General features: G+C 33.4%; 10 protein-coding genes, 1 long non-coding RNA gene and 3 pseudogenes across 14 annotated transcripts; 6 read left to right on the forward strand and 8 right to left on the reverse strand.

Annotated features, from left to right (window-relative positions):
* Window positions 1-15,346: 15,346 nt before the first annotated feature.
* LOC122589309 (probable ubiquitin-like-specific protease 2B) lies at window positions 15,347-23,445 on the forward strand. 4 transcript variants are annotated; one of them, XM_043761588.1, is made up of 16 exons: window positions 15,347-15,765; window positions 17,334-17,647; window positions 17,720-17,804; window positions 18,951-18,994; window positions 19,546-19,746; window positions 19,849-19,918; window positions 20,258-20,369; window positions 20,594-20,644; window positions 20,774-20,905; window positions 20,989-21,189; window positions 21,287-21,342; window positions 21,408-21,501; window positions 21,585-21,675; window positions 21,809-21,928; window positions 22,032-22,421; window positions 22,631-22,723. In XM_043761588.1, the coding sequence occupies exons 1-16, from the start codon at window positions 15,609-15,611 to the stop codon at window positions 22,634-22,636; spliced, it is 2,124 nt and encodes a 707-aa protein (XP_043617523.1). In that variant the 5' UTR covers window positions 15,347-15,608; the 3' UTR covers window positions 22,637-22,723. The 4 variants fall into 4 exon arrangements, with proteins under 4 accessions (XP_043617523.1, XP_043617520.1, XP_043617522.1 ...); XM_043761585.1 differs by having other exon boundaries at window positions 15,365-15,765; window positions 22,639-23,445; XM_043761587.1 differs by having other exon boundaries at window positions 15,365-15,765; window positions 17,343-17,647; window positions 22,639-23,445.
* Window positions 23,446-26,338: 2,893 nt separating this feature from the next.
* LOC122590273 lies at window positions 26,339-27,792 on the forward strand. The gene is made up of 3 exons (XR_006322433.1): window positions 26,339-26,474; window positions 26,588-26,650; window positions 27,541-27,792. It is a non-coding gene; the product is annotated as an uncharacterized LOC122590273 (long non-coding RNA).
* Window positions 27,793-28,418: 626 nt separating this feature from the next.
* On the reverse strand, window positions 28,419-33,403 carry LOC122589272 (argininosuccinate lyase, chloroplastic). The gene is made up of 7 exons (XM_043761546.1): window positions 33,010-33,403; window positions 32,364-32,627; window positions 32,132-32,248; window positions 31,892-32,040; window positions 31,515-31,806; window positions 31,097-31,261; window positions 28,419-28,884 (listed from the first exon to the last, which is right to left on the reverse strand). The coding sequence occupies exons 1-7, from the start codon at window positions 33,346-33,348 to the stop codon at window positions 28,633-28,635; spliced, it is 1,578 nt and encodes a 525-aa protein (XP_043617481.1). The 5' UTR covers window positions 33,349-33,403; the 3' UTR covers window positions 28,419-28,632.
* Window positions 33,404-38,385: 4,982 nt separating this feature from the next.
* On the forward strand, window positions 38,386-41,763 carry LOC122589849 (annotated as a pseudogene).
* Window positions 41,764-43,004: 1,241 nt separating this feature from the next.
* On the reverse strand, window positions 43,005-47,798 carry LOC122589618 (annotated as a pseudogene).
* A 2,585-nt stretch (window positions 47,799-50,383) lies between these two features.
* On the forward strand, window positions 50,384-53,854 carry LOC122588680. Its single transcript, XM_043760849.1, has 3 exons — window positions 50,384-50,588; window positions 51,533-52,027; window positions 53,390-53,854. Exons 2-3 carry the CDS (start codon window positions 51,550-51,552, stop codon window positions 53,437-53,439), a joined length of 528 nt encoding a protein of 175 aa, XP_043616784.1. The 5' UTR covers window positions 50,384-50,588; window positions 51,533-51,549; the 3' UTR covers window positions 53,440-53,854.
* A 795-nt stretch (window positions 53,855-54,649) lies between these two features.
* On the reverse strand, window positions 54,650-59,661 carry LOC122588807. The gene is made up of 6 exons (XM_043761014.1): window positions 59,384-59,661; window positions 59,074-59,266; window positions 58,339-58,425; window positions 56,810-57,190; window positions 56,154-56,301; window positions 54,650-55,416 (listed from the first exon to the last, which is right to left on the reverse strand). Exons 1-6 carry the CDS (start codon window positions 59,452-59,454, stop codon window positions 54,851-54,853), a joined length of 1,446 nt encoding a protein of 481 aa, XP_043616949.1. The 5' UTR covers window positions 59,455-59,661; the 3' UTR covers window positions 54,650-54,850.
* A 1,983-nt stretch (window positions 59,662-61,644) lies between these two features.
* On the reverse strand, window positions 61,645-71,903 carry LOC122588943. Its single transcript, XM_043761162.1, has 22 exons — window positions 71,750-71,903; window positions 70,499-71,095; window positions 70,144-70,388; window positions 69,561-69,623; window positions 69,338-69,472; window positions 68,428-68,546; window positions 68,015-68,323; window positions 67,543-67,630; window positions 67,075-67,180; window positions 66,867-66,977; window positions 66,518-66,681; window positions 66,303-66,423; window positions 65,974-66,198; window positions 65,309-65,499; window positions 64,316-64,483; window positions 64,134-64,239; window positions 63,867-64,004; window positions 63,167-63,328; window positions 62,692-62,895; window positions 62,378-62,572; window positions 62,191-62,262; window positions 61,645-62,078 (listed from the first exon to the last, which is right to left on the reverse strand). Exons 1-22 carry the CDS (start codon window positions 71,798-71,800, stop codon window positions 61,920-61,922), a joined length of 3,729 nt encoding a protein of 1,242 aa, XP_043617097.1. The 5' UTR covers window positions 71,801-71,903; the 3' UTR covers window positions 61,645-61,919.
* Window positions 71,904-85,594: 13,691 nt separating this feature from the next.
* On the reverse strand, window positions 85,595-95,566 carry LOC122586708 (glucose-6-phosphate isomerase 1, chloroplastic). Its single transcript, XM_043758695.1, has 14 exons — window positions 94,907-95,566; window positions 93,581-93,703; window positions 92,966-93,064; window positions 92,456-92,539; window positions 91,667-91,810; window positions 91,523-91,588; window positions 91,335-91,403; window positions 91,117-91,224; window positions 90,510-90,562; window positions 90,295-90,433; window positions 87,952-88,108; window positions 87,157-87,235; window positions 86,529-86,595; window positions 85,595-85,967 (listed from the first exon to the last, which is right to left on the reverse strand). The coding sequence occupies exons 1-14, from the start codon at window positions 95,450-95,452 to the stop codon at window positions 85,836-85,838; spliced, it is 1,866 nt and encodes a 621-aa protein (XP_043614630.1). The 5' UTR covers window positions 95,453-95,566; the 3' UTR covers window positions 85,595-85,835.
* A 17,517-nt stretch (window positions 95,567-113,083) lies between these two features.
* Window positions 113,084-114,787, forward strand: LOC122588392 (transcription factor MYB14-like). The gene is made up of 3 exons (XM_043760497.1): window positions 113,084-113,311; window positions 114,054-114,183; window positions 114,279-114,787. Exons 1-3 carry the CDS (start codon window positions 113,179-113,181, stop codon window positions 114,763-114,765), a joined length of 750 nt encoding a protein of 249 aa, XP_043616432.1. The 5' UTR covers window positions 113,084-113,178; the 3' UTR covers window positions 114,766-114,787.
* Window positions 114,788-121,211: 6,424 nt separating this feature from the next.
* Window positions 121,212-124,140, forward strand: LOC122586975 (dnaJ-related protein SCJ1). Its single transcript, XM_043759025.1, has 5 exons — window positions 121,212-121,480; window positions 121,567-121,644; window positions 121,774-121,852; window positions 123,584-123,657; window positions 123,755-124,140. The coding sequence occupies exons 1-5, from the start codon at window positions 121,349-121,351 to the stop codon at window positions 123,824-123,826; spliced, it is 435 nt and encodes a 144-aa protein (XP_043614960.1). The 5' UTR covers window positions 121,212-121,348; the 3' UTR covers window positions 123,827-124,140.
* A 967-nt stretch (window positions 124,141-125,107) lies between these two features.
* Window positions 125,108-131,315, reverse strand: LOC122586974 (eEF1A lysine and N-terminal methyltransferase). The gene is made up of 16 exons (XM_043759024.1): window positions 130,825-131,315; window positions 130,021-130,122; window positions 129,832-129,898; window positions 129,490-129,668; window positions 129,146-129,406; window positions 128,841-128,924; window positions 128,700-128,747; window positions 128,534-128,598; window positions 128,383-128,431; window positions 127,970-128,240; window positions 127,775-127,890; window positions 127,037-127,117; window positions 126,880-126,954; window positions 126,613-126,767; window positions 126,135-126,285; window positions 125,108-125,509 (listed from the first exon to the last, which is right to left on the reverse strand). Exons 1-16 carry the CDS (start codon window positions 131,221-131,223, stop codon window positions 125,312-125,314), a joined length of 2,301 nt encoding a protein of 766 aa, XP_043614959.1. The 5' UTR covers window positions 131,224-131,315; the 3' UTR covers window positions 125,108-125,311.
* Window positions 131,316-133,340: 2,025 nt separating this feature from the next.
* Window positions 133,341-134,637, reverse strand: LOC122587888 (annotated as a pseudogene).
* A 373-nt stretch (window positions 134,638-135,010) lies between these two features.
* LOC122589583 (receptor-like protein EIX2) lies at window positions 135,011-138,252 on the reverse strand. Its single transcript, XM_043761888.1, has 2 exons — window positions 135,561-138,252; window positions 135,011-135,272 (listed from the first exon to the last, which is right to left on the reverse strand). Exons 1-2 carry the CDS (start codon window positions 138,137-138,139, stop codon window positions 135,266-135,268), a joined length of 2,586 nt encoding a protein of 861 aa, XP_043617823.1. The 5' UTR covers window positions 138,140-138,252; the 3' UTR covers window positions 135,011-135,265.
* Between the last annotated feature and the right edge of the window lie 5,927 nt (window positions 138,253-144,179).

Genomic DNA, 144,179 nt, shown 5'->3' on the forward strand with positions numbered 1-144,179 from the left:
TTCCACCCTACTTGCTGCATTTTTTCTCCAAACATAGTCCCCCGGTTTGAAAGACATAGGGTGGACTCTTTTGTTATAGTACTTAGCCATTTTTTGCTTATTCTCAGCCAACTTGATGTGAGAGATTTCTCTCCTCTCTTCAATGAGATTCAAGTTTTCCCTCAAGTTTTCTTCGTTTTGGGCTGGATTGAAGTGCGATGGGTTGGAATACTTAACTCAGGTGGGATAACTGCCTCAGTTCCATACACAAGGCTAAAGGGTGTTTCCATTTTACTTTCTCTTGGGGTAGTCCGGTGGGCCCAGAGTACTCCAGAAAGCTCATCTACCCACCCGGACCTGCACCTCCCGAGTCGTGCCTTGATTCCCCCGACTATTGCCTTATTCATTACTTCTACTTGGCCATTTGCTTGAGGATGGGCCACAGAAGTGAACACTTGTCGGATGTCCATATCTTCACACTAAGTTTTGAAGGGGTTCTCAGCAAACTGTTTTCCATTATCACTTACCAAAACATGAGGTACACTGAAACGACAAACTATGTATTCCTAGACGAAATTGATTACCCTTTGGCCAATGATGGTTGCCAGTGGCCTGGCTTCAACCCACTTTGAAAAGTAGTCAACCGCGACTATTACAAACTTTACATTTCCAACTCCAGTTGGGAATGGGCCCACGATGTCTATTCCCCACTTATAAAATGGCCATGCAGTGTTAACTGGGATGAGATCTTGTTTTGGCATCCTTAAGATTGGGCATGTATCTGGCATGATTCACATTTTTCTATCTCTTTTTTGGCATCTTTATTCATTGAAGGCCAATAAAAGCCAAGTCTCGTTATCTTGGTGGCAATAGACCTTGGTCCTGCATGAATCCCACATGTGCCTCCATGAACTTCTTGAATAAGTTTTTGTGCTTGAGTGGGGCCTACGCATCGAAGATGGGGACCTAGAAAAGACTTCCTAAATAATTTATCTTCAATGATGAGATACATTGGTGCCTTCATCCTCGCCTTTTGAGCCTCATGGTTGTCTTCTGGGAGTATCTCATTTTTTATGAAATTATAGATAGGACTCATCCAACAATCTTCCACTTCCTCTTCAACTTAGGATACTTCATTCCCTCTCGTGATTGACTTTTCTTGTAATATTTCAACCAGGACTTCTTTGGTGAGGTGAGCAAAGGTTAAAGAAGCTAATTTGCTTAAAGCATCTGCTTTCTTGTTTTGGCTTCTTGGGACTTGCTCAATATCAAAGGCCTCAAATTTTCCAATAAGTTTCTTTGTCTCTTCTAAATATAGTTGCATTGAAACCTGATTTGCCTCGAATGCTCCATTGATTTGATTTGCCACCAATTGGGAATCTACATACACTTGAATCCTTTTTACTTCCATCTTTATTGCTATCCTTAGTCCCGCAAGGAGAGCTTCATATTCTGCTTCATTATTTGATGCTGGGAAGTTGAATCGTAGAGCATAAATGTATTCCCTTTCTTCAGGATCAATCAAGATGAGGCCTGCTCCCGAACCTTCTTGATTTGATGCTCCATCAGTGAAGAGGGTCCACTTTGGGCTTTCCTCCTGTTGAGATGCTTCTACTTCCCTTCCTGAAACATCTGAGGAGTCAATTTCTGCCAAGAAATCAGCCAATATTTGGCCTTTTATGGACGTTCTTGGGTGAAAACTTATTTCATGTTCCCCAAGCTCAATAGCCCACTTGGCTAATCTGCCAAATACTTCAGGTTTGGCCAATACTTGTCTTATTGGTTTATCGGTTAGAACCCGGATTGGGTGACCTTGAAAATATCGCCTTAGGCGTCTGGCCGCGTGGACCAAGGCAAGAGCCAATTTTTCCAAACATGGATAATTTATTTCGGGGCCCTTTAAGGCTCTACTTACAAATTATATTGGCATTTGGCCATTGCTTCTTTCAGCAAGTAACACTGCAGATACACATTCTTTAGAAACGGCTAGGTGGAGAGTAAGTGTTTCACCTGCTATTGGAGCTGTGAAAGTGGGGAGGTTAGCTAGGAATTTCTTCATGTCCTGAAATGCTCTTTCTGCTTCTTCTGACCATGAGAAGTCTTGTTTTCTTAAGCATCCCTTCAGGGTTCTAAAGAAGGGCAAAGATCTTTCTGCTGACTTAGAAAGGAATCTTGCTAAGGCTGCCAGCTTCCCGTTGAGACTTTGTACCTGTTTCTTGGTTTTGGGAGATGGCATGTCTATCACTGCTTGAATTTTCTTGGGGTTTGCCTTGATTACCTTTGGAGTGACTATATGACCAAGGAACTTTCCTTCCTCCATCCCAAAGCTGCACTTCGATGGGTTTAATTTCATGTTAATGCTCCTTAAAGTATGAAAAGTTTCTTGTATATCTGCCAGCATCATTTCCTCTTCGTGACTTTTTATGACAATATCGTCCACATATGCCTCTATGTTTTTTCCAATCTGATCTTTGAAAGCTTTATCTATTAAACGTTGATAAGTAGCTCCAGCATTTTTTAAACCAAAGGGCATTTTCTTAAAACAATAGATTCCTTGATCGGTGTGGAAAAGCTGTTTTGTCCTCGTCTATCTTTTTCATCGAGATCTGATGATACCCTTTGTAAGCATCTAGGAAGCACTTTAGCCTAAACCCATCAAGTGATTCTACCTTCCAATCTATCTCTGGCAGAGGATAGTTGTCTTTTGGGCAAGCTTTGTTAATGTCTTTGAAATCTACACAAAGTCTCCAAGAATCATCTGGCTTCTTTACCATGGTTGGGTTAGCTACCCAAGTCTGGTATTTTACTTCTCTTAATATCCCAGCTTCAACCATTTGGTTAACTTGTTCAATTGCAGACTTGCTTCTGTCTTGAGACATTCCCCTCTTTTTCTGTCTTATCGGTAGTATGTTGGGGTTGGCATTTAATGCATGGTCCGCTAACTCTCTTGGGACTCCAGTCATGTCGAATGTTTGCCAAGCAAAAATTTCTAAATTGCTTTTCAATAAGCTTATCAATTCTTCCTTGGTTTTTCTTGGGAGTTGCGACCCAATGATCACGGGTTGATCGGGAAATTTCTTATTGATAATCACTTTTTCTTCGGGACTATCTTGCTTTTGGTCTTGCAACTGCTCAATCTTTTTGGCAAAACTTTTTCCACCTGCTTACACTCCTCGGGCCAAGTCATGCGTCCTCGAATGGTGGCCACTCCCGAGGGGGTTGGGAATTTTACCATTCCATGGATGGTCGAGAGAATTGCTCCAAACTTTTGCATTGAAGGTCTGCCCAATATAACGTTATAGGAGGATGAGGCCTTTATAATCACGAAATCAACAAGTTCAATTCTATGGAAAGGGTATTCTCCCACCATGACTGTTAGAAATCCAAAAATAGTGATAAATTGTAATTAAGATTGTGGACTTACTTGTTGTTAAATCATAGATATATGATAACTAAGGATGAGGAGCTAAATATAAAGTTTAGCATGTGTAAGGACTTATAGTATAAATACTCCTCATTTCTTAGGCATCATATATATACATGTACATATAACTATTTCAATAACAACCTTCATAATTCCCTAACACCGTTGTCCGTCTCAAAACACACACACACACATATTCTCTCTCAACACACACACTAAACACACCAAGAACACACACACTTACATCCACCATTGTTGAGATCGAATCTAGAGCAGAAATCGTGTTATTACATGTGGTATCAGAGAAAAACATCACTTTGATATCGATCCATAACTGATTTTGATCTCAATTTCATCAAAAATCAAATTAAAAAACCGTTTTGTTTACCGTCCCTTGTTTCATCATTTTTCCTTGTTTAAATCACATAAAATCATCAATTTTTGTTCAAATTTAGATTCCTTATAGCTTATAATATAATCCTGTTAAGTTTCCAGTTTCAATTCGACCTAACTCTCGAGATTGAATTTTTGGATTTTGGCGCTCAAATTTCGGATTTTGATTCAGTTTTGTTTTTAGCTGAATTTTGTTTAAGGATTTGTTGCGGACGTGAAAACGAACATTTTGCAACTGATTTCAAGTTCTAACTCCAAGTAATTCGAAAGATATTGAAGTTTTAAAAGTCGTAAATGGAGTTTCTGAAAATGTGTTGTTATCTGATGAAGAAGATGATGCCAGAACGATCTTCACTAGGACGATCTTCCCTAGATCGTCTTCGTGCCTGATTATCCATTTTTCATACTTTGTGTGTTGTGGCTTGTAGGACGATCTTCACAAAATTGTTCTAGCAAGTGGTTGTGGTGTGAAGAGTTTGATTGTGGCTAACTAATCCGAAAGGATCAGTTTTGGTCAACTCAAAGTGTTTATACTTTGAAAATTAAGGCAGAAAACTAAGACGATCTTGCCAAGATCGTCTCAGTTACCTGACTCTAGGACGATCTTGCCCAAGATCGTCTCAGTGTCTGTTAAAAGTTGGTGTGTTTTGGTTGTTTAATCGAAGTTGTTGTGATTGGGAATCACACACTTCCTGGGTAACTGATCATTCTTGATTGGTTTTGCTCAAATTCATTCCTTCCAAATTCATAGTGAAACTCTGTCAAATTTTTCAAAAATTACTTAGAAAATTTCTGAGTACCCCAAGACGATCTTCATCTCAAGACCGTCTCATTTTCCATTCAAAATTCTAAGACGATCTTAAACAAGATCGTTTCATTTCCAAGTCTTTCATTTCTCAATTTTCATTTTCAATTCCTTTAATTCAATTTCAATTCTCATTTTCAAAAATTCAAAAACATATCTCAATTTCAATTTCATTTCATACTTAGACAAATTCCACTGAATTTCTTCCAAGACGATCTTCCATTCAATCGTCTTGCTTTTTTTTCAAATCTAGGACCATCTTCCAAAAACGATCTTCACCTAGAACAATCTTCATCAAGATCATTTCACTTCCTGATTTTTTCAAACTCTCATTTATTTCAAGTTTCAAAACAAATCTCTTACAAATGGCTTCTCGTGAAGCATTGGCATTAGGTTCCGATACAAGACCTCCATCTCATTGTCTTTGGAGAACTTGATTCAATCTTGGTCTTGGACTTCTTGAAGTTAGATCATCTGTTGTTTCTCAATGTTCTTTGTGAACAGAGAATGATGAGTGTGTGTATTAAATCTTCGAATATTGTTGAATTATGAATCAAAGTTGTCTTTTGAGGTGCGGAAGGTATGAACTTGTCTTGAATTCTTCAATCTTCGAATCTTGAAGTCATTTCTTTGAAATCTTGGAAATGAATTTTCAGAAATATGTACTCTCTCCCTTGATGTGTGCAATGTAGCTTTAGATAAAGTGTTTGTTATATGACGTGAAGATCTTTAATTTGACAAAGACTCTTTTTGAAGCTTTTCTTCTTTGTCTCGAATCTTCAATCTCTTGTCCTTTGAATCTTTGATCTTTGTCACATCGTTTTGATCTTTTGATCTTTTGGAAAGTCTCTTATGAAGTAATCATGCTCCTTATTAATCCATGAGTAATCACAGTCTCTTTGATTCTTGAAGCTGAATGATTGTATCTCTGAAAGCAATTGAAACAACCAAACATAAACTTTTCTCCTTGACCTTATCAATCATTCTAATTTTTTTTCCTAATCAATAATCAATCATACTATTTTCTCCCCCTCATAATGACAAAGTTGGGAACCAATGTCATTATACAAACATTGATTGATTTGATTGTTTAAAAGAAATAATCATGACTAAAATCTTGACATTAAGCTCATGGAGGATTATCAATCATCAAAACATCTATCTAACCACATAAATTAACCCAATTGTTCCTATGTGTGACTAAAATGTAAGATTGAAGTGGTTGAGATAAACAGTTTATTATGGTGTTGGTGTTTTCTGTGTTTGGGTGATGAGAAAAGAAACCGAATAAGAATGATCCGTTTTGCATTCAAAAATCGAAAGGATTAATGAAATGACCGAAAGAAATGTATATCATTTATCGGATTTCCTATGTATCATTGAGAAAAGCACAAAGCAAACCTCTAACATAGTTTGGTCTTTTGGCTTTCCAACCTCAAGACTGCTTTAAGGAATGTAAACCATGGTCAGTGTCACCTAGGCGTTCGATAACCATGTTCTACTATCCTTAAAGACTATTAGGAAAAATCCAAGGTCACAATAGACTTCTTGTTAACTCAATAATTACAAAAATGCAATTATGAGACCTACGTTCAAAGCTGGAAATGATGTTAGCAATGGTAGGATTTCTATTTGATCATCGTGAAATATCTTCTAAGATATCACTACAAATGTTCCGGCTATATCACAAAGATAAGCATGTATATCACAAAGATATGACGCAAATGTGTCCTAAGGAATGAATAACGATCAAATTAATGATCAATTATGAAAGCTCTAGACACATAGTGATCAAATAAAGTCGGGTACTGGAGCAGAGTGTCACCCTTTTTCAATATCAACATCTTCCAAATGAAGAGTTAATAGAAATTAGAAAATCTCCGTGAGAAATAAAACAAGCATTTGTTAAGAAACACTTGAGTGGTTAGGTAAAGATGTGCATTGCTTCACTGGGTCCATGAAGGCTTTTTCAATACCGAAATTTCAACAAATGACATCCGATAGAAATGTGTTTTACCCAGCGATTTTAGAATTTTAGAGAAGGGTATCAATTCTTTTAACCCTTTTCTCACCACATATCACCTTAACCTCTCACTTTTCGACTTTACTCCCTCCAACTTAGTTGCACAAAATCATCATCTCTCAAAATATCCTCACTATCTAATGAAAGAAGTGAATACTCCGGGGTTAGAACTCATCGGCGATAATGAAATTCATGGAGTAGAATTTTGAGAAAAAACTAGTCGCTCATGTGCAAACTAAACACCGAACTTCCTTTGAAGCAACTGTTTTGAAAAAAAACATCAAATGTGAAAAAAAAATTTAAACAACACATATAAAGTTTGAAAGAGATTTGAAATCACAAACTCCTCCTTAATCTATGCAAAGATAAATCAAAAAGATTTTCATAGAAAAGGTGGAGCAAAAATGATTTGTGTGAAATCAAAACAGGTTTTATGAAAAATGAACTCAATCAATTGTTCAAGATGAGATAACTCAGGAGTACACAAAGGCGTTCAATCCTTTGTTTCTCATATCAACAATTGAGAGTTTTTGAAATAGGTGTAACAAAATTGCAATTAACATTTTGTATTATACATATACATTCATATAAGACTACTTGGAAGTACACAAAGGCGTTCAATTCCACGTTATCTTATATCAATTTATATGTATAACAACATGAGTTAATTCCAACTTTGAAACATAAATAATTTTTCTTTTTAAGACTGGGTTGCATACAGAGTATATGCAAGCCATTTTGAAATAAATAGCACAAATAAGCACGGGTTATATACTGAGTGTGCATAAGCCATCTTGAAATAAATAGTTTAATGAAGAACGGGTTGCATACTGAATATACGCAAGCCACTTTGAAATAAAAGAAAATTAAGAAAATCTTTTTGTTATTTTTCAAAATTTTTATTTTTGTATTTGATTTTTGGTTTTTCAATTTTTAATTGAAAAATGAATCAAGAATTCCTTCCATGGTAAAGTGAATCAAGGATCAAGATTTAGCATACCAAGTTTAGAGATTAAGAAATTAAACCTCTTTTCGTCCAGTGGTTTTGTGAACAAATCAGCGAGTTGGTGGTCAGTTCCTAAGAAATAGAGTTCGATGTCACCTTTCTCAACATGATCTTTGAGAAAATGATATCTCACATCAATGTGTTTTGAACGTGAGTGGTTGACTGAGTTGACGGCAATTGCAATAGCACTTTGAGAATCACAATAGATAGGGACACGATCATATTTCAGACCATAGTCGGTAAGTTGTGTTTTCATCCATAACACTTGAGCACAACAACTAGCAGCAGCTACATATTCAGCTTCTGCTGTTGACAGTGATACGCAATTTTGCTTCTTGGATGACCAACTTACAATCTTATCCCCTAAGAATTGTAAAGTACCAGATGTGCTTTTGCGATCAAGCTTACAACCTGCATGATCTGCATCTGAATAGGCAGTTAAATTGAATCCAGTATCCCTTGGATACCAGAGACCAAGATTGGGTGTACCCTTCAGATAACTAAAAATCCGTTTCACAGCTTGGTAATGTAACTCAGTTGGAGCGGCTTGATACCTAGCACACATACATGTTGCAATGGATCGAGATCAAAATGATGTTCTCTCTGATACCAAATGTAATCAACACGATTTATCAACCGAATTCACATCAACAATGGTGTTTGGTTAGTGTGTGTGTTCTTGGTGTTTGTGTGTGTATTGAGAGAGAATTGGAATCAAGAGTGTGATTTTCAGATGTAATTGTATGAATAATGTGTTGTTCATATGCCAAAATTATAATTTCTAAGGATTTGAGGGTTATTTATAGTCCAAACTATCTAACTATGCTAATTAACACTATTAGCCCCTCAACCTTAGAAATTATCAACTCATGACTTAACAACAAGTAAGTTCATAACTTAAATTACAATGTATCACTATTTTTGGATTTCTAACAACAATTCGCCTACGGTCTCACGTAGGAGCGAAAAGCACTGGCAAGTGTTCTAATTAAAGTGGGTGGCATTGACTTAACTTTAACCTGGTAATGCATTTGATGTGAATCAAAAGTTTATGTTTGCAGACTCATGCATAATCTTCATATATAACATAATATTTAATAAAATCATTTTTATAGTCTTAACAACAGAAGAGAGCTCGGTAGCTCCATTTGAACGCACAAAGAAGCGCAAGGGCAAAGGTTTGAGATGAACGCAATTAAAAACCCGCCTTTTTAGAAGGCTAACGCACTCCAACTTATACTTCTCTTAAAGTTTGTTCAAATGGGTGAGCCGGTGTATCTCAAGGTTGTAAGACTCCAATTTTATTAATGAAATCTCTGTTTCGATAGTTCTTAGTCAAGTTTATATTTTTCCAAGAAAACAATTTTTGCATCACCTTTATACAACTTATAAACAATACAAAACTTAATAAACTTACTAATTACCGAACTACTTAATCATGCAACAAGTTAGGTAGGCCACCTAAACATGGTCACTATGGTTCATGCATATGTTTAAATTTCAGCTCCCCCTTCCAAAGAAGAGAACCACATACATCAAGTTATCTTGATTACGTAAGCCTTTAAACAATTTAAATTACCAAATAATATAACATAAACACATAAACATGTTGACTGGAAATTTCCAGCAGCTTGACAACCAGTTTAAGCCTGTTCCTGGTCCAAGTTAGATTTCGACCAAAACTACAAAGTTGTAGCCCTATGAGTCGAAAATCTACAGTCTGAATTTCGACTTCTAACTCATTACCGATTAAAAGATATGATTTTTTTAGTGAACTGTCACAAATCAAAAAAATCACACAAAAATTCATATAGTCACACAATTATCTAATAAATAACCCTAATTATTTTGATCATCATGTTTTGCTTGTGATTATAATAGTAATAATCATAACTAACCTTGCATGAATTACTTGTGATTATACCCTTTATTTAACAACTTTAAATAAAACGATACACGTAACATGCAATTTATAACACATAAATCATGTCAATTCACATAATTCAAAACTTGCTTGAGGGTTTCAATCCACCATTGAATTAAGTCAAATTACTTAAACAAAACCCTAGATTTTATTTAATTAAGATCGATTTTAATTAATTAAAAAATAAGAAAACTCTTTTAATTATTTGAACAATTAATTAAACATAAACCAACCCTTAACCCCCCCCCCCCCTAAAGTTTTGATCTTTGTAATTAATAGATCACATATGTGGCTCTGATACCACTGTTAGAATATTAAACATATAATCACAAGTATGCGCAATGGAAGAATCGAAACATATATGCAATCAATATTAATTAACAAAGAAAAGAATTAAAACATGTACCTTTGCGCAAAGCTTCCAATAGATTAGTTAATAATAAGATTATTATTATATTAAGGTTTAAAGTAAAACCCCTCTACGATCGCACACTAGACACCCCTATACCATATGCTAGTACCCCGATCACGAACCAAACAACCCTTTGTGTAAACCCTCAAAACCGAAACCTAAACTAAACCGAAAACCCTTTTTCTTTTGCCTAAAAGTCGAAACCGTAAACCCCTTTGAGGGTGGGTTTCGGTCGAACTAAGAGAGAGAGAGGGGAGATTTTTCTTGTGTGAATTCATGAAAAACCTTTAAGCCTAAGCCCTCTATTTGTAGACTTAATCTCTAGGGTTTTAAACTTGATGGACAAGTACTCTCAAGGCTTTCTAAGCCTTGAAATTTTTGGCCCTTCTTGGATGGAATTAGGAAACAACTGTAATTCCTAATTTCAATCTAACACCTCTTCTTTAATTAATTAAATACAATTAACCTTTTAATTAGTTTAATTAATCATTTGTGATTATATTTTAGTTATTATATTACATTAATATACTAATTATTAATATAGAGTTGCCGTGTCATTTCGTGCGACCCTGTAGGCTTAAATTATTTTCGGACATACGCTTATAATTACATGATTACACTCCAACAAGATCCACTCTCATTTCTTCGGTTCTTGGTTCTCTCGGTATCTACTTTCTATCGTTATTGAGAATGCCTAAGAAAGTAAATAATATGCTGGAGTTTATAAGGTCTACATTTCTTTGGGGTGGTAACACTCAAAAAAGAAAGATGTCATGGGTTAAATGGGGAATAGTTCTTGCCTCAAAGGAAGAGGTCATACCATGGAAAGTCAAAGGAAGACTGCGACGTAGTGTGGCTCCGATTTTGATATTATTTTTGGAAAATATAAATAGCTTGCAAAAAACATTCATAAAAACCTACCTCACTTTCTCCAGCCTTTTTTTAGCATCTTTTAAGGGTTTTTCATCTGAAGAATCATATTGGAAGATAAAGATCGCGATTGGAGTAATTTCATCATTCCGTATTTGATTATTCATCTTTCTTGGAACGATTTCTACATTCGGTAAAATATGTTTTCATATATTATTGTGTGTTTTTATCTTTTCAATAAGAGTGGCTAATCGTCCTTTCATCCATCTTGATGGAGTAACACGATATGTAAGGATTGCATACTTTTTAATAATTCAAATTTGATTATATCTAACGTTACATCGTGATCTTAGTATATTTATTCCTTGTCATTTATCTTGAATTGGTTGGTGATTTATATGTATCTTTAATGGTAATTGTTGTTCACATATATTTATTTCAATTGTTTGGGTACAAACGTGTTGGATCTATAACGGCTACGGTAGATAACCATTCAATGATAATAGGAGTAAATGTGTTAACGGTTGAGTACAATCGGTAGATGTAATTGTTATCTTAATAACCAAAACCATTGTTGAACTAGCTAAGTTATAAAAGATGTCTTGGGGTACCGGTCTTTGTAAAGAAACTAATTTACACAAGAGAGTCAAAAGAAGTTATTAACTTGATGGGTACAGGGTTGTTGCTTAATTTGAGTCTCAGTTATTTAATCAACTAAATTGAGTTTGAACTTCATTTCATATGCAATCCGAACATGTTGTTGAGAAAAAATGAAAAATCAAGATGGGTGACCTTTAAATTATTATTTAATACAACAACTCCTCTTTTCGATTAATCCTGAGTGATTACTAACTCTTTTACTAACTATTTGCAACGTGGCAATTCGGCCACAAACCCCCCCCCCTTTTATTTGAATCATTTCATTTGAACAATTACTTACAAAAGTCCTTATGTTTGACCTCAGATTTACCGAATTTACTATACTGCATGCGATCAGGTTCACTGCCTGTAAGTGTGTTGTAGTCAGTCTTTTCGTAATTTGTGTTTATAAATTTTATTACTCGATTTAACACATCACTCGGGTTGGGGTTGGAATTGGCGTAGGCCGATTAGAACGAGTCATGAGCAGGAAGTGGCGGCTGAACTGGTGCGGTTGTTACCTACTCGGCTGAATAACGAATATAAAAGATGTTTGGAACTCGAACCTCAAAGGTAAGTCAATGTTTTCGATCTCCCAACTACGTAATTGTATTGATCATAATTGTCTTCTAGTTGATAATAAAATTAAAACCAAATGGAATAATTTTGTTCTAAAAAAGGTCAATTTGTTTGTGGGGAGACTGCGTCGAGACTGTATTCCTACTAGTCTTAATCTTTTTGCAAGAGGAATTGATGTTAGCACCTTCCGCTGCTTCCTATTGCAAAATGGGGTGGAATAAATTGATCATATTTTTAATCTGTGTAAGACCACGGTCGAAACAAGGAAATTATTACAATGTTGGACTAATTGGATGTGAGTCCCCGATAGCTACAGATCGCTCTCGAGATCGTCTATGATTATGTCGTGAGTGCGGAATCCTCACGAGATAACTAGTTTGATTAGTAAACGGGTATATCGCTAATTATCAAGTAAATAATCAGCCGTATGATGCTATATTCGTTTCTATAAGCTATAGAACGAACTTAGATGTCTGGAGTACGTATCTGTCGAATGTGATGATATATTTTAGGGTATTCATTCGTATATATATGTTTCAGGTCGAACTGGGCTTGTTGGGCTTTGTTCTTACGAACTTAGCTGCCCAGCCCATGTAACGAAGTTAATCTTCGTTTGTACCAAACGAAGTTTATCTTCGTTTGCCTCTAACGAAGATATACCTTATCTTCGTTAGATATAAGACTTAGTTATATTCCTAAGTGTTATTCAGGAATCCTAACACATATTATGTTTGTACTTGTATATCACATAACAAACATCATACATAACACATATATATAACACCAAAACATGTAATCGATCATTACCAAAACATAAAGTCCATAATCTATCAATTACATATATAGATACGACATAAATTAACATAATGTCTCAATCTAAACGACATATCAAATCTAAGTTGTTGTTGTCACATCAACGTGCATCAACAAACTCCCCCTTGACAGCAGCACCTTCGATTTCTTAGTCTTCAAAATCTGATCATTCATCAAACAACAATCTTTTGCTATTTGCATGAATATCTTCATGTAAGCAGAGTTGAAGTACAACTTGTATCGTACAACTTTCTCAGATCATTCCTTGAGAAGTTCACCAGCTGCATCGGATCATAAACTCTTCTCAACAAAATCTTCTTCTTTGAATCTGCATACATCTTGGCTTCACCAGAATTTCGATCAATTTCCCAATTATCCATCTTGTCCAAGACATCTTGTGCCCATTTCTTGGCAGGGACCTTGATCATGCACTTAATATCATGTTGAACAAACTCAACTGTTTTATCTGGCTTAACCACTCTTTTCTTCGATCTTGGCTCGATCTTAAACTGTGGTTTATCAGAATCTTTCATGTTCTTCCTTAACCAGAAATCTTTTCTGAGATTCTTACCAACAACATCAGCTAAGCCATCATCGCTTGGATTGATAATCCAGTTATTTCCAAGCTCATGTAAATCTTCTTCACATAAACTTCTGAAATGTCTCTCACACCACGCTAAGTACTGACAACCTTCTGGTCTTTTAAGCACAAACAGCTTCAATTCATCATCATAAAACCAACTCCAGATGATTGTCTTGTACTTTGCAACATCTTTATCCGAGATATAACATATCTTGATCTTGATTAAAACAATAATAATAATTTTAGATTCACATCTTAATCAAAGTATCTGCAATATCATCACCAACTATTAATCATGGAGACTTTCAATTATCAGAATTTGGGAAAAAAGGGAGGACTTTATATGCGATTTCACTATCATTCGTTTGATTTGGCTGCTTTACATGTTAATTTGGTATGATTTGATAATTTTATTTGATGAATTCTGATATTTGTCATCAATTTAATAAACAAAAAATTAAAAATATATGAAAACAAGTTCATCTGATTATTTTTTTAATATAAAATGCGACATATTGCATAAATCATATCAGTTCATACCTTTTGAATTAATTAAAAGAAATAAAAAAAGACCCATCAGTTTATATAGTTTGTAAATTGTGTATAATTTCCAATTGTGAATTGTGTTGCGGATAACTCAACTTGACAGAATTCTCGATTAGTATATAAACTATTTTCATTTGTTTGTAACTATCATAAACAGAGGTTTTTTGTCCTTATAATTTAGTGAAATTTGTTACATTGGATGGGATCAAATCTTATTATTTTAGTATAATTTTAAATAATTTAAATAGATAATGTTTGGGAAGTAGTTTTCATCTGATATTCATATCTAATATTCAAATTCCGTATTTTTTTTGTATATGTATCTCTTATACGAAATTCAAATCTCGTATGTTGTAAATATGGTTATCTACAACTAATATATATATGTCCTTTTCCATCTACAAAACCACACACTTAATTACATCCTTTTTTTTACAACTCTCTGCATAGTGCATACCTGGCATGATAAGTGATGTGAAAGATACCTAGCGTATTAAGGTGCGTGTAGTTCACAACCAGGATGAAATAAGAATATTAAAGAAGGAAGTCTTGAGATGATTCTTATTGATGAAAATGTAATATTATATTACACTTTGATAATGTTTTCATAGTGTATCCCTTGCATTTTTTTATAATAATAATGGGACTACTTAATGTGGTTTTTTTTTCTTTAATGTTATATATAAATATAGGGACCAAGATTCATGCTACCACCAAGAAATTGGTGCCCAAGTTTAAGCACATCTTGCAAGAGTCCGGTTATTATCTGATAACAAACTTCAATGTTGGTGATTCAACCACCAAGTTCATGATAGTCAATAATGAAACCTGCATCAACTTCTATCGCAACACAAGTGTTAGAGCTTGCATAAGCTATTTCCATTTGTTATCTTTTTACAATGTCATTTTGTAGATATTGACTTAATTTTGGAACACAAAATATGATGAACTTTTGACTAAATTTTTGAACACCTTTTATTGATACCTTGCAATTGTTTGATATTGAAAATCAACATCAACATCTATCATATCTCATCTACGCACATATATAACTTCTTTTATGAAACTCGTGTGTTAACACGGGTCTACATCCATTCACTATTAAATCATCATGGACAACTTTCATATATTTTTATAAGTTTTCTAACTTTATTGTTAACAATATTATAAAAGTTTTATGTTTAAGTAAGAATATTTAGAAAAAATATATATCTGCTCAATCTCTTAATACTAAGTCCAGGTCCGGTTATAGATATAGATAGATATCACACACCTCAAATTAAATAAATTAATGTTAAAACGAAAAAAAGTTTATTTCACTGAGAATTCCAAACGCTCAAAACATATCAACTTTCCATTTTAAGTTTAAAACATTTAATTACCCACCCGCAACCCATTAAACCCAAACCCACACCCTTCAAAAACAAGAAAACAAGAAAATTTCATTTTGTGTTCTTTCGATCATCCTCACCCCTCTTTCCAAAATTCAAATCCTAAAACCCTAATTTCACATATAAAAAACAAAATCCCCAATTTCAATCCTCTCATTTCCTTACCTCCAAAACCCTAGTTTTTTATGTGTATGTATATGTATTAAAATATATACATACACATGCATATATACACTAGAAGGAAGATGAAGGCTGTTTGTAACAACAACAGTAAAAAAAGTAATTTAGATGTCTTTGATTTCAAAGATGAAGCCACTGATTTTGGAATCAGGATTCAATCCAATAATGCTATTGATAAATATACTTTCCTTGCTACTGGTAAATTATTTTTTATTTTTGTATTTATTTTTAATTGAGTTATCTGTTTTTTGTAGATATATTTGTGTTTTTATAGTAATCTGCGACAAAAAAAAATATTTTTTTTTTTTAGTGTTGATTTTTTGCTTGTTTATATACCGTGTTATATATATAGTTTAACTTTTTAGGTGAAATGTAGTTGATAGATATAGTGGAATTGATTAAAGTTTGTTGATTTTTTTGGTTGATATATAGATAGATGGGAGGGGTGTTAATCTCCAACTATCATACTAGTACTAAGCGGAAAAGGGAAAAACCCCGATTAGTTAAATTAGGTTATTTGAAAGTTTAAACGAAGGATCGGGGATTACGAAATGTTATATGAAAAGTGATTGCCCTTGATTTGTTTACGGTTTCAAGAAGTTACGAACCGCTTTGAAGTACCGGGAAATGTTGGAAAGTAATTGATATCTTGATGTGAGTTGTTATTGTCATTAAGAATTTCCGTAAATGAAATGTTTTACGAAGGCAAAAAGATTTTTACATTGTGTCAAGATGTATGATGGCTTGTGTAAGTTTCTTATCGGAAATTAATGTTTCCACTTTGGTACCCTAATGGTACGTGCTTAGTCTTGGTAAGCAGAAAAGATGCTAATCTGGCTTCCATTCAAGAACAACCAGGTATATGCGTGCTTATACTTGTTATTAACGGAAGATTCTAATTTAGTTTTGTTATAGGTTTCATTATTTTGCGTTTTTTTTCTTTTTTTAGTTTAGCTTTCATTCATTTTGACTGTCAATAGCATGAAAGATGGGAATTCATTATCAACATGATACCCCAAGGGTGTAAATAAAGGAAAAAATTGCTATTACTTTGTACGGAGCAGTAAGTTGAATGCTTTGAATCTGAGCATCTTAAAATCAGAAAAAGGTCATCTCAATACTTAATGGGTGTTTGAAGGATTAATATTAGATTGTGATAAGACTAGAGGTAGGGAAGCTAATTAGAGGCATGGCTCTAGATTAAGGAAGTACATGCGTATTCTAAAAATGGATATAATTTGAGTCTTGAGACCACTTATCTAGTCCGTGTACACCTAAGCTATGTTGCTAAGTGCGATATGTATCTACTGAAGATTACAAATCTAGAAAACGGTTCTGCTGGTTTCCCTGAGGTATTCTGTTTTATCTGAACTTGTTAGACAAGATTCTTGTTGAAAAAGTTATAATCAGTCATTAGTATAGCTACAAACAGTAGTCAGGATTTGAAATCGCTTTGATCTTCTCAATACAAATAACAAGTGTACCCTACAAATGTGCATCGACCTGCACAAAGCCAAATAGTTTATTGATACTCCATGCACTATTGCAATAGGCAAGTGACATTTTGCAGTTTAAAGGAATGTCAGACAATCGTAGCTCAATTCGACTCGCATTTACAGATGATTCCAAAGTTGATGTGAGCTATTCATGAGTAATATGGTGTTCATTATAATTTTATGAAGTTGCATCGATTACTTTGTGAACAGTTAGCTTGCATTTTGAGTTTGTTTATTTCAGTTTCTTATGTTTACTGCAATTTCTTGTAGCGGCATCAGGAAAGGCTGTTTCAGCTGAGGAGATTAAGTATGTTCCGGTTTTAGACATTGATGCTTTAGACATTAATCACGTGTCTACTACCCTATTAGAAGATGCTCCTGATAGAATCGTGGCTGGTTCAAAGAAAGCGGTTGTAGTTACTGAACATCCTTCTGAATCTAGTCCAGAACTCGGAACTTTTTCTGAATCAGCGGTCAGTGCACCTGCTGATGCAGTGGTCAATGTGGCTGTCACATCAGCTTCATGTAGCAATGTCAAATCAAATTCGCTAGTTGTTGATTCTTTGCCCAGTCTACCTGAACATGTATGCTCTTATGATCTATGTTTAACGTCTATATTTCATTTAAAGTTCTCACTTAAGCTGAAATGGCTGCAGGATGAGGCAGGTGAAATGGATCCGTGTGAAAATGGAAGTGTATCTGAGAGATCTCCCTCTTCTTGTGGCGAAGCTGACAGTGATGGTATTGATTGAACTCTCATTTACTTTACTTTTTTTGCTTTTTTATAGTTTTTTCAACACCAGGTATTTCTGGGTTTACCTCATCAGACACTTGGGTTAGTCTTTATGTGTCATACCTTTAAGTTTTTGTGTCATCTTTGTAAGTTTTTAAGATGTGGCAAAGGGGAGAGGAATAATGTTTCATCTCTGTGCCCTTTGATATGTTACTTAAATGACGAGATTATGCGGGCGCGTTGCCGCGGGTATTGTATCTCCTAATTTAAAATGTAGCTGCACGTAATATGATACTTATGTTAAATAAATAACGACACTATTATAAGATAGGCATAATATCATATGCGAACATAACATATCATAATACTCGTAGTCATGCAGATAATAACACTTCGATAACGATGAATAATGTCTTACGAATTGTTACATTAACGAAAATCATGACATTTTAATTACAGTTATATAAAGTCTTACTATACGGGAGATAACATCACATATAATAATAGTTTTGCTAATGCAAATAACAAATTTGTAAACAATATAACCCAAAAAGAGAAGGTAAAACCGAATATTTGGAAAAACCCAAAAAGAAAACTAAAACCCAATATTAGAAATGTTAATTGTAACAAGAGAAAAGGAAAATAAATATTACAAAGCATGATCTAAAAAGAATAAAATAAATTAAAAGAATAAAATAGAAAAAAGTAAAATAAAAATTTGTTTTGAGATTAAATCTTGAAAATTCAATATTAAGAAACTAAAGATGTCATTTAGGGAAAAAATTATATGCAAATGGACTTCATATATGAATTTGTAAAACATAAAAATCAATAGATTTTTTTTTCTTTTTTTTTTTTTTGAAAAGTAGAAGCTGAATTGTTTTTGTAATAACAAGTGTAATTAATTATATGAGATAACATGTATCTTGAGGTGTAGTTGAACATCAGATAAAGAAAACCAAGGTGGCGGTAGAACCTGTGATCAATTGTTTAAGGGGCTGCCTATTTTACCACCCCAACCTCCGCATAACATTATCTAAATTTGCTAAATGTTGTATGTATATTAAGATTACATGGTTACTGTTTGTTGTTTGGAATTGTATATGGGTAATTAGCTTCTATATACTTATTAAATTGTTATTTTAATTCTCTAGGTACTGGACCTTCATCAGATCACTGCATTGATGAGTGGGAACCGGTAAGAAATTCATGTTTCTAATTTTTGATTTTGGTATCTTCATTTTAATGTGTTGGTGTTTGTCAAACCTATGCTGAAGGGACACATTAGCTTTACTTTCCGGCCAAGCATTCTGTTTACATGAAATCACATTTCTAGTGGCTTATGGGATTGTTTGTGAGATTTAACATGTGTTGTTTAAGATTGGACTTTTGTTGGTAGAAAGCTTTTGTTTGTTACTGTAAATATGTGCATAATAGTTGTTTGTGAAATGGCAATGCAATGCATGCTATATTGGGTACAGATTTCAATGGTTGCATAGAGATGCTATGTGCTTTAAAGTTCTATAGAATCTCTTGGGTGCTTCATGACTTCTGATTTTTTTTTTACTCTAAACTACACACAAATCCACACATAGTCTGCAAAGATCTAAATATGATTATGGACATACTGTAATATTCAAGCTTTATATTGAAATATGTAAGCTTCAGTTCATGCTCTTCTTATTAATCTTTCATGGGTGTATTTTGGAATATTTCTAATTCTTTTTTTTGTGTGTGTGCGATTGACAGGAGAGTGAAGATATGGCAACAGTTGTCTTCTATCCTGATTACCTGACGTACGGTACTAGTTATTATACAGATTCTATGATATCTTTTACTAGTGATTCCATAGAAATGGAGGGTTCAACCGGAGATGGAGATGACGACACTGTCAAATGCAAATGGAGTATTAATGATATACTCCATATCCGCTCTCATTGGTATAGCCAGGTAAGTCCATTATGTCATGTGTGATGTGTTATGTATTTACTTTTTGGCTGCGCTTTTTTGTAATGCTTTCAGATTCCTGCAACTATTCTGGTTTCTGTGCAGCTTGAGTTGGTGAAGATTCATGTAATTACAAAGGATAAATTAGAGGCTGAAATTGTTGAATTCTCTTCAGGTAATCAAACTTCTATTGCTTTATCCTCAATGTTATGGGCAATTACTTTAAAAGGAGCTACTGTGGGCACGTATTATGAGGTAGTAAGGAATACTTATTGGCTAACTATCATCTAGTTCCTTGACAGGATTCTAAAAAGTGTTATCTGTTTGATATATAATGCCGCTCTTTTGCAAAACTCGATATTAATAGGTCTTTAGAGTACTTACATTTCATATCTTATAAATACTATGGATCAAATGCTTTTTTACTGCGTCAAATGGTAAATGACCAATTTAGTTGTTGTATTGATGCTAGTAATTATTCTGCTATTGATATGTCCTGCCTCTTATCGTTCAGGCACTGAATTGAAATTTGCAGTTCCTGGGCCTGGATGGCACGAGAGATTTGAAGAAATTGCATCTTTGAATGTGATGTACAAAGCTTTATGGAGCAGCATGTTTGAGCCAGAGTAAGTTCGTCTACTTTATTGAGCAGTATGCTTATTAGCTTCTTCTCTAATGTGTCTGCTTAATTGAAAATTGTTACATGTCAATTATGTCTAATGGGGTGATCTAAAAGTGAGTATATTGAAGACAAAGCTGCTTTTTTTTTTCTTTCGTGTAGAATTTTTATGATAAACATTGTTTCTCAAATATGAACATAGTGAAAATGGCACATTTATGGTTGTTTCAGAGATGCAGTAATTAGACACTCTGGAGTATCTTCTTCAACATCTCTTCCCAAGTAAGTGACGGTTGTATGTGTAATAAGTTCTTGTATACATCAAAACCACTTCAAGATGGTCTGTATTTAAGTTGGCATAGTCTAATGCTCTTGCATGACTTGTATTGTATTTTCTGATTGTGTTTACAGATTTGATCCGCCTTTTGAGGAGGTTGTGTATCCAAAAGGTGACGCTGATGCGGTGGTTTTAAGCAAAAGAGACTTTGATTTACTGCAACCAGACACATTTGTCAATGACACCATCATTGACTTTTATATCAAGTATGTTCATCTTTGCCATCTTGTATATCATGATTCTTGAGATTTGAGAACATAAAGTTCTAATTTCTATTAATTAATGACAGGTACTTGAAAAATAAAATCAAGCCTGAAGAGAGGCATAGGTACCATTTTTTCAACAGTTTTTTCTTCCGGAAGCTAGCTGATCCAGATAAAGATCAACTTGATGCTTCTCAAGGGAAGGCTGCTTATCAGCGTGTCAAGAAATGGACAAGAAAAGTCAATCTCTTTGAGAAAGATTATATTTTTATCCCTGTAAATTATAAGTAAGTGATGAACCATGTAATCCATTGCTTATTTTGTTAATAATCTGCATCAAGCAAGAGCCTGAGATGTTGTTCTTTTCTCTTTTTTTGTTGACAGTTATCACTGGAGTCTTATTGTCATTTGTCATCTCTGTGAAGTGGCTACGCATGAAGGTATTTTTGACTTTCATTTATATCAGATATGGTTCATGCTTCTCTAATGTTATGATTTGCTTCAGGTGAAGATGCGAATGAGTCAATTAGGGTTCCATGTGTTTTGCATATGGATTCTCTCAGAGGCAGTCATTCTGGTCTAAAAGGTCTTGTTCAAAGGTATCAATAAACTATGATTAGTCTACACTTGTAGATCATTTAATATATAAAACTAAAGTCTACCTTTGGATATGACAACGCAGTTATCTTAGGGAAGAGTGCATAGGGAGGCAACAGGTGGCATCTGAAGACGTCTGCTCAAAATTTGATAACTTGAGATTCATTTCTCTAGAGGTATAAATCAATCCTCTCTCATTTGGTCTGGGTAGTGGATGCTTTTTCTGTTATTCTAGTAAGTCTTTCATTCTGTCAAACAACATAAGGTTTTGTATTTGTGTTATTCATGTGTGATGTGTTATTTGTGCAGTTACCGCAGCAGCCAAATTTATATGATTGTGGTCTATTTTTGCTCCATTATGTAGAACTTTTCTTGGAGCAAGCTCCTCTACATTTTAGTCCATTTAAGATCATAAATAGCTCCAATTTTGTAAGTACAGTTTTTAAATTTTTATAATAATAATTATCACATACCATCACATTCTAGTTTTCTGTAAGATATAACCAAAAGTCACTCAAGTTCATACTTTCAGTTAAATGTGGATTGGTTTTCACCTGCTGAAGCATCTCTGAAAAGAACAGTTATCCAAAGATTAATTTGTGAACTGCTGGAGAATCCTTATCATGAATCTTCTTCCGCTGCTGGTAATGAAGAACGGTGCTACCTCAGTTTTTCAACAACAAATGTCTACAAGGATTGTGTTGTAAATTTATCTCCAGAGAGATGCAAGCAATCAACCCCTCATCAAAATTCTCATGTTGCTCATGAAATTGGAATCTCTTTAACACCATCATCATCTGTACAATGCGTTGACGATCCTACCATGACTTCCAAGTTATCTTTTCAATCAGGGCTGTTTTTAGATACACCTTTTCAAGGCTTCAACGATGCAACTACTTTTGAGGAGTTAAAGGGGTCTGAGGTACTTTTGATCTTCTTTAAATAATCTATCTAGTTCTTCTCATGTATATAGAATATATCAATAGAATTAGCAAATGGGTAAGTCGTGTGTGTTGGGTAGCGGGTTAAATGGAGCAGGAAGATCATGGTTAGTCTTTTTGATTTAGGGAATTGTTTACATCCTAACTAGGTCAATCCCCTGACTGCCATCATGACCTGACATTATTTAAGTTTTGAAGCAGGAAGTTGTGGAAGGTGATGTGCAGTTTGTTTATACTCAAACGGAGTCTGGAATCCAACAAGCAAATGGAATCATACCCGAAGATCTATATTCATCTCAAGATTTTAAAACTTTGGAACCTTGGCAAGTGCCTGGGATCAACCTTGAAACATTACCAGAAGCGTCAACATCCGTGTGTGAGGATTCCCCAGAACTAGTTAAGGAAAGTCAACTTGATTCAGAAATTTTTTTGAGGCAAAATATAGATAAAACTAGATCACCAATACACAACACATTGTCAGAACATGTTCATATGGTTGATGTTAATGAAGGTGACGATCCTAGATTTCCTGATAGTCAAGGTACTTCTCCCACTGATTCCGTAACTTCCCCAAGGTTGAAATCAGATCTGCAGAACCCCACCAAAAAGATGCGAATGGAATGTGAAGCTCTGTGAATAGTGATGTGGTAACTGGTAAACCAGGATTAGGATTGATGCTAATATTTTATTTGGAGGGGGGTCTCTATGGTTTGTGTAAGAATGGCGAGTGGATCCCATCATAATTTAGGTCTATTAAACGTTTTGGATACTTTCATGTCAGCTTTAGAGTACATAATCTAATCGTATGGTTGTAAAAAGGCAAGTCATTTCACAAACACGGAACAGCTGCTCTGGTGGTCTATTTTTCGATTTTTCTTTCTTTCTGAATTTAATGGAAGTAAGTTCATTAGTGGAAAAAATTCTTGGAAACCGTAGACAAATGATTTTTTATATCTTGTTTTCTAAATTTAATGAAATATTCTAACCATCAAATTTTTCAATTTATTGCTGGTGTTTTCTTCTTACTGATGTCTGATCGGACTACTATGGGAGCCCCTTGGTCAATAATTTCCAAAATGATATATTGATATATATTAGAACATGTCTAAGAAAGAGAATAAGAGATCAAGACAATCCTTGTGGTCTTACATGTGCTCGTCATTTTGCTCATCGTAAAAGACATGATAGGCATGGGCTCATCATGCTTGATCATCATCCTGCCTCTTAATTTTGTGAGCGGTAGACGAACAAGTGGGTCCAAGGTGTGGTCCAAAGTGTGTATTTGTCTGTATAAGTTTATATTCCTTTTTATGTGAGAATGAAGAGAGAGATATAAGTTTATAATTTTTTAATCAAGGATGAATTGAGGATCAAGTTATGATAGGGAAAAGGAGGGTTCTTGGGTGTGTTGGGCTTGTCTTGGAGAGTGAAAGATAATGTCGCAGTGAGAATGATGGATTGACGATGTCAGGATAGGGAAAGGCTATTTATTAGACCATTCGTAACCACTTTTATATAATCAAAATACAATACATTTTAATGTTTTTTATATAAAAACATATTTCAGTTAATAGTTCAAATACAAATAGAATTAAAAAACCAAACTTATTAAAATTAATTTCTAACGACATTAATATCAAAAAAATTAAAATAAATGAAAATAGTAAAATAATAATAATGATAACAAAATAAGAAAAATAATAATAAAATAAAAAAAATCATCATCTTCCACACACCATACATACATATTTCTATATGTATATCCCAATAGTATTATTCATCACCCCTATTTCTTTATGAATAAATCTCGAAATTAAGTCTTCAAAGCCAGCGAATATGATGTATATCTTGATTTGGGTTTCTAAAAGTTTGCAAGAAAAACAAACCCATCTATATCTTTCAATATATATCAACACAAAAGAACAAAAAAGATAATAATAGAAAACAATTACCTGATTCCCTTCACTCGATGAACTGCTTCACCGACTAGCCTTTCACCTCCACCTCCTTAACCGTTCACTGATGCTATCAACTCCCTCCACCTAGGGTCTTGACCGACCTTTAAGAATGGTCTTACACCTTATGTCTTCAAATTTATGTTTTTTAGTTGGTCCTTGTCTAGTAGATTTTAAGCACAGATGACAAGCTCTTAGGCTGATTTCAGCGACTACAATCGTGAATTCATGTGTAAAAGAGTAACTGTACTCAAATACTTGCAAGAGTTGTCTTAGCAAATTTGAAGGGACAATAGCTTTTGTCACCTCGTTATGTTCATAAAATTTCAGCCAGCCTAGCTAATTGTGTAAAAATTGACACTTTTAATGTAGGTGTGTTGTGACACAAGTCGATAACTTGGCTTGACAAAATTTATGATCACATCACCAAATTTTTGTTACAATGGTTGAACATTGAGAATTGTAATATTCAGACTCATTCACTACTTAACAAAGTTCATCAATATTCAATAAAATAAAAAATCATACCATAGTTGTTACCAGGAGGGCTGCAGAAAACACTGTTCATCAAGTTAAATATAATGTTGGACGACATCATAGTTAAGGAAGCAAAATTAGACCTCTGATAAGAAATCAAAACAGGATGAGCAAACGCATTTCACCCCTAATCATTGTGACATAGTAATTGTCCAGTCAATTTTGTGTCACTGTTATCTTAGCCACGTTTGTGTCAGCAACAATGTTGATTATGTCACAAAACTAAGCGTAAGTTTGCATCTTCATTTAGAACACTTGGGACACCATGACTTTGATGTAATCAAGAGTCCTGTGGTGATGTATCTGATCGATCAAGTGCAAGATTTTAGTCAGTATGTCACAATGTCTCGCCAATGGTATTACGTAATAGTAGTGCTTTCAGTATCTAGTTAAGCAGTAATGAAGTTGAGATAACTCAATGTAACATCCCGAACTCTTTTATTCATTTCGTTGACCATTACCGTTAGTCAAAGTTGACATATCGTTAGGTGACCTTATATTTTAGACGAATAATTATGGTATTAATTATTCTGTGTTTATGTGGATAAATATGGATATGTGTTCCATTAAATATGATTAAAAGTGTTGATAAGTATTTACCTATAATACTTGTCGAGGTGTTATGTATTCCCTAGTAGTGTCTAACAATTATTAAATGTTATTATATGAAGTTACTTGAAGTTGTTATTTATTAGTAAAATTAGAAGGGTGTTAGATGTTAATTTAACAAAATTTTAATATTTATATATACATTATTATTTGGCTGTGTCTAGCCAACTCAAAAAAAAAAACCCTTAGGTTTATTGGCGTCGAACGAGAAAGTAAAAAGCTAAACACATTTGTTTTTGGAGTCTAAATCATCGTTTAAAAACAAAAAAAGGGAGGCGGGATCAAAAGAAGAAAGGGATAAGTTGGTTGACTTTTGTATCTGGGTTTTCGTGTGCAGCAAACGAACAAAGTAAGATGGGGCTTTGTATTTTATTTTCTTTTGTTTATCCTACTGATATAGATATATTTATTGATAAAGAATAATAGTATTTTAGTTTAACTAGAGTCTAAGAATATGTTTGACCTCTGCATCTAGTACTATCTTTGATATTTAGTTATGTTATAAGTGGGGTGGTGCACTGGTGTTTTTAATGAAATAAGATTATGGACCAATTTCTCAATTTTAATATTTTGTTGTCATAAATGGTGGTCCATGGTCATGTTGTTTTGTATTGTGTCTTAGAAGCTTTAAACGAGATATGCATATGTACATATATTATATGTTTGTGTTTTATGTACTTGTGGACCACCATCATGAAAGTCAAATTTGTTGTCTTTTAATGATTTTCTTTTAGTAAAGTTTATATATATATTTACAATTAATAGATGGTGCAGCACCTTTTTGTTAAAATCTAAAAACGAGCATGTATGTATGTATTTTGGTATTGTTGTTTTCGGAAAAAAAGAGTTTAAGCAGAATGAGTTTTGGTACAGTCGTTGGGTTCTTTAATTGTGCAGCCAAGAAAGATAAATAATACTGCTTGTTTTTTTATGGTATGATATTTAGCAACTATTGTGTTAATTTATTTGGTAACCATTAAATATGAATTGTGTCTGTTTTGACAAGTCATTTCGCTTGACTTACTTTAGTCGTTGGTTATTTTTAGGTTGTCGGTAATACATAACAAGCTTGGTAAACTATTATTATTTGTGGTTGGTGAAGCGTAAAGGTAAGATAACTTACTTTTGACACATGAGGGACACAACAAAACTTTGTTTTGATAATTAAAACCCCATTTTATGTTGTTTAAACTATCTCATGCATATGTTGGGTGTGAGATATATGAGGGAGGTTGACTGGGGTATTGTTCATGCATGTTTATGTAGTAATGAGATGTTTATTGCATGATTTACTTTTTTAGCTTGTCGTATGAGTTGTGAATATTTTGTGTGGACTTGTTGACATAGAACACTAGACATGATTTAAGTTGCCATGTCACGTGCACGACAAGGGCCTTAGTGTTGATAAGTAGATTTGGTTGCAGCCTATTTGTGTAGATAAGTCTCGAGCATTGTGTTGAAAGAGTTAAGTTTAACCCACAGTTAGCCTATTTAGGCTAGTTATGCTGCGTTGATCACTCGGGGGCACTGTACATATTTCCCGTTTGACCCAATTAGCATTGATAGAGTAACTCCGGGTGAAGTGATTGAACACCAGTGTAGTAACGGGCTACTCATGAATTTGGTTATGCCTATCCATAATGACAATGATGGACCCCGTAAGGTCTACCCATCTAGTTGGGTGTGAGGTTTCCTATTTGGTCATGTGGCCGCCTCATACAACTTATTTGTGCAGATTTTATTTGGCATAACCTTTGCGTTGATTGTGTTGCTTGTGCAGTTAAGTAGCTAGTGTTGATATGGAGGATTGCTAGGCACATTATAGGATTTAATATTCCTACTATGCAGATTGTGTTGATATTGTTGTTGTGCCTTTATATATGCATGAGTTGTTTTATAATTGATTTAATTGGCAATCCTTTTCATTAAACTAACATGTTATCTTACTCAGCTTTAAAAGGTGACACTCGTTTTTGTGAAAAATGTGTTGTGCTCTCAGGTTAGGCATTGATTGGCGACTTGGTAGCATGCTTACGAGATGGGTAGCTTTTACCGGAGCTTATGGATGTTGGCTTTAGTTACCCATAGTTGCATTTATTTAAGTAGACTTTATTCAGCCATTTGGCCGTTACTTTGTTGGTTCAGATTGTGGGTTTCATTTGGATTATTGTGATGATACTTGTCGGTAACACCTTTTGAGACATTTATTATGTTTTATTGATTCCGTTAGGAATCAAATGGGATTTTTAAACGTCGCTTCCGCATTTTGCTAACGGTGTTATGTTTAAAGCTGAAAATCTTTTAAAATCCAAATTTTTATAAAGCAGGGTGTTACACTCAGATGTTGTCCATCAGCATAACATCATTTGTAATTTCACTCCAACTCTGAAAAGGAAACTTCCCAATAGTATAAGTGGAAAACTATATCTCGATCGACCAAGGATGCACATTTTTCAGCCATTAAAATGAGGCTTGAGATATGGCCAGACCTCCAAGCTATGATATGGGTGCAACCACTCACAAAATATACACTTAAAAGCTGTTAAAGATACAATAAGTTGATTTGGTTTGATTCAGTTTGCCAGTCAAGGCTTGACCTAGATTTTAGCCTTGTATGGTTATCTTGTATAAATAGAATATTACCTCTAGTCTCCACTCTCCAGACAACAATACCCAATCCCACCGTGGCCGGGGTATGGGAAAAGTATGATGTAGACAATTATACATCTACCTGAGGGTAACATTACCTCAAGATAAACACAAAAACAATTCACTAAATCTTTTAATGGAAGTAATGTAACTTTGCAATACTGCTCCAATTTGCAACGTATGTGTTGTGTTCAGTATTTCCTATTAACTTTCCATGCACTTTCAAAATGTTGTTAAAAATAATGCAAACATATAGCTTTAAATGCTTATAACACATGGTCAAGCTGCAAGACGGATGAGTACAAACACAAAAATAACATGGTCCTGCCTCATATTGCTATTGAAAACTGCCGAATTCTCAAGCAAAACTAAGCTACAGTTTCAACCATATAGTTAATTCAGTAGTTGCACTAACTTAACTGAACATTTCATACCTGGATAGTCACTGGCTAAGATTGAGCCTTGAAATCCAGTAATCTAGTTGACTAGCTACACAATCTGAACCAGTGGAGCCATATGAGCTAAATTTCTTGATGGAATTTTCTACCCCAAGATAATCATACACACCCTCATCAAACACTGGATTAAGACCACGTAGTTCATCAAGACTCAGGTCCTGAAGCTGAAATTTTCTGTCAACGCACAAAGCAACTGCCCTACCAACAATGTCATGTGATGTTCTGAACGGTATGCCCTGCATAAAATATAACTATTTGTTAGTCAGCAATAAGGAAAAAATTGAACTGGTTAAATATGGGTATATGGATCTATTTATATAGGTATGCATCTAATAATTTTAAGAAGCCATATAGGCATATAGCCTTTTAATTTTAACTTAATCCAGTGTTATAGAAATCGGATAACAAGGCTGGGTTATCGACGATAACGCACTGCAAGGTCAGTGACGAAGGCAAGTTAGCCGAATCAGCCAAAAATAATGATATGGTCATACCTCGGTCAGCTCGTTTAAAAATCTGGTGTTAACTCGGTCAAATTCAGTAAAATCTCAGTTTAAAGTATATGAAAACTTGCTTGTTTTCATGTTTCTAAACATTTTTCTAGGGTCTAAGTAATGATTATATTTCAGTTTGAATTTTGAAGTGTTTAATACTATGGACCTATGAACATGTCATACATATAATTTCAAAATTTATATATAAAAAATGCTTATCCACTCCTCTTAGGCCGATTACTTACTATGAGGTAGCCGACCGCTCGAATGCCTCCTAGGAAGTTTTATAGCCATGGCTTAATCAAGAATAAGTAACTTAGTTCTAGTCTTCCTAAAATAGATGATAAAAGAAATGCAAAGAATAAAAACTGCAACTCAGAACCTAAAGTCTAAACCAACTCAAGAAACTTTGGTTCATCTAAGGCAAATCATATGCGGCATGCTTTCCAGTTACTAACCCAAAATCCATAGATCTAAAAGCTTAACAGACAGCGACCACAGAGGCACAGAGTAAAACTGCTAAAATAATCAGAACAAACAAAGTAGCAGATGTCGATTGCAGTAACTAACCACCATATCAGAGCTACACTGGTTCAGAGAACATCAATTTCATCAAAGAAAGATCCTATTTAGCACGATTTCTAAATGGATTCCGGTTACTAGTACAAAATCAGCAGCCTACCAACACATCAGAGCCTTAACTAGTTTAAAGATTGAACTTCAAGCAACTTTAGGTCATCAAAGTTAAACCATATGTAGGATGATTTCTCTTTACAAACACAAATCTACATATATAAGCTAAAAGCTAAACCAATCCACAGAGAGTAGGGAGTAAAACTGATCAGAAAATGAAACCATAAACAATTGCAATAACTAACCACCAAATCAGAACCTTAACAGGTTAAAATAACCTACTTTCATAAGCAAACTGTATGTAGCATGATTTCTAAATGATTATTAGTTACTAACACCAATTCCACAGATCTAGAAGCTAAAACGCACACCAATGCATACATAGTGAAATGGCTCGAAAAATGAAAACAGACACAATGCAACAGACATAGATAGTACATAAGGGAGAAAGGGGATCAAAGAGACACGAAGCAACAGGCAGAGCATAGTACTTTTAGTAGGATACAGCTAAGTAGTCAAGGACATAAATTTCGGTGTTTCGGTCACGGACTGGTATACGAAATATCGTTTTTTTCGGTGGTATTTCGGTAATTCTAATATTATATATATATACATAAATAAGAGTATAAGATAAAACCTGGAAGTGCTGAAACAGAATTCACTGAAATTTCGGTCGTATTTCGGTCAAAACCACCGAAAATTTCGGAAACGATATCAAAACCGAAATTCAGTACCGAAATTATGTCCCACCACCGAAAACCGGTATACCACCAAAATTTCACCGAAATTGATAACATAGGGATACAGTATTGGTCAAGATTTCCATGAAAGGAGTTAGAAATATTATGTTGCATTTGTGAAGTTTGATTAAACTAGAAATACTATGTTGCATTTGTGAAATTTGATTGAACAATACAGGTTATCAATGTAGCATCTCTCGGAGAATGCCTTACCTCTTATCATGATAATGAAGAGACTGGGTGGTCTGTCAAAAGCATTCAAGTTTGCGGGTTTCTTATTATTTGGTTTTACCAGTAGAAGTTATATCTGGTCCTACCAATGAAACGGTCTTATACTCTTATTTGGTGCAAAGAAGTAAGGAGACATGGGCCAACATAGTTAAGAATATGGGGAATGCAAAAGTAAAGATGATGAATCCATGATGTAAAGTTGATACCTAATAGCATAATCTTTTTAAATGTTAGCTGGCGAAGTAGCTTAATTCTAACAATGACAAGCAGTTTGTGTTGATCTACAAAAGTCTTAATTTTGCACATCTGGTAATATACCCTTGAAGAGGGATGCATATAAATAGACTTGCCTTGTGAACAAGATAATCTGCAAGCGTGGTGGCATCAAGATGACCAGCTGGTAAAGCCTTTTGTATTTTGTCCTGATTATAGGTGATATTCTGTGCAAACTCCGCTGACACTTCTAGCATCCCTATAATAGTTTTCACACTATCAAATACAGGTTCCTTGTCTTCCTGTCAATGCACCAGAAAACCATTAAAACCATTACATTCGGATTCGTAGCCGACATAAAAAAAGACCAATCAGTTATCTTTAAACTTATTATATTATATTATATTGAATAATAAGTCTCGGCTAATCGGTAGAATAGAACACTCTTCTCATGTTTAAATCTGTAATAATAAAAGATGATCAACTGTTTGAGAGTTAGACAAATGTAAAAGCGGGACTTGTGGCCAGAAAGAATATTGAACGAATGGATACTACCTGCAGATCACGGTTGTAAGCAAGTGGAAGCCCCTTGCATAACACTAAAAGTGTGACTAAGTCTCCTATAACTCTAGCAGACTTTCCACGAACCAGTTCCATAGGGTCGGGGTTTTTCTTCTGAGGCATAATACTGCTACCAGTTGAAACTGAATCACTTGGAGTGATGAATCCAAATTCCTCTGAAGCCCACAACACCCATTCTTCACCAAGCCGAGAAAGATGCATAGCCGTAATTGAATTAGCAGAAAGAAGTTCCAAAACAAAATCACGGTCTGAAACTGCATCCATGCTATTTTAAGTATATACGTCAGCAAGAGCAGCTATTCAACCACATCAACAAATTATATTGTTATAACAAGTGTACCATGTTATACCTGTTCCTCATTGGGGCGGCAAAACCGAGAGCATCAGAAGTCATGAACCTATCGATAGGAAGGCCAGTGCCAGCCAATGCACATGCACCTAACGGGCAGAAATTCAGCCTAACTCTGCAATCCACTAGACGTCCAGCATCACGTTCAAGCTACACAAGAACAAAATTCTTTTAGATTTCCAAAGACCGATAACAGACACAATTTTTATATCTCAAAAGGTTAATCGTTACATATTTAAACCTGTTCAACATATGCTAGAAGATGATGCTGAAGTAAAACCGGTTGTGCCCTCTGCAAATGAGTATAACCAGGTACAATCACTCCAGTATTGTTAATTGCGAGCCTCACCAAAGCAGCCTTCGAACCATAAAATACAAAACCGTCTGGTTAAAAGTTTCATACTTTCCAATTGTATTACCATCAAAAAGCTTCAACATTTGTTCATAACCAAATACAAGTGAAATCAAACTACCTGAAGCTGCTTAATACGTGTAACAATCGTATCAATAGCGTCACGACACCAAAGGCGAAAATCAGTTGATACTTGATCATTACGACTCCTGGCCGTGTGAAGCTTCTTGGCAGGCTCTCCAATCAAATCAGTCAGATGCGCTTCAATGTTCATATGTACATCCTCTCTGTCCGTCCTCCACTTAAACTCCCCGCTTTCAATTTGTTTCTCTATTCGATCCAAACCTTCTATAATGCTATCCCTATCACTCTCACTGATCAATCCCTACAACACAATAACCCTAATCAACATTGTAACAAAATAATCAACACGGACATGTTTTATATACGTAGACCACGGGTGTCGGCTATGTACTTTAAAATTTTATGAAAAATGTTAGTATTCTTTATTGGTGCTACGGGTTAAAATACATATGGGGTACCGATCAATATCGCTAACTCTAAACTTTTGAAAGATTGTCTTAGCAATGAAACTTATTAAAGTCATATTTAATAAAACTATCTAAAGTGCCAAAAACTCCTAAAAACAGCTAAACTTGTAGCAATCTAGTCACTTTCAACCCTGGTCCCACCACTAAGACTGAAACTTGAAAGACATATTTTTTATAAAAAATGGGTAAAAAGGGAAATGAAAAAAATTAAAAAACCTGTTTAGAGAGCATGGAAGCATGAGCCCTGCTGCCCATAATGTCATGTTTATAAAGAGCTTTATCAAAAGAAATGGACTCAGTGAACCGTTCCACGGCGTCAGTGACACCTTCTTCGAACCGGCCACCCCATAACTTGGCTTCTCTGTCAGGTGGGGCGGCGGCGGCGGACATGTTGGGTTGGTGAGAGGCGGAGCAGGAGAGTGTGATTGGTTTGGTGAGTGGGTGGCGGAAGGTGGTAATTATTGGAGAGAAAGAAGAAAGATTGTTGTTGGAATTAGGGTTTTGAGATGAAAAGAAAGCGGCAGGTGATGGCAGGGAATGTGTCATTGATTCCATGAAATGGTGCGGTTTAGAAATGAGGGAATAGTTGTGAAAGTGGAAAGCAATGGAGAACAATGGAAGTTCTCTATCTTTTCCTTTTCTTTTAATTTTTTTTATCGGAATTCTCTAAAGTTATTTAAATTTTACTCAAAGCATCTTAGTTTTTTTATTAAAATCAAAGTTCAAGATTAAAAACTAATCTTCTAATCTTGACTTTTAATTTTAAATTGATGGTTAAGATCACAATCCATAAATTCGTGACACAAATGTTTGAGTATTTTTAAAAACTAGTTCAATAATCCATTCACATGACATATATGAAAATGTCATCTATATTTAACCTCAAAACTATTTTGGTCATAAAAAGTTAAAACATTTGTGGTTGAAGTTTTTTAAGATGTGTTTCACTTAAAAAATTTTGGATGTTAAGGTTATATTTATGTCAAGAAAAGTTATAACTTAGATAAAAAAAATAATAATTTTTTTCAGCTATACTTTAAGTGTGAATAAATATTGAATTATGAATTATGATATCTTGACTATGAAGCATCAATGGATGTCACGATTAATGAGTAAGGATATAACCATTGTTAAATTCTTAAAAAGAAAAGAATGATTAGGAATAGGTGGACTTTAATACTAAACATACAAGTCATCCTAATTCTCTAATCCAGGATTATGAAGTTGTCATTAAACACCAAGATGGATTAAACCACCCCAAAAGATACACAAATGTGTTAGAAAAGAAGGATTCGACAAACCCTCATCTTATATTGAAGCAATTCAAAGTCTTGAATCGGATAAGTGAATAGTAGCCATGATCGAGTAGATATAATTTGTGCAAAAGAATGCTACATGAAATCCGTGACACTACCAAAAGGTAAAAAAAAATAGTTATTGCACAAAAGGTGAAGAAATTAGATTTTGCTAATGAAGTAATGAGTATTTGAAGAACTTAACATTATTGTCGAGTGCGATTATCGTTGTAATACTATGGTATTATATTTTGTTATTGATTCGTTATGTTAGAGGCTCACTTTTTGTTTCCGAGTAAATTTTTACATCTTCAAAGGCGGCACTGAATGTAAAAGAAACAAAAGTATAAGGATTGAACACTATAATATTCTTATAAGTCAATTGAAAACTTTGTTTCTTAAAAAAAAAATTACAACACAAGTCAATTGAAAACTTTCTAAAAAAACACGGGTCCAGTCTTTAGTGGTCTTCACAATGATCCACTGGTCTAGTGGTGAGTTACCAAGGTTTTATCCTTGAGGTGGAGGGTTCGATCCCTGCCAAGTGCAGAATCGATTCTCTGTTAAATTTCCTATGTGCGGGAGCCTTTTGGAATTTTTCCTTGGCAGCCAACTCAGTTTGGATGTAGCGGGATCTGATTAAAACAACTGACTACCCACGTTAAGTAGGTCCTTACCATGTTAGGTAGGGAGTGTGTCGGTATTTCTGTAATCTACACCAGTAAAAAAAAAAAAAAAAAAAGTCTCTCTAGTGGTCTTACGTTTTTCTTTCGTGGACTTTTTGTCTAAAACAAAACAATGTACACTACGTTTTCCAAACTTAATCCCATACTTTTGTTCAATTTTTAATTCAGTCCTTTTCGCTTTAAATAATTTTCCATACTAGCACCACACTAATCTCATGTCCTAATTTACGCATAACATTTTATTAATGTTGTAATGAACCTTTCTCTTTTCATTTTATTATAAATATAAAAATGTAAATTACACCGGCTTAAGCTTTTTTTAGGCCTTAAACAAGAAGAATTTGGGGCCTAACTCATTAGATAATAATTAATGATTGTTTATTCAATAAAAGCTAAATTTCTTATGCTGCTTTAAAATCGTAAAAAATACCTGATAGCATTCATTTTATACACTACTTTGCCATATTCTTAAACAAATCATCATACATGTTATTAGTATCTTGACACATATTCTGCCGGTTTAATGCTCATCTTAAATAACAAATGCAACCAACCAAATAATACTTACAGAACGCAAAAAGCAATTACAAAAAGAGGGAAGGGAATATGAGGCTGTTAGGCATCTAAGTTGGGTGAAAAACCCCACACATACTCTTTTTTTAAACCATAAAAATCATAGGGGGCCAAACATTTATTCAAAATATTATAATATTGGTATGTAAGAGGTTTTTCACCTAAATTGGATGCATAACAACCTCATACTTACTATTCTCTTAAAAAAAAATAAACAATGTGAAATGTAAGTATGACCCAAACATTTTACTACCTCCATTAGTCCCCTGTGAAATAAAAGCAATATATTACAATCTCCAATTTGAAAGAAAAGCCAAGAAATAATATTTATATACCTGCACCCACGTAGCTACCTATTTATAAATAGGTACGCCATCAATTGTAGAGCCGTATAGACTCTTTCAATTTCTTGAAGAGTAATAGAAGTTAGATTTTGATGGTTGATATTCAAAAAAAAAGAGCGGTTGTTCTGTTAGATGAAAGAAGCACTAAAGATAAAATATTAACCTTTAAATAAACGATTAATATACTCATAGTCTAACTCTAACCTATTATAATTTTTGGGGTCTTAGTAGTTAGTGGGCCTTAGGCTTGTGTCTAACCCACTACTACTATTGGGCCGACTCTGAGTCTAACTTTTCAAATATTAAACTCTTTTCATCCATTAACATCTCCTATTGTTTTGCAAATTTAATCAATATTATGCTTTTAACAATAGTAGTCAACTTGTTATCTAATCGATGTCGTGATTTTCATGCTTTGTGGGAAGATTGGAGTGTTTTCACTAGATGTTTGTACAAGAGGTTTTGAGCGTTTTTTGTTGGGTCATTTTTTTGATTTGCATTTTCTTCTAGTTGTGTATTTGGACTTTTAATCTTGTAGCGTCTTGTTATTAGCTCATCTCTCTATATAACTAAGAGAGGATTGTTTAGGGCTAATGTGAAATAATTCTTTATTTGACAACTAATACTTCTGTTTACTTGTCATTTTCAGATATTATTTGATATTGTCAAATAAGTGTTAATGTGGAAATAGTTATTAAAAGAAAGTAATAATTTAAAGTTTTAAATTTAAAATTTATATTGATGTGATATTACGTTTGAAAAAATCAAATCATTTCAAATTCTTGTGGATATTTATTTATCCCTTTAGTATAGCAGTTCCAACACTAATAAAACATTCATTCTATCGAGTTTATTATTATTATTATTATTATTATTATTATTATTATTATTATTATTATTATTATTGATTAAATTTTTTTCTTATTATTTTAACATATTCATGTTTATAAAACTTTTAACTTTTCTTTCTTTTAAGAACTATTTGTTGATTAATTTTGGGCATAATTTTAAGTTGCTACTAAAAAGCATCTAGCTAATTCAAGAATTTGATTTTATATGTTTTCTCTTGCCATGTATGATTTAAACTATTAATCATAATCCTAATCATTAATATTTAATTTTTTTTATATGAGTACAAAGATGTATTATACATTATAGTAAGTTTTTTTTTATTTATTAAATCAATGATAATTTTTTTTTTAAATGAGATTGTTCGTTATATTATGTTTATCATTTTGAGAAGTATTTATTATTATTATTTTTTAAAAATATTTATGTTTCATTAGTGATGATTTAACATATTTGACGTATATCATATATTTCATAAACTATAACTTTATTGTTTGTATTAGTCGTAATTTGTCAGTTTTTTTGCATTATCATATATTAAGAATAATAATGTAACTATTATTTATTGTATTTTTTAATTTATGTTTTCAATTAGTCCCGCACAACGTGCGGGTTTAATCTAGTTAATGATATAGCCGTTCTAAATTTTTTTTTTTTTTATAATAAATTCGAGCTTCTTCACATTTCTCTTTTGTCAAAATTTTACATTACTTTAATATTAATCATGTAATCGGTTGATAGAAGTCTGAATTTATAATCGTATAGTATACACTACGAATAAACAAACCCCAAGGGCTAATTCTAAAAACTAAAACCTCAATATATAAATAACCACATAAATATAAGGGGGAATATTAGCTACATTATTATGTAGCCAATTAACTACATTAAATCAATAAAACGTATATTTACTTTTAATTATATCTTACTTGTATTTCTAAACGCAATTATATATATATATATATAGGGGTTGGGTATAGTAAAACAAATAAGACATGATCTTGACCCTTGGATCATGGTTAAATTGATGCATGAAGATTCACGAAGCAATTGATGCACAATGATTTTCATGATGCACGGTGATCTTCAGTGAAGAAAAAATCTATTGTTTTATTTATTTTACTTTAATACTTGTTTTATTTTACCTAAAACCTATATATATATATATATATATATATATATACTTAAAAGGAAGTTGGGTATGTGAGGGGGATTAACGTAGCTAAAAGTACTCCCTTCAATACATAAGGTAGAACTCCATGATGCACAACTAACGGTCTTAACGGTTGTTAAGTTTGAGTTTAACTAACTAACGGTAGTTATAAAAGGATATTTAATGGATTTTGTATTTAAGTTTGAGTTTTTTTAACTTTTGCCACTAAACTTTTGTCTTATATACTTTTTGCCACATAACTTTTGATTTTCAACATTTTTATGTTAAAAGTTTATTTCTTTCTTAATTTTACCACATAACTTTTAAATTTTAAACTTTTGTCACGGAAACTTTTTTTTTTAAACAATTTTTTTTTTTACTTTTTGTCACATAACTTTAACAAGCTTTGTTTTCAAGTTTAAGTTTCTTAAGTTTTGTATTTTTTTCCACATAACTTTGTTTCTTTTCAATCTCGCTCTAAAAGTTTTCTTTTATTTGTTTGTAACACATAACTTTTGGTTTCTAAATTTTGTTATCAAAGTTTCATTCTCTTTACTTTTGACTACAACTTTTATTTATTTAACTTTCGCCACGAAAATTTTATTTTTCAGACTTAATGTTTTTTATCTTTGACACGAGATTTTTGTTTTCTCCGGCCCGGGTAGAAATACTTAGTATATTCAAAACGTTAAACACATGTTGCGTATCTCGTTTTTCTAACCTGGTTACTATCGAAAAAGACTCAAACCACTGCCGCCACACCACCACCACCACCACCAGCAGCCACCATGACCACCCTCGGCAACGGACTAGACTTGGAAGACGGATTTCCAGCCACCAAGCTATTCAACCAAGGGTACTCATACACCTACGATGACGTCATCTTCCTCCCACACTACATCGATTTCCCAACAGATTCCGTACAACTAACCACCAAACTCACCCGCAACATCACTCTTTCGGTGCCATGTGTCGCTTCGCCAATGGACACCGTAACTGAGTCATCTATGGCCGTTTCTATGGCGGCGTTAGGCGGTATAGGTATTGTTCATTCCAACAACTCTGTTTCAGAACAAGTTGGTTTAATTCGATCAGTTAAGTCGAATCGAGTTCCTTTCGTTGCGACCGAGTTTCGTTTCGTGTCGCCCGATGAATGTATTTTGGATTCTGAAGTTTTTGATACAATGCCTTGTGTTTTTGTAACTGAAAACGGTTATAAAAAGCTGTTAGGGTATGTTGATAAAATGACTTGGGATAAGGTTTTAAATAAGGAAGATAGGGTTGGGAATTATATGATTAAAAATGTAATGTCGTTATCGAATTCGTCTAGTTTAGAAAATGTGGCTGCTTATTTAGCTTCCAAGGAGTTAGATTTTGTGCCTTTGGTTAATAGGGAAGGGGATGTGGTTAATGTTGTAAGTGAGACGGATATCGAGAGGATTAAGGGGTATCCGAAAGTTGGGGCTCCGTCAATTGGGAAAGACGGGGAATTTTTAGTTGGGGCGTCGATTGGGACGAGGGAAAGTGATAAGGTGAGGTTGGAGAGTTTTGTTAAAGCGGGTGTTGATGTGATTGTGATTGATAGTTCTCAAGGGAATTCTATTTATCAGATTGAAATTATTAAGTATGCCAAGAAGATGTTTCCAGATTTGGATGTGATTGGTGGGAATGTGGTTACGATGTATCAAGCTCAGAACTTGATTAAGGCTGGTGTTGATGGGTTGAGAGTTGGTATGTGGTCTGGTTCTATTTGTACTACTCAGGAAGTTTGTGCAGTTGGTCGCGGACAGGTAGTTTGTCAAAAATTTTTTAGCTAATACACTCCATAATATGTTAATATGCTGATTTTTGTGTTGTATATTGTGTGCTGAGTTCAACTAGTTAATTCTTTTTCAACTGGGACTGATAAATAGTATCTATATTTTTATATATTACTATGATGGGTAATTTATATTATGTGAAAGTAAAGTATAAACTAAAGAAAGTTGGAAACTTTTAAATTCAAAGTACTTGTTTCACTAGACGACTGCGGTGTACAAGGTATCGTCGATTGCTGCACAAAGTGGTATTCCTGTTATTGCAGATGGTGGCATTTCGAATTCAGGGCATTTTTTAAAGCTTTGACTCTTGGGGCTTCAACTGTCATGATGGGAAGCTTCTTAGCTGGAAGTGATGAAGCTCCTGGAGCTTATATGCTTCAGGTAACTTATCTTGAGCTCTATTAAGTGTCAACCGGAACTAATGTAAGTGACTGGGATAAAGATACTCTTAGTCGCCCAATGGTCTAAAAAATCGTTGTTCTTTTTTAATGGCATTTCATACTAGACTAAAAAAAGAAAGTTAGGGATAGTTACATAATGTTGCCTTTACTTGAATATGAATACCAAATTTTCTTACTCGAACTTGTTACTTGTGTTTTTCGATCTGATTATATTGACTCTAAAATATTAGCAAAATCATAATCATAATCAGGTTCTGCCACACATTTAAAAAAGTGAATTGCAGCTGCAAATTAGATACACATCCAAACGCCTTTTAGTCGTCTTATATAAGTAACAAGTATTATCATTCCTATTTCTTTTGAGTCTCTCTTTAATCATTGAAACTCACTGTTATATTAGCACCAGTTACGGATTTATTTTGGGTTATTGGTCTATTGTATTTGTATGCTTATTGCTAAAACAGTGATTAATGGATGATATGGTGGTCTGTATCTCATTTTTTTTTTCACTTTGCAATAATGCAATTGCAGAATGGTCGCCGAGTTAAAAAGTATCGAGGGATGGGATCCCTTGAAGCTATGACAAAAGGAAGTGATGCTCGGTACCTTGGTGATACAGCTAAAATGAAGATTGCTCAAGGGGTTGTTGGAGCCGTTGCAGATAAAGGTTCTGTGTTAAAGTTCATTCCATACACTATGCAAGCAGTTAAGCAGGGTTTGCAGGATCTTGGTGCTTCGTCCTTGGAGTCTGCTCATGATTTGTTGAGGTCTGGGACTCTGAGGCTGGAGGTATGGCTTGATGTTTTTTGGTTTAATTTTTATCAAAGTACTTGCTTTTTATATCCATTTCTTTACAATTGCTGTCCCACTTAAAATTTGTAGTATTTGATTGTGGATAAATGTCCATTATGTTACAGGGACTTTGAAAATAATGGGTAATTAACTAAATAAACATCCAAGGGTAAAATGTAGGGATAGTTAGGTGATTATTGTTTTAATATTGTGGCAATCACTTTAACACACATCCAAGTACCCTCTTTATAGCAAATCCACCAATAGAGACAAGGGCTCCACATTGTTTGAGGTTACAGAGTGGGACAGTTGGTGTTGTGTAAACTGGTTGAATTGGAGTTGGGTCAGAATGAGCATTTTTCAGTTGGTTGACTGGACTATCGATTTTTGTATCTTTTTCCTTGAATGTCACAAACTATCTTATGTGATTAAAGTGATGATTTTATTAAGATGATAAATTTTTTTAATAAAAGATGTATAAGTGGCTGCAAACATTTAACTACTCAGGGGTCACTTTTTTTAAATGTACATCGTTTGACCTTTTCCATTCTTACCTATAAGTTTCAAAAGGTTCACACTCTGACTATTAAGATATAAAACCACATGTCATTCTTTTTTTCTAAACAAATATGAAGACTGAAGCACCTTGTCAAATTTTTGCTTCTGATCTTTTTCTTCAGGTTCGAACAGGAGCAGCACAGGTTGAAGGAGGAGTGCACGGCCTCGTTTCCTATGAAAAGAAATCTTTTTGACCTCACATCTGTAAACGTTCTCTTTTTCCGAGCCTTCTTCGCTTCTTCCTAGCCTGACAATGGTGTACATATGCATTGTTCGGTTGTGCAATGCAGAATCTGTTGTATGGGACAAATACATCATACAAACAAAAACAGATACATGATCGTATTTGCTCTAAACTATCGGAACAAGACAATCTTGTTGCTACCAAAATTAAATTAGCTTGTTATTTCTCCTTGGGAAACATGTAGTTTTGTACCATCGAGAATTGAGATTGCTTTTGAAATAATTTGGTGTTTAACAAATTGAGCATGTTATATCCTTCATGGCTATCATCCAGTCTGAGATGCATATATTTTATATAAAAATATTGAAATTTATTGTGGTTTGCTAGGACTGTAATTAATATGCATAAATAGTTGTATATTATATCAAAATCCAGGGGTTGGTTTTTATATAAAAGATACAATTTTTTTATATATGTTATGGAAGCCCTAGGGGTTTTAGTTACTTTATTCTTTATTTATTTTCTCATTCTTTCCTATTGGTTAGTTATCCGTTTTTGATGCATGTTTACATCTTTGAAATTGTGTTGTGCAGTTTAAGCGTCAACAAGGATTGTTGAATACTTTGAACTAGGCTTCTTAACACACCATGACCATGTATACTTGTTTGCTCTTTCCATCTCTTTAAGATAATCACATGCCATAAGAAAAGAAAGGAGAAGTATAGAACAGGTAGCTTTCCATTCTAGATAATCTCATATATATGATTAGCTTTTCTATCATTGCTTTCCACTTTGAAGCTTGCTAACACTATGAACATCACCAATTTGAGCAATGAAAAGAGGAGTAGACAGGTCTATCTCTATAAAAGGGAGTTTTGACTTTCACATTTTCATGCCAAACATGTCTCTATTTTTATTAAAATGATACACCGTTTCTGTAAAAAGTTAAAACAAAAAGTATGCAGTAACCTTGATGCAAAAACGGATCATGTATCCACTAAATAGTTTAATTTTATCAACTTTCATTATCATTAAAAGAATAAAAGATTTTAATACGAAAACCAGAGTCCAGCTAACATATAGTCCTGATCTCGAATGCAGCCCCCCACTACTTGATATGCAGGCTGCAATCGACCCATAATCCGTTACTTCATCAAAATGATGTGATTTACACTCAGATCACGGGATTAGATGAAAAATTGGTCATTTGTTTACTTTTAAAAAGGCCGGGGGAATATGGTTATTAAAATGAAGGTAAATGGGTGAGAACCCTCTGGTCGCATGTACCAATGCGGTGTACTCAGAGCACACACCGTATAGAACTCATGCCCGGTAAGTCACCATCCTCACACATGAGATCACAAGATATAGGTTCTCCACTTGCCTTTGACAAGTTTTGAACCTATGACCTCTAGCCTTCATCTGTGAGCCCATGTGATCACATGATGGTGGTACCACTGGGGTTTCACCCCATTGGTATATGGTTACTAAAATGATATATGTATGTATGTATGTAGTTGAAGACTGTATCTTAAAAGCTAAATGAGAAGATCATGTGTTTAGCAAGAGAATGCTGGTGGTAATATAGCATATACATCAGAAAGATTAACTTTATGGCAGGCCACCATGTTAGATTCAAAGTCGCCTGAGATATAATGCGACTTTGATTACCATGGAGATTACCATCAGTAACTAGAACACTCAAATGACCCTGGATCATATGGTTGTGATAAAACGTGTAGTTTCTTAGTTGATCTTTCTATCTCTTAGTAAATCACATAAGATAATTTAAAAAATGGGTAGTTAACGAATTTATGGTCTCCTTGAAGTGATAATTCTGATCTCTCTGTCCGATGGGATCAGCCTGGAGTATAAACCAATCTTTTGCATCACCTCTTTACCCTGTTGATCTTCATTGTTCTTTGAGGTTTTGCTATCTGCTTTGAACTTTTCCAAATCACCACTTGAAGGTTTGAAACGCCTGTAATTGGGTCTGCACCATTAAATCAGTAATTCAGTATACATGGAACATGGCCAGTTTCCTCTTAGATCAACTTGTGAGATAGCATACAAAAACCTAAAAGATCAAGCAGAAAGATTTTATAATAAGATAAGTCAACAAAAACCATTAAAGACAAAAATACTATATGGATCTGAAAGGAACTATGACAACAAGTCAACAACGGTATCCTATCTCGGCATAAGAGGAGTATGGGGAAATGAGATGTAGATAGTCTTACCTCTACCAAAGGGTAGAGAGACTGCTTTCAGAAGTACTTCCGACCAAAAGTGAAAAAGTATTGAAAGGAACTACAAGATGACCCAAATGACAAGGTAAGGAATAAAACTTCATCGGGCTATGGCTCACCATGCTTGCAATAAAAAGTTAACAGAATAAATAAGTTTATCAATCAATGTAACCAAATTATAAAAATAAAGACATAATTAAACTGTGGATCATGCAGAGTTATAAGCAAATATATCAAGAAAACTCTCTAAACAAAGTGAAACTCAATAAACAAATGTGGTACTAGTCAAGATCAAGTACTTTTAAAAAAACCAATTCTTAAGTAGTAATCTAACAAAAGATTTAACATTTGAATATGAATTGAGTTATTAAATGTCAGGTGTTACATGTCCCTTGAAACTGATTACAAATTTTCAGATTCGAGTTTCTACATGGCAGAGGTAACATGTTGCTTCTATGAGAATGGTGTGAAAACATCGTATCTGTAAATCATTGACTACGCTACAGAAGGTGTGATTGCTGAAAGCCACAGGCTCTCTTTCTCCTTTGTGTTCAATCAAGTCTACAAATGAAGTAAGTATTAGAAAAGTTTTCCCAATGTCTCATAGCTTGTACACAATCTTAGCTTTGAGAAGTGCTTACCAACACCCACTTATTACAACAAATCAAAACAACTTTAATCAAAAAACGTAGAGGATGCCATTATATTAGATCACCTGCTAGAAAAATAAAAACGCATGTTGAATTGAAAGGAAAGCATTTACAATTTCAGCCTAATTGACTTTAAAGAAATATAACGGTTTTAACTTGCAGATTGTGTGAGAGAGGCATACCTCCATTATTTTGGGTATATGTCGATGCGGGGGATATGGGAAATGACGGGCCAGTAGGAGCCATTTCTGAGGCATCTTTCTCTCAGATATGGGCAATGAGAGATGTACAGACCTAGAAGTGAAGGCAACAACATCCCTGGCAGATGTTTCATCTTTGGGCATTTCCAAAAATCAAGATGCTGGAGGGAGGTGATGTGTTGGAGTCCCTTTGAAACTGATTTCAAATTCTCAAAATCCCCTATTATCAGTTGAGTAAGAGATGAAGGAAGAAGAAGATGGGATAATTGACTAAAATCAATCACATCCTCAGACTCCCCTATTAAGCTCAGATATACAAGTGACGAGGGGAAATTCTGTGAGCCCCATTTTGAGATGGGCTTCTTCAGCCGCCCAATTGTAAGCTTACACAACTTTGGAGGCCAAAATGTATCTTGTATGAATGCATCCAATTTTGGACATTTTCTAATTGTCATATCTTTTAAGGAAGCCATATCCAACAAATGGTGGTCAGGAAACAGCTCCAGACTTGAACAATCATCTATAGTCAAACTGGTAAGGTGAAGGAAGCAATTCAATTTCATGATGACATTCACATTTGGCATATTCTGAATCTATATATCTTCAAGAATTGGCATGGAATCGTTGTTTAGAAGCATCGCGCTCTTGTCTCCTCTTTCATATCCTCCCAACTCCTTTTTCATTACTTTCTCACATCCCTTAATACAAACTGACTTGAGCTTCTGCCCTCCTCTTCCTCCTGATGGGAGGGAGATTTCTGTAAGTGAATAACAAAAAGAAATATCCAATGTCTCAATGCTAGTTGGAACACTACAATGCTCCATATTCTTACATTCCCATATCTCCAACTTCGTAAGAGACATTAGGTGGAGGTTGCTCCCACAATCACCTTCCTCATCCTCTTCTTTTTTTCCTAAACTCACCAAACTATCACATTCCCATATCCACAAGTTCCTTAATTTTACTAGAACCTTACTTGCCTCTGCTTCTGATTCCCACAAGTGTTTTATCTCCATGCACAAACCAATTCTTAATTCTTCAACTGTACCAATATATTTTGTAACACCTTTCCATACATCATATGTAAGCCCTGAAATATTATATATTTCCAACTTGGTAATCGAGGAAGCTACTTTAACGAGACTTCTCAACACTCCATCACCACAATTACTTACTTTTAATAACCTCAATGAAGGTAGTGCTTCAAGCGAGACTTCCGACAATTTGGGACACCATCTGATACGAAGCTCTTTAAGGCATGGAAACACAACCCCACTATTGGCTGACCACACCTCCCACCCCGGCATATCTTCAAATTTTAGAATTTCAAGTAAAGGAAATGTACGTCGAGGTCCAAGTAACTCCAAGTCTATAACTTTCACTTCATGCAAGCCTTTAATAGACAACTTTATAAGTGATGATAGCTGCCCTAATGATGGTAGAGACAAGCATCTTTTACAGCCATGTATTGACACATGTTTCAACAGAAGAAATGACGGATCCCCAACCCAGTTTGGAAGCTCTATTCCCCATAAGATACCACTTTGAGTTGTTGTAAGCTTTCATTACAAGGCTTCAGCTCATTTAAGACCTCCTTCTCAACCATTTCTTTCCTAGAAACATCAAACACATTACTCCATTCCAGTTTTAACTCAGTAAGCCTCTACCCTGAAAAATTCGCCTCCCGTGCATGAATTGAACTTTGCACTTTATCCAACCCCTGTATAGAAAAATTCCCACATAGTTGCTTTAAACCTTTAAGCTTGGTTATTTTTAAGCCATTTTCACCTTCAATAATGAACTTGGAGAGAGTTTGTAAGTTAGTCAAGTCACCAATCCCTAATGGCAACTTTCTCAACCACCGAGTTCCCCGAAAGTCAAAATGCCTCAAAATTTTCAGATTAGAGAAGCTTTTGGGCAACTTATCCAGTAAATAACAACCAAAAAGCATCAATACTTGTAAGTTGTAGAGATTGCATACGCTTTCTAGTAGATGTGTGATGTTGTTCGAGATAGATTAAGATACCGCAAGTGCCTTAGACTACCAATCGACTTTGGTACTTCACTTATCTGAAAATGACTCAAGCATAGAACCCATAACAATGGTAACTTTGGAAGCAGGTCAACAAGAATCTTATTAGATAGGTGGAAACATTGCCAACTTTGTACTGGCCTATCAGACGTTGCTAAGAAAGTCCTCAGACTTTTAGCTCTAATGATTGCTTCAAACTTTTTGAAAGTTACATATTCTTCTAGGAAAAATGATACATGACGACACTTTTCCAACCGTTTTACCCTGGTTTTTTTCAGCGTCACATTGTCTAACCTTAAAAAGAAATCTCCAGCAACAGATGTGGCCAAACCATTCATCAAATCATGCATTACCAAAAATGACTCATTAGGCACATGTTAGAAAAAAGACCTTGACAACAACTCTTCAAAATACTCATGACCCAAGCGTTCTTCTATCAAATTGGTAGGAGGTGATTGGCGCAAAAGCCCTTCAGCAATCCACAACAAAACCAAATCCTCCCTGTCAAACATAGTCTTTGGGGAACGAGGAACAATATGCAAACAACCGCTTTAAACATGGAGAAAGATCATGGTAGCTTACTCTAAGAGCTGGAACAATTCCATCACCATCTTCTAACATCCATATCTCACTATTTAACACTTCCTTCCAGGATTCTTCTTCATTTGTTTTGTCCTCAATAGTCTACCAAGTGCTTTCAAAGCCAAAGGCAAGCCATTACATTTCTTCACAATGCCTTCACCATGCAATTTGAGCGTGAGATGTGAATCGAACTTATTTACACCCAATGCATTTTGAGCGAGTAATGTCATAGCAGCATTATGCAACAAACTTTGCAAGTGGTTTAAATGATTGTAACCCAACTTTTTGAGCAATTGCTCCTTTCGTGTTGTCATGATGATCTTACTTCTCCGAGCACATGCACGAAACGGACCCACCAGGGTTTCCCAATCATCGCAACTTTCACTCCATACATCATTTAAAACTAGAAGAAACGTTTTATCCTTGAGGCAATCTCTAAGAGCTACTGAAGGAGGTTTAAATCTGCAAAATCCCTTATTTTCACCCGTGACATATTGAAAGATAACTTTACTTATTGCAAAGCTATCAAAATCGTCCGATACACAAACCCACGCCTTGAGTTGGAAACGAAACGGTCATTGACCTGCTTTTTGTCATAAAAAAATCTAGCCATAGTTGGTTTTACCCACCCACCCATACTGACTATGGGAACAATGCTAAAGTTTTGATAACATTGTTCATCACCCACGATAATAATGACTAAAATGAGTCAGTTTCCTCAACCATTTATGGTCCAACTATTGTGGTCTCGGTTAATAAGAAAATGAGAGTTATTTTTAAAAAACGACCCCAAACTTATTAATGCGGATTTTAAAAAGTATTTGTATTTCATATCGTATACAAATATCCATAATATAACTAAAAGAAGGGATTAGAGATATACTTGGCACCCCTTATCTCCTCCTTTAGCTTACTATTCCCCCCTTATTAATTCTCTATTTTTTTAATATTTATTTAATAAAAAATGACTGACCTTAAATAAAAAAATCTTTATTATTATTATTATCTATATATATACCACTTAGAAAAAACCCTCACGTATCGTCTACCAAAAAGGTTTTTTTTTATTTATATACTTTATTATTATTATTATTATTATTTTATTATTATTATCATCATCATCATCATTATTATTATTATTATTATTATTATTATTATTTAATATTGAATTCTTATGTTATTATTATTATTATCTCTTTTAATTTAGTTAGTTGTCCATTATAGGTTTATTATGTCTTCTTCAACAACAAAAAATAAGACCACATTAGTTCATCTTGAAGATTTTAAACCAATGCATGTTAACCATCATCGACGACTCCGTGTTGTGCATGTATGAACTGTTTCGGAGTGGAACAAACCGAAGATAATCAAAACGTTTGAGATGATCTTTATTGATGAATTGATATGTATGTTTTCAAATTATCTACACTTTTTGTTTTATTTTTTTATTTAACTATAGCTGAAGAAAAGGGTAAACTGGAATCAATATTTATATGGAGTTAATTTTCATATGTTTATTCTGTAGCTTTCGTATTGATTAAGTTGTGATATTAGTCATACAGTTTTTGTTTCTTTTTTTATTTAACTAAAGTCGAAAAAAGGTAAACATGAATCAATATTTATATGAAATTAATTTTCATATGTTTCTTCTTTAGCTTTCGTATTCATTAAGTTGTAATATTGGTCATACACTTTTTGTCTCACAATTATTATAAGATTTATATATTTTTAGACTATCCGTCCAATGGACGGGTCTGACACTAGTAAATTTAATAATTTATGATTAACTTGTGAGGTTGTTGGGCCAATTGAAAAACGCGCCCTACAATCAGTTATGCTGATTGCTTGCTGGAGCATCCGAAAGGCGAGAAATGAATTTTTTTTCAAAGGGGTCTCTTTTATTGCTAGTTAGATTGTACAAGATATTCAATCCTTTGGCTTTCTTCGGATTAGCAATTAGCAATCCGGCTTCTCGCGTGAATATGGAGTGGACAAAATGGAAAAATTTTAGTTTTTTATGTCAATACATAGCTCTTATGATCTTGTGAAATTCCTTTGTAATTGTGTTTGTTTATGAATGAAATTAGCCTTTCCAAAAAAAACTTGTGAGGTGGTTTTTCGTTAAAAACTTTTATTTCTTTTAAGTCTATAAATAAATTATTTGGTCAATAAGAGTGCCACGTTGGCACTGAAAAGATGACGATGGACCCACATGCCACGTTCGACAACAATTTGCCAAAGACAAAAAGAGAGCCAACTAAGTAAAGTTTTTAACCTGACAAACTTTGAGGCACAAAGAGTTGCACTTGTACATCAACACACTCCTATGTACAATTGTCAATAATTAAATAAAGCTAAACCTATCATTGACGTACAAGTCTTCATTGCGCAAATCTCCACGTCTTTGAATGCATCCATCCATACTCCTCTCATTCCCATAAAAATATCAATAGTTTTATTTACAACACCTTGATATTGCCACAACATACACAATACCCCTTAAGGTTATAAAGATTGTTACAAGTAAGTTGAAAATTTTGTGGTTAGCGTTAAGCATGGCGTGACCAATGGTGTTACTGCTTTCGAGTTGAAAAGTATTTAGACGATTACCTAACCATTGTTGTTGTACAAGTACGTTAAAAAATTTGTATGGTACATGCCCAAGTAATATATCAAATTATAAGTCTACAAAATATTTTTGTACTAATAGCATTATGTAACATTTCTTTTGAAAACTTACAAATTTTATACACAAAGATGTTCATATGTAAGTTTTTAAAAAATGTCATAAACATTCACGATGAACTAAGTTTGTGTTCATTCAATTTAATCAAAGTCTTGTGAGTTTTATATAAAGTTGATCCCAAATGATCTTCTTATATTATGATTTACAAGACTTGCTATAAACTTTAGATCTCATATTTAACGACTTACAAACTATCATATATTTAAATCAAAATAAATCGCCATTCATATCCTATAAGTCGAATCTCAAATCATGATTATCTAAAACACATATACCAATCATTCAACCTACTTAAGCGTACAAATTAGCAATAACAACATAAAGCGATAACTTTATAACTTGAACATAACAACAAGGCGTCAAAATGAAACTATATACGTACGTATCACGATATAAAATAATAACAATAATATAAAATAAATTTAAATTTAAAATATATATAAAAAAAATGTTTTGTTGATGAATTATTAAAGGAGAAGGAAGAAAGCATATCATCGAACCACACACGGCTCCGAATACAATTACAATTACAATCATCATAAAACCGCCGCATAATAAATATTCATAAACATTATTATTAAATTAATAAAACAAAATTCCTTAAAATCACATCCAATTTTGTTTTCGATTCTCAGCAACACTTCTTCTTTCTGCTTCTGATTTACTCTTTTCAATTTTCCGGTATACCTTTTTTTTTTTTTTTTTTTTTTTTTTTATAACCTTTATCTCTAGTTTTTCTAATTTAATACTTGTATTTAGTTTACAATACTATTTAGTTTTTATATTTTTAGTATTATATGCATTTAAACTGTGTTATTGATTTCACTATCAAACCCAATTTGACAGTAGATTTAATACTTCTTTCTGGGTGTGTATTTATATGAGACTTTGATCCTTTATATATATATATATATTATTTTTCTAAAAAATATCAACTTGTTATGAAAGAAAGTGGAGAACTTTGGATTTAGGATTTGACCCATGAGGCTGGAAACAATTATTTTTGATTATATATATATATATACTAGCAGTATATCCGCGCAATATGCAAATATTGCAAAATTAGTATATACTTTGTACTAGCAGCATATATTGAATTTATGATTTTTAGTTATACTTGTAAGTTATTTCATATTTGGTTTGTTCTAATGCATTCGTACGTGTATGTTCGTGTATCTAATGAACACGATATTTTTTTTAAATGTAAGGAATGCATTTTTAAAATTTTTTTTGTTAAAAGCAATCTTGTAATTGTGTTTTTTAGTATGAATGATTTGTAAAGATCTATACTTTATGAATTCTCGGGTTTACTACATGTGTGTAATACGTTCCCGGGACAGATTTTTGCAAGACCCTTAATACTTGTTAGTACTGTAATAGTTTTATGTGTAGTTCGCAGATGAAATTTATTGAATCGAAAATGTATTTAGTATATTATGACTAGTTACGGAATCTAGCTCAGTCGATGTTTAAGATTTTATAAATTGAGGCCTTGAGGGTGCTAAATGCTTTGTTATATAGTAGAGATAGAGATATTGGCTATAGGTTTTGTAGTTAAGTTACTTATGTTCATGTGTTAAAGACCATTTAATCTTTTATTACTAAGTTAAATTTTCCTGTACAAGGGTGGTGCTAGGTAAAAATGGCGGTGGCGTTTTCACAGCTTTCATGGTGGTCATGGAGCGGAAAGCATCGAGATGCAAAGTTGCCTAGCGGGTCTTCCAAAAATTCCACATCCACAACTGATGTAAATAAGTTGGAATTTGAAAACTTAAAATTCCCAATAGTAAATGTGGCACCATCAAAATCTAAAAGGGTAAAAAGAAAGTGGCATAGTCGAAAAGAGCGTGAAGTGGATAAAGAATATGATGTTGTCTTGGTTCCATCAGATGGTGGTTGTTTATCAGGATCTGAATCTGATGATTCTGATTGGTCAATTGGATGGTTGGAGCCTCACGGTGCTGGGTTTTGTAGCGATGATGATGATTCTTCGGATGATAGTTTTGCTGTGTTGGTGCCTTGCTATGGCCGTGGACGCAATGATGTTGTTAATGCAAAGAAAGCTCCAAATGACAATTTCTTAGAGACTATTGGACGAGTTCCTGACTTATATTCTGCTGGTAAGGCTTCTGTTTATGCTAAATATCCATAATAGATATTGCATGATAATTAGGTGCATAATTGTGTGATATTTCAAGAATATAGCATAAGTAGTTTCATATTATGTTGGCAAATAGGGTGCGTATCGTACAAATTAAAAACCAAAGAAACGAGAGAATGATATTTACCTTATACGATACCATATTAGATACAGGGTAGCGTAGTTGCCTATCTAATTTTTATTTGTTGATCATGAAAATGGAGCTCATCCCTTATCCTGGATCTGGTCTGCATCTTATCGTTTGATCACAAATTTGGACGATTTGAAATGAAATCATTGATGGGAGATTTTCTGAGAAAGTTATACCCGTACATGTTATTAATGACGATTTGTAGACTATACACATTGCTTATTCTTTAGTGATCTGACCCCTTACCATTTGAAACATGAGCAACCCCTTCCTGAAGTTAGTTGGCGTACGTATGTATATAAGAAGGGTGGGAGGTTGGCGGTGAATAGCTGACACGTGGAACGCCGTGACTTTATGTAACGTCATCTCTCATGACTTGATTTCAAGGGCACTTAAGTATTTTCTTAAAATCAAATTGGGACAAAATAGGCCACACAGATAAAAACTTAGTTATGTATGGTCATAGAAAGTATATTCAAGAGTTACGTATCGTTAGTCTAAAGTAAATGTTAACTTACCATTTATCCATCACTAAAACTTCATGAAACATCATATTACAGATTCAAGATATCAATATCAGTTTTTTCTTTCTATGTATGTATTTTAGCTTGAGTGATATATCTTTTGAGTCATCAATATGTGCCTTTACATTTTTGACTGACCAGTATTGTGCAAATGATGCTAAATACACTTGTTTGCTAAAACGAGCAATATAAAAGATTTGTGACACCTAAATATAAGGGGAGTATTCATGTTTCAAACCACTGAACTAGGTTTCTGTTACAGAAATCCATTGTTCTTGCAAAACTGCGAAGAAGACTATGATTAGCCAGAATGAACAATTTTGGAACAAGTATGTTTTGATCTAAGATACCCAATTTGTTCAAAATTGGTTATTGTTGTCAATGGGATCACTGTCATAAACTTATAACCAATTTATTTGAAAATTAATTAAAATCTCTCTCTTATGGGTTGAATGGCTTAAGTATAAAAACTTGCCTAAAAATGAAATAGGTTAATTGGTCTGAGTTGGCCAAATGGTTTGAAGATGCCTCATTTGTTATTGATATATTTTCATCCTATGGTTGAAAGTCACCCAAAGTCTTATCTCATAGTAGTTTGTTCACTATACCTTAGTTTGCTTTGTGTCTTGTTTTAATGTCTTATGAACAATGTGACTATTGTTTGCAGAGAACGAAGTTTACATGGAGCAATGGCTGTCATCTTTGCAGCACAACTGAGCGTCTATCTTAGCTGATTAACTGTAAATATGTATCTATATGTAAAGCTGTTTATTTAGTCAATGTGGTGGTGGTGGTGCTGCTGATACTTTATTGTTTCGGGTTTAAAATGATCCTGATTTGTGACGACAAGAAACAACCTGATGTGTCAAGAAGACCATATTTATTGAAGATTGGATCCTTTTGTCTTGAATTGATCTGATCTGGTTAAGAATCAAGATGATGAAAATGAAGATTTGTTTGGTGATCTATGAACTAATGTAAATAATCTGTATGATGTAAATATTTATTGGAAGTGAGGGTGAAAAAAGAAATTTCTTGAAAAGCTAAAAAGAGTGATAAAACTGATAATAATTCTTGTAAATTGGATTCTAAACTGATATTAATAATTTAATAGACTGTTTATTGTTGTAAAGCGATTTACTGTGCTAATTTGGTTTACTTCATGTATTTTCCTATGAAAATGCAAGTATATATGGTGACCGTAAGGATATGTATTGTTCATTATATCGGATTGTCAAATCTGGGCATGGTGACAGGTGTTAAAAACCCTGAACCAAAAATATCAAACCAATAGATGATGTTGCAAACCTGCTTTTGATTCTCATAATGCTTTAAGGAATTATGAATAGTTGGTGAAAGAAATGTTAATCAAGGGAGGAATGGAGGACATAGTTGTCAAAAAGCCGGTATTAGGATGGGAACGACGAGTAACGTTGGACAGAAACTACTACATATCTGAAGACCTCCTCCTTAGCCTGGTTCTGGCAGTTGCAAGTACTCGACATGACCTGGAACTATTCTTGAAACTGACACACAAATGGATTATTATGGTACAATTTGACCTCAAAAAATCATATTTGAAATATAGCTGGGTTGACTGTTTGGGTCAATGGATAATCCACCCAAGAGTACATAAAGAATATAAATAATGATAACTTAAAATGTTTTATGCCTCTTGCAATCTCTTCGAAAACATTACTTGCTCATAAAATTTTGAAATGTGGACAAGTGTTTTTAGGTCAACCAGAAGCGTGCCTTGCCCATTCTAAAAAATACCTATAAAACTGTGATGATTGTCTTTTAGATTATAATATATAAATGTCTATAAATAAGCGATTTTCTGCAATTTAACTGGAAATGACCTTTCAGGAACTGTAGACCAGAAAACTAAAAACAGTATACTGAAAACCCGGAAGAAATAATTCTATGACCAGGAAAAACATCTATCTGCCACTTTCATAAACTTGTAAGTAAAGCTATCTGACAATTTCTAACAGAACTGTATACAGCATCCAGCAGACAGTCACATATATGAGTTGCAAAAGCATATGAAGTTACCATTCCTACCAAAACTGAATACAACAAAGAACCTAATTTTCATGGCCACTATTGCTCTTGCTTGGTTCTTTCAGTCGCAGGTTTCCATGATCATAGGTTCGACGATAGACGAAGCTGCATCTTCTTTAACTTCCTTTTCTGAAGTATCTTGTAAAGTTTCAACTTTTGCCGTGATAGTAGTAGCCTGATCTTCTTGGACCACTTTTGACGAGTTTGCTGAGCTGGAACTTGTGACACCATTTGTTTCTTGAGCAGCGCTGACTGGAATAAACTGTACCGGGGGTCCCACAATTGCATTATGATCTTGAGGCCGCAAGGCAAGTGGTGAAGGGAGATTACGGAAGTTCGTAGCATTTGTTTTGATATGAATGGCGGACTTCATACGTTGCTTTAACATATCTGCAGCAGGGGTCTGGGTTGCAATGCGGGCTCCAGCAGCAACTGCAGCAGCTTTTATTGGATCCGGGCCATTGGTTAGAGATTTTGGTGATGTCTTGGGTCGAATTTTATGAAATGTTTTTTTTTGGGCAGAAGTATCTTCACAGGGCTGATCATGAAAAAGGGTGGAAGTAGATGGACTGTCGGGGAAAATGGAACGCATGGGTGTAATATTGGTGATGCTCGATTTTGTCCTACCTGTGTACATTACAATCAGTATCATATTATGTGGAAAGATAGTCATGGTCAGGGGGGTAACAAGCTGAAATTTGGTTCGGTTTCGGTCAGATAGGCCTGATAGGGTGACAGCAAAACACTTTGTCTCTATAAAATTAATATATTAATTATGATTATATAACACTGCTACAAAGATGTTGGAGCCTTGGAGGGCGTTTATGAGGTTTTATGATTTAACAACAGACTTTGGATGAATTTTGACCCGTTTAGCTAAAGACAATAATTTAACCCATTTGAGGCTAAACCCAAATTGACCATCTTAAAAGTAAATGACTGATTTTGACCTCTGATTAGCAGTACTATACAAAGGTATCTCAAAAACCAATAACAATACCATAAATCATATTTTGATGATAGTGGCAAATTGGTGATTAATATGAAAATATTCCAGTTTAAAAGAAGAAAAGTTGAAATCTTCACGAAACATTCATGAGCAGTGCAATAATTTTGTAGACGTGTAGTTTTAGAAAACTATCTGACTATCTGTTGAATATCTAAGGACTAAGATACCTGTCAAAAAACAAAGTTAACAATTTCATGGACCAATTTTTGTTAGCCGGAAAATGGCTCGTGGTAAAGACAAGATATATGTGCTTCTAATGAAGTAAAAGTTGTGATTTTCATTTGCTGGAAAGAGTCGTGACCAAACAAAATAAGCAAAAAGTATAAATGAATTCAAGAAATACAAAAAGTTGTACCAAGTGTAGAAGATGTCTTCAAACTATCCCCTCCAGGTGGATCGAGGGCCATGTTAAGCGCCCGTCGAGCTGCCAATTGTACCTCAGAAAGTTGGGTACCAGGCTTCACATTTGCATTGGCGTTCCGCTTCTTGATAATAGCCCATCTCTGAAAATGTTCACAAATTCATGATATCAGCATAAAAGTAAAAAATAATTGGCCTGCTTAAGGAGATAAATGATTAGCTTATATAATGTGATAGTTCTTTGTTGATTGGAAAGGCATCCTACCATAATAGGTAACGGATGCCAATTAAAGAAAAATGGTCTCAGCTAACCAATGAAAAATCCACAAACATTGACTTTATTTAACTCAAGTTTCCAAGCAACAAATATTTATGGAATGTTTTAGTTACATTCCATTTTCATGTTTGATTACAGTATTATTAGGGATGATTCAAGTTCCAAAAACTTCACAAAGATCATATAACTGAAGATTGCAGAGGAAAGAGGCAGCTTGTAAAATTTCAATGGGAGCAAGATGAAACAAAAGAAGTAGCCCTTGCCCATGGAATTTAAATAAGTAAAATGGAAGAAACAGCTCATTCCAGCCCTATGCGGTAAACAAAGTAACAAAACAGATATGATCTTCATATTTACAGGGAAGGTAAGCAAACCTGAGAAAGCTGTGAAGCAGTTCTATCACTCTTAAAACCTCCTTTTAAAATGGTAGCCCAATTCCCTTCACCACATTTCTCAACCGCAGCAAACAGTTCCATGTCTTCAGCTGCAGACCAAGGCTTTCTTTTCTTACGAGGAGGAAAGCTGCTAAATACAGGACCGTTTTTATCCAATTCTTCTGTAGATGTTGCAACTACAGGGTGTGGTTGTCTTTGAACTGAAACTGGAACTGTAATGTTGGTCCCTCTTACACTTAGTGGATTTTCTGATGAATTTCCAGTTGACTTGCTACCAGGTATATTTATAGTCAATGGAGCTTCAATGGTCAACCCCTTTTCTAAGCCAGAATGAGATGTTGAACCAGAAGCTATCAGTACCTGAAGAATACAATTAGTGTAACACTTGGTCAGATGATATAATTATAAAATTTTTAATGGAAGCAATCATGTCATTGCATAGTTAGAATCAGATTAATCGATCGTAAATAAGAGGATGTAGAAAATAGTTTTTGAACAAATGGACGTGCTTCAGTAGTTTAAGGTCTCTTAATCAGATAAACAAATGCCCAAGTGTTTCACATACTCGGACTATTTTTAAAAGATAAAATAACCAAACAGGACTCCTTTGTGGAGATTAGTAGACTCTTGGCGAAACGGATATACGAGACTCAAATTCGCATAAAAGAAGTGAAAGAGTTAATTTATTTCATCATTAAACAAGCAATTTCACGAAACAGGTACAAAACTGATAATAATAATAATAATAATAATAATAATAATAATAATAATAATAATAATAATAATAATAATAATAATAATAATAATAGTAATGATAATAATAATAATAATGATAATAATAATAATAATAATAATAATAATAATAATAATAATAATAATAATAATAATAATAAGCTAATCATTTGACCCTTAAAAAATGAGATAATCGGAAACAGAATCTGTTTATCCATGCATGGAACTCATTAGTTATAATAGTCGGATACTAGATTCCAATAATGACTGTGTACCTCTCTTCAACATCAGCAAAATACGAATTCCCAAATAATATCACATTCATTGTAAATTTGTAATTAACCCAAATATTTTTTAACTTCATATTTAGAAACATCAAACAAAAGTAATGATTGTGCCAAATTTAATACATATTGCTAATGAACTTACCATTTCTAATCGCAATCCAATAACAGGTGATCAAATCAATTTTTTGTCAAGGCAATTTATAAAATGGCGATTTTATAGCAACATTTGAAACGGAACAAGAACTCTGAACCTGATAAGGGTGGGCATAACCGAATCTACCAAAAATCAATCCATTAGAACTGACCCACAAAAAACCCAATGGTTCGGTATGTTAATTTTTGATCAATCGACCCTATTGATGTTCGGTTTCGGTTTGGGTTCGATTTTGCGTCAAAACCAACCCAAAGCCTCAACCCTGGAACTGGCATTCTGCAAGTAACCAATATTCTATTTACATCAGTCATAATAACTTCAATACTCTTGCTTACCTTCACACATGCCGCAGCCTCCGATGAAGCCTCGTTGTTAATAGGTGGAAAAGCTTCCAGCTCATATTCTAAATCACTGTCATCATCCTGCCAATGGGTATTTAACAAATTAGATGCTTTTTATAAACAAAATAACTAATTATGTGAAAACCACAGTTATTAAACCTATGTCTAGCATAAAATCATTAACAAGCTTAAAAAAAAATAATGCAGAGTAGCATGGTCTAAGCTGACAAGATAGACATAGGAACTCCGTATGGATATGATATAAACATAAATGTCACTTCAAATAGTTAATAATCAATATAACGCCGTAAGAATATAATTCACTAAGAGTAATAGTCTTGTCATTCCTAAAGGAACAAAACTTTTCAACTTAATAAAATGTATCCAAATGTAAAGTTCAAATTCATCCCCTGAGACACAATCACACACAGAGCAAATGCAAAAGATTTGCAGCACTTTTTAAATATGGTAGTCAGTATCCATAACAAATCAAGAATCATCATACTAATACTAATACCTTAACAACAGTACAACACTAATAAGGTACAATAACAAATCTAGGGCAATTACATAGAACTAATACTACGTTTCGTTAACCAAATTTCGTGAAAAATACACTGACATCCCATGAACGTTAACTACGACATTACCTAGGTAAAGAGATATACACTCGACAAAAAATCATCATCAAAGCATATAATCATAGAAGTTGAAAATACCAACACTAACCAAAGGTTTAGCCTCAGTTTCTAACTTTTCGGCTAAGTCGTGACGATACGCCAAATGTCGCCACAACATTTGGTATTCCCTGGGACTCTTTATACCGGTTGCGGTCCGTTTAACCAACGCTTTCCAATCGAGTTTTGCATCATGAACTTGAGCCACTTCTTGTAACAATGCCAGCACTGTTGTAGCTGTATACCTTCAAAAACAAAGCACCTTCCTTTACCACCAATTATATACGTACATATATATATATATAAGTATATATCTATATATAAACCCTAACATAAAAAAAAAGTGAAAAAAAAAATGAAACCTTTGTAAGATGGTGGAAACATCTTCTTCAGTCATGATGCCTTTTTGATGCGTATTTAATTTGTCACTCATTTGTGATAATTTACTGAAATAAAATTGGATGAAATTTTATGCAGAACTTGTGTAATTAGGGTTTCGTTTGTATTATTATGGGTGATTGTAATTGTTGTTGTTGTTGTTTGGGAATGGGAATGGGAATGGGAATTGGGATGGATTTATGAAAGAAAAAAATGGGAATGGAATGAGGAAAACAATCAACCAAAAGAAAAAAGATGCTATGGAAATATGGAGTCGAATATCTTGTGTTCCTCAAACTGAAACGCTTTTATGGTTAACGCTTTCATTTAAAAATTACAGGAAAACAATTTACAAACGACTGTTTGTTTAATCATTTAATTTAACTATTGTTAGATGCGATTATTTGTGGTAGATGAGACGTCGATTGATGTAGATTATTAGTGGGGATATTTTAAAAAATAAAGAATTGATAATATAACGTAATCATTAATGTTAAGGGGTAGTGTAAGTAAAAATATTTTAGTGCTAAGTAAAAATATTACATATCTTAAGGGTGGTAGATGAAAATATTACATGGAAGGGCATTTTAAACATTTCCCCCATATAACTTTCAACATGTGGGGTATTTTATTTAATAAGTAGTATAGATAATTTAATAAAAAAAATTATGATTTAATTAAAATTAGGCTATTTTAAAAATTTTTTTATCATTTTCCTTGATTTTGAATTTTTGATGATATATTAAGTTAATCAAACTATATATTGTTTTTAAATACATCACGTATGTAAATTATAAAATAAAATTTAATATATAAAAGTGCTTAACTCTTACGAGTCACGTTCTGGCCACGAATAAAAAAAAATCATATTATTTAGTATAGTCAAAAGTACGAGTCGAAAACTATGGCTATAATTCGTATACCAAGGGGTTATTGTACAACATATCTAAAATGGTTCATTTAGCTAAGATTAAAATGGATAAAGTTGTTTCCAACTTAATAATAAAATTTGATGTATTTTGACCATTGGATTTAAATTATATGATCAAAATTATAAAATTATCTTTTAATCTTAACCATTGATTCTACTACGAGAGTTAAATTCTCGATTTTATTAGTTTAAGTTGAAAATAACTTTAAAACATCTTAATCCGATTAATATCTATGCACCCAACTCATGGTGACAGATTACATCATATCAATATAAATTAATATTTTAGATATTAAACATATTTTGTGGTTTGTTTATATTAACAAAAAATTAAATCTAACTAGGGTATATTTTTTTTATCCAAACTTTTAATAAAACATATAGTATAACTTTTTTAAACATATATACTTTTATATTGTTTTGTCTTGTAAACTCTTTTGAAATATCATTAGAAGTCGATTTATTCTATTATCTTTAACTCATCTTTATTTTTTTATAAAACAAAATATCCTTTTCTCTTTTTCAACTTTACATCTTTTAAAAACCTAAAATACTTTTAACTTTTAATACATTTTCAACCCATACATCACATCCTTAATTCTATTTAAGTCTATCTATCCCAAGTACCTTTGTCATTTATTAACTAATTAAATATCGCACCTAATATACAATATTCATAATGAAATTATTTACAACATACATTTATTAACCCTTAAAATAACTACAATACTCATTTTACACCAAATACTTTTACATTAATAATCACATTGTTACCGCCACCACTGCCCCCACCACCACCCGTCGCCACCAACACCACCGCCGTATTGCCGGGATATCCCTCTTGTATTATAAAACATATTTTGACCCAATATGTCTATATCTAGAAGTTGTTGAACACTTTTGTTTCCCTGGAATCTAATAAGGTGTTTCCTTTGTTGAAGTAGGATATGTATTAATCAACCTAATTTGTATGCCTACAAATCAACCTAATCGTAAGATGATGACATGTGAAAAAATCAAGAGGTAAGATTAGGAAAGAGAATTAGTAGAATTCACATGTCAAATTCTTAAAGTTTTAAGTTGATTTTTAAGCATATGAATTAGGTTAGATTAATCATTTTCCTTTAATGTTGATTGATGGATGATATTACATATCAAGAAATATACCATTTAGATGCTGTTAAAATGTCCTTTTGTAAAATGCTAATTAGTAACATTTCTCTCTGTTATATCAATTATGCCTACAACACAGAGGAAGAAAGAACAAAGAAGAATGGTGCTTTCAAGCAGATCTTTTCAATTCGAGATTGCAGATTTCATACGCGAAAAAGGCTGTGTATATACACAGGTAATATATTTGCTCGAAAGAATACATGTCGTTAAATGGGTGATGTGCAGATGTATATACTATTTAAATGTAGATACAAAAGAAACAAATGAATAGGCTCAAACGACAGAAAGAGAAAGTTGGTGTAGCCGAAATGGGCATGTTGACGATACTCATCAATTGATGAGTGAAGGCCAACAATGATGATCATATATGTGATGCCTCGCCGGTTCTCTTTATCTACAAGAAATGGTTATTGTTTCTAATAAAAGTAACTGTTCTTCTTGTGGCTAGAAGTACCAGTGTCTTTGCATAACATCGATCGTACTTCAATGATTGATCGTGGCGGTTCAAGGTCTTTTTCTTGAAGCGCATGTCCAAGCAGTTTTTGCATTTGAGACGCAAATGTGTCATCCAGAATCTGCGAATAATCGAATAATTAGAACAATACACACATGAACACACATATAATAAGATGCTACTTTTTAAAAAAAATTATGAGAATGATTTGCTTTAACAAAGAAGATACTTACAGATACAGCAACTCTTGAGCCTTTGTATAATGATTTATTTTCTTTCCTGTTTTCAAGGAAGCTCAAAACATCCTGGAACCACAGGACACAATTTTCATGTCACATTACTAAAAAATATCTTACTTTTCTCTTCTTTTATTTAATGTGTTTAGAGATTATTAGGTACTGTATGAAATAAGAGACTTGCCTGCCCCATCCGATCCCAATATCCTCGGCATATTGCAATGAAAACATGAGTCTCAAAGATGGTATGGAGGTGATTAACAGTGTGTGTAAGCTGCTCGGTAAGTGGTTGCATTCTGCTTCTGATCTCTGATTCTGCTAAGCTTTCTTTTGAATCCTGGAGTATTTTCTTCAATTTTGTACTGTTTTGCAGCCTTGTCTGTTCCATATGAAAATATTTCCTCGATTTAAATAGATTTACAAAATATAACTTGAGAGCTTTTAAGAACGAATGAATTTGGGCGTATAAAATAACAACGGTATAAATTAGGAACTTACATTCTCAACAAGTTTCTCTACCACTGATTGAAGGTAATTTCTGAACTTTGATCTTAACATGACAGTCACTTCACTTAGACGCTCTCCGGCTGCTGTATTTCCCTCATTCGGAAGACAACATGAACCCCATGACTTCAGTTGAACCTCAATCTTGGGACGCAAAACGTCTAGCATTCGCTTCATTGAGTTTAGGAGAATTCCAAGCTGAATCAAGAAACAAACCCAAAAGTCAAATGAGGATTTTTCATATACTATTTACAGCCTTCTAGACTTTTGAAGTGCCAAATACATGAATGGACCCTTTAAGTTTTAGTAGATAATAATAATATCACAAGAAAATCTCCGGGTTACCTTTCATGGGAGGTTTTAAAACAAAATTGACTAATTGACTTATTATCATCATTACGAATAAAAGGTAGATGAAAATTATCTTGAAACAACCGAATAACCCACACAGAAATGATACTAGACATACCTCAGGAGGCACGACATAAGGATTCGGGGTTCTTTTTGTAAGCTTCTGGACATACTTGAAGCCAAACTTCTTCGGTGCCAGGTTCTCTTTCAAAGGTGCTACGACATCAGCAAATTGTTTGTCCAAAGCTTCAATTACCGCCCTTTCAACATCTGTGATAGCCTAAAATTCAATTACCAAATTATAAAGTTGGATTAGTTACAACCTAACAAAGATATTTTAATGGAATACGTATGAATATAATTTACAATTTCATTTATGGTGTGGGAAGAAATATAGATATCATTGTGGATCTTATTATTTGACGTCAGGAGAAACGAAAATGGGACTGAGAAAATCATGCATTTAAAGAATTAAGTACTTGGTTTATGGTGCTATCAACTCATAAACATGCCAAACAATATATTCTGCAAGAGTGAGCAATATTAGAGTAAAAAGTTGCCAAGAAATATAAGCTTAATATTTTCGCGTTTTAGTCCAAGAAGTTCATTTCTGCAAAATATGTTGCTTTTCTCATGAAAACAAAGGTCAAGATACCAAAAAGAGCAATATTTAATTCTTTAATAAGTCTCGCGTATTCGTGTTATGAACAGTTACATATAACTCTTTATAACATAATTGTTTTTTGGAACGGCCTCTTTATAACATAGTTAAGAAGAAATAGCACTACATGCGAAGCTGAGAGATAACGAGGCCTTACATTCTCCAAAGCGAAGATATACTCCGGCCATCGGCATATTATGACCTCATAATCATTCAAAGTTTCCTTAAGCCGGTCATACATTTCATCCACAAATGGGGTTGTTGAATTTTGCGTCCTGACTCCAGACCATTTAACCTTCAAAAAGCCATGTTGGATAACTTTGCATAAGAAGGTGACATATGCCAAATGTAGTTTCACTTGGTAATCAGATAGAAATCATAACACTTTAATTTACAAGTATTTTATAGGATACTTGGCACATACCTTGTCTAATCTACATGTCTCAAGTAATGAAAGGCGCTTATCTTGAATCCAAATGATGATATAAAGATGAAACAGTTCTTTAGCATCAACCCCACCTTTCACGGGACTGGGAAAGAACCTGAATTAGGTACAGAAAAACAACTATCGATAAATCAAATGAAGAAAACAAATTTATTACATACGTAATATTCCAGCTTGCAAGATCCTTTTGGAAGTCCGCGGCTGCAATTACAAGCTCTGTAACAGGACAGGAAGGACCTGCTGGAGGAAAGGCAACAAGGAAGGATCGTAATCTGTTGCAAAGTTCAGCACTGTATATCGCAGATGAAAGATTTGGGAGGTCGATGAAACTGCAGAACAGAAAATTTGTAAATAGAAAAATAGCTAGCATACTACATCAGTAGTAACTCATATAAAATTTATCAGTTGACTTCTAAGACTAAAAGTACTGTTTTTTAAGTCTAAAACTATAACTATAGCTGCATAAAATCTTATAACCACACTAAAACATTGCACAACAAACTTTAGAATAAAAAAGGATGTCTGCAATTTTTTAAGTTACTAGGCTTGACATCCAAAGATAGAAAATACTAGTGTGATAACAGATGGTATTCCAGGAAATGGGTGTAATTGTCCAGAAGAAAATAAGCCATCATACTCTCCCGAGTATGAGGTTTGCACTCTCATTCCAATTTATTTTTTGACTGTTAGTTTGATCTATAATGTAGATAGAGATGGAAGCTTCGATCCATTCATTTATGAACGAGTTTATATGTGTTATGAATATGTCTAACAAGTAACATAAAAATAAATAAAAAAGGAAACAGGCTAAATGGGTCAAAAATAGGTTTGAAGTCATCGAAAGTGTATGTTTAACGTATACAACCTTCTAATTTGTTTTAATAAAAATTTAGACTATTTCTGCAATAATCTAACTTTTGTAATCATATTTTGCAGACTTATTATATTTAAAGAGAAAGATAAAAGTTTTTTGGAGGAAAGTGTTTTAAAACTCCGGTCAACTCAAAGTCTCAAACTAACCTAACTGCTAGAACCTGTTTTGACCCACTAATCAAACTGCCTGACCTATTCAGTTCTTAAAGAAAAAATTCAGTAATTAAAAAAAGGTTGCCAAAGAAACCTAATGTAATAATGAAAGACAGGGAGAAAATTACCTTGGAAGTATATTGCAATTATGAATCTGGATATCTGTAAAAATCTCATTCCTGATGTTTAGACAGAGGGATTTCATTTTTTGGTAAGCCGTAGAGACGGTAACAGAATCCATCATATTTCCCTCCCCAGTACCACTAAGATATTCATCTGTTTCAGTCAAGTGCCTCCTTGATCTTTTCTTAGCAGCGGCCTAGTAATAAATGCAAAAGTTAGTTCAACCACAGACACATATATTCTAGAAATGCATAACAATGGCATCATTCAGAAAATGTCATAGAGTCTAATTATTTGTACAATGAGTTACTTAGAGGTGGCATTTCAAATTTTAATCCATTTACCAATGAATAAGTCAACTCAGGGTATATGATTTTCCAACGATTCAGCTGGGCAAACACTTCAGTTAAAATGAAAATGGATCAAATGGATACAAAATCGCACACAAGTGTATTGATAATGCATAAATCCTAGTATATTGGTATTCTGCAATCTGAACTGATTATTCTTCTAATCATAGACAAAAGTTCAAAAGATTGGAACATAAGCGTTTCAGCTAGACCCACCCCGGCCGTTATCAAACCCAAAGTCCAAACCGTCTATTGCCACCTCTATACTTCCTTAAACACTAGTAATTCTTTCAAGTATCAACTATCGTAGATTCATTAACCTGGAAGTAGCTGTATAGTTTATTCTGTGCTTCGGGAGATAATATATCATGAAGAAGTTTATACAGTTTCACAGCAGGTTCCAAAACTGGTGCTGCAATCCCAGTAGCCGGCTTAAAAACATCCATAATGCCAGATGGAATCAACTCATCCAACGATTTGTAATTTTCAAATACAACAGCAAAGATCTGTTCAATCTGCTCTTCAATTTCACCCAATATTCTATTCTGCCGATACCAAAAAAGCACAGTGCCTTAGTGAAGGGTACAGCTACAAATTAAAAACCTAATGACTAAAATCAAAGATTCAAAAGGCATGTGTGCGTGCATACCTCTTGGTGGCTAAGAGTGCTCTTAGTATGTCCCTTCATTATCACGGGTAACAGTAGGTCATACACTAATGAGAGACAGTCATTTGTTGGAGTGGCCACATCCATGATGTAGGAGAGGTATCTGAAAATAATAAATGATTCATGTAAAAACATATAAATCAAGATTACAGGTTCCAAAGGTCCGGCACAGGTTGGGTCAGAGAATGTTTTGGTACCTTAGCTTGGTGTAAACATCCGAAACCCCATAATATGATGCAAATTCAGTGAGTAACCATTTCCATGGGTCATGCAACAGTAAATTTCTTTGCTGAAAGTTCTGCTCTTTCATGGCAACTTCCATGGCAAAATCATATGCCATTGTTTCAGCAATGGAACCGCACTGTCAAACAAGAGGGTTGAGGAATATTAGTCAGAAAAGATATCCAAAGAGACTCAAGCAATGAAACAACTAACCCTCTGTCAAAATAAAAATAAAGAAATTAACATCATGATATTTTAAAGATCCCCCATTAGTGTGAAGATATATAGAGAATTGTATATAATTTTAACAATTGGGCAACTCACCTTGAGGTTATTCTCATCTAAGGTAGTCGTGTAATTTATATAAAGTTGAATTTTGCCGACCACTTCATGCTCTGGTTCTCGATATATAGACCACCATCTTAGTTTGTCATTCTGCAACAAAAATGTATAAGCTTTCTATATAGTAAAATAGAAATGAGCAAAACTTTAGTGTTTTGTAAATATGATGAAGTAAAACCAATTATTTCACCTGATCTTCAGAAATAGTGGCCACTTGGGCCAGGACACGACCATAATGATTCCCCTTGGAGTCTTGCACTTCCACAATTAAGTCATCCCCAAGGCTATCTGGCAAACTGTGATTTCATGAGTCAGTAACGTTCACAAAAGCACATTAGAGATGCCAATATTGACCCATCTAAGTATAAATGGAGCAATTAAGGTTATCTTAATGTTTAACGGGACAATAAAATGAAAAGAAAGCATAAGTAAGCGGGGTGAAAACGTCAACGCTAAAGTCGCCCAAAGATCATATACATAAAACCTCCGAATCATTTGATTTCAAATCATATAGTTTTGTAATCATATTTGACTCAGCCTGTTTTAGCCCGCACAAAATTAATCATTTTGACCCATTCCCCGGCCCAATAGACTCCCCAATTTTGACAACTCTACACATAATATATACAACAAGATTCAGGATCCATAGGATACATACAATATATGGGTTTCACCAGAACCAGGTTGCATTCGAATGACATCCCCTTCAGCTGAACTTTTAAGTCTTAGGAGACACGAGTATGATTCTGTTTAATATGATAAATCATTAATGTTAGCAACCATATTTTGCTTTAAGGAATTAGAAACATAGATAAGGCCACTCTAACAAGGACAGAGAACCTAGAGGCGTCATAATGCTGCAATTAATTTATCTTATACCACGAGCATTCTGTAAATATATTGTTAACCTCAAACAAAATATATCTATCATGAAAGATATTAAACATAAACTCTATGTTTTTACGTGTAATGTATAAAGAGGTTGAATTAAAATAAATAATCATTACAAAAGTACAAGGAAAGCTTGCTAATCATAATTAAAATCTTCTTTCATTAAAGTTAGTTTTGCATCATTTGGAATAAATTTTAAATCCTATTTAATGTAAGTAATTACTTAAGATCTCACAAACCTTGTACTTCATAGCCTGATGAACTACTGCGTAGAGTAGAGACCCCAATTTTGAGAAGGCCAGAAACTTGTTTAATGTATTGAGTACTTGCTTGCATGTAAGCCAAACTATGGCGAGAAAAGGAACCACCATTTTCAGGCACACGAGGAGAGAAATGAATACTTCGAACTGCTTGCCATCCAGAAGACACTTTCGACTGTAACTTAACAAGGTGACGTCGAACCGTTTCTAACTTTACTTTTGGTGATTTTATAGATGCAAAACTGCATCCTGTAGGTGGGCCGTCCAATGACATTTTGACCTTACGAACTGCACCCATATAGTTTTTATGAGCCCTTTTCTAGATACTTAGTTTTTGTAGGTAAGAAAAGAAATACAAAAATAAATTAATGATGTGTTAGATATTAAAATACCTTGGACCTTCATCTTCCCAACCATTTTCTTCGTTTTTGGAACAGCCCCTTCACAACCAACTTCAGATGAACGGGTAACAAGCAATTCTTCTTCTGACTGTAGTAACACTTGTTGCAAACTGTTACGAAATGATTGATGTTAGAGTACACAGAGCCACAAACATATAGAAGAAAGTTGATAGTACTTGTAGTGTTTAAGATGGATATTGAAAATCCAGCATCCATTTCATGGATTTCGAGTCCCAAAGCCATTACCTCGTAATGGTGATATTATCCATATCCGTTATAGATGGAAGAATAGCCGCTTCAAGCAGGTTTGGTTACAGGTCAAAGCAGGTGTGTGTAGATCCACAAATATTTTCTTTTTCCTTTCTTTTTAAAGATAGTTAAAGCGTTAAATATGATAACAAAACCTATGGCATCACAAAATTTGTTTACCATTGTTCTTATAATAAAACGATCATGGGGGCTGTAAGCATGAAGATACACTTTGTAAAGCATGAAAATTCACTTTAAGAAACTTTCAACCCTGTTCTCATTTCGCAATATATTATTTGACCCACTGAAATTGCCACCTCTAGTATTTAACATATCCAAAGCTATCTGGAGATTTTCTGAAAAATTATCTAGGATTGTATGTTTACATATACTGGTACATCTAATTTCCTAAACTGATACAAAGTTTGACTCTGCAAGTTGTTAACAAGAACCTAAGACTAGTAATAAGATAGCTATCAGCCTAATATGCCCCTACAAAAGCTAAAATCATGGAAAACACTTAGTCAAAATCAATTTGACCAATATCTTGTAATGCTTATTTAAGCTTTATAATGCATGGAAATGTTTTATCTTTGTAACAACCCAGAATGTCAAGTCAAACACATGTATCATATGCAAAAATTAAACTCACCCAAAGGTGCTTCGCAGCAAAGCACATTCATTTTCAAGAAAAACAGGGGCTTCCATGCAACCCTTTGCCCAAGCATGCAGGCAAAGCCGAACACACGCATCATATGCTATGACACCATGCCAAGGTCCAAGTGCACTAAATCAAAATAAACGACATATAAGCTGAATTAGAACTTCTTAAAGAAACTAATGTCGCATAAATTCAAGGTGTTTGTGTTGTGTACCTTGCATGAAATGTTGGAAGACGGGTAGGAAAAGAACTTGAACCAGTTTTGACCCCAACGCTCCTGTCACAAGTAAAACACAAGATACAAAAAGATGTCAGTAAGATACACCATAATGTGCGGTGCATTAATTAAAGATTCTGAGTCTTAGCAGGCCACATGCATATCTGAAATCTGGATAGTTGGGTGGCAATTCAAAATGGGTTCCGATAGAAACAGGGTTGTTGAGTACTTGAGTTGGCTTGACCCTCAAATATGTTTTTCCATTGTTTATATATAATTGTAAGTTCTATGCATCTAAAACAAATTTGGAGATTCTATGCATCAAAAACAGACTTTAGACGACTTTCAACCAGTTCGATTAATACACCACCATTTGACCCATTCCCCCTTCAAGCTAAATGTTTCTATTCGACTCATCTGGAATAAAAAACAGCTGAAAGTAGCCTGTTCAAAAGTTAACTAGTTGAAATTGCTACTTTAACTATGGCATAAGCCTAGATACACCCTATATATACAAACGAGTGATGTTTTAATGAGTAGGCCAGTTAAGGTAGACACATTTGAGATAGTAAAAACGAACCTAGATGGGTCTGAGGTCCCCTGTTTATTGCTTATTTTCGTATCTACAACAGGAGTTATCTTTTCTGCCTTTGAATTAGCTGCAACTTCATGTGAATCAATTCGGGATGATGCATTATTAGCTTCAGAAAAGGGAGGGTGCTCCTTCTCTTGCTTAATTTCCTCAAAAGAACCTGAAATTGGAGGTGCGCTGGGAATATCTTCCTTAGATGACTGCCTCTTTTGCATATTTCTATCATGTAAATCCTGCAACAGTTGATTTCCACAATTAACACAAATCATAGCAACGTAAACTCATTTTCACAAAGATATTAAATACAATCAGACGTATAACAGAACTATTAGATTATGACAACCTTTTTTAAAGGAATGTTTCCCATGACCTGTGATGACACGTGAGACGAATACCCATCCAACGTATACGCATCTTTACGAGGCAAATTCTCAATGCTGGCACCTACTTGTGTACTTGAATACTCGGAACTTTCTAAAGAATCATCTGATTCATCCTCAGTATAAGCACTGCTTCTAACAGCATACCTATTAGCTCCATTCATCATCAATCTATCACCAACATTCTGCTTCCCTCTTCCCCGGGTCATTTCAATTGAAGAGCTCACATCACTAGAATACACATGATACTGTGGGCGCCGTTGCACAGGATCATGGTACCTATTACTACTATCATCTTGAGGAGAAGAGGAATCAACTGAATATCGTCCACCATACACCTCTGTGTCCGAATCCGTTGACATGTCTTCTGAAGTCGAGTTCGTGTCGTCTCTGGGCAACACCTGAGACAGTGGAACGACACCAGATAGATGCCCGCTTTTAAACTTCGAAGGTGGAGGAAGTCCAACACCACGAGTTCCACTTCTTGACGAGATTGAATCCATTCGAGTTCTTTGTTTTGATGTGGAATGAGGTGTCTCTTTTTTCGGATCACCTGATCCCTGCATGTCAATTAAAAGCTTCAATATACAAAACAAAGATATGCTAAAATTTCAGATTCTTGAATCCAAGAAACACATTTAACAAATACCCATATACATAATGAGAATAAATTCAAATTTTTGAATCCAAGAAACACATTTGACAAATATCCATATACATAATAAGAATAAATTAGCATATATTTTTTTATTTTTTAATTATAAAATATACATTAGTTCCTATCACTTTGAACCAATAAACTTTTGGTTGGTGGGCTACCTTGATACCAATTCTAGTGATTAAAACAACAATTATTATTAACTTTATTTACTAATTATCAATCTATACATACGTTCAAAACACACTTCATCAAATCATCATTAATTAATAAAAGAAAAATAATGCAAGATTTCAGATTAAAAAACCCCCAAAAAAACTTTTTTCTACTAAAACCCCAAATTCCAATTCTTGATACCCAATTCTTTAAAGTGATTAAATTAGTGAATTAACACTAACCCAGATAGAATTTAAAGGAAAAAATCAAGAAAGAAACAGACTTTATAAAAATTCAAGTGATTAAAGTAAAGAATCAAGAAAACCCATAAATGAAAAAGGCTAAAAAATTGAAATGTATATATATATATGTATGTATGTATGTATTAGTAGAAAGAAACCTGTTGAACCCATTTCAGAGCATTAGTATCCAGACCTTCAGTAAACATCATATTATTATTAAGTGGTTTTTCTTGGTGGGAAATCACATTCAATCAACACAATTTTTTTCAAAATAGAAAAAGAAAATAAAAAAGAGATAATAGGGATACGAAAGATTGATCAGAATCTTGAAAGAAAGCCCAAATAAGGTAAGAAGTTTAATGTTGAAAGTTAAACTATCAGTTTAATGTATGATGTTACATATGTGCTATAAAAAAGGTAGGAACTTTAATGTTTGAAACTGAAGTGTGTGTGTGTGTGTATCTGAAGGTGTGGCAGGGGAATGTAGAGAGAGACGATGAGAAAAATAGACGTTGAGAAACAAAAATTCAAAGAGAGATAGAAAGCGTAATTATTATTAATTAATCTATATATAATTTGAGAAATAAAAAAGAAGGAAGAATTTTGAATAAAAGGGGAATTTAAATTTAAATTATTTTATTATAAGACAAAAAAGAGAAGGCATGTGATGATCACTTTTTGTTGTGTTTCTCCTTTACTTTCAAGAACTCTGCTTTGCAGAAACAAAATTAAACATGGCATTTTTTCTAGAAACTCAACAAAACGATTCTTAACTGAAATATCAATATGTGAAAATAATTAATCTTTCTTAAATATTCTCTTAAAACCTCTAAAACTTGATACCTGGATTTCACTAACTTTTTAACTTAATCTCATCTTTTAATCTCCACATACGTAATCTTATGTTAGGAGGATTTTTAGAATTATTAGTTGAGAAGATTTATCTTTTTCCATCTATCTGTGCTCCACTATGGTGTTATCACATTTAACATTTTGTGTGGGATACATATTAGCGGAGGATTAGGTACTAACTCACAATAAACACTAGTTATTATTGTATTATAACATATAATAACATTTTTCATATATAAAATATCTTGAAAATCATATTGGATTTTCATTATAACTTCTATGTAAAGTTTTCATGTTAGTAAAATATTTTCACTTGATACCTGATGTTTTAAGATCAAATTCTTATCTTTCAACTTTACATTTAGACCCAAGCTAAACAAATGTTACTTTAAATATCATTGATTATCATTAAATCTTTTAAAGACTTTCAAAAAGTAAAAAAAAAATGGCAAATAAAGTACAATAAATACTTAAAAGTAAAACCATTTTTCAAACTAAGTAAAATAAAATATAGCCAATGGGTTGATAGCTCAGTGGCATCTCAGACCTCTAATGAAGGTTTGTTCCTTAGATAACCAAGGTTCGAATCCAAAGGGGGCGCAAAAATTTTACCCCAATGGCATTCAATGTCGTAGATGTCGTGTCATTTCTCTGTGAACTACCGCGATGACATCTTGCCCGGTGGGTGTTGTAACATCTTAATTTTTATAAAACGTAATTAAATAAGTTAATTATGTGTTTTAATTGAAATATAATATTATTATATTGATATTTTATTTTTGGGAGTATTGTTATAGATGGAATTCTAATACCTAAAAAATAGAAGTTAAACATTAACAAGTTCGTACATGTTACAATACAAAAATATCAAGTTATTATATTAATTCTTAAAATAACAATAACAATGGATATATATAACTTAATGTCATACGTGGCCAACAACTAATGAAGCCAGCAAATTAATGCATTTTAATCTCATACTGATCATCTATTCACGATTTAAGATGTCTTCGTTTCATACTAAATCTATTATATCCTTCTTTACTCCTTTCTTTGCTAAGAGTACGTAAACTTCACTCCATTATGACAAGAAGATATCATAAGATATATAGTAATAACAATAACACAATTAGTATTGTTAGTAAGATTAAAACTAAAGTTGGGTGGGAACGTGTGTGTGGTCGTCGTATCAAAGAAGGAGCACGAGAAAGAAGAATAAGATATTGGAATAAAATACCAAGTACTAGTGTACTAGCTCCAACTAATTGAGGTGAGTTCTAATCACAGTCATTCATTATAAGCTTGAGTTCATAGTGTTATCAAAATGGAGAATGCTATATAATGCTATATAATGGTGTAATAGACATCATTTGCAATAAACCCCTTGGTTGTCAATATCTCTAAGGTGTTTGGCAATAAATTTGTTATTGTTAATGTGGTATGAGAATGATTTGACTTAATATAGTCAATACGGTTTAAAGAAAATAAAATGATGTGATCCATGAATTTATAAGAGAATGAGATTGTAATGGTATGGAAATAAAATGAGAAGTTAGCCAAACACCATGGAGCTTTACGAGATGTACTAATGAAACTGAAAGTAAGAATTTGTAGCTTAATAAAGCTATGCTTTGTATTGATAGGTACATGGAAATTTGATATTCTGAAATGGTTAATCGTAATATATCTTTATGTATATATTATATCATGGGGGTTAATATGGTTTGAAAAACAAACCATGATTAACTGGTTATTTGATGTGTGACTGTGTGAGGCCACAAGTTTTAGGCGACGACTCATGAGCTTGGTGGTGTAATATGGATCCATATTAGGTATGATGGTTAGGACGTTATGTAAGACCCAGTTGGCTTTAACGTTCCTAACATGATGTGATATGAGATGTGGTTGCCATGACATGTATGTAAATATATGGATATACTCACTAAGTATTCGCTTATTGTTTAGTTGTTCTCATTTTCATAGGCATCCCAAACATATCGAGATAAGAAGAGGATTGATTAAAAGTCTTGTGGTGCATAAGTTTATCTCAGATGATATAGCTTATTGGTGATCATGGGTTAGTGATCCCTTACACTTGTGCTTTCGGTATTTATGTGTGCCCATAATAATTAAAATTGGATCTTTTTGACATTTATATTTAATTTACCATTTTAGGATGGATCATGGTTTGGATTTTACATATCGTCTTTAAAATGATTAAATTAAAAGTTTTGAATGAATAAAAAAAGGGTTTTAAATTTTAGGGCATTACAAGTGATATCAAAGCAATCCTTAGGATTGTTAGGAGTGTATGGCGCACTTGCATAACCCAACGAGGACGTTGGGTTGTGTTGAGGGGGTGTGAAAGCATACATCGTTAGCATACAAGGGGGATCCTGGCTATAAATGACATCAATTGTCTTACATAACACAACGCGTTTTGGGAGTATTGGCCGTGGATGAGAGGAGAACTCCATAGTTAAACGTGCTCGGACGGCAGCAATGCCTTATGGGTGACCCTTTTGGAAAGTTTGCCCGAGCAACCAGAAACAAAGCCGTGAGCCTCCGGATAAAGCAGACAATATTGTGTTTTGGTAAGGTGGGGTGTTACAGGTGTGGATACCACATATGAGGTGAACAGACTCTAACGAAAAAACGAACGTTAAAAAAAAGTAAAATAAAATATAAAAATCTTAAATATGATTCATTGACATGTCTATTTTGTGTAGGAACTAAAATTGACTTTATCAATTGAAACCTTATCACTTGGAAATTATTATTAAGGGTTAAGTACAAAAATCATCCCTGTGATTTTCCGAATGTTTCATCCCTCCATTATTTTTTCGGCCGAAATTATCTCCGTGGTTTTCATTTGGTCCTTGTTTCCATTAAGTGCCCCCACGTGTGTGTCACTAGAGGGGTATTTTCATCCACATACCTAAATATACTCATTATATAAATGAAAAAACCCTCCTTACTTCTCATAATATGTTTCTCCTCCTTTTCTTTCCTGACTAATTTCCCCCTCCTTTTCCCTCTTTTCTTTCCATCTTAATTTTCCACGTAAAAATGATTCCCCACTGTGTGTGTGGCAAGCCATCGATTGTTCGAACATTATCGACAACAAGGAACCCAGGTTGTCGTTTTCATTGTTGTTTGAGAAGTGTTTTTATTTTTTGATTTTGGTATTTTTGTTGTTAAAAATCAAATATGTTGCATAGGTATTAAGTACTCTGGGTTTTTTGGATGGGTTGATCCACCAATGTGTGTGAGATCTATGGAGATTATACTTGGATTGCTACGATCCAAGAACAAAATGGAAGGCGAATTGAAGGGAAAAAAATCAATGGTTGATTTGATGGAGTTTGGTTTTCTTCGTAGTCATTTTTCTGCTTTTTTTCATGGTGAAATCAAAGGTTGATTTTATTTTGTGTTTGTATATGTGTGTTTTTGGTTTGATTAATTTGGGGAAAGTAGGACGAGATGGGGTAAAATAGAAGTGAGTACGTATTTATAAGACACACGAAAAGTCTGGTGGACGAAAATACCTCTCACGTGACACGCACGTGGGGGCACTTAATGGAAGCAGGGACTAAATGAAAACCACAAGGATGATTTCGGCCAAAAAGTTAACCTGGATATGAAAAATGCACATTCGGGAAACAATATGGATGATTTTGCACTTAACCCTAATATTAATATTTAAGAGTGAAGCGTATACTTGTTAATTTATCATTTTTGACATGATCACATCCATTCAAATAATGTTATATAGTTTTTGTCAAACAATGTCAAATTGTATCAATTCATGAATTCATAACAAAAGTAAGAGAGGAATGTTATCTAATGTTAAAATTCTACACTAGATGTATTCATGTATCAAGTTTAAAAGGCTTGTATTGGACGAGTCTCTTGCAAGCCCCGATATGTCGATTCTCTTTCTATTGCCCATCGATATCACTATGCCGATTATTCACGCCAGTGTCACATACCAAATAAAAGGGCAAGGATGTCGCATGTTGATTGTAGCCGAAAAATTTATGCCGACCACACTCACTATAGTAAATATGAGTCCCATTTTTTGTGTCTCAAAGGTTTAAAGAAAAAAGCCTTCAAAACCCGACTCACATATGTTAGAAAGAAAAAAGGATTTTGTATCAGAACAAATCGTCATCACTACCAAAAATAAAAGATTTCGGCTTGCTCTACAAGGATCTTTGTTTTCATATTTACTTTCTACAATTCTAGTATAAATAGAACCCATTGTAATCAGTTGAAATATAATAACAATAATTCACAATGTAGTCTTTTATTTCACTTGAAATATAATAACAATAATTCACAATGTAGTCTTTTATTTCACTTTTGTATCAAAGGTTGTATAAACCTTACAGTCTTACTTTTATTTTTTACATCAATTGTTAACATGGTATTAAGAGCCATAAAATCTTAATAAACAATGATCATCAAAACAAACAACAAAACAAAAAATCAATCATAGAAGATCGAAAACATCTATCGAATTAATTTAGTTTTAGGAGGTGTCGGTTCGGGAGAGAAGTCGGCAGGAGAGGCTATTGAGGTGCTCTTGGATTGAATTTTGGGCAAAAGGTCGGCAGAAAGTGAGCCCTCACAATTTAAGTGAGGTGCTTAGAAGTTGGTATTAATTAGGAGGGGTTTTTGATTCGTAAGTTAGAAGAGATTAGAGAGAGAGTCGGTACGAGAGGAGCGTGAAGCAAATCACAAGAAAAGGCTTCTTGCCTTTAAAATGAGAAGACCCAAAGCTTGAGGGGAGTATCTGAAAAGAAATATACCTTTATTTTTTTTAGAGGGAGATATAGGTATATAAAGATCTGAAGGCGGTATTTTAAACCAAAATCTACCATGTCTGAAGAAGGCGGTAGATCAATACCATGTTTGAAAAAGGCGGTAGTCTAAACCAAAATCTATCATGTCTGAAGAAGGTGGTAGATCAAACCAAAAGCTACCATGTTTGAAAACGACAGGTCAAAAGAAACGACTGCCATGTCTAAAGGCGGTAGCTCAAATCAAAGTTGTCATGTCTGAAGAAGGCAGTAACCCAAACCAAAATCTACCATGTCTAAAGAAGACGATAGATCAATAATCAAATCAAAAGCTACTATGTCTGAAGAAGGCGGTAGCTCAAATCAAAACTCAAAACTAATCCAAGTTGAATGTTGGTGATCCCATTATTCAACTTGAGGAAGAGTGTTAGAAAGAAGAAAGGATTTTGGATCAAAACAAATCGTCATCACTACCAAAAATAAAAGATTTCAGCTTGCTCTACAAGGATCTTTGTTTCCATATTTACTTTCTACAATTCTAGTATAAATAAAACCCATTGTAATTAGTTGAAATATAATAACAATAATTCACAATGTAGTCTTTTATTTCTCTTTTGTATCAAAGGCTGTATAAGTCTTATAGTCTTACTTTTATTTTCTATATCAATTGTTAACAATATATTCTTTTAGATTAATAAACATACACTAACTCTATATATATCTTTAAAAAAAAGTGAGACCTTAAATACTAGAAGGTTTAAATAAGTTGAACCTTTTTAAAGGCATATACAAGTTTTAACAACTTTATCTTTGATATAACTTTTGTTTTTATTTCTAGTTAAAACTTATAAATACAAAAATTTATGAATGATTGCCATAAAATGTTAATCAATCCCATAACTAAAATTACAAAGCATATAAGAATGATTGTAATAAAGAACTTTGGACAAGACGGATAAGATTTGGTAATAGTCGACCAACACTCGAAGTGTTAAAAGACATGAACAATTACCTTTTTTTTCTATTGAAAAAGTATATATTTAACAAAGTTCAAGGTTTAAGTGTTTAACAAAACAAATAAACACTGATAGTCTGATTAGAACAATTAATACTAGACCACAACATATATATATATATATATATGATAAAACTATATTCTAATTTAGATATACGAAACATATTAAATTTCGTGCGAAATATATTAATTTTGTTAAGCAATTTTCCTAACCTGTAAATAAGGATAAAATTGTCCATATATCACTTTCCTAAAATGTTCATGTCCAAATTGAGTATCATTAACTATGCGGTAACTAGTTAATTATATAATAATTAAAGTATTCAGTTAATTAATTAGTAAAGTAGAGTGAGTCGAACGTTGGAGCGGGTATGCGGGGAGAGGCATACGAGCGTCGTAATCCATTTGTTTAAGCAAAAGAGCACCACATGCCCATTCTTGGTGTTTTTTTTTTAACATTATGCCCATTCTTGGTGGTTTGCCACTTCCATATCAATATGTGATTATGTGTACCATTTCCCATGAAAACTCCTCTCATCTTAGGTACCAAGTCTTTTTTTCGCTCCAAGATACATCTAAGAAGACTCTCTATCATAACTTTATCCCCACCTCATTCTCCACTTTGTTTATTTTTCATTTTGTTTTAACACAAACTATGTAAAACTGATATATTTTATCTAAACTATATTATAAAATATTTTGTCCTTTTTAAAAATCTCAATTCATGATTTGAATTACCTAAAATACCTCTTTTCTTTATTCACTAATTAAAACATTCTTAGCTAATATACATATAATACCCTTATCTTAACCACTCATTTTTTTCTCTTTCCTCCATAAATCATTTTATTCATTTAGTTCATTCAAAATCTTTTATCTCAAAAAACGTATATCGATAAATTATGAAAATTGTATGGGTGTTCTTAAAATTCCATGCTCTTTCATTAGAGATGTCATTTGATATACTTTCGACGAATTTTTAAATGCGAGGGCGGAACCTGTACGGATAAAGCATTTGGCTATCACACTCTATGACTTATCACATCCAATGACCTATCACTCTTACCATCTCACCGCCGTAATGCGCCGGCACATTCCCTCGTAAATTAAAGGCATTACGTTAATAGTTTTTAAACTGAAACATTAAAAATCCTTAAGAAGTACATTAAACTTGTAACACCCCGCCTTACCACAACACAATATTGTCCGCTTTGCCGGCAGACTCACGGCTTTGTTTTTGGTTGCTCGGGCAAACTTCCCGGAAAGGTCACCTATATGGCATTGCTGCCACCCGAGCACGCTTAACTGTGGAGTTCTCCTCTTATCCACAACCAATATGCCCAAAACGCGTTGTGTTATGTAAGACCATTGATGTCACTTATAGCCAGGATCTCCCTTGTATGTCAGCGATGTATGCTTTCACACCCCTTCAACACAACTCAACGTCCTCGTTGAGTTTATCATCAACTATTATCATAATTTATGTTATCAACATTAACCTCATTGCATCATCTATATACATATCGTATAGTCATGTAGGCCATGCAATTTAATCATCGCATATAGCTAAGTAGTTATGACTACGTAGTCTCACATATCAACTTTATCATCATGAAAATCACATCATCACATCTTATCTACACATATAGTCAAGTAACTTACGTTACCTGATCGTCACATTTAAGTAGCTTACACCACTTAATCGTCATACATCAACTTTATTATGTCATTGTCACATCATACTTACACATAAAGTCAAGCAGTTTACACTACTTGATCGTCACATAAAGTTAAGTAGCTTACGCTACTTAATCGTCACAAGGATAGGGTTAAGTATCCATTCGTCACAGGTTGGTTGATCATACCAGATGGAATACTCAATCGACAGATATGGGTCACTCGGGAGATATCATGACTACCCCCTCGTGATCAACTCAGCACAATAGCCCCAAAGGACTAGCAAGGGTTAAGCTTAACACTTTACATCTCAGTTTATACTCGAGTTCGTCACAATCATCACATATCGTCACATATAATACATATCATCACATAATGACACATATTGTCACATATCAACACATGTCATCTCAAATCGACACAACACGTTAATCATTATTGCATCTGATATCATTATACCGTCATTAGCTTTATCATTAGACACATCATTAATTCAACATTAAGACTATCTCGGTGCACATCATTAATTCGTCATCAACATCATTTTCCATTAAAGCCTTATCGTGCATCGTGACATATCATTCATATTCAAGTTTAGTGAACTAGATGTAATAGGACATTCGACAACAAACAACATCATCAACGACGAAATCAACGTGGTCATGATACTACCGAGCTATCAATCAATCATTGACATACTCAACACATATGCAAGCAATCATTACATTCCATTGTTATGATAAGGGTTACAACTTGATATAAGGCATTCATCATATCAAGCATCATAGGCATTGCACAATCAACATTCATACATTACTACTTTACAACCATAATTAAGGGATGAAATACTACTTGTTATGAATTCATATATCATATAGAATCTCATTCCCATCCTACATAATAAGCATGGTAAAGGTAACCTCTTAAAGCACCCATATCATCCCCCACGTGGTTCCCACACCCCTACGTTTGTATGAGATGTCTACATATTCATCAAATCAATTTATTATTAAATCCCACGTTTATTGTGTAGCGTGACAAAATAAGTTATCTTACCTTATACGGGCTCACAAAAACTGAAGTAAGCTTACGGTGCTTGATAAGTACTCCCAGCAAACCTATAAAGAAGCACGAATGATCTATGCATCGAATGACAAAAACTCAGCATAAAATACACTAGGTGCGCCACACCTAGGTGAGGAGTGCGCCACACCCCCAAAGACCACCACTGTGTCTGTCGCACCAGATCTTCACACTCCCTCTTGCACCCACTAAGTGTGTCGCACCCTTTAAGGGGCGCGCGACACCTACTGCAGTTACGGGTAAAAACCCCTTTTTTCCTTCTTGAACTATACCCATTCGAACCCTAAACGACTTTAACTCTTTTAATCGACTTGGGGACATAAAATTGACCTTTTAATTACACTTTTGATTACTTTAATCAATCCATTGATCCTTTAATCATTTGCTAACATAATACAATCGTTTGATCACCCGAAAGCATGAAATCGATGATCAATCAAGTTATTAACCCAACGCAAACCCCATGGCCTTGATTAAACTCACTTCTAAGACTCATATGATTAAACTCACTTCAAAGAGGGCTGCTTTTAGGTCTCTCACACCATAGATACAACTTTATGACAATAATGGTTGTCTAATTATCCTTTAACCCCTGGCCAACACTTTCATAACTTCACATTTAGCCCCTCAACTTCTTAAATGTTACTTTCTTGACTTAACTTTCTCACTGGAACACTTAACGACTTAACGAGCACTTAATTTTCAAGACTTGACTTTAATTACTTTCATTTAACATGCTTTAATCATATCATTTTAAACGCATGAGCATTTAATCACATAATCTCATTTAGGGCACATAAACTTAACGAATCTGACGTTAACTAACGGAAGAGTCAAATAGTCAAACTTGAAAAGTTTGGGATGTTACAAAACTATACATTACGCTACTAAAACAAAAAAAACACTAAACTTTACGATTTTAAAAAAAGAGAAATTATAATAAATGATAAAAATATAACTACTCGTCTTCGTTTCAACCTTGGCTTGGTCTTGGTCGCTATCAACAACCACATAAAAAGAGAAATTATAATTAATAAACCATAACTATTCGTCGTCGTTTTCGGCCTTATCTTGGCCTTGGTCGCTATCACTAGCCACATAAAATTAATTTGCCAACTCGGGTTTGTAATATATTGTCGATACGCCATCCGAGCCTTATAATTTTTTCTCGAAAAACCTTCGGGATCCGGCTTTGCCAAAAACTTCATGGAATCTCTTGTTTTAAATCATTTCAGCGTCACAGATTGTTGAGAGCCCAAATATCCTGGGTCACCTCCAAACCTGTCGATCGGCCGGATGTAGCATCGGAAAAACTCGACAACTGATATAAGGTTGCGACCCAGTGCTTGCCTAATGGGATCGTCTCAAAATAAAGCCTCCATAGCCGGGTCCGACGTCCCAACCGGAGTCACACTCGGTCCGGTCTCATTGACGTTTAAATATATATGTAACCATTAAACTACCATGTGTAATGCACATGTGTATAATATTCTGCCTGAATATCAAAATCCTAGCACTTAAGGCCTACTAATCATTGGTACTTATATGCATGGTTATGGACTCGTTATTTTCGACTCGACTGGAAATTTGAATTTTTGATTCATGACTTGAAACGTGACTTGAATCGTATGAGTCATAATATTTGATAATATATAATTATATAATTATATATAAGTATTTATTGTAAAAATATAGTATTTTATTGATACATTAAGTTAAAAGTAGAAATTCTATTATAAAAATATTATATTTGATAGCATATAAAAGAGTAATGTTTACAAAAAATAAATATAATTTGTCTCATGACTCGGAACATGACTCGGCCCGACTCTCACAACAAAACATGAGTCATGCTACGAGTTTGGAGCGAAGAAGAGTCATCCACCGAATTGTCTCGTTTTCATTTTGTTTTGACTCGACTCGTACGAGTCGACTCGTGACTCGTACTGGTTTGACAACTATGCTTATATGTTTGTACTCCTGTTTCTACTTATCTTCTTTTTCTCAAATATTATTTAACCACAACAATAAGTTATTAATCCTCCTTACATAGAACCATATAATGGGGTTGGATATTGTAAAACAAGTATTAAAGTAAAACAAATAAGACAAGATCTTGACCCTTAGATCATGGTTAAATTGATGCACGAATATTCATGAAACAATTGATATACGATGATTTTTATGATGCACGGTGATTATCACAGTAGAAAAACCTATTGTTTTATTTGTTTTACATTAATACTTGTTTTATTTTACCTAAAACCATCACATAATTTCTACATTACATTTTATTATATATAAATTTAATTAGAAATACATAACTAGATTCTAAAAAATAAATTTGCAATAAGATTCATCAAATTTGCTTTACCATCAATTTTTTTAAAAAAAACCTAAATAACAAATCAATCCTAAGTTCTCAACTCTATAAGCAATAAATGATTAAAACCCATAAAGCTATACAAATTATTATCACCCAATCAAAAAAGGACTAACAAACATGGTTGATTATAAACTTGAGACGGAAGAACTCTCACAATTGATTTTTTTATTCATTCTTTTCTAGGATTAGAGCGAAAATGAAGTTATATATTAGTTAGTTTATACGACAGCGCAATCAATATATGGTAGATGATCCTCCTTTGCAGGCGCAACTTTAAGCAAGCCCCTCACGTTAAATGATCTAGTCGTTGGCTTTCTTTCAATAGCCATGTAATTCATAACAACGGTATTTCTGTTTGTGTTGTTAGCAACCAATGTCTCCTGTGGTTGCCCTACTGCCGCTCTGTCCGTCCTCCCCATCTTCTCAATCACCGGTGTTCGAAAGCGATTCAATCTACAAGACGGTGCTTTAGCCCGTATTTGTTTGAGGACCCGTCTGTCTGCCACCACGCAACTTTCCGTGACACCGTCAAGGTCGCCTTCACCTCAAACAGGAACTTAAATCATAAACCATACCCAAGAAGATCCAGATTTTATGAGACCTTGCTTGGCGAATTTCCACCTGAGGGTCCAATTAGGATTGTAACACCTGATCATTTGTAATTTCATCCATAATATGAATTGGTTGGTGTAATTTTGTAAATTTGTTAATAAAATGAGCTTTTTAATGGTTTAAAAAATGTAGTCCAACCAATCCATATTACAAATTAAATTACAAATATAAGTATTACAATCCTAATTGGGCTGTGGGATGAGATTCGGCAATTCCAAGCAATGCCTCATAGAAATTTTAATCTTCCATGCTAGGTATTATTCAAGATGTAAAATCTTGTCTAGGTGAAGGTGGCGTTGGCATCACAGAAACCTCCGTTCCTGGCGGACGGAGGGGGTCCTCAAAGCAATAGGAGCTAAAGCACCATATTGAAAAGTCAAATCACTTTCAAATACTAGCGATTGAAAGGATGGAGCAGCAACAGGAGGGGTGCTAAGGCAGCGTTAGGAGACATCTTTGCTATTAGAACAAACATGAATACGGTGGTCATTAATTTCATGGTTAATGGAAGACAACCCAACGACATGGTCAGTTGGGCTATACTTTGTTTATATCAATTTGATCTAGTAAAAATTAACATGTCACCACATATAGTGATATAGACAGATTACATCTCTTTATCAGATGTATAAAACTTGCTATATACACATCGTTAGCCTCAATCAGGTAAAACCATCTTATTTTATATAAAGGGTAGATTGATGAAACCTTTTAATTCCATGTACTAAATTGGTATCCACATAACCCCAACAAGAATATACAAAACAAGTCTTTAGGTTGTTTTGATGGATTTAATCTCATCTAGTACATATTCCTTTTACAAACAAGCATCTCTAGAAACGATATATTCACTAAAAGAATTGGATTTATATATTCCCAGTGTTTGATCTTCATTATGTATAAGTTGATCACTAAACATGTTACTATATATAGCAAAATCAACTTATATATAACAAAAATCAAACACCATGGATAACGTGCCATTCGTAACAATTTAACTTTCTTTGTTTTCAAATTTGAAGTTAGAAATGATACTTGCCATTCAATGTTGCAATTCACAATGTGCCTTGGTTTTTATGTTACAAATGGCACTTGGTTAGTTGGTTAGCCATGCGAAAAGAATGAGCGTCGTACCATGTGCATACCTAAAAGATGATTTTCACTAGTTATCATTTTTCACCAAAATCACAATTTAACATTGTAAATGGTTACTTTTGCAATCATTGAAATGAAAATAGCAAAAGTAAGATCAATTGAATAGAATCAGCTAATAACTAAAGTTTTTAAGATTTAATTTTACGTCCGAAAAAGACGACATCAACTACATGATAAGGCATAGAACACAAGAGTAAACTATCTCTAAAGGGTGATGATGTGTACATTATTTTTTTTCTTTTCCATGCATGAAACATCGCCTTTTTAACAATTTACACACTAATGTTATTTAACTATACACGAAACACCACTCAGTCTCACATTTTACAAACTCTAAAGATTCGGCCAAAAAATCTATGTTTGCACAAAATCCAGTGTCTGCAACTTCTTCATTTTCCGATCTGTTGAACAGAAATCATTAAATCAAAATAGCAATTTACTTCTCCCCGTTTTTCCATTAAAACAAACAAGACACACGAGTCAAACAGGTTATCAAATCCTAATAACAAGCGAAAAATATAGTTGTGTTATTCCTCATATTTGAAAGAACATTTTTTTCTTTTATTAAGGTAACAATTATATCTTTGAATTTAACTAAAGGAGGGAAATGAAGAAGTATGTCATATTGGCCGTTACACATGCACCCAAGAACACGTTTATCAGTACATCGCCTCAACATTACACTCCCCAAGGAAAACTTTGACGCTTCGAGGTGAACCACAATCACCTTCAGCAATAATAGCTCGATCATTGGCAGCCATGTGTGCAATAATCTTGTAGATCATTTCAATCTATCAAAAATGAAATAAAAGATGTTAAAAAGCGAACAAAAATGATTGGTTACATATGTTCCAATAACTTCCCTTTGTTTTACATTTCATTGGCCTTATCCTGATTTCTAGTAAATGTGACCCATAGTCGTTTCTTCTCGTGTAGTAGTGGTAATTTCGGGTCACTTAGTGGGTGGCGTTTTATTGCAAATGGTCCAAATATAAAACATTAAATAAAATCAGAACGGCTCCAAATAAGTGAATGGGATAAAATTCCTCAACCTCTGCATTAATGCATACAACCTCCAAAATTAGTTTGACTTTATCCAAAGATATATTACTAATTGTGAAAAAGATTTTTTATGTTGAAAAAATTTAAGGCATCTAGTATTTTGTTTCATTATAGAAAGATGGACAAGAAAGTGTTAATGGGACGATTTTGGCCATACTTGGAACATAACCCGTTTATGAGCTCATTTTGACCAGTTACCCCATCTGCATGATCAGCTTATTTTTCTACCCCTGATCTCATTCTCATGTATTCATGAGATCACCAAGGATAAATAGGATAAAAGTACATACATCGTCAGGCGCATGGCAACGCTCCGCTACATCTTCGATCGACAATGGTTCCACAGGGTCCTTACAACTGGCAAATCATAGAAACACTGCCAGTAAGTTGATGGGTAATAAATTGGATTCACAATATATCTTGGTTCAATTACTTAAAAAACAGAAGTTACGAATTGGCCTTCTTGTCATCATTAACAGAAACTCAGAAAGCATCAAAAAAATCCTAATTTTGTAGTCACTGAGGGTAGTTAGACATTTTACAAGCAGGTCAAATCTTGTGGTATACAATGTGCACCATCAAGCATGTGCAAAGTCCATTTGTTAAATCAACTTACCAACATGTTTAATGATAAACGATAAACAAGACCAACAAACATATAAATATTGATGCTACATAATACTTCAGATTCTTGGCATATGACCAAAATAGTATTTTGCAAAATCGAATGCAGAAGTAGCTCCAATTTATTTACACAATTCCCAAATCCCAATAGTAATTTAAAACCTGAGACTCCCAAATTTGAAAAATGGAAATAATAATAATAATAATAATAATAATAATAATAATAATAATAATAATAATAATAATAATAATAATAATAATAAATCAACCATATGCAAATATGCAATAGCATACCTGGCTTCATTGAGAACGGAAAGAACCCGTTTCTGTAGAGCTAAGACTTCTCCTGCTGCTTTCTTTCCAGCTTCAACTCCTGATGTAGAATTAAAAGCATTTGTGAGTGTTAAACTTGTATATGGTCAAACTTGGACATATCATAGTCATAAGTAACATGTCTGCCGTTACATACTTGACACACAATACTCCACATTTATTGCACTTTTCCTACATATTCCGAAAAGATTATATATGTTCATCTTCAAAAATTAACAAGATATAAGTTACATATCATGTTAATCCATCAGTCTTAATATTTGGATAGACATGTTCTGATTCTGCTTTGTATTTATAAGGTTTAATCAGCTTTATACGAGCTGGAATAAAATAGATTGCCATACCCCTTCTTTTTCACACATCAAAAAGTCTCCATTCTTTTCACAATAAATGTAACTGTGTGTCTCAAATAATCAGGATTTTTCAATCAGCTAAAAGATCTGATTAGCTGATAAAACAACTTAACCCTATCTATTACAGTCCTTTTTAACACATTTAACCTTCTGACATTGTTTATTTACCATGACATAATCACTTTCATATTACAAATACAACTATGAAACACCCATTAGTCACATGGGGACTTTAAATGTAACTTTCTGCAAAAGAGTTTTTCTCGTACCTTTATCACTACAGAGCCATATGTACAAGGAATTTTCCAAAAATAACCCAACTTGCCATATCCAATTGCTAAACTTTCTTCAAAGTATCACTAACGGAAAACTAAATTCAAATAAAAGAATACATTATACATACCAGGTTGATGGTAAGCGTTGACATTCACAAGTGATGCATAAATACCAACTGCTCGTTCATAAAGAGCAATTAGAGCCCCAACTGACCGAGGTGTCACTTCTTGCACGGTCACTGTAACAGACTCCCTCCCATTTGCATAGAGTGCTGACCTTGTTCCCTGCAAAACAAATCAGACACTTTGGTTGAGTGGTATATTTAGCATGAAAAAGAATAGCAGTTGGGTTAACTTTGTGTAAACTTTGAGTTTGGTTAGCTGGTGCAAACAATCAAGCCAATATGATATTACATTTTTGAGTATTCAAATTAAGAACAACTGATCTTGATATAATCGAATCCAACAGTAGTCAACTGGAATGATGCTGTGCCTATACTGATGAACCCAATAAGCAATGTTTTGAAACCCGGACCGGACACTGAACTGGTTACACAATATTTTACTGGTCTGACCGGTCGGATCGATTGAACCGCGGTCAGACCGGATATTATATATATGTATATAATATACATATAAATATATTCTATATATAGATTCTAGGTAAAAATAATACAAGTATTAAAGTAAAACAAATAAAAACAATAGATTTTTATTAACTGGAAATCACTGTAAATCATGAAAATTATCGTGCATCAATTATATACTTGTGTTTCGTGAATCTTCGTGCATCAATTTTATGTTTTATTTGTTTTACTTTAATACTTGTTTTAAAATAACCAACCTCTTTATATATATTGGTTAATGAATACAGGTAATAAAAATATATGTAGATATTAAATTTAATAATAATAATATTATACGAAATATATATTTACTAATGAAATAGAGTAACTAGTTAGTTAGACATTTATAGTACATAGAAATAGAATATTAAATTTAAAATAATAAGGCAGAGAATAATTAAAGAAATGTATTGAGCAAAATAGTCTACCACATGTTTTCCTATCTTCTCTCTACCTTATACACTCTCATCGCCATCTCTTTTATTCTTACATCTCCATCTTTCTGACTTCCTCCATTTTTCGTATCTACCACCCCATAAATCTAGTCACCATGATGACCACAGCTCCATTACTTCGTTCTTGCATCCCAGATAAGCACTACCTTCAAAATACACCACAATGATCGGAACTCCGTCCAGATCTACCACGACGGCGACGGAAGTTTTCCGGCTATGTTTTCGATTAGATTCAAGTTGTGTGTCCCTTTTTTTGATTTTTACCCTCTAAAAATTAGACGAAAAACAAAAATTGGTCGCTTGACGTTCGTTGACCGACTCAAAACGGTTCGATTAGCGGAACGGTTCCGATCAGACCGCCCGGTTTATACGGTTCAGGGCGGTTCTCTAACAGCTATTCAACCGGGAGCTTTCCAACCGGAAATCTAAAAAATTCCGGTCCGATCGCGGTCCAATCGGTCGGACCGGCCGGTTTGAAAACACTGCCAATAAGTTGCTTGGTACATGTTACGTTGTGTAGCTTAGGCAAAGTCCTCAGGTGACTATACAGGATTTTGCACCAAAAATAAAAAATAAAAAATATTATAATATAATTCATGCAATGCTACATTCAAAGTTTGCACCTATTATTCTTGTATTCCTCTAGAACTAGAGTTGTGAAAGTAATGCCTTGGCGACTACTTCATGCAATGATATTTATTGTTTACTAACTTCACATAGTATGCTTTCAATAATATGAATTTGTTGTGATACTACAAGGTTAAATGCTTTATTTATGGTGTTTAAATTTATAACCCGTGTTACTTGCTAAGAATAAAGCATACGCCAAGTGAACAAAAAAGGAGGTCCAACGAAAAGTAAAGCTGATACAAATGTAATGGCGGACCTTGTTCATGACCATGCTATTGCATGAAACAAGTTACACCTCCCCTCTTTCATACAAATGATATGAAGTGTACTTGTTTGTTTCTAAATAATATGGTTATGACAAATATGTGTTTTCTAAGTCGGAGTAACTAATTCTCGATATTTTAAACTATTATGGAATATATTTTTTATACCGATTACTATTGTCTTTGTATCTAAGAAACTTTGGTACTTTTGTGTTAAATATGGGATGTAACATCAACTCTGTTAGAATAAAAAAAGTGTGATACTGTATACCCAAATCACCAGCCAACACTTTCATATTAATGGCAACGACCAGTACATAAATCTAGCACCGGAGAGCCTATATGAGGAACTATCTCAACTTCATGGACCGGGGAGTATCAATTTCCACCATTCTCTATTCCACGGGCCAATTTTCATAAAAAATCTTCAATCACAAATAAACTATAAAGAATGAAAAAAAGGAGATTTTAATAAATAGATTGGTAACGTAATAGACCTGTAACATTCCAAACAAGTAGTCACCGCAAGTGACCCCTGGTTCAAGCTCCCAATCATGACCAGGGGGTCGATCACGTAGTACTTCAATGAATGTTGCAAAGAAATTGTGTACACCTTCTCTTAGTTGCTGAATGTACCTGTTGCAGAATACAAATTAAACTTGACCACCATCACTCATAAAATGCTGGATGACCATGGACTCTGAATACTTACGCATGCTGATCCGTACTCCCTTTATTTCCGTAGACGGTAAGTCCTTGATTTACCTATATAACCAGGGAATGAAACCATAAGTACTTCTAAACAAGTTCCGATTATGGAGTTGCATTTACCAATATTTTAGCTTTTTAACATCACTAAGACTTCCTATTAAAATGTTTGTCACAAATCTTTATGATGACAAGCTTCTTGAATTAAGCATTTAAGTTTTTAATATCTTTGAGCACTTTTTTCCCCACGAAAAACTTAAAAACGAAGCTGTTTTATGAATTCTTTGTAAAATGACGATAGGCGATGTGATTTTAAAATGAGACTAATTTTTCTGGCAACTTAAAAACATGACTGAGTTTTTCAATACCAACTTATATAAAATGTTGGATGCCAATAATACTCTCTGTTGACAACTTCATGAACCATTTTCCTCTTTTAAGTAACATTTATTTTAAAGTTCGCATGAACTTAAAATTTGTTGGTGTAAAGAAAACTTTTCTATAGAAATTTCAGACTCTCAAAATACGTTTTATAAGCAGTGACATAGAAGTCAGGATTATATTAGGCATAAAGCGAATCAAACTAGTTTTATAAAGATAATGAAGCATACCCTATTGCCATCAAGGTCAAACTCCTTCCCAAGAGACTCCATGACCAACTGTTGCAAGTATCTGCTAAATAACAAAAGACTGTCCTTGTAAGGAAGTACCACCATATCCTGTTGAAACCGATAAGAAATCATCAATTTTGCAATAAAGGTAATAGCTTAAAAGTTCAATGCAGATCCAAAAATGAAAAACTGATTCACTATTATTGACGCCTAATTACCTTTGATCCTACACCATCAGAAGCCCAATACCAGCATAACGCCAGCAATGCTGCAGGGTTGTTCTTGACCTAACATTAACAAAACTCGTCAGCCTACAGTTTACGTGGATCTACATATAAATATTAAAAATGGATGAAAGGAAACTCATAATTCTATCTTGACAAAATTTACAGAAATTATTACTGACCACAGGAGTCCTGTTCGCCTCATCCATTAGTGATGCACCTGTCAGCATTTCTTTGATGTCGATACCCTAAAATAAACATCTCTCAACATTTGTCTTGCTGCAGTGAAGTAATAATTCAGTTAAAATTTCAAAAGATATGAGAACCTGAAGTGCTGCAGCTAGTAGACCGACAGCAGACATTTCAGAAGTTCTTCCACCAACCCAATCGAACATTGGAAATCTAGCTAACCACCCTTCGATCCTTGCAGTGTTGTCTAGTAGTGAATTCTCTTGTGTAATCGCAACACCCTGCATATGAGTATGTACATAAGCAATAATGAGAATAAATTGAAACCAACCACTACAAGTCTACAAATAGTTTGCCAAAAAAATAAAAATAGATAACTCTTTAGTTAAGTCACCAAGAAAGGAACACAAAAACGGCCCAAAATGTTGAATTCATTTCTTGACCATTGACTATAAGAGTAAGACTAATAAAATGATAACATACAGTGATGGATATATATATATATATATATATAGGTTTTAGGTAAAATAACACAAGTAATAATGTAAAACAAATAAAACAATAGGTTTCTCTTCACTGAAAATCACCGTGCATCATGAAAATCATCATGCATCAATTGCTTTGTGAATCGTCGTGCATCAATTTAACCATGATCTAAGGGTCAAGATCTTATCCTATTTGTTTTACTTTAATACTTGTTTTACAATACCCAACCCCTATATATATATAATATGCATAATGCATATGCTTCCATGCATGTGTGATGCATTAAAGCCAGCATCCCACTAAGCCACTACTGTAACAACACTTATGAACTATTTGCATTTTCCCACCAAACTTAGTCCATCTAACCTCTAAATGTAGGTCCATGTTCCGATGGGCGAGAAAATATAATAAAAGCAAAAAGAAGAACCTGAGATCAAAACCTGTTTTGCAAAGTTCAGTCCAGCGTCACGAAATGCCTTCTGTACTTCCAACAAACCGTTCCTGGTCTCTGGAGTGCCTCCACTCTGAGTCAAAAATATCAAAAGTAAGCAGGGGTTTGCATGTATAGGTGGCAAAATTGATAGGCTGGGTAATGGGTGAAAAAGGGTACTTTTCTGTACAAGTAAATATGGATTTGGTTGTGTTCTGTACTTCTGTTCACCCCGAGCACTTCTTACCCAAAATTATGTTTGAAAAGTAATTAGTGTCTCAGATATGATCACACAATTCATATTATCTCGATATTTTGAACAAAGTGATTGAGGGGGTTCTTTAAGTTTTTTGCATTACTAACAATTTGGGGCACTATTGACCCATTACGAGAGATAATATATAACTCAAATCAACCTATTTATAAGTGCACTGGTTGAAATTGCGATCTCTACTTTAAGAGCAGCGGGAAAAAAAAAAAAACAAACACAAGAAAATAAAATTATCATTTCTGTGCAGACCTTTGAAACTACTATTACAAGAGTAGATGCTAACTCCGGGCCGAGTTGAGCGATTTGGTGGTCAATTCCTGCTGGGTCTGTATTGTCGATGAACCTTATCTGATAATCAGTAAGAATCAAATGTTTACATTCTTAGCAACAACGGACAGAAGAAAAACGAAAAGATTAATATGAAAGACACGATAAATATACCACCCTCAAATAGGCTGTCACATAATGGGTAACTTGCTTCAACAATTATCACGAAAGTATAGAGCTATTTACCGAAAATATTGATGTAAACCAGCAGGTTGCCAATTTGACAATTAAGGACTATCGTTAGGTAATTCTAAAAATATTACTTATTGGCAAATAAAAATACTTCAGTATAGGGCTTGTCAAAATAGTTGTCATCCCGACATTTATTGCAACCTTTTATTTAATGTTGATTTCTTCAGCCAAAAGAAAAAAATTACCTGACTCGCTAATCTAAATAAACAAAATTGAATCGTTAAACATAATTTGTTCAAAGAACGGTTACATGATGTTTCTTTATCCTAGCTGAAATTGCCTCAATAGGTTTAATGGCTGAAAATCACTAACTGATGAATGGTGACGGATCACAAAATGCATTACCTTGAGAGGAGGATTATCGGGTGCTAAAGCCTCTGCAACAAACTGTGGTCCAAGAGCTGAGCCTCCAATCCCGACTGAGAGTATTTGTGTGAATCGGTCATTTGGAGAAGAAGGCGGCTTTATCTGAAATCATAAAGCTTAAAAATTATACGGAAAATGCACACTTTTATGTTTTAAATTCTCTGAAGTTAATGACACACATATATTTCAAATTTATAATTAACTTACACAATTTCAATATAAACAGAGACCTTTTTTATATATGGATGCTATACCTGATATTAACATATAGTTAATTTTTCTGTCTTAAGTTCAAATACATTTAAAAAAAATATTACACCTGCTAGTACTTTGTTTAATATGTATAGTCAATTAGTCATTAGTCAAAGTGTGACAACTTACATAATTATACATAGTATTTGGCTCTATACCACTGTTTGCTCTTAATACTAAATTCACTATGTTACATTTTGGCCTTTAAGGTTTATACATTTAATCACTAAGGTCAACAAAATACATCTACAATTTGAACGTAAAAAATGATTCACCATGGCCAAAACGTAGGAACTATATGGACTATAAAGATTTCCGTAACATCTGAAAAAAGCAACATTCTTGTTCACTCTAAAAATATATAATGTCCCTTTGAACTTCAGCAATTTCAATAACCATGGGATAGCACTTCAATGTCAAGTTTAATAACCTTTTCCCTACTATATAAGAGCTCAATGACAATGAAAAAAGAAAACTTCCAAGACTTCCAGAAATGTGGTTTCGGTTTACATATACCTCAAACACTGTTCCATTTATCGTTAATAAACCTGAATCCATAAATATTACTTTTCACCCTACAAAAAGGCTTGTCGGACCATATATAGTCCGTCAAAACTCAAAACTACGTTTTGGATTTTACTTTATATACTCTCCGTCTCAAAATGAGTATACATTAGACAGAAGACGCACAGTTTTAGATATATATATATATATATATGATAATTCCAGTGTATAAGACCAAGATAGTATATATACCCCTTTGCTTTTTGCACATATAAGCCAAAGATTGTAAATCTTATAAAACAAATATGTTACTTTGGAAATAAACTAAAATAGAAAGGCGAGCACCGATTTCAGGGATAAATGATTTACAACCACTACTTCAACAATGTCGAATCAGTTAACTTAAAATTACTGTAGTACTAATATCAACACAAATTCTATCAAAAGTCAATCCTCAGTCACTACTCAAACAAAAACAAGTCAACAACATCAATAAAAACCGACCCGAATTACGGAATTAGATATATAAACAAAAAAAGAAAACCGAACCTTGCCAGCAATGATATCGTCCGAAAACGAATAAATGGCTTCAAGGGTATTCTCAATCTGCAACCTTAAAAAACTATTAGGAGACAATTTAGGATTCCTAAGCCAATAATGTCCCACCATTCTTCCTTCATCCGGATTCGAAATCGCCCCTTTTTCCAATTCCTCCATATCTTTAAAAGCTTTCACAAATTTAGGCTCCATTTCCTTAACAAACTCATCACTAAACCCGATTCGACTCACATCCAAATACAATCCCAATTCTTTATGTTGATACAACCATTCTGTGTATCTTTCCCATAATGCTTTTGGGTCTGTTTCTAACTGATGTTTTTTTGTCGATTTTTCACCGGTGATAGCCGGTGATGATAGACTTGTTGGTGCATCACGCGCCACTGAATGTGTTGTGAATAGATTGTAGTTGAGTTTGTTGTTGTTGACTTTTAAGGTTTCGACAAACTGTTTTGATGATGTTGATGATGATGATGATTGGAAGTGTGGTTTTGGGATTAAGTTTTGAGAACATAATCCCGAAATTGATGCAGCCATGTTTCTGTTTTGATGATGATTCGATGAGACCAAGGTTGTTTTCAGTCTGTGTAGTGTGTGTGGTTTTTTTAGAGAGAGAAAATAGTTGTTGCCATTGAAATGAAATGAGGCTGCTTCTTGATGTTCATATTTTTAATTAACTTTTTTCTTAGTAGTTTAGTTTAACTAGTAGTATTTATATAAAAAAAAAAAAACTGATTATGGGATTCATGTTCACGTATCAATATTTTAATATTTTGAATAAATAATTATCATATGATTTTTAAGGTTTAAAAAAAATGTATATTAAAGATTTTTTTACCCAAATTAAATACCTTAACAGATTCATATTCTCTTCTTTTATATAAATTTAGAATTTATATATAAATTTTCAATTAATAGAAAGAAAATTGCTAGTTAATCTTTCACAATAAAAAAAGTTTTTACCTTTTAATAACAAAAATCCACTGCTAAATTTTATAATAAATATATAATTATTTAATGCATGCATCTTAATTAAACCCGTAAGATTTTCTTTAAAACAAATTTTTTTTAAAAAAAATGCCATCGTTTTTAATAAAACTTTTATCTAGAGAGTATTTTACTTACATTCATAACCCAAAACTTAAAAAATCATCTTATTTTATGTATCAATAATCAATCTATCTATTTTTATATTTTAATTTGATTTATGTTTTTTTTTTTTACAAGTACTGGTAATTGTTTTGTTGGTTTTTGTCTTTTTTGGCTACCTGTATAATGTGGGTGATGTGTATTGATTGGTTGAGGGGATTTTTAATTATTTTGATGTATGGCCCTTTGAGAATAACGAAAGGATGGAGAAGGCCCTTGGGATATTCGAAACTTATGCCCAAGTTAATGCAAACATGAATGACTCCGCCTTGACTTATGTGACTTGGAGTCGGAGTTGTGTGACCTTTTGAGAATATGGATGGGCTAGGATGTTACTTGGGTCATGTCTAGAGACCATGGAACATGTCTATTTAAAGACTATTTTGAAGCAAAGTGCGACTTCCTTTACTTATGTTTATAGATTTTTTTTTTCATGGTGTATGCATTTGATTTGACCAAGTAACGTAAGGTGTTCGGATTTATTGTCACATAAACTCGAATTAGATAAGGACTTATATACATTAGATAAAACTTAAAAAGTTTTACAAAGAATGTTATCACAAAAGAATTGTAAAAATTTTTTTCTCGATAGTCAAAGTTTAAACTTTAGACTCGTAATTCTCTAATCTTTTAACATAATATTTGATAACCACTTTTTTTTATCTATTAATAAATGTAATGGGTAAGATTTCCTTGTTCATTTTATCATGGTGAGTTTTCTAACTTAAATATGCGTAATTAATATACGAGCATGGTACCCGCGCAATGCGGCGGTGGTGGGGAAGACAATCTGGTGGTGGCGTTGATAGGGTTTTACTTCGCTAGAGACGAAAATGGTTGAAGGGCATAGTTGGTATATCACGTGAGAGAGTGCTTAGCAAGGAAGATTATTTAAGGGCATTTTTGTCTTATCAGGTTCTTAATTAAGTTAAGGGAGGAATCTAGTTTGCTTTATAAGGTATTATAGATAACTAGAGTATCCCGTGGTTATTTTGAAATCTTTATTTGTGACAACCCTTAATATGTTCTCGGATGGGATTTAAACCTAAAACTTCTTTTGAAGATATTAAGATGGATATCCACATTAAAATAGCTAGCAATTTCTTCAAGTCGGACCAAAAACTTATATCAACAATATTTATTTCATAAGCAGAATTATAGCATTTATATACTACTATTAACCAAAGTCGTTTTTCAGACGAATTTTCGGCCCTAAAACCTCTATATCTGCTGACAGTTACGTTGGTAGTGCTATGCAGTTTCTTTTTCTGCTAAGTAATCAATATATACTTGATAAGGACTCATGTGCCTCATTAAGGCATGACGCACAAAAAAGTTACAACAAAGACACTCAAGTCTCAAAGGAGGATTCCATGACATTTCATACCAGTATACCACATTATTAGTATACGAGAGATAGTGTTCGCACGTTGCGACAGTGATATGGTGGGGGTGATAACAGAGGCAAACTCAGGATTTCAGATTGGCGAGGGTTTACATAATAAAATGAGATATAGTTCAAACAATATAAGTAAGTATTATTACGATATAGTTCAAACAATACGATAAAAACGATATGGTCAAAATTTTACAACATAGGTAGCAAAAACTTACAAGATACGTACCAGATTTATACGCAAGTTCTTATTAAAAATTGTGAATATCCTAGATATTGATCCATTTTTTCATGTGGGAACATGTTGGGTAACTAAATTAGTTAAAAAAAAAGTCAAGAAAATTATATTTAATACAATATAGATAAAAAAAAATTGATTTATATACAAAAACTATCTTGTGCATTCGAAGTTTGACACTTCTTGTGTAAGTATGTTTCTAATATAATTAGTATTTATGAAAACACTATGATATGGTGAAAAAAATACATACAATCAATTAAAGGAAACAGATAAAAATAGAGAAAGAAAATTGTGTTTATATTTGAAAAGGAGTCAAAAGATATTCGTATGAGGTGATGCTGTGATGTGAATGTCCATTGGAGGGGGCTAGACCCAAAATTGTGGTCATGGGCTAATTATAATCTACTGCTATTGAGCTATTAGAGGGGCTGGGCACCCCCAGTCCCCCTATTCCCTCCTCCACTGGGTGATAGGTCAAGTCATAGAGTATAATAACCAATTGCCTTAGCCGTACGGGCTCTGTCCTCGGATTTCAAAGTTCGTTGAAAGTGTATCAAATGACATCTCTAATGAAAGAGCATGAAATTTTAAGAACACCCATACAATTTTTATAATTTATCGATATACGGTTTTTGAGATAAAAGATTTTGAATGAATTAGAGAAATAAAATGATTTATAAAGGAGAAAAAAAAATGAGTGGTTGAGATTTGAGGAGAGGGGAAAAAATGAATGGTTGATATTTAAAGTTATCATATGTATATTAGGTAGATTTGTTTAAATTAGTGAATAATGAAGAGGGATAATTTCGGTAGTTCAAATTATCTTTTGAGATTTTAAAAAAGAGCAAAATGCTTTATAAGATAGTATTAGATATTAGATACTAATAAACTAAAACATGATTGTAGCATCCTTTAATCGACATGTGGCGTTATATTAAAGTGACAAGTGTCTTTTTAATCATATTTATTAAAAAAAAATACATATTTATTGATTTTTTTTTATTTTAATCTTATCTATCCATATTTAACTAGAATATATACAAGTTGATCAATTTATTATTTAAACTAAAATATTGTATCTCATTAAGGATTCCTAAGTTCTTGACGTTTACTAATGCTTTGGATATATAGAATAAAAAATCTCATCAAATCCGTTTTCTTACTTATTTTCTCATACATAAATCGTTAATAAAAACAATGTCAGCGTTTTCAGATTGGTCAGCATACATGTTATCGCATACATGTTATTGCACGTCAATATTTGTCTTAGGATTCCTAAATAACGTATAACTAGATCAATACCCGGTCGGTGACCGGGTTACCAAGTAAAATTATAAGCATTTTATTCAGAAATAAAATTTATTATGAAATCAAGTATAATGTTAAATAAAGTCTTAAATTTGCACAACTTTTGATATAAGATATATAGAGTCGGTTTGATATATATTAAGATTGCCAACACTCGACTTTACCCGAAATTTGATTTAAAACCGACTCAGAAAACTGGGTTAGGGTTGTGAATCTCGACCTAGTAACCCGCCAACTTGACTTTTTGTGGGTCAGGGTTGAGTTGACCATTTGGTTTAATAACTCAATTCGTTAACCTAAATCTAATTTACTTTATATAATGTTTTTTAATAGGTCAATCCATCAACTTACTTGATCCAAAACCCACAACTCATTTTGATTTCAATTCAACCCATCAACCCACCAATCTATATTACTTGAGGTCAACTCACTAACCCATTTAACATGTCAACCCACCAATCCATGTGATATGAAATTAACCCACTAACCCATTGCAAACCCGATTTTTTGTGTTGGTGGCCGGGTTCGGTTTGACAGCAGGTTGAGATTTTCAAGTCGATTTTGATATCAAGTCAGGTTCAGGTTGGTTATTTTCAACTCGTTAATCCAAATCAGTTAACCTAAACCTGTTATAATTATGTAAATAATTATAAACATATTTATTTTAGCTTTTGTTCTATATAAAGTTATTTATCTGTGCATTGGAAATTTTAAAGTCGATCTTTGGTGAAGTGGACCATCGTCACCCTCACCCGATTTCATACGTAAAATTTATAAGCATCATTTTTAAATTTGATTTAACTAAAAATTTAAATCTTTTGATAAATTATTAACCATGTTACGCATTGTGGGGATATGATTCTTGTTTATATTTTCACATCGTATTTATATATTGTATCTATAATATCTATAATTTCCAATTTTGATTCTTGATTTTCGATATTGATTTTGGTTTCACATTTCACGTTGTAGAATTGACCAACTCTAAATTGAAGTAAGTTATTGTTTATTAATTGAACATCCTTACTTTTACCCGTATTTCATTTCAGATGGAATTACCAATTAATAGAGAAATAAGGTTATGTTGAAGTTCCAAATGGTATTAAAATTAAAAGGCATGTTTTTTTAATATTATTATGGTTCTAAATTTAATAAAAGTACATTAAATACCTTAAATACCGGTCACTTTTTATAAAAAAAATTTCAATTGTAAATACCATACGTTTAATTAATTACAGTTTACAACATAGTTATGTTAGTTAAATACGTCTACTGGTACTAAATTAATATTGTGATTAAAAAACTAAATAAATAAAATTATTCAATATATAAACCTAAAAGAGTTGTATATTCATTAACTTTCCAATATTAGTCTATCAATGACTTTTATTTTTATGCTGAGGTTTACTTTTTTAGTTTATTTTAAAAGGTAAAAAATAGAGAGTAAGTATTAATATTTTTTTTAGGGAAATGCTAAATACATACAGCCCTAAGGGTTGTATTTAACGTGCATAAAAAGACTTGTATCTTCCATATTAAAAGCTCGCCCCCTAACTTTCATGGTAAATGTACTAACAATTTATGCACCTTAAACACAGCCCTAAGGACTGTAATTAGCAAACCCCATATTTTTATGTTATTAATATATATATTAAAAACAAAGGTACGAAAATGCGTGTAAAAAATAGTAACGGGCCATTTTATTTGTTTGGGCCCATTTCTATTTTCTTAATGGGCTAACTTCATTTTATTTTGGACCCATCTTATATTTTTAATTTTGGGCTTGACAAATTATGTTTTGATCTTTTAAATTGCTTCTAATTTGTTTACAAAGATTAATTATTTTAATTGCATATTATTATTTTTTAAGTTTGTAATATTTTAAAGATTATCTCATGTTATTACAAGTGAATTATTACATAGTATATATACAAATAACAGTAGGGTGTGTGTTTTGAATATATATACACCTAACCATCTCTGAAAAATTTATTTGCAATACTTATTAGTTTCAATGTTATTTCGGTTGATGTTTTATTATTATAAATATTTATGGGGATACTTTGAAATGAGAAGTGTTATGTTTTTTTTAATGATATAAACTCAAAAGTCATATAAATTGTTAAGGATAATGTAATTAATTATGAAATTGTGATTGATGAGTATGTTGTTACTGATCATTGTCCTGTTTCTTTTTTGGTACACTAATTCAAAACTTCTAAGAATAATTAACATTAGTATTATTAATATGCAATTAAATAGTTACCATGTTTATTATCTTTTGACTTTTAGATTTTACAAAGTTGACTTTGAATTTCAAAGGTCAAGATTTAAAAGCTTATGATTTTCAATGGCCAAGATCAAAAATTTAAAATATTTTTTTCACTTAGCTATGATGGCCATATATATATATAATATATGAGTAATAGACCAGAATAGAAGAAAAACAAGTAACATATCACTAATTGTGATTTAAGGTTCAATATAGAGAAGAAAAACAAGTTACAGATCACTAATTGTGATCTAGAGTTTTTAGATCTACATCTATTTGTGAATCATGTCACTGGTATTTAGTCTAATCTTTTCAAAAAAATTTTATTTTTTTGATTTTTTTGATTTAGAGTTCTTAGATCTTTAACAAATCTCATTCCACCGTTACATTATTTTTACATCTATTGTGAATCACATTATTGGTATTTTTTCTAATCTTTTCTTTTGATTTTTTTTCTTGGTTATTATTATTATTATTATTATTATTATTATATTCTAAGGTAATTGTTTTAGAGGTTTAAAGTATTACTATTTCACAACAAGAATGTTAGTTTTTCATATTTTAAACGTTTTTTTACCTTATGATTTTTTTGGTTATATGTTAAATTTGGCTAAAAACATGTAACCAGATCGGTTAGATTTAGGTCGATGTTTTTGGTGTTCTATTCTTCCTGGCTATGTGTTATAATATTTTTTAGATATGCATTTCATGATTTATACATCAAATGGATTTTTACAAACTTTAATATAAAAATATGAAATATGAAATATATATATAAATATTAGTATGAGTCAACCGTGCATCACGTACCGATATTAATACTAGTTAGATATACAATACAAGATACCAAAAGAAAGATATGGACTTTAGCTAAAACAAATAGGCTGCTTGGCAAAAACAAAAGGTCTACCTCAAACCAAAATCGTATCAATGTGCACCTTTTTTTTACTAAATAATTTGTAAAAGAAATATCTAGATTTTTGAGTGCGACACATTTGAGAATGATATAATTTCAAGCACTATAGGATCCACCAACTAAAGGAAGGTCAAATGACCATGTTTTAAATAAATAACATTATTCCTTGATTCATAAAGTCCTTATCTTCAACTTTTCAAACAAATTCTCCTCTACTTTTAAACTCCTAATGTGAAGGCTACAACAAGTGAAAAGCAATACAATGCGTCTTTTGTCATGTTCTCATTCTCATATTGCTACTTTCAGTGATTGTGGTTTTTCTTCTAAAGAATTAAATATGTAGTGATTGTGGTTTTTCTTCTAAAGAATTAAATATGTGATTGGCTTCAAGATAAATTTTCTTCACCAATAACAAATCTATAAAACTTTTATGGATCTTATAGAATTTGGGGGAGGATTCTTAAGTTCTCTAGTCTAAGTTTGAAAAATTTTAATCTTTGGATTAAAATCAAGGATCAAATTCAAAATATGAGATAAGAATGACTAACAAAGATTACAAAGACATGAGAAAGTAGAGAGAGTAAAAGAGTTCTTATATTATTAAGATATCTCTAATCCAATGCCACTATTTATAGTGCTCTAGGAACCTTATAATCATAAATGAGATTATATTTTATTTACATGGATAGTCACAATATAAATATACATTTATATAAATTACATTTAAAACACTTCCCCATGACTATCCATTTCATACGCATGATGCTGTCTCGTTAAAAACCTTGCAAGGAAAACCCAGTGGGACAAAACCTTGCTAAGGGAAAAAGAGTACAACGCGTATTTTCTCCCCCTGGTGATAATCAGATAAGCTCCTTGAGTCGACGCATCCCAATCCCATGCACCAACTTCTTGAATGTAGAGGTCGGAAGTGATTTGGTAAACAAGTCTGCCAAATTTTCTTTGGAACAGATTTGTTAGACGGTAATATCTCCATTCTTTTGCAAATCATGTGTGAAGAAGAACTTTGGTGAAATGTGCTTTGTTCGATCACCTTTGATGTACCCTTCCTTCAGTTGTGCAATGCATGTTGCGTTATCTTCGTGTAAAATTGGCGGCCCTTCATCTCTCGAAGATATGCCACAAGACTCACGAATGTGTTGTATTACAGCCCTTAACCAAACACATGCTCGACTAGCTTCATGAATCGCCAATAATTTTGCATGGTTTGGTGATGTGGCTGTGATTGTTTGCTTTACGGAATGCCATGAAATTGCGGTACCTCCACTTGTGAATAAATATCCAATTTGAGATCGTCCAGTGTGAGGATCAGAAAAATACCCTGCATCTGCATAACCAACCAAACTTGTTTACGATTGGTTTGTAAAATACAAACCCATATCTTTTGTACCTTGAAGATATCGGAAAATTTGTTTTACCCCAGTCCAATGCCTCCTTGTTGGGCATGAACTATATCTTGCCATAAGTTTACCGAAAATGATATATCTGGTCGCGTATGGCTAGCAAGAAATATTAGTGCACCAATTGCACTTAAATACGGTATTTCTGGACCAAGAATTTCCTCCTCATCGCTCGGGGATCAGAATTGGTCTTTCACAACATCAAGCGACCTTACAACCATTGGGGTACTCAAGGGATGTGATTTTTCCATGTAAAATCTTTTGAGTGCTTTCTCTATATATGTTTCTTGATGCACAAGGATTCCACCCTTGAGATGTTCAATCTGTAACCCGAGACAAAATTTCGTCTTTCCTAGGTCTTTCATTTCAAATTCCCTTTTTAAATATTCAACCGCCCTTTGAAGCTCCCCCGGAGTTCCAATTATGTTCAAGTCATCAACATATACAGCAAATATCACGTATTCTGAATTTGACCTTTTCATGAAGATACATGGGCATACTGAATCATTTTTGTAACCTTCTTTTATTGAATACTCACTAAAGCGATTATACCACATACGCCCAGATTGTTTCAACCCATATAATGATTTATTTAATTTAATTGAAAGTTGTTCTCGAGAACTTGATTTACATGAATTTGGCAATTTGAACCCTTCCGTGAGTTTCATGTAAATATCGGTATCAAGTGAGCCATAGAGACAGGCTGTTACAACATCCATCAGACGCTGACCAATCCCCTATTGTATTACCAGACTAATAAGATAACGAAAAGTTATCGCATCCACCACTGGAGAATATGTCTCCTCATAATCAATCCAGGTCTTTGCGCGAGAATCCTTGTGCTACCAATCTTGCCTTGTATCAGACAATTTCATTTTTCTCATTACGCTTTCGTACAAAGACCCATTTATAGCCGACAGGATTTACACCTTGAGATGTATGGACCACCGGTCCAAGAACTTCTCGTTTATTTAGGGAATCTAATTCTGCCTTGATTGCGTCTTTCCATTTTGGCCAATCATTTTTTTGTTTACATTCATCAACAGATTTTGGTTCTTGATCCTCATTGTTTTCCATTACTTCTAGCGCTACATCATACGAAAAACTATCATCGACGTCGATTTCATTTCGGTTCCATACCTTCCTAGACATGATATAATTTATTGAGATCTCTTCATATTCAGGTACCTGAGGTTCCTCTGGAACCATCATGTCTAGAGTCTCTTCAAGAGACTCTTTTTCCGGTGTCAACATTACATCGACTTGATCATCTACATTACTTGCTCCTTTTTTCTTTCGAGGATATTTATCTTTGGAACCGATTGGTCTACCACGTTTGAGACGTGGTTTTAACTCATTACCAACACGCGGTTGCCTTCTGGAACAATTATTTTCATTGGAGCATTAGCAGCTGGTGTATGTGACTTGGTCACTCTCTTTGGGTCAGTGAATGCGTCTGGTAATTGATTTGCTAATCCTTGTAAATGAATTATCCTTTGAACTTCTAGTTCACACTGTTTACTTCGAGGATCAAGATGAGATAACGATAATTCATTCCAAGTTATATTGTTATTTTTCAGCTGCTTTTCATCTCCCCCTAATGTTGGGAAAATTGATTCAAGAAATGGACAATCAGCGAATCGAGCCGTAAACAAATCACCTGTTGATGGCTCTAAGTACTTAATGATTGATCGTGATTCATACCCAACATATATCCCTAACCTTCTTTGAGGTCCCATCTTTGTGCGTTGTGGTGGAGCGATAGGAACATATACAGTACAACCAAAGATCCTTAGATGGGAAATATCTGGTTCCTGACCAACCAACTTTAACGGGGAGGAGGTATGATAACTTGTTGGCCTGATGCGAATTAATGCTGCTGCATGTAAAACTGCATGTCCCCAAGCAGTTACTGGTAGTTTTAATTTCATAATCATTGGCCTTGCAACCATTTGGATTCGCTTGATAAGTGATTCAGCGAGTCCATTTTGTGTATGTACATGAGGTACAGGATGCTCTACACTTATCCCAATAGACATGCAATAATGATTAAATGATTGGGATGTAAATTCACCAGCATTTTCCAACCGAATTTTCTTTATCGGGTAATCCGGAAATTGTGCTCTCAACTTTATTAACTGAGCAAGTAGTCGTGCAAATGACATATTACGGCTTGATAGTAAGCATACATGTGACCATCTGGTTGATGCATCAATTTGGACCATAAAAGATCTAAATGCATCAATTAGATACATCTGGTCGAGTAATTAACTTCCCCTGTGAGCATGCAACACATGTAATGTCTTTGGACTGAAAAATCTTCTGGTTCTTCAAAGAATGTCCACATGAATTTTCAATAACTTTTCGCATCATTACTGATCCAGGATGGCCTAGCTGCTCATGCCAAATGATAAAGTTTTCTTGGTCCATAAACTTCTGGTTTATGACCGTGTTTGATTCAACTACATTATTTGTAGTACAATACAAACCCGAGGCAAGTGCGGGTAATTTTTTTAACACATGTTTTTTACCCGAAATCATATTTGTAATTTGAAGGTACTCATCATCATTTTCACAAGTAGTCTCAAGATGATATCCATTTTGACGAATATCTTTAAAGCTTATTAGGTTTCTTTGAGATAATGGAGAAAATAATGCATTGTTAACTTTAAGCGGACTTCCATTTTGTAGAACAATATAAGCTTCTCCAAAACCTTCAATTAATTTGGATTTTCTAGATATAGTACCAACATTTGCCTTTTTCAAAGATACATTAGAAAAATATCTCTTTTTCTTTAGAATTATATGTGTAGAAGCACTGTCAATAAGACATTTATCTTCTCCATTAGCTAAATACTCCATATGCTTCAAAAGAAAATAAAGTTCCACAAATAAAAGATATAATAAGATTCAAACAAAACTATTCATAATATGTTCCAAGTTTTCAAGACAAGACATGACAAATCTCAAACGAGAATGTCTTAACAAAACATAAAATAAAATAACATAGCATAAATTCTAATCATCCGTATTAAGGGAAAAGTTGGAAGCTTCCAAATGGGTTGTATTGGCCATGACATCACCAAAATCCAAATTACCTTGCTCGATAAGGAAATCATTATAATCCAGATTAGTTGCATTAGTATTTTCTTTGGTAGCATCAACACTTCCATCTTCGTATGTGAAATTTGACTCTATTCCTTTTCCTTTGTCTTTGATTGATTGTTTATAAAGTTCCACCAAGTGTTTGGGTGTGCGACATGTATGAGCCCATTGGTTGTTGCCTCCACATCGATAGCATCTATTTGATGGGTTTTTCTTTGTCATCATTGGTTTTCTTTTCACTATCATGCAACTTTTGGTGGGTTCTCTTGTTTTTGAATTGAATACCTTGATAATTTCCTCGAGCATATCCACGCCCACGTCCACGACCACAACCACGACCATGACCACGACCACGAGAATGGCCACGACCATGTCCTTGACTTCCACTTTGGCCATTATATGTTGCCACATTCGCTTCAGGGAATGTGGCTGCACTAACCAGACGGGCCTTGTGGTTTTTCATTAAGCGTTCATTATTTTGCTCGGCCACAAGTAAACATGATATTAATTCACTATATTTGGTAAAGTCTTTTTCACGATATTGTTGTTGCAAGACAATGTTTGAGGCATGAAAGGTGGAAAATGTTTTTTCCAACATATCCTCATCAGTAATATCAACACCTCATAAAGTTATTTGTAATGTGATTCTAAACATGGCCGAGTTATACTCACTTATAGACTTAAAGTCTTGCAATCTTAAACTGTGCCATTCATGACGAGCATTTGGCAATATCACCGATTTTTGGTGATCATACCTCGACTTCAAATTGGTCTATAGGACAAGTGGGTCTTTCACAATGAGATATTTATTTTTCAATGACTCATGGATATGATGGCGTAAAAATATCATCGCCTTTGCTTTATCTTGGGCACTAGTAGTGTTTCCTTCCTTAATTGTATCCCCAAGATTATTAACATCCAAATGGATTTCGGCATCCAATACCCATGACAAATAAATTTTTCCAGTGATATCTAATGCCACAAACTCAAGCTTTGCAAGATTCGACATGATTAACTATATTAAATAAACACACATGAATTAATATAACTAATATTATAGAACAATAAATCTTGATGAGAATGATTATTAGCTTGATGGATATTGTCGAACAATGTTGATACAAGCAGAACACATAATTTACTAGTTAACCACTCAAAAACAAATAACTCTTCATGTGAAAAATGAAGGTTTTTTTTATTTTTATTTAACACACGTTAATGATTCTATAAAATACATATGTAATAATAAACTACAATATAAAATATATTAGCAATCGATTTGATACATATGAATTTAAACAGTCGTTATATTTGTGAAACTATTTGCAATCTTAAAAATTTAATTATATAGCAAAAGAACATAGCTACAATAATATGATTATATACAAAGGTAGAAGTATATGATAGTCTTTTCAAATTACCAAATTAACCAGTAAAGAAAAGAAAAACCCTTACGTAACCTAATAACATTACTAAAATGACCAAGCCTTTGAAAGATGGTATTGATTTAGAAAAATAAATTAGTCCATTATGTGAAAAAGCAAACACATCATTATCATTATCATTAGATATAATATGTATATACCCTTTTGTGTCTATATTTATATATGTTATCATAATCAAAATATTAATTAAAACTAAAATAATATATATAAAAATTTACTGAAAAGAAGTATTGTAAATAAAGACGAAAAATTTGAGTGGCTTTATACTTGTATTACTATTCGAAATTAAAAATACAAGATGACCAAATTAAATTACAGAAACTTTACCAACGAAGAGACCAAGACTCTATTTTATGGTCATGTGATAATAGTCATATTTAACCCAAAATTGTATGAATTACGATATGGATTAGATTAGTAGAATAAAAGAAAATCAATACAACTTTCTAACAACCCAACATTGTATGAATTACAATATGGATTAGTATGAAAGGTTAAGGAACAATGATAAATTAGACTATATGTTATACCTTTTGATAGTGCGATCTTACTCGAAGAGCCAATCGTGCTGATAACGTATTAGATAACAATTACTAACAAAGATTACAAAGACATAAGAAAGTAGAGAGAGTAAGAGAGTTCTTATATTATTAAGATATCTCTAATCCAATGGCACTATTTATAGGGCTCTAGGAATCTTATAATCATAAATGAGATTATAGGTTATGTACATGGATAGTCACAATATAAATATATATTTATATAAATTACATTTATAACACAAAGATCATTATATTTGAATTTTGACATTTGATTTTAATCTAAAGTTTCCAACTTGATTGAGGGATTCTCTTTACATATAATTTAGCTTAACTTGCAGAGAAAAAAAAACACATGGCAAGAAAAACCTAGGTAACAAAAGCTCCTCGACATCGTGCAACTGAACCTTTGTACTTATGTGGATGAGGGGTACTCGACCTTAGAAGAGAAGGAGGGGAGAGGAGAGAGAAAAATAAAATCCGGTTAATTGTCTCTTCTATTTTAATCAAACTGACAAAATCAATTTTTACAATTGTACGTATTGCTTGATGAGGCAGGTCTTGCTCCAGCTCTTGACGCACTAGTTGTGCGTAATAAATATGTTAGACACCAAGATCATATTTTCTAGATACGCCTCTACTCATGCTTGTTACCATGGCCCCTAAATTGTTCAATAAATGAATGTCGAGGCATGGCTATTGATATGTTAGCAGAGGAACACTTTTCATGCTCAAGTTACAACCGGAATCAGGTCTGATTCTTATCAAATTGAGATGATCATCGATGGAACAATCTAAATTCCTAGTGGGAAAATTAATTAAGAAAATTGATGTATTTTAGTTTTCCAATATTCACAACTAGTGGAATTGCCCCGGCGTTGCCCGGGGTCGTAGCTTTTGTGTGTTTTTTTTAAGAGTTTATACTCGTTCTAAAGACCCAAACTTAGATGTACGTATTACAAAACAACTACCAGCATCATAATATAAGGATAGTTAATTGTTTATCCTCGAAGTTGGTTTCTTTCTTGTCTTACTTAAAATTCGTTAGAAACCAGTAAATATATGTCGTATTTGTATCGTAACCCAATACCAATAAATTAAATGATGTTTAGTGTAACATTTACTTAAGAATAAATGTAAACTACAATATTCATTCACATAAAATTTCATAACAGAAATATATAATGTCTATTGAAGAATAATTGATTTATCTAAAACTTTATGAAGGTTGATAAAAAAATTAAAATTATTAAAATTATTATAATTAAAAATAATTTTGATTCAAATTATAACCCCACCTCATGACATTCCCATTCCACATGCTATGCCACCTATATTATCCTGCTATCCGCCAATCTCTTGTTGCTTACTCAGACTTTAGTTCTTGATTTTCCAAATATCCTTCCAAAAACATACACACGTATACAGATACTTACACATGTATGTGTGAGTCTATGACTCATGTTAAAAACATCCACCATTTCAACCACAAATGTTCTATCTTTTATCTCATTCCAACCCCCAAAAAAATCATGTAAAAACACCATCCTTATTTGTTTGGTTTAGTTAAGTTCGCCACTGAAGCTGTGCACATTAAAGTATGAAAAAAGGTAAATGATTTTGAAATATACAGATACAAACAAAATTTAAACATGGATTTGTGATGCACTCCATCGAAAGTGAGTTATGAAGGAAGAAAAAACTTGTACAATATTTGATATTTGGCATGCTCTAGAGGTACCAAGTTACAACAAATTACTACTAATTAACACGCCGACACGGTAACAACCGTCATCGAACAATACCGCTGGCCTGAAACACTTCCGGCGGCTGCTAACGATGACGTCCAGGATGACAAATTCTGCAGGTTGAGGAACCACCAAACAGTTATTAATAGAAGAAGACATCTAGGAAGACAACAACCGTATATTGCCGAAGTAAAACACCTCCAATGGACGCCGACGACTACGACGATGACGGCAGCTGCGGATTGAAGAGAGACCTTTAAGCATCTTTCAAAAGAAGAAACCAATTAAGTCTGATTGCAAAAGGTAAAAAGTTTGTAAAAGATAAAGAGAGAAGATAAAGGGTGCAAAATATAAAGAATTGTTTGTAAATTTGGGCCAAATTTTTTCATTAGCCGACAATAATAAAGACAAACAACTGAAGCAAGCCGATTACAAGCCAACCAAGCCAATTACTATCCAACCAAGCCATCTATCGTAGCAATCCAAATTTAGATTGTTATATATATAATGATAAAATGGATCACATTAACCCAAAATCACTAAATAGAAAAAATGAAACCCAAGGCTCGGTCAATTATGTTGTCAGTTGAGCTCATGTTAAACTGGTTTGGCCCGAATTTACTGCAAAAATCGTTGGCCTTATATTTGCTGGGCTTAAATGGACTCAAATGGACCTGCTGGGCTCCATCTACAAAATATACATATAGTAATGGGCTAACAAGTTAATAAATAATAACATTATAGGTTGATCGATCATTTTCCTATTTACAACTACGGCACAAGTCTACAGCAGCAAACTACATTGTTGTGCAAAAATATATAAGTACAAAAAAGTTTACCAAAATTGAAAAAAGCCTGCTGTAACTCCAGAATGCATGAGACATGACTGAAAAAAAGAAATTAAAAGTGCTATCCATAGCTCCAAGATATGAAACATCAAGAAATACATTTTCATTCAATCTTTGTTTTGTTTTTGTATGCTCATCAAATTCTTCGTCCCTATCTATAAAATAAACACAAACAAATCTAATACTCTTTAATAAAACACACACATATGTTATGAAATTTCAAATTTGATAATTGATTAAATTACCTCTAACAATATTTCCATCTTTTTCTAAATTTCGTTAGTATTATAAACCCATTTATAAATACTACCGCTACCACCCTCTACATTTCCTCTATTTTTTGTCACATAAATGTTTACTTTGTTGCTTGAAACATTATGAGAGGGGAGGAAGTGATAAGATGATATATTATAGTCACTAATTTACTCTTATATGATATATATATTTTTAAAACTAATATATAGTTTTATAAAACATAATACTTTAAGATGCATGTTAATGGGAACTAGATGCTTGTCATTACTAATTAACATGCATCTAAAATATAATCACTCCCCATATCCTAACCACACTTTTTAGTATCTCAACTAAAATAGTGTGGGCCTCCATGTCTACAATGGTATACATGATAGAGTAAAAACGGGGCCCCTATCATTAATAATCTGGTCGGGTTACCAAAATAATGGTCGGGATACCAGACGCCAATATAATTCATCTTATTAATCAAAATAACCAATATGCATGTTACTGTAACTAATTAAAGATGAATGTGCTGACATCAAAGTTCACATTGACGCACAATGACGAAAGGAAAAGGAATACTTAATTAACTTATATGTTTTTATATGTTTTTCTACCGACACTGTAAAATAGTAATATATATTTACGCTACATCAGAGTGCTTCGCATGGTAAACCTAAGGCTATATAAATTAACTAGAGTGGTGTCCGCGCGTTACAGCGTCGACGGTCTATAACGCTTTAGACACCGTAACGGTTTATAGCGTTCAGTTTACTTTCATGAGATGCGTCAATGCAGGATCTAACCATATATATCATTTTAAAAATAAGTCGCGTATTAGGTGCAAAAAATAATGAAGTGCAAACACTAACCATGAAAAATAACCACTTACAATTGTAAGGGAGGAAACCAAGACAATTAAAAAAAATAAATAGTCAAAGATTAAAATTTATACAAAGGACATAATTGGTTCGTAATTTCGTGAGTTATAAAAAGGCAATATTGTTTAAACATTTTGTAATAAAACAATTAAGATGTTTTTCTTATCCGTAACAATAATAATTTTAGAATTAATGAAGATTTTATAACAACAGAAGTTTTAGGTAATTGTGAGTTTTTTTTATTAAGGGTAATTTCAGAATTTCAGGGATAAGGTGTGTGGAAATAGTTTAAATGTAGAGGGTATATTAAGTAATTCAAAGGTAGAGAGTTAAATGAAGGAGAGAGTAGTTTGTTTATATAGATAGTATAGATATAGATTAATGTTTTTATCAACAAAAATCATTTATCATTTTTCAAAAATTCTTAATAAGTTAGTCTATAAGTTAATGTTTCATATCAAAACATATATTATGTTATGCTATTTTCCTAAATATGAATAGTGCAGCTCAGAGGAAAGTCCATTGTGTGGATAATCTTTCTTCCAAGAATTTTCTTAGATGGACCCCACATAATCTTTATTCTTATGTCCGTTTACACACCACTCCTATCATTTACTCCTTTTGTGTTGCACGTTTTGGTTGTCTGTTTTGGATGCTCTCATGCTCATATAAACCTCACAATCATCCTTCATGAAGAATCAAAATCTATGCTATCCAAAGAAACACACAGAATACTTAATTAGTTACTAGTTAAAAAATGGTGAGGACTCCAAGCTGTGACAAAGATGGTCTAAAGAAAGGAACATGGACTCCTGAAGAAGACCACAAGTTGATGGCTTATGTTGCTACTTATGGCTGTTGGAACTGGCGACAACTTCCAAAGCACGCAGGTTCATATATATATATATATAGGCATTAAATTACTATATGCGGGTGAACATATACAACTAATGATATTTAATTTTAATATTATCGTATATTCATCATAATTACCTATGTTCTCATAAACAGATCAAGCTGTTAACAATATTATGGTTCTTACCTGAATCTTACCACTGTGCCAATTGCTCATGTTTATTTCTTTCGTATTTCTAAAACGTGTGAAAAAATATGTTAATTTATTCACATTTAAAATTGTATAAATAAACTCACACTTAAAAATGTGAAAAAATTAAAAAAAATCATACTCTTTTCACAAGTATAAATGTATAAACAAAATGTTCACACTTAAAAGTATGAAAAAATGTCAAACATTTTCACACTTAAAAGTGTGAGAGCTAAGTTTTTACACTCAAATTCCTCGCACTTCCTCTTGTGTGGGGAAATTTGGTGTCACAAATTACTTCCACACTTATAAGTGTGGACAATTATAAATTTTTACACACTTAAAAATGTAAAATTTTTGTTTCCACATATATAATTGTGAAAAGATTTTGATTCTTTAACTTTATTCACACTTTTAAATGTGAGTTTTTTTTCCACACATATATAAGTGTGAACAAATTAACAATTTTTTAAACATCTTTAAAAAGCGTAAAGAAATGAGTGTTAATAAATAACATATTTGTTGTAGCGTACCTTTTATATATATCACTGACCTTGCTTAATATTGAAACGTGGTAACGGTTCCAGGTTTATCAAGGTGCGGAAAGAGTTGTAGACTCCGTTGGATGAACTATTTGCGTCCGAATATCAAAAGAGGAAACTTTAGTCAAGAGGAGGACAAGCTTATTCTCCAATTGCATCACTCGCTCGGAAACAGGTCTGATTAATTGAGATTTGCATATATATATGAATACGTATTTCAACGGTTTGTTTGTAATAATGATTAACAAGTTAAAGTATTCATATATATAGGTGGTCCGCCATTGCAACTCACCTACCTGGAAGAACAGATAACGAGATCAAAAACCACTGGCACTCATCCCTCAAGAACCGGTCAGCCAACACTTCAAAATCAAAACCAAACAGTTTCAAAAACAAATTCAGTAGCAATGACGAAAAAAAGAGAAATAAAAATGTATTAGATATTGACTCGGTGTTAGACCATGCCACTGCTAACATACTTGAAAGCACACCAATATCATCTCTTTCTATCACAACATCCTCAAACACAAATTATAAGAATTCTGGAGTGGAAGATGAGGCATGTTCTAGTCAAGTGACTGCAGAAACCATTAGCGATTTTTGGGGTGAACCGTTTCTAGAAGATTTTGAGGGCAAAATTAATTGCACAAATGATAATTTCTTGGAGCCATTATTTGAGCTAGGAATTATTTGTCCACCATGTCCCAATGATTTTTATGGGATTCACAAGGAACAAACATATGAAATTTTATGGTGAATAATAAAACAAATTTTAGTAATCTCATCCAAATTCCTCTTTAGACAAGTAATGTTTTAGTGACTTGAAAGGGAATTAAGATCCTAGCTTATTGAGTCGAATGATCTCCTACAATTCATGTCTAATAAAATTGAGTCTAAATCCCCATAGTAAAAAGAGATAAAATAAGAATAACATCAACGTCTAAAAAAGTAAAATCTGATGGGTGTCATAAACATGAAGTATCTTTTGTATACAAAACAATAACAAAGGTTAATCTAAGGTTAAGATTAAATAAAAATTGAACCGAATTCATGTGTCTTTTTAATATATTTATTTATTCTATTATTTAACTATATATAGATTCAAATTCCTTATTAGACTTAGAATAACTTCTAGATATAAAACACATTATAAACTTATTTAATTGATCGTTTTCTGATTAATAAAATGGTCTCTTTTTCTTTCTCAATTCTTCAACTCCTATTACTTATAGTACTTATAATAAGTTAATAACATGAAGACTTCATAAAATTTAGTTTACGATCCGAAATCACAAGGCCATTTGCCGTCATCCTCTATACTTACAAGTTCTGATTTTGATTTGATTTTAAAAAATTAAGATAAATCCAAAACTTTAACTAAACATATATTATATTTATCATTACTGTTTATTATAACCTAACTTCGATAATCGGTTTATTTTAACAACAATGTATTTCATACTCATAAATCATGTATGAGGCATATTTGAATTTCTTTATGATACAATCCATATAGCTAACGTACATCGTATGAGTATTAATTAGGACTAGTTAGTTAAATATATTATTACTTTATTATTGTCGTAGAATGTATCCAATATTGTGTGCATTTAAATTGTACTCGTATAAGTTGGACTTTGGAGTAAGATAGGACCTGGTGTCAATAACTCTACCATCGCTATCAAAACACTTTAAAGACCATCACTACTATTGCAAATCAATAAACTAAAACAGGTCAACAAAAGTTAGAAATGTGAAGCAGCGTGTTTGCCATGATTCCGTTTGTAACGATTGTTTTAGGAAACTTGTTATGATACTTTAACTAGTTTAGTAACAGTGTTTGTAATGGTTCACACCTATGACATATCAACCCAACAAAATACCTTTCAATAACGCATTATAACCGTAACAATAATCACACCACATCATATTTTTATATAAAGTATAACACTTTTTCTTTATTAATAATCTTATAACAAATTCAGATAACTAAAATAAAACTTCATTAATATAGATACAGTAGAACCTCTATAATTTAATACTCGATAAAATAATAACCTCGATAAACTAATAATTTGTCTGGTCTCAACTTGGGGCCAGTACAAAATCGGACCCAATCAATAAAATAATAAGATAATAACTTTTTTGAAACTCTAATATAAATATATTAGTCCCAATAAAACTATAAATTAATAATTCCTTAAATATTTTAAAGTTTTAGCATTGTCTAGTAAAATAATGAATCTATAGTCATTTGTTTTTTTTTTTGGAACTTGGAATCTAAATTGAGTTCATCTTTAAATTTTCTCATCGCATTTAAGAGTTGAGACATTATCGTCTCGTATTGTAACAAAAGTTGTGAAGTGTTCAATGATCTTTTGAGAGTGTTTTATATTGTAGTTTGACTAACTTTCAGATCAACAGTTTTGTCAAGCCACTGCACCAAATTTTGTTGGGTACACCCTTGATGATCTCTCTTATACTTATATAACAATTTTTGTTGTTGATTGGTCCTGGACTCATAGTTGATTTTTTTAACACCTTTTAGTAAAGAAGCCATAGTTGATGTGACTTTAAACCTATCCTTGGGCATTTTATAGTGAGGAATTTAGAATCATGTACATTGAACTATCTTTAATTTAAAACAATGCACTTGACAAGTTCATTTAATTTAATGTGTCAACATAAATTAAAAATGAAAATTAAAAAGGGAAATTTTGAAGGTTATATATGAATATCTTTAAATTCATAATTTATTAATTTATCGATATAATAATATGTCGATATATTTATGAAAAAAACCCTGATCCAAACATTATTAATTTATAGAGGTTATACTGTAGTTATTACAATACTTTAAAAGTAAAACAAACTATCTTAAAACATAAAATTAATCAGACTAAAAGAAATGGTGATCAGTGCACGGCTGATCTTCATCAAAGTAATGATGATTTAGAAGGGCATTAGCCGCCACACGATCTCTCAGGATTACTCTTCTTCGTCGTTTAGTTCTGTTGCGGTTTGAACTTTTGGGTTCGTTTTCAAGTTGTTGTTCTCGTTCTTCTTCGGCAGCAAGAGCAGGTAATAGTTCGACGGTTTTAAAATAACATCGCAAAGTGTATTTATTTTTTTATCTGAACTCATGTCGGTATAGCAATTGAGATATATGTTGATAACTAAAAGGAAAATTGATTCTCAAAATATACATATACATACTACATATAGATTTGAATATATAGAGGAGAACATGGTATTTTTTTATTTTTTATTTTTAAACAGTATTTTATTCTACTCATACTTCTACTCCTAAATTACACTTATTATATTACTCATCTATCAATAAAATTTGAAAAAAGAATTATTTTTAATTAACCCATCTAATAAGTTCAATCTCAATTGAGAAAAGTAGAGGCTGGACAATAAATAAACAATTGAAGTACAAAAGTTTGCTTACAAAAAAAAAGGACGGCGACAATCTTCAGCGTCTATCATTCCACCTTGGTTCTTCCACCCCGTTAAGACGTCGATGTTGTAATGGCACCATACCAAGTCGTCGGGGTCGTATCTTCCACTTTGATGACACCATAACCCATTACGAGCACTCTAAGAACCTTTTGTATATCCTTCTTCTCATCAAATGGTGACAAGTTGAAAGCATTCTTTTAAACTTGTCACATATGAGGTTATTACTTTTCAGAAGTGTTCTTTGGTTTTTATCTATAAGTTTTGGCTTCGAATTCTTAGAGTAACAAGTCTACGTGGTTTTTTTATTTTTTTGATTTGTCTAGTTAGAATTCAGGCTCCAAAGTTGAATGTTAAAATTAAAAAGACTAGTTGGTAACTATGAATCTTTTTAAATAAAATGTACATGACTTAGTCGAGGCATTTCGTGACTTTTTCAAATACATCGCATGACAATGTTTTAATATTGATGTTTTGAACCTATCTTTTATGAATATTAATATTTTTAACTAACAGATGACATCTATCGGTGGTTAAACTTCACTAATAATAAGTCAAAATGATGTTTTTTTAACGATATTTTATTTTATTCGTATATTTTTAAATTACATGAATATATATGAGATGTAATTTGAATCACAAGCCAAATAATTTAAGAAACCATGATTATAATCATTTTTAACGTTTTCTTGAAAATTAGACTTGACACTGAACCAGCCTAACAAAATTTTATTGATCGGATTGGAATCGGACCCGGTTTTTTACCATACATATTTCTATCAAAACAATACCACAAATTCTAACTTCATCATAACATAAGTTTAATAATATTAAATTTCAGGATTAATTATTTAAAAGTCAACCAAATTCTAGCTCAAAAGATAATATTCTAATTAAACAAAGTTTATCACCAATAAAATCAAAATTTAAACATATTCAAAATTATTAAAAATAAATGTCCCACATATTACAACATATTAGATTTAATAATACTTGGGCATGGTTGTAGTGGCTAAATATATGTAGTGTTGAAAATGTAAATGGTTCATAGTACCTGTCTACAAATATTAATATTTTTATGAATATTAATATTGATGTTTTGAACCTATCTTTTATGAATATTAATATTTTTAACTAACAGATGACATCTATCGGTGGTTAAACTTCACTAATAATAAGTCAAAATGATGTTTTTTTAACGATATTTTATTTTATTTCGTATATTTTTAAATTACATGAATATTTTTAAATTACATGGTTGTAGTGGCTAAATATATGTAGTGTTGAAAATATAAATGGTTCATAGTACCCTGTCTACGAAACGATGATTATTGTATGTTTCTAACAAGTGTTCAAACGAAATGGTCCTTTCTACTATTATTCTTTTGTCCCTTTCTTTGGCAGATTCAAGTCCACTTAAATGTATATGAGTCAACGATTTGCAATTGTTTACACCAGCCGGTTCATTCGGGCCCGAATTCATTAAGATGTTGTCATTTACAATGAATTTACACTTAATTATGAGGACTATCTATTTTATAACTACATCTGAAATTGCAACAGGTCGAAATTATGGACTTCCATGCTTTTAGAAGATACCTTTCTAATTATAAAAATCACACAATGGTATATCTTCAGAAGAAGCTAAATCCAGACGCATAACTAAGACTGTTACTTTTGTCTTAAGAAAAAACATCTTCATGTTGTTCATCAACACCTATCTCACATATGGTTTCTTTTTCCACGGCATTTAATTTGGATGATGCCTACAATGAACAACAATTGGTTTTAATTGAATTTTGATCAACTTAACACAATCTCATTTTTAATATTATAGCATTATTCTGTATTCAATAACACAAATTTCCTTTTAACACCAAAAGTTTCATTGCATTTGTAATATAAAAGTTTCATTATTTTTGGGATAATAATTTAACAGGCAAGTAAACTAAGCCTATAATATATATAATTAACTGATGATTTACATCCTCAAAATACTAAAACTGTTTAGTTTTTGATAATGACTCTTTTAATGGCCTTTGATGGGGAAAAAAGAAAGGATAAATGATCCAATAATATCTCTTTATCATGTAATGAAGAAGAAAAAGATGATGAAAGATTAATGTTGACAAATTGTTTTTTGATCTAGAAAAGATCATAATATACTGTAACTTAGAAGATATTAGGAGGGAGAGAAAGAAGATTAATTGTCGTGATTTTTATTTGACCTTGTTTAATTAACCTTTATAATTTAGTCAATATTGGATGACATGGATGAGTCTAATGATCACTCCACGTAAGTTAGTAAAGAAACGTTTGTAAAAACTTTATCATTGTAGCATTCCTCATTCAATAATAATCTATACTCTATATTAAAGAAAATACCCCCATGTTGAAAGTTACATGGGGGGGATGTTGAAAATGTCCTCCTATGTAATATTTACACCTACAAGGCTACAACCTTTTAAAATATTTTCACACACATTATTCTCTTAACATTGATAATTAAATTACACTATCAATCCTTTATTTTTCTAAAATATCTCCATTAACCTTTTAAATCAATTACTTTTATATGAATTATCTACGACACTTGACGTCGCATCCACCACCAACACTCGCCTCCACCACCACACCGTCGCCGTCACAACCACCGCTGCATCGCGCGGGTACAATGCTCTAGTGTATTAATAAACATATTAACATAGTCTACTTCATTTGTTGGCAAATAATGTATTACATTACCGTATTAAATGTGCTTCTATGAAGCTATATTAGAAATTGATAGCTTTATTGTAGTCTATTTCATCGTAACATTACATTGTAAGCACCTTTCTATATGTTTAAACCAAACTAAAGTTCAAGTCTGTATATAATTGAATATTTAAGTTATCAATTAAACAATTCATCAAATATATACAAATTCATTCGAAAGAAGGCTAGACTTTACAAATATTACGTAAACGTAAACGTTTAATTGGTTGAGGTTTGTTTTTAATGGGAAAATGTTTTGTCCTTAAAACTTGAAAGAAAAACTTAAAAAAAGGAGGTTTGACTTTTTTTTTACCGGTTCAAAACGGTTCGATTGTCGGTCCAGTCCTGTCCAACCAATCCGGTTCAAGCGGTTCAATCCGGTTCAGTGGCAAGGAACTAACCGGTGACTTTACAACCGGAAATCTTCAAAATCCTTGTCCAACTGCGATCCGCCTTGCTACACCAGATCATTTTCATAATCAGCAATCTAGTAGACAAACAAGTGGATAGGGGTTGATATTTTGCTAGAGATATCAAACAGGCAAAATTAGTTTAATCTATTAATAATGTGGATATGGATCACCTGGCGTGGCAAACTAAATTTCACAACAAAAATAAACATAAGCATTGATTTAAGTTCAACCCAAAAATATCTATACTATATTATAAAAATAATAACATTTTTTATTTTTGATAATATTGAAAATATGTAATATTTTTACCCAAAACCCTTTAAAATATTTTCATTTATACTATCCTCTTAACATTAATGATTAAATTACGCTGTCAGTCTTGTATCATTTAAAATATGTCTATTAACCTTTTACAACAATTATATACACAACTCACTCCACCACCAATAGTCGTCCAACCATCACACCATCGCCGCCACGACCACCGCCGCATAGCACGAGTACCGTGATAGTAATACAAAATAAAAAAATAGAAACAAAACAAAAAAAAATCCAAAAATCTATATTGTTCTTCACCGTCGGGAAACCCACCCACCATTTCACTAAACAAACAAATTTATCATCTTTCTGCCGCCGCATCTCTCTCTCCCTCTCATTTATTTCCGTCGCTAAATTAACAAAACCAGCCTTACTAATAAAAAAATAATAATAATGAGATGGGAAGAATTGGAAGGCGATTCTACTAATCACAATAGCAACCAAGAAGCAGCAGAAGAAGAATATAATAATAATGATACGTCTTATCTCAATTTCGATTACCTCTCTCTCATTTCTAAACCCAAGGTTTGTTCTTTGACTTCTATATCTATATTATATCTATATATTTATTATGTATACAAATAATTTGAGCTGATTTTTGTGTGAATTAGGATTACTATCGAATATTAGAGGTGGATTATGAAGCTACTGATGATGAAATTCGTTCCAATTTTATTCGTTTAGCTCTGGTTAGTCATTCTTTCTTTCTTTCAATTCTCTCATTTCGAATTCGAATACGAAAGTTTTGATTTTTATTATTTTTTTAGGGTTTAAAATTGAATTCTAAAAAACCCCAATTTACCTTTGTTTTTGGATAGAAATGGCATCCAGATAAGCAAAAAGGAGGAGAGGATAGTGCCACATCTAAGTTTCAAGAAATCAATGAAGCTTACCAAGGTTTCGTTTTTTTTTTTTTTTTTTTTTTTTTCCATTTTTCGTTTCTTTGTTACGTGTGTGTATATATATATATCATCTGCATCTTTGTTTATGTATATCACACTAGTATAGTATCTATACAACGATGTTAGAATTGTCGACTAAAGAAACTAGGCTGCCCGTAGGTTATGATGAGAAAGAAAAAAAAAGAGTAGGTTATCCAACCGATTCATTTTTTTAGCCTCTCGTAGGGATGCATTAATTAAAGTAAGAAGTTTTATTTTTTAAACAACGAGTTAGTAGTTAGCATTTGAGACACCACAGTGACATCTAATTGGTATGCGGTGCTCTAACCATGCAAGTCTGGGATGAAACCCAAGACTCTAACCCCCTTATTTTATGTACGTTGAACATATAAATAAGTGTTTAAGAGTATATCAAACTTTTGTCAAGAGTCTATTGTATACCATAACAATGATATCCAGTCCCGACATGAACGGGGCATGGGAGAGGGGGGGGACATAGAGAACCGTATCTTTAAACGAGATGAGGGTAGAGAGATTGCTTCCAAATCAAAAGTTTATTGCATGTATACATACAATGTTTGAATTGTCATATTTGAATATTGGATACACAAAATAGCAACATTAAAAGCTAGGTACATACGACAAGGTTTGGCCAATAATTGAATATATTTCAGGGAACATAACCCTTAAATAGAAAGACCCATGCAGATCACCTCTTCCTTTTATTAGTTTAGTGTCAGAATATACATGTAGAAACACATTCATAAGTACTTTCTAAGTTTCTTTGATACTTCAGAATTTTGGATTAGTTGACTCCCATTATCCACACAATCACACTGACTCTCTTGTGTTCTTGAAACATATAATTTTATAAGTTCATGCGTGTGTATATATACATGAATTAAAATATGTGTGTGATCTTGTTGGTATCTATCTTTGATAGATATTGAGTTTGAGTATATATCATTGGATTGGTTCAAAGATCACATGTTTTTTTTTTTTTTTGGTTGATTTCTTTTGCGACTAGCTTCAGTCTTTATTTATGTGCTCCTATATTCCCCTGACTCTCATAATTAAGATACAAAGCTTAAAAGGTAGACTTTAGAGTCCATAAAGAACTCAATGTTTCCACTTCCACTTAAAAGTTATTTCGTATTTTTTTTAATTACAAATAAGTGCCTGTTGTTGTCATTTGTTTAATGACATGTGCTTAGGATTGATTTGATTAGGGAGCAATGAATGATTATGTTTCTTGTACTGTATACGATAATGTAATCTTGATGATAAATACGACTGTATTTGGCATGGCCTTTTGGCTTTTAGTTTATAAGATACAAAATAGAGTAAGTCAAATATTTTGCAAGGCATGAAACCGTCAATATAGAATTTACAGTTATGAGCTGAGATAGTTACAAAGCTTATAGCCATTTATGATAATCTGAAGCCCAAACAATGCTTTTTGTCATTAATCGGATAAAGCATGGTTAGGGGTATGCAATTTTGTGGGCAGTTGTTCCATTATTCGCAATTCTTTGGGTAATGTGACTGTACAACCTTCAATCATTATCGTTACCATTTCGTACCTTTCCCAAGCAAGCACTTCTGTTGCAGTTGCTCATTTTCAGATCTTTCTACCTTTCAGTGGTTATATGAATATGAATTTGTGGCATATCATGAACAACTTGAAGTTTAGAATCAAACCTTTTCATTGTTCTTCTCTTTGCAGTTCTGAGTGATCCTATTCGCAAAGAAGAGTATGACAAGAAAGGAATGCTATATCTTTACGATTACAACATTGTTGTAAGTATCATCATTACCATAAATTCATAATGTATCACTGACATTAGCCCCATTTCATTAACCTCTTACTGACATTATCACCCAATTGGGAGGGCAGGATTACCTTAACCGTTACAAGGGCCTCATCTTAACATGCAACGGCCTTGGGATGAAGACCTCCATCTTATGAGACAGGGGCTTGGTACATATGGTTACACCCTTGAGGCAGTCGATCTGCTGGCGGTGCAGGTGCACTAGTCATGGATATGCAGTTTTAGATTGATTATTGCTGCAACTATGATGTAAAGCTTTGTATCACTGCTGTCAACTTTGTATTATGGTTAAAAGCTCAACACCCTTTTCCACATATGCCTTATCTAGAGTAGGAATTGGCAAATACAAATGTTACAGTAATACTTAGGATTTGTTGAAAGATTGCTCTGGGAAAGGATTTACCTTGTATGTGAGTTGGTGTTTGATTGCCTGTGCATACTTTTCATTTTATATCTTTATCCAACGCCTGTATGTTATGGGTAAAATGATGATGGCTGGTAAACTATTTAATATATATTATTTTCTACTGCATGAGCGAATGGGGGACAAGAGATTCTGGAATCATTGAACGAGCCAATTTGATTATGTTTAGTTATGTAATGGGATGTCACTCTTGATTGTAACCAAAAGCAAAAAAGGATAAAGATCCCATAGACTTGTGGGTGTTATAAAGCTAATACCATCTCTTCTTTTGCAGCCATGGTAAACTCAATGATATTTTATAGTTTATGGTTTCAAAAGATACCATTTCATCAACCCTGTTGAAGCACTTCTTCGACGGTTCCCGTATGCCCGGCTTGTTGGCCCTCTCTGAAGAATTCATGGGTCGGCGGGCGAGACAGACTGTGGGCGGATGGCGGGCCTCCGTTTTTATTTTCATTCATTTTTCTCGCTAGTTATTAAACTGCTGGAATTATATTTCGCATAATCTAATGAGTTCATTTTATCAGTAACATTTTAATCCTATTTAATTTTATTCCTCGTAGAATGTGCTACAATTGTTGGCCTACATGGGTGATGTTGATTATTAAATCTCACAAAAAATACGCTGGTGTCTGTGATGACCCGGTGGAGGTAGTGTAAGAAATGAAAATAATTGTGACAGTGTGCTAAAATAGAAAATCTAATAATTTAAAGTTATATTAAGGGAATAATGTTTTTGTAGGCTACCCAAATATCGAGATTTTTTCTCTTTTAGGCGAGTTAATACCTAAAATAGTGTAGATGAAAAATAGAATTATCAAAACAGTGTATTTTTATAAACATTTGCCAAAATGGTAAATATTTACTAAAATAGTGTTTTTTTATAGGCATTTAGATGACATTATAAAATTCGTAAACCATATACTAAATTAATAGTTATTTTAGGTCATTACATGCCGAGTAAATAGTAGGCACGGTAGCAAAAAACATGAAATTTTCTAGAAATGAGTTCAATAATTAGATTAAGACATGACAAGACGATAATATTGTACAATCAATCACAAATAAAGAAAATTTGTGTACACGCCTAATTACCCGAATGTTGTATTAAAGAACTAAATATAATCCACATAAGTATGAGAAACGGGTTTGATGCATAGACAGGTTGGGAAATCTTGTTAAAACAGAGTGGCAGGTATCAACCATCCAGAGGTTTGATCTTCTTTGCGGAATCAATTATGATTTTTTTCATCCCAGGGTCTTTCACATTCAATAGTTTCTCGAGTTGATTATAAGCATCAGGTGAAGAAAATTCTGTATTGACCTCTGAGTTAAGGGCAAAGATAACTTCATTAACATCCTCTTCAAGCTGAAGGGAGAAAAGTTTGCCAAACACCTAAAAAAGAGAAAATGGGAAACAATAAATAAATTAATGTTAAAGAATCAGTCCATTGTGTATATAATCTAGTTAGCATCATTAGCAGGTGCCTCTTTGAGTTAGCATCCTTTTCTTGGTCAAAGAAAGTTGGTCAGGTCAATAAATTTTTGGAGGAGACAACTTCAACCATTTGGATAATATCTTTTTTCCCGAACATGTCAATCGCTAAACTTAACCACAATGAAAACGGGTCAAACATATCAAAAGCTTCATCATGTAAAATGAATATAGCCTCAATAATCGTCTTATAATATTGAGTTAGATTATTACTCGAGTAAGATAGTCTTTATAATTGTAAATGATAAATTAATAACTACCAGACTGTCTTTGTAAATGATAGCTACCAAAATAACTACTTATAAATTTATTCATAATGACAAAGAAGTGTTTCTGTGTAGACCGAACCCCAACCCATTTTAACCCATAATAAAATAAGTACTATTTCTGATCAAAATGACAAAACCTACCGTGACTTGTTACCTAACCCCCCCAATTTTACCACCTACACAGATAAAAGCCGTTAAGAATGAACGGCTAGAATGCAATGTTAAGCGAAAATGATGTGTCTGGAATGGGCTCTTACCGCTTTCATTCTTGATATAACCATTTCTTTGATAGCTTGTGATCGAGATACCAGATTTATAACAAAAAGACCTTCCTCAGACAGAGAACTTTTAACCGTTTTCAAAAAAGACTCCTCAACAAAGTCTGCAGCAGGACAGGTCATTCCAGAACTACACAAAAAGAAGTGGAAGATAACTTCAGAGTGTACACAAACAACTAAACGACAAAGAGAGAATGTAACACAACGCTGAGTTTACTGTATTCTTAATTTTTTTTTTTAATGAAGAAAGGAAAGGAATAGGAAGAGAAAATTTATAAATTACATAAGATTTTTTTAAAAGGTGGAAAGGAGATGAGAGGGGAAGATAAGGAGGGGAAGTTACAGCGTAAATTGCTTCAACACTTTTCCTCTCAAAATTGGGCTGATTTGTTCCCTCTCCTTTCCTTTCCTTTCTTCATTAACAAAAACTAAAGAATACAATAAGAGCTACACCAACCTCGAGTCTGGAGAGTCAACATCTATTATAAGTATATCTAGTTTGTCATTGCCTTTATCAGCTGCTTTACCAGTAATGTCTAGTTTGTCATTGTTTTCATTAGCTGCTTTACCAGTAACATCTCCCACAAACTTGATCCCATCAGTGACATGTACCTAATATGTTCACCAAAATTCAAAGCGGATTACTGCCTATTCAGAGTAATGACTGAAAACGATATCTAATGTAGAGAACTGGATAAATAGATGATAACAACTGATGAATAACCTTTAAACGTTCATCTTCTCTGAAACCAAAATAGTCCCTTGCAAGTTCTACAACTACTGGATCTAACTCTGCAGCCTGAAGTACCAGTTGAAAAAAGTTATATTACGGTTCCTTTTGTTTTTTTGAACAAGCCATTAACCTGAAACTTTCATATTACCTCAATTTGTAGAAATGGAATGCATCCATGAAGAAACATAGGAAGTAGCCCAGCACCAAGACCAATTACAACTGCCCTAACCTGAAAAGTAGAATATTTAGCTATATATGGAAGGATGCAAACAGTCAATTGACTCCACATGTGATACAGGACTACCATTATCTACCCTTGGACATATTTCTGAAACAGGAAGCAATACTTCCCTTTTCATTTGCTCACAGACGTAACAATGGAAGTGACAGGATGGGGGTTCACTTACAGGTCAAGAAAGAAACTGATCAAATTGGGTCATTCTTAGCAAGGGGAATTGGCCCGTACAAACCTAATTGTCCATATTATAATGTATAATAATGCACTAAATCACTAATTATGATTACATGAAAAAATGATAACACTCATAATCTAATCATTTAGATAAACTGCTTAGGAGATTGAAAGCATTATATAAGACCTAGGCCGACTTCCAACCTGTTCCACCCATATGACCTATTCCCCTTGTAGCTAAATGTTTGTGTTCAACCGGTTTGAAATAAAACATAAGTTAACAAACATTTGAAATTTTACCTTAAATATATAAACGACAAAAGAACAAAGATCAGAATTACCCAAAGAGCATGAAGAACTAAGACAACTAACATTTATATTTAGGTACAAAAATAACAGATGGAGTAACGTAAATGCATAGGAACATAAGCGAAAGACTTCAATCAAAATAAGGTAAATGAAAAAATTTATTACCGGTCTTCTAGATGATGCCATTCTATCCAGGTGTGATGAGATCAGCATAAAACCAGATATAATCCCTGAATGATAAGAGCTAGCTAAATAGCCGTGATCAACACTCAAATCATTGTCTGCATCCCTTAGATGGCATAAAATCAGAGCCCAAACAAATGATACCCATGGAAAAAAGAAAAAGAAAAGGATGCCAACCATCTGCTGCTAATGACACGTTAGAATCAGTCGTCTGAGTTCCTTTCTTCTTTGATTTGGAAGAACCTGACTTATTGTTTTTGTCAGAAACAGTTTGTAGAGACCTTTCTCTTGTTAGCAAACCTTCAGACTGTATCAAGTTTTCTGATCTTTCAAAAGTTAGCCGGCGATATATAAGGTCCTTCGAGAAAAATATTTGACCAAGTTCACTGTCAACTTTTTCGTATATCACGTCATCAACAGTTATTTCACCAGTCAACGGAGATGTGACCTACAAACAAAACAAAAATCATAACTCAGCACAATAAATATCATCTTGAAGTACCATACACTAATAATGGACCATTTGGTTTACCCTTTTTTACACTAATAAAGTAATAATGGACTATTTAGTATTTACAGAAGACCAATACCTGGTGAACAGCTTTCCTCTCCTTAATCCCATCACTTGCTGCCATGAATCTAAACAAAATTTCATCCACACAAACACATATCAGCATAAACATCTTTCTTAAGGTAAGATTTTAAGATCACATTGGCATAAGATACTGCAAAACAACGTACGGAATTTGAGCTGGGTCCTTGATATTAGCAGGCGCTAGTTGTTTAACAAGAGGAGAAAGATCCTTCTGAAGAGAAATATATATATATACATATATATAAGCTTCGTTCTATTAATAGGCATGGATAGACTTGTGACAAATAAATCAATCATAATACAATTACTTGCCTGTAATTCCTCACTGGTTGTACCAGTATGGCTAGAATCTAAGAAAACCTGAAACGAATGGGTAAAGTTTAATTTGGGTGGTCCAAGTCAATGGTGAGTTTAGAGATAGGTTTATATGCTTGTGATATTAAACGCAGCTACCATTATCAACCGAGCTGACTTTGAACTTTCAACAATCATCCATTGCCCTTCTTCTGAAGCGTAGAGCCATTCTTGAGACCGGGTCTGAAATCTATAATATAGTTACAAATTTCATAATGAAAACTACACAATGAATTGCTTGCTTTATTGAATTGGTGAGAGCCCAGACTACAGCTAAATGCAATAAGAACAATAATGCGGGAGAAAAAGAATAAGCTTTTATAAGTCATCAATCAAAAATTACCATCATTATGGTATTTTCAACTATATATACAAAGTTTCAGGATGTAAGATGAAAGACTGACCTTGGGCACAAAAAAGACACCGCAATTATATAAAAAATCATCAGAGTTTTGCTTAGCATCTAGAAGTACAGTTTTGTAGCAGAAGCGAGACTCGCCAGGTTCTCCTAAAGTAAGTTGTATCCGACGACCAGGACTAAGTTCTGAAAGATCCCCTTTGACTCCTATTTTTAGGTCTTCAAGTGAGTACAATATATCATTACCACTGGACCACTTTGCTCGAACTTTGTTCTCAGTTTCAAGTGCTTCAAACATCCCACTGGCCTATATATATATATATATATGTAGTACTTTAATGTCAAATATTACAACAAAATATACTCTATGAATACAAAAGATTTGTGTACCTGATCACCACTTCCAAGTGTATCACGATAGAAAGACGTCAATACCATCTGCAGAACAGTGGGATTTGCTTTCTCAGCAACCAACATAAAAGTTCTTAAATCTGACCTCTTAGATGGTTTTTGAGGCAATACATGAATACTGATCTTCCACCCATACCGGAACTTGGGGAAAAACATGCCTAAAAGAACACAGAGAAATTGAAGTGTAATAACTAAGACCACAAGGTGATAAAAAGCTATTCAAATTTCTCAAGTGATTAAAAAAAAAAGTTTTGCGATGAAAGGTGTAAGTTCAAGAATTGCAAAATTCAACACAAAAAAGGAATCTATGTGAAACGATACCTAAAACATGAGATTCTGCAAGAGTTAGACATATAAACTTTCCACCTTCTTTTAGTACCCTCTTTACCTGGCATTAAAAACCGAGTGTTAATTCACATATTATCAGTTAGGCAGCATCCACTTTTATGGAACACACAACAAAGAAATATATTATTTGGAAGCTTATACTTAAAATAGACTCCAAGAGACCTCTGATACATATCGATTCCCAAGCATAGGGCCAAGCGCAGGCTCCATTAAAGCATCTAATCCTCCCTTATCAAGAACAACATCAAATGATTTATCTGCAAACTGGAAACAGCAGCAATCAGAGACAAAAAAAATGTTCTTTTATGATATTAAAGAACTGCATTGCCTTAGAGAGTGAAACCACCAACAAGGTGCTATAGTGGTCAGACATTACTGTCCTCACAAGGTCCAAGATTCGAATCTCACTAGATAAAAATCCTATGGGTGGTCGGGGGAAGTATTCGTAAATGATAACAGGGTTAGCCCAGTTAGGCCGCATACATCTGAATCAGACTTGCCCTCCATGGGTAACTTGAACAGGGAAACCTCATATGTTTATTGTCTTAGAGGAGCGAACCTCCTATTAGCCTAACATGTCATTAAGTTAAAATATAATCTGCTTAATAGTCCCTTTTTTAGACTTGTGGGTAAAGTTTTTTGTAATTCAATATATTTTATAGAATTCATAACAACTTAATTATATCATGATTTGCCCGTCATCAGTGTATATGTTGACCATGTTGCCAGACATTGTGTTTGTGTTTATAAAATAGATTATGCGTCTAAAAACTACGTTTTGAAAAAGCATATCCCTACCCGCTTTTCCAAAACTGTGTTTTCTCGCTAGTTAAAGGCATATAATCACTTATTTTGACAGAAACATTTTTCCATTATTTGCATTATACAAACGCAATAATCAGATAATCAGCTCAAAACGCAATCACAAACACCCTCTAAATTGACATTTTGGATTAGTGATGATACCTGCATAGCAGTCATATCCATGACCCGCCAACGCATACAAGGGCGAGACCTGAGATTCCTCTTCAACATATCAGCAATGACAACTTTAGAAAAATCAATGTTAGTTATACTCTTAAACCCTGCATCATCGTATAAATGTTCGGAGAGCCTTGAATTCCCACACCCAGGTACCAGAATCTGAACCTCTGAGACCACCCGAGTACTGTTTTTTTCTTCTCCGAGGATTTCGGAAACAAGTAAATGATGGAGCTGAGGCCACTCAGCGTACCACTCAAAAGGGTCGTCAGTGCCTTTTATACTGAAGAACTTATCCCAGTTTTCTTTGCTTGTGAAGTCATCTAATGTGCTTAATAGCTCTGCTTCTTGTTTTTTCCCTTTTCTTTGTTTTCCTTTTCCCATATGTGTGTGTGTGTTCCGGTGACCGGGCTTTTGTTATTGGCCAGATATATTTGACGGCGAAAAGAAGGGTGAATTGGTTGGGGTGGGTTTTGTGTTTTTGTTTGGTTTGGTATTTTACATGTAAACTTTTTATATTAAACACCCAGTTTAACGGGTTAATTATATGTAATGAATCAAATAAAAGTTACATTTACATAATAAAAAAGTGTAAAAATTATTTACACTTCCCCGATAATTAAACTTTTTTTTTTATGAAAAAGGGAATGGATAAATATATGATTTTACTACAATGGAAAAGAGAAAAATGAACATATTTCATTGTTAATTTTTTCTATCTTTTAACAATCATATATATAGTGTATATATATTATTTATTTTTAAAATTTTTGGTTCTTTATTTGTCAGTTTAATAAAACAAGATATATATTTTAAGTTATGATTAAAATATAAAACAAACCCACGTATTTTTTAATTAAAAGTTATTGTGTATATGATAACAACTAGTTATATTACCCAAGCGTTGTTCTGGTGACAAAATGTTGTCAAAGATCTTATACAGGTGGGAGACACATTCGTTTGTTTTTTATTTAACACATGTCTAAAAATGTATTGTTGCATATAAACGTAAAACTAAAAAATAAAAAAATAAAAATTTGAATGTTAATCATGTAACAACTATATATGATTAATTGAGAAAAATAAAAGACAAATAAAAATGTGAATAAACCGAAAAAGAAAGATGAAACATACTAATAGTATACAATTATATGTGAAACACACAAAGAAATAAAAAAAAAAAATACCATACAAATTGTTGTAGAAAGCAAAAGACACATGAACGCGTATACGAACTTAAGTCGTAGAATAAGTTGTAAAAAGTCAAAAATTACTAAGAGAACGACAATTTTAGTTAAAAGTATAAAATAAAAATAAAAACGTAAAACAAAAAAACGAACGTACGCCTTTTAGTTAAATTGGGAAACCAATACACAATACCAAGTTAACACGAATACTATATACTCTAACACCCTTTAGAAAAATAGACCAGATTTGCAACAACTCTTGTAACTCTCGTTAAACACTCAAATAACATATAATGATTATTAACACCCGCTAGAGAAAATAACCTTACGGGGACCTCATTTACAGGTGTTATGTAATTTTCGTAAACACCCAAAGAGAACCTAACAACCATTAGCGCTAGTTAGAATTTTTTTGATGATATGACCTTTACTTCAAAATATTTAACGACAAGGACTATTTTCACTAAAAGAGAGGAGTGCACAAAAAACGATATACATACGAGGTATATCCCTGCACTTTGCCCGGGAAAATATTACGTTTATTGTCCAAAATAACATGTAAACTTTATAACATGTTTTCAGAAATATTATGCAATTTATTAGGTGAGTAATACTATGTAGTAGCATAGGATAACTTTAAAAATGTAACAAACTTAGAAAAATGATATAACGCAATTAACTTTGTGAATGTCGCTAGATGTTCCCAAGTCGACCGACTAGTGAGTTGTGAGTACTCGGGAGGTCAAAGCGGCCAACTCGGGGAGTACTCGGATTAGTCGAATGACTCGGGTCGACTAGGCGCCTTGCCTTGTAGCGAGTACTCGGATCAACTCGCTGAGTTTTACGATTTCTTGAATCCCTTTTGTTAGATGAGCTTAGTATATTCGAAATCTCATCTTTGAGCCGAATGCTAAGGTGTTGAGCATTTAGGGCATCAGTTCACCTTTGGATTTGATTTTGGTGCTTTCGACATAACTTAGGAGGGCTACGAGTAATTGAGAACACGAAATGAATTCTTCATTTCGTGTTTATTTCTTCCTTCTCAATTTCACCATTGATGCAAGTCTCTTTATATGCTACTTGTTTTTAAAATTGGTTTTCAGTCACTTGATTGCAAGAATCTCCTGTATCTTTCTTATATATTGGTGTAAATCGTGTGAAACAGCAACATGAAACACTATATGTGGATTACCTTAAAAAAATAAACCCAGAAGAGGGCTATAATTCTATAAAGAAGAAGAAAAAAAAAACATACCCATGAAAAGTGCTGACAAAAAGAAACACATTTTCAAAAATTGTTAGTTCATATCCGTTTCAACAATTCTTACTTTCTCTTACTAATACATCAAGAAGTTCAAATGTTGCAAGCAACCTTCTTTCCCTACACATTACCTCAATAAGCTGACTCCATACTCTTGGTTCGGGGTTGAACCCCATTTGCACCAACACAACCAATACCATGGCTGCATCAACAGCCTTTCCCCCTTCACAAAGATTAACCAAAAGCTCACTCGACGTAGCAAAATGGGACACAAATCCTCTACTCGCCATCACACCTACGTACCAACTCAGTTGCCTTCTACGCGCAAATCCCCTAACTTGACAATAGAATTCAAGACAATTCTATAGCTTGACTTATCAATAAACACCTTCATAAGGCAACTTTTGTAACATTTCAAGAGTTTCATATGTTCTATCATATCTACAAAGTCCCACAAGTATTATAAGTAATGGTGTCGCCTTTACAAGCTTGTACTTCCATTTCTTTGAGAAACCCGATCGCTTCATCAATTTCACCAGCTCTACACAAACAATTGATCAAAATGGTGTAGCCAATATGGTTGTAACCCCACACCTTTCATTTCATTAAATCCTTATTGGCCAAGACATTTGCTAACAGCTTTTAGGGACGGTTTTTCATGAACAATAGGTTGGATTGCAATAGACATCTCAACAACCCTTTCATGAAGTAAAGACTTTGAAAAATGAGTCATGAGATCAAGAAATATACTTTCATGAAACTTGCAAGTTTCATAGTTCATTTCATGAAGAACAGAATCGACATCTTCATATTTCTTTAAGCGGCCAAGCTTATGTAGTGTAACAGCGTAAGTAGGGTGGTTATGACTAAAACCCTTTTGAGTAGCTACCATGATTTTCAGAACACAACGCGGATTTTTTTCACGTTTGATCAACGTGATCGATAGCTGACTCGTGAAAAATATACTTGGATCTTTTAGGGGCTTCTGCTAAAGGTTCTTTTGGAGGGTCGGGTTTTGGTGACCTGGCTCTTATGTAATTAAGAGGAGAGATCCATGGAACTACAGAAGGTTCTTTAGAAGCTGTGGAGAACCGACGAGCCGGTCCATTTCTTTTTTTTTTTTATAAAAATGGCGTCATTAGTTAATGGTGAAAATGTAATTCTTAACCGCTACCATTCTGCAGTCCAAACAAACTAATTCCTGCCAGATTACACACAAAAAATGCAGGAGCAAGTTTGAGAAATGACTTGCAAGGTTGAAGTTCCCTTTCTATCTTAGATAGAATCTGACAGCAATCTCTTTACACCGTTGTGGTAGGGGTAACTATGTCTACATCTTAACCTCCCCATACACCGTCGAAGTATTGGGACCCAAACCCGTAGAAGACGGCATTGGGTGCGTACTTGCTCTACTTTTGCCCGAATGATTTGATGATATCTGAGGTTGACTAGATACTACATTACCGTATGAAAAATGTAATTGTTTTATTAACGATTGATTTCTACACTGCTCATTTCACTTTGTGAATCAGATATAACAATGATCCGGGAAATATTGTTGCACCATGTAAATAGAAGTAAAATCACCCAGAATTTTGTGAAACAAGACCTTTTCAAACCTTAAACGTATTTAGAAATTAAGTTATAAGAAAGACCAGCGGTGCGGTTATATTCTGTAATGTACAAACGTTTGATAGTAAGAAACAACCTCTAGAAGTAGATAGACTATCAAATTAAAATTCTTTAGTCTTTACTATATGATAACTGAGAATAAGTATGAGATTCCTTATGAATCTAGTATACATTATGATATTTGATCTACTAGAGTATGAAGTTGAGATTCCTTATGAATCTTATATACATTATGATAATTTGATCTACTACATTATGAAGTATGAGATTCCCTATGAATCTAGTGTACATTATGATAATTCAATCTTCGGTAGTATGTGAAATTCCTTATAAATCTAGTTTACCCCTAAAGCCTGCAAAATGAATAAATAATCATATGACAAAATCATAAACAGATAATAACAATTAACAAAGCAATGCTGGTGTGTAATTACGAGATTGCATATGAATGTAGTGCACTAATAACGAAGTGATTATAAATGTATATATATAAGAAAAAACATGGCTTTCCATCCATTTACAGGGTCAGTTTGGGCTGCGGACGTGCAAGTTACTCAGCTGTACTACCCGAAATCTCATCCTATTTATCACTATCAATGATTAAGTTTGTAAATAAACTAACTGGAAGTAGACGCATTTACCTTTTAAGCTTCCAAAGATACACAACCATTGTTACGTATATCCAATCCTTTACATGGCTCAATGATACAAACAGGAAATGTCTACATCGGCGATTGAGAAACACAGCACCACAAATTCCCCAAAATCCAACAGCAAATCCAACACCTATTCCTATGTAATACGATTTCCAAACTTCACTTTCTTCTTCTTCTTCTTCTTCTTCATCTTCATGCTTTCCATGATCATGTATAACCCCGCATTCTAGCGTTAGTGGAAGTCCACACAGTAGAGGGTTACCACTATAGGAGGAAGAATTGAAGCTTTGAAGTTTATCCCCATTGTCAAGTGGGATTTTTCCTGAGAAGTTATTGTTTGAGAGGTCAAGATAACCTAAAGAATCTACCCATGACAAGCTCAAGGGAATACTTCCGGAGAATTCATTGCGTGACAAGTCAAGAAATTCAAGTGATTTTAACTTCCCGATATCTTTTGGGACTTGTCCGTGAAATTTGTTACCAGACAAATTTAACGACACCAATTCAGTAAGATTAGTGATCTTATTGGGGAGTATTCCAGAAAAGTTGTTGTTTGAAAGATCAATGCTCTTAAGTAGCACCAGAATACTTCTTCCAAACTCACGAAGTTTTCCTTTCCATGCAACCAATGCTATGTCAGTGAATAGACCTTCTTCTGTAGCTTCTATGATGGTCTCTCCGGAATTGGGTTGAAGTGAGCGATATATTGCCCCTGCCATATTTGTGTATTCACTTCGCCCATAGACATATTTAGTAGTAGCATATGACGAATAAAAATGGGTACACATGTCATACCCAAACGGTTTCGTGAACATAGCTGTAAGGTTACCAACACATTCAGGAATGTTGCCTGATAATTTGTTCTCAGAAAGGTCAAGAAATTGAAGTTTATACAACCAACATACTTGCGTAGGTAGCGTACCTAAGAATCTATTGGATCGTAGAACAAGAACATATAAATCGGTTAGTCTTTCCCCTATCCATGCAGGTATCATGCCAGATAAGTTGTTTTCCCCAAGATCTACAAACCTTAGTTTTGTGCAGTTACTCAAGGACAGTGGAAGTTCACCAATAAAGGTGTTGTTTCGCAAATACAATGCCTCGAGGCGAGATAAGTTTCCCAAAGAAGAAGGAATTTTTCCAGACAATTTGTTATTGGATAGATTAAGAATTGTTAAGTTGTTTTGAAATTTCGACCAGCAATCAGGAAGGTTCCCTGTGAACGAATTGTTTGAGAGGTCAATCAAAGTTATTGCCTTGTCAATTTGGCACAAGAAAGAGATGTTTCCGGAGAGCTTGTTTCCAGAAAGGAGTAATGCGGCAAGTTTAGAAGGAAAAAGTGGTGCAGTACCTACAAATTGATTGTCACTCAAATCTATTCCAGGATATTCATCGAAGTCTACCTTTATATCTGGTATCACATCTTTTATCTCATTTGAAGAGATGTTAAGAAAATTCAATCTAGATGGTAGGTGATCCCAGAACCATGAAGGAATTCTATGTGATATTCCAGCACTTGAAATATCGAGATATGTAAACATATGTTGAGTTTTGAGCCAGATAGGGAAATGAGGTCCTAACTTGCAGGATTGCAATTTTATTGTCTCCACTTGAGAAGGAATGGACGTCAACTCAAGCAAAAAAGAATTGAAAGACAAATCCAAATAAGTTAACAGGGTGAGATTTTGAAAATGAAGGTCCGAGATTACACCATTAAGGGAGTTGGATGAAGCATCAAGATAATCAAGATTTGAAAGCTGTCCCACACTGATGGGCAAGTGCCCAGTTAAATTATTTTCAGACAGGTCTAAGGCTGACATCAATGGACATCCGGTGAAGTCAGGGATATTTCCGTTAAAAGAGTTGTTATTAACGTAAAGATAACGAAGATTTGTTAGTTTGCCTATACTCTCGGGCAAGTCCCCAGTAAAATTATTACTTGAGAGGTCTAAGGTGTACAGGGATGGATATCCTGTGAAGTCAGGTATGTTTCCATTCAAAGAATTGTGACTAACATTAACAGCAACAAGATTTAGAAGTTGATTCACACTCGTGGGTAAGTTTCTAGTAAAATCATTACTAGAGAGGTCTAAGATTGCCAAAGATGGACATCCCGTGAAGTCAGGTATGTTTCCATTGAGAGAATTGTTACTAACGTCAAGATAATCAAGATATAAAAGCTGACCCACAGTACTGGGCAAGTTTCCAGTTAGATTGTTGCTACGGAGGTTTAAATACATAAGATTAGTCAAATCTCCAAGGGAAGTAGACATGGATCCACTTAAACCTTTATCAGAAAGATCAAGTATGATCACATGCCGAGTGTGGTTACAATCAACGCCCACCCATTGGCAGCAATCCTTCTTTTTTTCTTCGCTTCCCCAATTATGAAGAAATCCAAAGACATCATCAAGGTGGTTTTTAAGAATCAATAGCGCTTGCCTCTCCTTTTCAATGCAGGAACTCGATACGGTTATGTTGGCATCTTCCTTGAGCCCACGAGTAAAAACTCCACCATTCATAAGAATTATATATAGCAGTAAAAACACAAGAGTAGGCTTCATATTATGTACTCTACTATTATGATATTGAAAAGAGCTTAATTAACTTACTTCAGGTGTTGATCGATCAAGACCAAAAGCAATATAGCATTAGCAGCAACACCGGTGAATTGAAGACAATTGGTATATCACTAGAGATTTTTAGAGTAGATATTTCGCTTCGAGACATATATATGTATATATATATATGGGAAAAGTGAGTATGAGGTTGTTCCCCATCTAAGCTTAGATGGGGAACCCTCACATTTGTTTTTTATAATCATGAAAATCATGGGGGCATGTATTTGTTTTAAATTCAAACAAATAATAAAATATTTGTATGTAAGGGGTTCCCATCTAAGCTTAGATGGGAAACAACCATATACTCACTTTTCCTATATATATACTAGCATTGTACCCGCGCGATGCGGCGACGGTTTGGTCATGACGACGACGGGTGGTGGTGACGGCGGTCGTGGTGGTGACGAACTATTGTTGGTGGTGGGTGTAAGTAATTGATGTAAAGATATAGTGAAGATATATTAAAAGATAAGGAATTGATGATGTAAATTAATTAATCAAGGGTAAAGTGGTAATTTTACATCTAACACTTTTATGAGAGAAAAAATGATAATTATTATAAGATAGTATAGATATATGGGTTGGCTATAAGGAAGATTATAGCATCTATCATGAGGACTTTTGTCCTCACCATAAATCTTTTTGTTGTAATGCATTATTTGCCTTATTGGACAAAAATCCAACTTCTTGTGTAACATTTTCAACATGCTACTAATGCATAAACCAAAATAGGGATCCACATTCCAAAATTTAATTTTTTCTTTTTTATTTAATAAACAAAAATAACCGTTAATTAACTATTTTTAATTTTTAATTAATATATATAGTCGTCTATACATTCCAGTCAGTTAATACACTCAGCATCTAAGTAAAAAAAAAAATAGGTGCCAAACTGCCAATATGTCAAGAATTGCTTCACAAGCCTTGTCTTCTTAAACCTTAACGTGAGGAGCTTGGGTCGTACCACTTAAACAATAGCCTCCACTACTTGACCCCAATTTCGAAAAAATTATAGAGATTATGTGATAAATTTTTCGAGGACTTAGTTATAATTTTAATTAGGACCTACCTTCACATCCTGTTCTTATATATATGGAGATAAAAATTCTGTTGATATTTTGCTTATGTTACCGGAAATGAAAACAAAAGGTTTTCCGGCTGACTTATGAAGAAGGACGAAGGAGAAGGAAGGTACAGGAAGAAGATAATATATGACTTGTATGGTCAAATTCAAAGTTGCTGTATTTTTATTATTATTCTACAGTATTATTAACAATTTTCATTTAAAACCTTAGACTATTTAAAATTTTCAAATATTCAGAATAGTTATATATGTTTCAAATATTACACTTACCTCCTTTTTAATTTCAATATTATGATTGAACTATTGAGTTTAGCCGAGGAACATTTAACATTTTAAGTTAGATTATTTATATAAACTTTTGATATTATATTTGATTTTATAAAGCGTTGTTGTAGTTACATCAATTAATGCGTACAATCATGTATATAGGCTAGGATTCATATAATAACTATTCACATATAAACATAAGTAATTATAAATATAATTTGATAATAATGTGAATTAATATATTCACATATGAACATCAACTCATTATTCATTTGATTTATAAAAATTACAAGCAGTATTTTAAGGGCCTATTTTTTATATGAGCCGGTGGGAACCTAAACTTTTTCACATTCTCAAAAACAACCATGGATAGTGTATGTTAATGTATGCATTATTAAACAATAGTAAAACTTCCCCTGGCTATATCGAATTCAAGTTTGTATGTTAGTATATTGATCTAATAGGTCGCTTCGACCCGTTTCATTTTTCTACCTCAACTAAGTCGTTCAAGGACCTACGTAAGTTAAAATCCTAGATTCGTTACTGCTTGACCCTTGGTGCGATTGTAATAGATCTTCATATTGGGTGGTTGCATGGACACACTTCTCGTGATGTGGACTTTTCAACTTCTTTTCTTTTTGGTCAAAGATATCCATAATCCTCACAATAGAACTATACTGATGGCTCTATCGTGACAACCTTGCATTGGGCCTATAGCGACGCTCTTGGGTGTATTGGGAGACTTTTGTCCTCGCTTTAGGTCATTTTTGTTGTAATCGAAGACTTGACTTAGTTACAGAAAATGCCAACTTACTGTGGTACATTTCCACATACTGATCATGCATTAAACAGAAGGAAGGATCCATATCCAAAACAACGAAAAAGATATCCTCGAAGAAAGTGGTCCATGTTTGGGGTAGAATTTTCACTATTAGGATCTTGAATAAAAATTGTACTTAAGTCCTTCTAGGATAAATACGTAATACTGTGCACTGTTAAAGGATCCTTGATCCTATAAGAATAAGAACCCCATATTACATAACAGTATTATCATGATACAATGGGATCTTGATATCTTCAAGGTCTGTGATTCTACTAACAAATATATGTCAAGTGTGTCAGATATCATTTGCAGGACTAAAGTCAAAGACGTGTTACAGAAAGAAAACGTGTTACAACGGATAGTCTATCATTTCCTCCACGAGAATTGGACTTGACAACAGATTTACTTGATGAAGAATCACTCATAACGGTCATATGTGCCATTTCTTCAGTGTAGAGAGAAAGTTCAGGGAGATCCCGGATATTTTAGAAATATGGTTCAACGTCTAGCTCTATAAATAAAAGAAGCCAACAAGTAGAAGGGGGCATGCTATCAATCACTCATCAACAACACTGAAAGAATACACATTCTGCAAATCATCAATCAACTCATCGTTCAAGCAACCATAATTTAATTAAGTAGCAATTGTTATTCACTCATTCAATTGTTATTCATTCTTTTCGTTGTAATCGTTCGCAAACAAGAGTAATAATAAGAGAACAGCTGGAGGGTTGATTGCATCCTCCCGGGATTTTTTACCTAAGATCACTTAACTTGATCAAGGGTTTTTCCTCGTCAACAAAATTCTGGTGTTATTATTCTTTATCGCATTACTTAAACGCTTTAGTTTTAAGCTGCATTACTTTACGTTATCTTCAACCGTTTTCTTAATTACTCGAAGTATTTCCATCTCAAAGATCTTCTTAAAACTCTTTTTAAACCTAAACTCTTTAGACCTTGAAAGGGAATACTGAAGGCATACCTTCTGTAGATCTTTATCTAGCTGTTGTATAGAAGAGGTATTTTGATCGAGTTGACGAATCAATGGAAAAATTAGTTCAAAAATCAAACGATTCGGTGAAGAATTACTCGGCAGGCTTTGGAGACAAAAAGGAGTCAATGCTAAAAGTCAAAAAGAATTTGTTGAAAGCTAAGCCACTTAGCAAAATCCAAAAAGATTTAGGTATGGCAAACAAAGGTAAAAACGTTGAAAATATTTACAATTTTCTAATTATCATTTTACCACCGATATGACGGACTTATAACAATAATGAAAGGTCTGGGGGACAAGGTTAATTGGCCAAAAACAATACCCATAAAGTTTTATACTGAAAGAACTAAATGGTGTATTTTTCATGGAGTTTTTGGTCACGAAACTAAAGAATGCGTAGCGTTTAATTATGAATTATGGAGATTAATACACGAAGGTTTGTTAGATAAATACTTCCTAACAAAAATTGGACACTGGCAAAAAATGATTTCCAAAGCAAAACACAAACAGGTGAGGATCCTAACGGTTCCAATACCTAAAAGGTAGAATGATTCCAAGAGCAAAGCAAAACACAAACAGGTGAGGATCCTAACGGTTCCAATACCCAAAAGGTAGAATGATTCCAAGAGCATGGAATGCAATCCATCTCAAAGCTTACTATCAATAGAAAGTTATTATTCTAATCACTATAACAGCAATACTAATGTGAGCATCGGAGTGGCATTAACCAAAAGGGGTAGTGTCTATTCTAGCTGTGTTTTGTCTTGACATTCTAGTGCAGGATCATCAACATTCAGGATCAACAACGTACAAGATCCTAACAAAACAAAGATCATAAGCTGCTACCCAAGGTACAAATCCTAAGTCGAGACAACTTTACATAAGTCTAAGATCCTACAAACGGATTACAGTGGGTTGAACAAAAATTTCAATCCTAGGTTGAAGGGCTCACCTTCTCAAACATCGGGGTTAACATTACACCTCATTTCGCCCGGGTCGCACGTTATAAATTCTTAATTATGGGAAACCCTCGTGGTTAAGAATTTTAAAACGGTTGATTAATTTACAATCAACTCATTTGGCTCGTGATCATAAACGGTCACCTTAAAGAATAGGGATAATCTCTCTATTAAGTTTCAAACGATTAAACTTTGGCCAAAAAAATAATGATTAGATTAATTATCGTTTGCTGGGATCAATGTCTTCATACAGGAAACAAAAACAAGGAAAAAACCAAGAGATCCACATAGTGATCAATCAAGAAAAGAGGTATGAGATCAAAAATCTTGACTTAATATCATGGAACTTATGAATTGTTACTAGAACAGGGGAAGGGCATCCTATTGTGTAGATCATGGAAAGGAGGTTTGACATCAGTCCCTGCTTTGCTTTCTCTAAATGATACATTCTCCCCAAATATCTGAGGATATTTGACTTTCAACCAACTCAAGAAGTTTTTCAAATTACTGAACTCTGCCCTGGTATCGTTAAGTTCTTTCTTCAAACTTTCCATTTCTCTTAGAGTTTGATTTCTAGTATCCATAATTGAATTCAAAAGCCGATTAGCACTTCTAATCGTTTCATCCTTACACCTGATTTCTGTTTCATAAGCATTAGACAGTTTTTCGATAAGCTGCAAAGATGAAATAAAAACTTTTTAGAAATTGATATGAAATTAAAATACATGGTCAAGTGAAATACTTATAGAAATAGACTGATCTCTAAGCCTCTTAGGAGTTTTACGACCAAAAGATGATTCCCCTTCCATTGAATTGTTATAGATATTGATAGAGAAAGAAAAAATAATTTTGTTATGATTTCTAGGCATGAAATTCTATGTGTGAAGCCTTGTTATCTTAGATATAAATAAGTAGAACAAGCAAAATGAATCGACACGCTGAACGCTAACTATTCAATCAAAGCGTGTAAGAAGCATTAATTACGAGGTATCGTAAAACTATTCGCTTAGATGTTGTTTGGAGGATATCTCATAAATGCAGGATCATAAAGAGGAGATGCGGAAATTGAAGTGCTTTATTAAAAGTGCAAACGCTATTCTTGAAAAAAGGAAGGTACACAATTTAGAATAATTGCAAAGATTTTCTATATTGTTCTAATTTGCTAGCAAATGCTTATTTCGTAAATGAATCTTCTAATTTCAACAGTGAATCACTCCACTTGGTAACATCCCAATTAGGATTTTCAAAACCCATAGTATTAGCCTCTACTGCCATCAATAGTTTGGCTTCTAGGACTTGAATAGCAATATCTGTATGATAGGCTCTTAGTAATGCCTCATGTTCTGCATGATACTTAAACGATATTCTCATGTAGTTTGGACTTAGCCTTAGATATCTCTTCTAATGCATCACTTAATGCCTCCTTTCGAATAATAGAAAGTTTACATAGACGAGCAATGGTCAAATCCTTGTCTCATAGTTGATGTTCGTAGCAGTTAATCATTTGTTTTAGTTTCTAGAATATGAAATAAAACAATCAAAAGTTTTAGAAATAATCTAAATAGAGAAGTAAAAAATAAAACTTAATGAATCAAATTCTTCTTTGATTTCGCTGAGATTCTTAGGAAAAATATCATCATGACTTTATTTGGATTGCCTAGAAATTGTATTAGGAATGTCAACCGCTTTAGAACGATCCATATTTAGGGTGAGATAGATAATAAATTCCAAAAGGGTTCTAGACATAAATAAGCCAAGATCCCTAAAATATCTCAACCATATTTCAAAAAATTCCTAAATACTGGGGACAGTTAGTGAAAACTAGGAATTAGAAAATTATTATAGCATAAGTCCAAAAT

The sequence above is a fragment of the Erigeron canadensis genome, chromosome 2 (genome assembly GCF_010389155.1).
Source record: "Erigeron canadensis isolate Cc75 chromosome 2, C_canadensis_v1, whole genome shotgun sequence".
In the NCBI taxonomy this organism is placed as follows: domain Eukaryota; kingdom Viridiplantae; phylum Streptophyta; class Magnoliopsida; order Asterales; family Asteraceae; genus Erigeron; species Erigeron canadensis.

Coding starts and splice junctions, on each gene's coding strand:
- LOC122586974 (XM_043759024.1), bottom strand. CDS start 131,223: ATGGGAAAAGGAAAACAAAGAAAAGGGAAAAAACAAGAAGCAGAGCTA. Junction 130,123..130,824: donor TGGATATGACTGCTATGCAG/GTATCATCACTA, acceptor TGCTGTTTCCAG/TTTGCAGATAAATCATTTGA. Junction 128,925..129,145: donor GTGTCTTTTTTGTGCCCAAG/GTCAGTCTTTCA, acceptor TATAGATTTCAG/ACCCGGTCTCAAGAATGGCT.
- LOC122589272 (XM_043761546.1), bottom strand. CDS start 33,348: ATGGAATCAATGACACATTCCCTGCCATCACCTGCCGCTTTCTTTTCA. Junction 32,628..33,009: donor CTTCCATGCTCTCTAAACAG/GTTTTTTAATTT, acceptor ATTGTGTTGTAG/GGATTGATCAGTGAGAGTGA. Junction 31,262..31,514: donor CTTACAACCGTGATCTGCAG/GTAGTATCCATT, acceptor GTGCATTGACAG/GAAGACAAGGAACCTGTATT.
- LOC122589583 (XM_043761888.1), bottom strand. CDS start 138,139: ATGAAGCCTACTCTTGTGTTTTTACTGCTATATATAATTCTTATGAAT.
- LOC122586975 (XM_043759025.1), top strand. CDS start 121,349: ATGAGATGGGAAGAATTGGAAGGCGATTCTACTAATCACAATAGCAAC. Junction 121,853..123,583: donor AATCAATGAAGCTTACCAAG/GTTTCGTTTTTT, acceptor TTCTCTTTGCAG/TTCTGAGTGATCCTATTCGC. Junction 123,658..123,754: donor TTTACGATTACAACATTGTT/GTAAGTATCATC, acceptor TTGGGAGGGCAG/GATTACCTTAACCGTTACAA.
- LOC122586708 (XM_043758695.1), bottom strand. CDS start 95,452: ATGGCTGCATCAATTTCGGGATTATGTTCTCAAAACTTAATCCCAAAA. Junction 92,540..92,965: donor TTGTAATAGTAGTTTCAAAG/GTCTGCACAGAA, acceptor TTTTTGACTCAG/AGTGGAGGCACTCCAGAGAC. Junction 90,434..90,509: donor GGGAGTACGGATCAGCATGC/GTAAGTATTCAG, acceptor ATTCTGCAACAG/GTACATTCAGCAACTAAGAG.
- LOC122588807 (XM_043761014.1), bottom strand. CDS start 59,454: ATGAGTGACAAATTAAATACGCATCAAAAAGGCATCATGACTGAAGAA. Junction 58,426..59,073: donor AAACTGAGGCTAAACCTTTG/GTTAGTGTTGGT, acceptor ACCCATTGGCAG/GATGATGACAGTGATTTAGA. Junction 57,191..58,338: donor AGGCTGCGGCATGTGTGAAG/GTAAGCAAGAGT, acceptor TGTATTCTTCAG/GTACTGATAGCTTCTGGTTC.
- LOC122588680 (XM_043760849.1), top strand. CDS start 51,550: ATGGCGGTGGCGTTTTCACAGCTTTCATGGTGGTCATGGAGCGGAAAG. Junction 52,028..53,389: donor TCCTGACTTATATTCTGCTG/GTAAGGCTTCTG, acceptor TATTGTTTGCAG/AGAACGAAGTTTACATGGAG.
- LOC122589309 (XM_043761585.1), top strand. CDS start 15,609: ATGCATATATACACTAGAAGGAAGATGAAGGCTGTTTGTAACAACAAC. Junction 19,747..19,848: donor GCTCTCATTGGTATAGCCAG/GTAAGTCCATTA, acceptor GTTTCTGTGCAG/CTTGAGTTGGTGAAGATTCA. Junction 20,370..20,593: donor AGCAGCATGTTTGAGCCAGA/GTAAGTTCGTCT, acceptor TGGTTGTTTCAG/AGATGCAGTAATTAGACACT.
- LOC122588943 (XM_043761162.1), bottom strand. CDS start 71,800: ATGATGTTTACTGAAGGTCTGGATACTAATGCTCTGAAATGGGTTCAA. Junction 68,324..68,427: donor TGGGAAGATGAAGGTCCAAG/GTATTTTAATAT, acceptor ATATGGGTGCAG/TTCGTAAGGTCAAAATGTCA. Junction 63,329..63,866: donor ATATCTTCGCTTTGGAGAAT/GTAAGGCCTCGT, acceptor ATTGAATTTTAG/GCTATCACAGATGTTGAAAG.
- LOC122588392 (XM_043760497.1), top strand. CDS start 113,179: ATGGTGAGGACTCCAAGCTGTGACAAAGATGGTCTAAAGAAAGGAACA. Junction 113,312..114,053: donor ACAACTTCCAAAGCACGCAG/GTTCATATATAT, acceptor TAACGGTTCCAG/GTTTATCAAGGTGCGGAAAG. Junction 114,184..114,278: donor CATCACTCGCTCGGAAACAG/GTCTGATTAATT, acceptor TCATATATATAG/GTGGTCCGCCATTGCAACTC.